This window comes from Peromyscus leucopus, chromosome 5, assembly GCF_004664715.2.
Source record: "Peromyscus leucopus breed LL Stock chromosome 5, UCI_PerLeu_2.1, whole genome shotgun sequence".
Taxonomy (NCBI): Eukaryota; Metazoa; Chordata; class Mammalia; order Rodentia; family Cricetidae; genus Peromyscus; species Peromyscus leucopus.
In genome coordinates this window covers 30,192,204-30,336,382 of record NC_051067.1, presented here as the reverse complement: position 1 = coordinate 30,336,382, position 144,179 = coordinate 30,192,204, and the positions used below count along the sequence as shown (strand labels likewise).

At 42.6% G+C, this 144,179-nt stretch overlaps 3 protein-coding genes and 2 pseudogenes across 8 annotated transcripts; 2 read left to right on the top strand and 3 right to left on the bottom strand.

The window, feature by feature from the left end:
* Nucleotides 1-11,062: 11,062 nt before the first annotated feature.
* On the bottom strand, nucleotides 11,063-27,229 carry LOC114702198 (serpin B6-like). Its single transcript, XM_037205595.1, has 7 exons — nucleotides 27,155-27,229; nucleotides 24,668-24,842; nucleotides 22,513-22,665; nucleotides 20,776-20,893; nucleotides 18,953-19,095; nucleotides 11,789-11,944; nucleotides 11,063-11,496 (listed from the first exon to the last, which is right to left on the bottom strand). The coding sequence occupies exons 1-7, from the start codon at nucleotides 27,205-27,207 to the stop codon at nucleotides 11,101-11,103; spliced, it is 1,194 nt and encodes a 397-aa protein (XP_037061490.1). The 5' UTR covers nucleotides 27,208-27,229; the 3' UTR covers nucleotides 11,063-11,100.
* A 32,119-nt stretch (nucleotides 27,230-59,348) lies between these two features.
* Nucleotides 59,349-131,673, bottom strand: LOC114701274 (serpin B6). Of its 4 annotated transcripts, none has more exons than XM_028881346.1 (7): nucleotides 131,578-131,673; nucleotides 69,807-69,981; nucleotides 68,344-68,496; nucleotides 66,013-66,130; nucleotides 62,707-62,849; nucleotides 60,172-60,327; nucleotides 59,355-59,873 (listed from the first exon to the last, which is right to left on the bottom strand). In XM_028881346.1, exons 2-7 carry the CDS (start codon nucleotides 69,969-69,971, stop codon nucleotides 59,472-59,474), a joined length of 1,137 nt encoding a protein of 378 aa, XP_028737179.1. In that variant the 5' UTR covers nucleotides 69,972-69,981; nucleotides 131,578-131,673; the 3' UTR covers nucleotides 59,355-59,471. The 4 variants fall into 4 exon arrangements, with proteins under 4 accessions (XP_037061727.1, XP_028737179.1, XP_028737171.1 ...); XM_028881338.2 differs by lacking the exon at nucleotides 131,578-131,673 and adding an exon at nucleotides 75,269-75,357; XM_028881330.2 differs by lacking the exon at nucleotides 131,578-131,673 and adding an exon at nucleotides 74,967-75,063.
* Nucleotides 102,747-123,214, top strand: Nqo2 (N-ribosyldihydronicotinamide:quinone reductase 2). Of its 3 annotated transcripts, none has more exons than XM_037205835.1 (7): nucleotides 102,747-102,770; nucleotides 108,713-108,799; nucleotides 111,633-111,797; nucleotides 113,544-113,674; nucleotides 115,120-115,233; nucleotides 116,992-117,093; nucleotides 120,163-123,214. In XM_037205835.1, exons 2-7 carry the CDS (start codon nucleotides 108,793-108,795, stop codon nucleotides 120,337-120,339), a joined length of 696 nt encoding a protein of 231 aa, XP_037061730.1. In that variant the 5' UTR covers nucleotides 102,747-102,770; nucleotides 108,713-108,792; the 3' UTR covers nucleotides 120,340-123,214. The 3 variants fall into 3 exon arrangements, with proteins under 3 accessions (XP_037061730.1, XP_037061729.1, XP_028737192.1); XM_037205834.1 differs by having other exon boundaries at nucleotides 102,747-102,776; XM_028881359.2 differs by lacking the exon at nucleotides 102,747-102,770 and adding an exon at nucleotides 104,347-104,525.
* LOC114701305 lies at nucleotides 127,722-129,377 on the bottom strand (annotated as a pseudogene).
* A 1,316-nt stretch (nucleotides 131,674-132,989) lies between the features above and the next one.
* LOC114701298 lies at nucleotides 132,990-133,357 on the top strand (annotated as a pseudogene).
* The last annotated feature ends 10,822 nt before the right edge of the window (nucleotides 133,358-144,179 follow it).

The window sequence follows — 144,179 nt, the reverse complement described above, 5'->3', positions numbered from 1 at the left end:
AAGGTCTATGTGTCTGGTTTCTATCATGACCGTAGTCAACTTGATACTTGTTATAACTATTTTTATTAATTTTTAAAATATATTTTACATACCAACTACAGTTTCCCCTCTCTCCTCACCTCCCGTTCCCTCACCTCACCTCCCATCTACCTCCTGTCAACAAAGCACAGCACATCAAGTTGAGAAAGGACCGAGCTCCTCCCCTTGCATCAAGGCGGGGTGAGGCATCCCAACTTGGGGAATAGGTTCCCAAAAGTCAGTTCAAGCCCCAGGGATAAGTCCTGATCCCACTACTAGGGGTTCCACAAACAGGCCAGGCTACATAACTGTCATCCACATTCAAAGGGCCTAGGTCGGTCACATGCAGGCTCCCTAGCTGTCAGTCAAGAGTCTGTGAGATCCCACTAGCTCAGGTCAGCTGTCTCTGTGAGTTCCTGGTCATGATCTTGACCCCACTGGCTCATACAATTCCTTTACCATTTCTTCAATAGGACTCCTGGAGCTCAACCCAGTGCTTGGCTATGGATCTCTGCATCTGCTTCTATCAGTTACTGGATGAAGGCTCTTTGATGAAAATTAGAGCAGTCACCAATCTGATTAGAGGAGAAGGCTAGTTCAGGCACCCTCTCCACTATTGCTAGACAATTCTGTATAATAAAGAAACTTCTGGGGGTATCACCATCCCTGACTTCAAGCTCTACTAAAGAGCTATAGTAATAAAAGACAATATGGTGCTGGCATAAAAACAGACAAGTGGCTCAGTGAAATCAAATCAAAGACCCTAATATAAAACTGCACACCTAGGAACACTTGACTTTTGACAAAGAAGCTCAAATTATACAATGGATAAAAGAAAGCATCTTCAACAAATGGTGCTGGCATAACTGGATGTTGGCATGTAGAAGAATGCAAATAAATCGGTATCTATCACCCTGTACAAAAGTCAAGTCCAAGCAGACCAAAGACCTTAACATAAATCCAGTTACACTGAACCTAACAGAAAACAAAGTAGGAAGTAGCCTTGAACTCATTGGCACAGGAGACAACTTCCTGAATATAACACCAGTAGCACAGACACTGAGATCGATAATTAATAAAGGGGACCTCCTGAAACTGAAAAGCTTTTGTAGAGCAAAGGACACTGTCAATAAGACAATATAGCAGTCACAGAATGGGAAAAGATCTTCACCAAACGTATATCTGACAGAGGGCTGATCTTCAAAATATATAAAGAACTCAGGAACTAGACATCAAAATACCAAATAATTAAAAAATGGGGTACAGATTTATACAGAGAATTCTCAACAGAAGAATCTCAAATGGCTGAGTTACACTTAAAGAATTGTTCAACATCCTTAGCCATCAGGGAAACAGAAATCATAATGACTCTGAGATACCATCTTACACCTGTCAGAATGGCTAAGATTGAAAAAAAATCCTAAGGACAGCCTGTGTTGGAGAGGATGTGAAGTAAGGGAAACACTCCTCCACTGCTGGTGGGAGTGCAAACTTGTTTTGTACAGCCACTCTGGAAATCAGTATGGCAGTTTCTCAGAAAATTGGGAGTCAGTCTACCTCAAGACCCAGCTATACCAATCTTGGGCATATACCTAAAGGATGCTCAATCATACCAAAAGGACATTTGTTCAGCTATGTTCATAGCAGTGTAATTCCTAATAGCCAGAACCTGGAAACAACCTAGATGCTCCTCAACCAAAGAATGGATAAAGAAAATGTGGTACATTTATATAATAGAGTGTTACTCAGAGGTTAAAAAAAAAAAAAAAAAACAAAACAAAAAAAAAACAAAAAAAAAAAAAAAAAAAAACAAGACATCATGAAATTTTTAGGTAAATGGATGGAACTAGAAAAAAAAATCATCCTGAGTGAGTTAATCCAGACCCAGAAAGATAAACACGGTATATATTCTCTCATACTTGTAAAGTAAAGGATAACCATGCTGCAAACCACAGCCCCAGAGAAGCTAGGTGACAAGGAGGACCCAAAGAGAGATGCATAGATTTCCCCAGGAAGGGCAAATAGATGAGATCTCCTGGGTAAACTGGGGGCAAGGGGGGGTGTAGGGTGAGGGATGGAATTGGGTAGGTTGGGGGTGAGGTGAAGGTGAAGAATAATAAAAGAGATATCTTGATGGGGGGCCATTTGAAGGCTAGGGAGAAACCTGGTGCCAGGGAAACTCCCAGGAATCCACAAGGATAACCGCAGTTATAACTACTCTTTTTTTTTTTTTTTTTTTTTTTTTGGTTTTTCGAGACAGGGTTTCTCTGTGTAGCTTTGCGCCTTTCCTGGAACTCACTTGGTAGCCCAGGCTGGCCTCGAACTCACAGAGATCCGCCTGGCTCTGCCTCCCGAGTGCTGGGATTAAAGGCGTGCGCCACCACCGCCCGGCTATAACTACTCTTTAATTGTGTCTTTTCCTTAACCTGAGAAGGAGGTAAGGGAATGGTCATTAAGATATGGAGCAGAGTCAAGAGGAAAAAAAAAAAAAAACTGGGCTTGGTGTTTCACACCTGGAATTCATAAGAATGAGGGCACCTTGGGGCTACATTGTAGGTCAATCTGAACTACAGATTCACCCCTGAGTCAAAAGGCTTTTTAATTCAGTTGTGTGGCTTCACTGAGAGAGGCAGAGGGGGTTGTCACCTTTCCCAGAAGAAAATGTTTGGAAAGCTGAGGTCTCAATATTTCCAATCCCACAGAAACTTCTGGAACGATAAGTAGGAACCTGTAGCTGGCTGCTCTTTGCTTCTTACCAGCCATGGATGCCTCAGCACAGAGGGAACTCCAGTAGTCTCTGCATTTCCTTTTGAATGACTTTAGGATGGAACTTAAACCCAACCCCCCCCCCCATCTGCTATATGAGGGCAGGCCATGGGTCCCTGCTGCTCCCCCTTCCTCTTTTATTGAAAAGAGCTTACCTGTTAAAGGAGGTGAGCACCTTTCTCCTCCCATGCCCTCCTTCCATATTCCTGCTTTGTCACAATTAATTCCCTTCTAATACTGAGCAAATGGCCTGCATGTTTCCTCAGCATGCTTCCTCAAATAAAGGCTTAGCCTCAGCTCTCTTCCTTGCTCTACTTTTGCAGTGTGTGATTCATTCAATTCTTCATTATGTCCTGTCATGAGACTTCCAAAATTAAGCAATATCTGGCTGGGAAATAAAAGAAATCTCATCCAAAAGAGTTTGGATAGATACTAGTAATGCAATCAGGTCCAAAGGGCTGAGAGCATAGCTCAGTGGTAAGTTCTTATAAGACTCAAGGTTCATCCATCTGCACTCCACACATAGGAAAGCAAGCTGAACTTAAGAAAAAACCCAGTATGTTTGTATAAAAAAAATTAGACACAACTGCAAGAGAAATCATAGGAGGACACCAAGTGGGATTTACAAGGAACTGTAGAGGAGATGCCACATACCCTGTGCTGTATCTGCGGTGTGGTTTGAATATGAAATGTCCCCATAGCAGCTCATGGTCTCCCTCTGGTGGATCAAATCACTAGAAGGTGAGAGTGGATTATATAGGCTTTCACCTAATCAACAGTTTCACTCTTTGATGTGCAGTCTGATGGCATTGTTAGGAGGCTGTGGAAAATACGAGTGGGACTTGATTGGAGGATACATTGCTATGGGATATTCACTAGAGAAGACAGCTCAAACACGGATTTAAACCAATAGAAAGTCTTTATTATCCGGCCTGCAACCAATACTAGGTGATCAGGATCCCAGTGTAGCTCTGAGCCTTTTTTGGGATGAGCTTTTAAACACAAAAACTATGTTCTGGGTTGACATATTTCAGTTAACAACAACATTTAGTCAGGAGCAGAACTACAGAAATTAAAAAGCATGGTATGTCAATGGCTGTGTCAGAGCAGCATCAGGTGGCAATTGAAGTCTGAGGTGTCAGCCCACCAGAAGGAAACTCTCTGATGGGTCAATCTCAGTTAGGCAAGGACCCAAGACCACAGACACCAGGATGTCCTTTGCTTGTGCTGTGCCTTTGCATGTTTGCTGCTGTTATCTTTCTCTGGTATCTGGCACGGTGTGAATGGATGTGGGGAGACCCCCCACTGCCTGTAATGTAATGTGTTTATCTCATGGAAACATCCTGTTCAATCTGGGCATTTTTATCTGTAGGTTGTCATGGGGATGATTCCTCCCTAAGCTATACTGTCAAATTGATAATAATAATAATAATAATAATAATAATAATAATGTTGGCTTATACAGAGTTTTGATGAGTGAAAATAAATACAAGGAAATGCTATACAGCCAGGCCCTATGAGTTTAACCTAAGGAGCTGCATAGGCCATAGCTCAAGTTAATGAGTAAGAAAAAGAATTGAGTCTCCAGGTGTAAGAGAAACCTATGGAGTCTGTTTAAAGGGGAAAGAATTTATTAAGGGTAAAACTCACTGTACAGAACAGAATTGACACAGATTCTCGAACACTGTTCCAGCTGCCTGGATCAGTCCCAAAACCAAGTCCCACAACCAAATCCCACAAGGAAGCAAAGAGAGCTGCCTACATGCATCTCATGTCTTAAGGGCCCACGAGGCCATGCCCAAGTGGCATGTACTTCAAGGTCATTGGCAGGTGGAGCAGTTACCTGCTGCATATCTGGGGCAGTGCTTCAAGGTCATGGACAGAACAGCTATCCATTAATCTCGCCCTTTTATCTAAATAAGAAAGTTCTAGCCTGATACCAAACTATATACAATAGGAATGATTATCAAGTATTATCCAGGAAAAGAGAAAAGTAATAACCCAAACCAAAAAAAAAAAAAAAAAATTACAACCAGCAAGAACAACGTCAAACAAGAGATATATACTAAAATCCAGAGATGTCCAGAACATAGGTAAAAGGCATGTTATAGAGATTATTCAAAAAGCTGTTCTTTCCTGAAGAATCTGAATCTAGTACTTAATATGTTCTAGCTAAGACACAAGAAGATTGTAACTGTAACTATCTAGTCTTCAATGCCATCAAAGACCTGAGGAGGTGTAGCAGGATTCTTGCTGTTGTTCCTTTTGGGGGCAGGGGCCAAGTAGGCGCAGAGTCAAACCACATAGACTGTGGGAGAATGTCGAAACAACAAGCTCAGTTTATTCAGGAAGAGGCAAGCCTTATATACCCTCCACCCCACCCTGGGAGAGGTCTGATGAATATGCATCTGCTGGTGTGACTTGGCTGCCTCTCATTGGCCCAGGTCATCTCCAGATCATGTTTCAGCTGCTACTGCTACTAAGACCCTTAGGTAGACCCAGGCTGGCTCTCAGGAAGTATCTTTTTTACTTGTTTGGGCCTTCTGGCCCTCAAGCCCATTAGGGATGAGTCATCCCACAGGAAGGAACATAATAATACCTAAGAAAACAGAAAATGCAAGCAAGCAATTTCCAAAATTCTTGTGAGAATAGACAGAGACAGCTGGCAACCTGGACAATCACCTAAAGTTTCTCAGCATAATTAGGGCATCCAGTTTGGCTATAGGCCTAGAATATCTGACAGACCATTTTCAGCAGCAGGAATTTTGAAAGACCATCTTACCCTGTCTTGGCAAGGTTTAGTAGTCACTTTTCCTTCTGTTCTGCTTGTCTGGAAAGGATAGCATTCATACTGTCAGCAATCAAGCAAGGGCAGTTCTTTGCCCAGCAGGCCATTTTGTGCCAAGAAGAAGACAAACTTCCAAACAGAAATGTCTTAGAAGCCCAACATTCTCTCAGGATCAGATCAGTGCTGCCAGGAGCAATCATGTCTCACATCAACAGAATTCTAAGTTATCAAAACATTTAAATGCCATATTCTCTATGTCTATGAAGTGTTTGAAGATTACCTATCTATCTGACATATGTTTCTGTAAATCTGGACAACCTAACTAACATAACTATAGAAATGACAAGCATGAATGACTATAGTTCTGTAAGTCTTATCTATCTAAATAATTTAAGGACTAAGGCTACACATTAACAAGATGAATAGTCTATAGGCAGGTGTACCGTATAAGAACAATGACCTCAAAATTGTGACAATCCACAAAATATCTTAAACAAAGGTAGAAATGTATAGTGCAATATGCAATATGACCACAATATCCTTAATATGTATCAATATGCAAAATATTCTTAACAGGGGCTTAATGGCCTGTGATTTGGAAGATACCAATCACATTAGAAGATTAAGGAAGCAACGGCCAAAAAGGAGAAGAATTATGCCAGCAGGCAGATCTAGATGAGGCACTAGTCAGGAGAGCCAGCCTCTGTGCCCTCCCATAGGAGCCAGCTGTTGCAGGCTGCCCCTCTTCAGTAATATTTGGCTTTTGGACTTTTAACTATGTAGTGCACTGTTTCCACTTGACTGACCCAGACAAAGCACAGCATTCCAGTGAGGCAAGTAAACCCCTGGGCTGCCATACTTGGGAGACCATAACTGCAAGACTACACCCTCAACTGGTGAGCAAGGAGACGTTAAGGAAACAAAATATATGTTTAGATTCAGTTAAGAGAGAGTCCACTCCAGGAGAGGTAGAACATACACATAGTATGATAAATATATTTTTACATTTGTATCAATATACAAAATATTTCAAACAGGAGTAAAAATATGTGCATAATGCAATAATTATAGTTTTATATTTGTACTAATATATAAGTTATCCCAAATAGGAATATAAGAATAGTTTACATTTGTATCAATATACAAGAATCCATATCATGCAAATTATTCAAGGTTGATAGTTTGTTAAATTAGTTTACTAGTAGATACAATAATCTACCTTAATATACTATACCTATTCATTCCCCTTTTTTCTTTTCCAAAAAAGAATCCTGAGTATAAGTTTTATTGTCCTCCCTAACCCCATAACCATCCATCCATAACCCTGAGAAAAATAAAACCTTTGGAAGAGGGGCATTATTTTCTTAGAATTGCTTCCTGCTGGTGGCTCTTATAAAATGGCTTATCCTGTCATCATGTGTGAGAAGCCAGCAGATGATACACATCCTGAAGAATATATAGAATATATCTGGCAACCTATTCATATGAGGGATTTAAAACACATTAAGGAGGCTGTAGTTATCTATTGCACATATTCAACATATGTAAAACAGTTGTTAAATAGTGATCTTCTACAAATAGAATAATACCAGATGACTAGAATTGGTTAATCTCAGTTGTATTAGAATACAGCCTGGTTGAGAGAGAGGCTAAAGTCTGTGAACAACAAGGCAAGATCAGTGGTTTTGAGATCTCCCAAGATCAAATTCTTGGTGAGGTCCAATTCACTGACATAAATGTACAAGTTACCTTTGATGAGCATACATTATCCCTATGCTGTACAGCAGCTTTAAATGCTTGGGGAACAGAACTAGGGAAACCAACTGAACTATATACAGAGGTCTTCCAGGGGTCAGAAGAACAGTTTACTGATTTTTCTTTCTTTTTTTTTTCTTTTTACAAAGACTGACCAAGGATATAAACAAGAATTAAGACAAATATTAACTCAATCTTTGGCTTTTGATCATGCTAATACAGAATGCAAAAGAATACTTACATCTTTAAAGGTCAAGTCAGCACCTTTGGAGGAATGGATTCAACATATAAAAGGTGTTGAATCTCTTAACTATGGTAATGAGGCTTGGATAGAAGAGTCAATTTACAAAGGTGAAAGGAAGCATCAAGATAACAAATGTTTAAACTGTGGTACACCAGGTCATATAAGAAAAATTGTACACAGGGTACTCCTAGAAGCAATGCTTCTTTTAGAAATAACCCAAACAGAAAGCCCCAACCTTCTAGATTATGCATATGATATGGCAAAGGCTGACATTGGACCAATGAATGCAGATCAATAAGAGACATATGAGGCAACCCTTTACCAGCAGAAAACACTGGGGGGGATGCTCTCACTAGCCCCCAAATCAAATGTGGTCCAAACATTTCCAATCACTGTAGAGGAAATTCCTCCCCAGGACAATTAAATAACCCAGTGTCTAATGTAAAGAACAATAGTGCACTGGATGATAGAACAACTTTGATAGATGGATTAAAATTCCAAAACATACCAAAAACAAATATTTTGGCAGACTTCCATAAATGAACAAAAATCAAAGTTTAGAGTGTGAATTAACATTATCCTGGAAGGGTTGGTAGACACAGGTGCATATGTGACTACAATTACACCAAAATCATGGCATCTGAATGGCCTCTTCAAGAGGTAGATTTCCAATTTGTAGGAATTGGAATTCTATCTCAGGTAAAACAAAGTTTGAGATGGTTTGAATGCATAGGGCCAGAAGGACAAAGAGGAAGGCTGAAGCCTTATGTGGCAAATGTAGCAGTGAATCTTTGGGGCTTAGATCTGTTACAGCAATGAACTACACAGATTAAAATTCCTCCACTCAAAAGTGAATTATAGACCAATTCAAGTTTCTGGGAATAATATTATAAGATACTATAAAAAACAGCCACTAACCATTCAAGATGTACATAAACAGAATACAACTTCCATTGAACTCTTAGAAGTACCAAGGGCCTTACCTTAAAAATGGATAACTGATAAACCTGTCTGGGTTTGGCCAGAATAGCAAGACAGAATAAAATTAGGTGGTACATTTGAAATCAAGAGGGAGAAGAAGAAAGGAAATAGAGAAAAATGCCAGCTGATGCCCAAGGAGCAACAAGATGCCAGCAGACCAGTAATGCCATGGCCATGTGGCAACATATAGATTAATAGGAATGGGTTAATTTAAGCTGTAAGTGCTAGCTAGTGAGCCTGAGGCAAATAGGCCATAGAATTGGTAATTAATATAAGCCTCTCTGTAATTATTTTATAAGTGGCTATGGAACTGGGCATAACACAGTAAAACTTCCAACTACAGATTATAAAATTATATTATCACATAAAATTATTACCAGACTAGATATAAATGCTTTTAAAGAATTATATTATAGGAGCCATAGAAACAAAAAAAGCAAATTCTCAGAAGTAACCATCCCCCTGAGATAGAAGGGTTTTATGTTTTTGTTTTTTCATATCAGTTGGGGGAAGTTACTTGGTCTTATCTTATGGGCCATTTTTGTGATGTCATATCTGGATAGACAGGAAGTGTCCATCTTATCATCCTGATAATACATCTGCAGCAGCATTTGTCTTCCTGGTCACTTGAGTGAGGCCCCATGGGTATTCAGGACTTATGTTCTTGGATAAGACCTCATACATTCCTGAGTCGATCCCCAAGCAGATAAGTTGTAATTGTTTAAGGGTGGGGATTATTGTTTTATTCTCAGCCTTTCTGTCTTTACATTTGCCCCTGGCAGAGCCACAAGAAGATGACTGACAATAGAAAGTCTTCTTCTCTAGAGTTGAGATGGGGTTTAAGACAGGGAGAGAAGTGGGACTGAGTGGCATTGTTGCTCTGTCATAGGTTTATAGGAACTTGAAGCATAAAAGATTTGAGTTGCATTTGGAAGGGGGAGGGGCATTTGTCAAAGACCACACTCTAAGACCCTAGAAGTTTTAAATGTGTCAGATAGGAACTGATGTTGATGGTAATAGTTGATATTTGTTGGGATCACATCTGGAGGTTAATGTCCTGTCATATGTGAGATACTATCATACTAGAAGGTTAAAGAAGAATTGAAAAGAATTATGTCAATAAGAATACCCAAGAGAAGTAGTAATTAGGAAATTCAACCCATGTGCCCTTGCATAGTAGGCAGACCTCAGAGAGACTGGCTTTCTGAAGTCATATTTGTTCTTTTAGTCACTTAGCTACATCTTGCACAGTCCCTGATTGACAGATGAAGCCATCCATTCCCTGGGGACAGGAAGTACACTCATACTCACCCTTGCCCTGGGCTGCTCTAAGTATGTCAAGAAGAGCACAGAAATTAGGGAGTACTACTGAGGTAAGGGAATCACACTAGTCCTGAAGGGGCTCAAGGAACATTTAGATATATGGTCTGGTCCCAAGACTAAACTCAGCCATTAAAAGACAATACACGTCCACTTAACTCCTGTATCCACTCCTGCCACACTTTTTCAGTTGTAATACTGACCATGAACTAGAAGTTCACTAGCTGTGATCAGCCATATTCCCTGGAATGGTTACACATGCCTCTGCCTGTGGTGATATATTGTGTGCCGTAATAAACTTTGCCTAAAGATCTGAGAGGCAGAGAAGCCAGCCGCTAGAGTTCATACCTCTATCTAATTCTCAGCCTAATAGGCCTCTAGCCAAATGAGCTTCCTCAGCCAAAAAGCCTTGAGTTTATGTCTCCTCACACCTTATATACCTTTCTTGCTGAGGTTAAAGGCATGTGATTCCCAAGTACTGGGATTAAAGGTGTGTGCCACCACTGCCTGGCTCTGTTTTTCTCCTAGACTGAGTTAATCTAAAGATCCACACGGATCTCTGCTTCCTGAGTGCTAGGATTAAAGGTGTATGCCACCACTGCCTATCCTCCATGTTTAATCTAGTGGCTTTTTATGTTCTCAGATATTTAGCAAATTTATTAGGGTACACAATATATCACCACATCTGCCCGCTGGAATCAAGCAGGCAGTGTACATCTGCCTGCACTGATTTGTGACATACCCCATGTGCAGAAAAACATGGAGAAAGAGGAGCTTTTTCACTGAGCTGAGTCGCAGAACACTGTGCCTATTTTCCCCAGTTTGGAACCTGAGCTGCCTACAGAGACTGTCTGAGGCTACCCTTATTGCCCCTTCCACAAAAGACCTGCCCTGCATGTATTCTTTCACTAAAGTGAGATGAGATTTCAATACAGCTGAGTAGAGAAGAAATAAAGACAACACACTCTTGAGTAAGGATATACAGCTGACTGAAGGAAGCAATTAGGCCTCCCAACAGGGATGAATTCTGAAGGCAGCTACACCACAAACCCAAGAAGTGCAAATTCAGATCCCAGAAAAAGCCCCCCAATGAGATAGGCACACAGTTCTGAAAGTGAGGTGCCATAAAGCCTTTATTTCAAAACTGTCATTGTACTTGATGACATCACTTGGGTCACAGGCAAACCATGGAGAGTGCATACAAAGCAGACACAGGAACATCCTTTCCTCAGGGAGAGGAGAACCGGCCACAGAACAGAATGCCATTGGTCTTAACATGCTGAATGAAGAAAAGGAAGGGGTGGTCGGCACAGAAGTAGGAGGACATACACTTAAAAGATACATTGGCGGCGGTGGCAGCCGCAGCCTCAGTGCCCTCCTCATTCACCTCCACAAAGGACTTATGCACAACCTTGGACAGAAACAAGCCTTCCTTAGAAGATATTCCAGAAAAGTCTGCCCTGTTCTCAAAGGCATCAGTCATGCCCAGCTTGCACAGGAATTCCTTCATGTCATAATTCTCCTCCAGTTTAAACCGTGGGAGGAAAACCTCCACCTCTTCTTTGTCCATCTTGTCCAGCCTTGTCCACTCGATGAATTTCTCATAAGTTATTTCCTTTTCCACCTAGAAGAGAGTTAAAGACTTCAGGACAGTGTTGTCACAGGGCACTTGAGATGATGGGGAGGCTCTACACTGCACGGGGAAGTGTGGCTGTAAGTTAATATAGTACCTGATAGGGGTGAGTACAGCTCAGTGGTGAGTGTTTGTCAAGCAGGCTCCAGACCCTGGGTTCCAGCCCAGTCTCACAAATGAATGGAAGACAAAAACATGATCATGGGAGCCTAGGAGAGCTGCCTTAGCAGAAACCCAAATGACACTGTCTCTCACAGCTCCATCAAGGCCCCATGCGCCTTACCGTTCTCAGTTCAACACGCTCATGTGGAAGCATGATGATCATGTTCAGCTCATTGCCAGCATAGGGAAGCAATAGAATCGTGGTGGATATCTCTTCAATATAGGTCATGTTAACGGTAGACTTTTTAAACATCATTTGCACAGGTTTCTCCTTATTCTGTGCAGGACAGATAAATATTAAGTTGAAATAAATCAAATTGGGCAAATTCAACAGAGGAAGACAGTCACTGTCCCTGGGAGCATTTCCTTGGTTAGACTTCTAGAACATTCTCTCAGCCTCTCAACTTCTGGACCAGTTTAGACTTTATATGTCCCTAAAGGCCAATTTTTCAAGACTTGGTCCTCAGAGTGGAGCTTTGGAAAGGGAAGGAATCTTTAAGAGGCGAAGCCTAGAGGAAGGTGTTCAGATCATGGAGATGTTCTCTAGAAAGGGATTATCAACTTGCTATGTTGATTATCTCCATATTAGTTGTTGTGTCAGAAAACTGACTGACCCAACCTCCAAACACCTGGGATGTCCTGGGCCAAAAATGCCTTTATCGAGGGGGAGCTCATTTAGTCTCATGACTTTGAACATAATTTCCAAATCCTGGGCTTCTCCCTGAACTCTGGAATAATACATTTTATGGTCAATTTGACTCCTTCAATTTGATACAAACAAAGCCCCAATTGCAGACATACCTCTGAATTTATATTCCTTTGCAAGTTTGCTCTACACACAATTTTGCCTGTCCTAATTGCCAGTGATACTCTCCTTCCCATTGCCAAAACCATCCCATCCCCTTTCTCTTTCTACAGTCATTGTGTGTCCTTGATTCCTGTCTGTCTCTCACATCCTCCCTTAGCTCAATAATAAATACAGGCTCCTCCTTTGAAATATAACCATAATCTGAGTTGTTTTTTAACCTCCACTGCCATCAGCATACCCCTAGAATACTGTAATGACTGCCTTGTCCCTGACCTCAGCACAGCAGCCATAAGTCCCAGTACAAGGCAAGTCAGGCCACATCACTCTAGCTGGACACCCTGGTGTAGTGTGGCTGTAGCAGGAGCGAAACTCTAACCTATCTGGAATCATATCAAGAGCCATCCTGCTTCCTCTCCTCTTCATCTCTTGTCATGCTCTCACCCTGCTCCACTTTAGTGATGGGCTTACTTCTGGATTTGTAGTTAACTACCTTAATGTATCTTCTCATCCATGAACTCTTCCTGAGAACCTGGACCATACCCCTTAAGTCCTGGTGTCTGCTTGCATACTGTCTTCCCAGTGAAGGTCTCCTCTGTAGGGCTCTTCCTCAACCACACCCCAAAAATAGCATCCTGCCACCTCCTTTGTATGTCTTTAGAGCCCTTCCACCAACTCCTGTTCTTACCTATGCTTACATCAAAGTCTCTTCTCCAGGAAAGCTTAGCCTCATGGAGACAGGCACACACAGTCAGTTAAGGCCTGGTGCACAATAGGCTGTCATGCAACATCTGCTGATTATATGAGTAGCAAACTAATGAGTAGCAACACTGGGCAAGATGAACACCTTATCAGAAAAAAAAAATTGTAGTTGTTGCCAACATAGTGTCAGCTGGGGAACACATCCTATTCAAGAATCCTTCTCAGTTTCCGATCCCTTGCTGTGGGATATCGTTCTGTATGCTGTGAATATGTGTTGCTCTAATTGGTTGATAAATAAAACACTGATTGGCCAGTAGCCTGGTAGAAAGTATAGGTGGGGTGAGCAGACGAGGAGAATTCTGGGAAGAAGAAGGTTGAATCAGGAGTCAATAGCCAGACAGAGGAAGCAAGATGTCAAGGCAGAACTGCGAAAAGGTACCAAGCCACGTAGCTAAACAAAGATAAGAAGTATTTGGTTAGTTTAAGTGTAATAGCTAGTCAGTAATAAGCCTGAGCCATGGCCATATAATTCATAACTAATATAAGTCTCTGTGTTTATTGGGATGTGAGCAGCTGTGGACCTGGTGGGACACAGGAAAACTTCCAGCTACATTTGGTGTACCAACACAGAGCTCTCGGATTTCCATAAGGCCTAAAAGAGTTTAAAAAGGGCTGCTAAACACACATTAATGGAGCCAAAAAAAAAAAATAGGTTTCTACTTCATGCCTCATGTGGGCTAAGATATAGAGATGCCAAGGTACAGAGATGCCATGGAGTGCAGACTTAAGTTACAGTATGGCGGGTTCATGGCATGTGGGCTTGAACTATAGCATGGTGGATTCCTGCCAAGTTACACAGAGGTTTCACCAAGCCATACAGTGCACTACATGGTAGATTTAGCTTTTGCTAGTACAGACAAAAAAAAGAGGAAAGAAAGAAAAGGTTTTGAGCTATACATTGCTGGAGGGAAGCATAGACCCACTGCCTCCCAGAGTCAGGAGAGAGCATGACATTCAGGGCTGGCTGTAAACATACCACCACCATATTGGGAAGCTGAGGTGAGTAAAGTCAGCAGCCAAGGCTGCGACTTTTTGTACTAGCCACACAGTTTAACAATTTAAAATCTCTCCTGGTCAGAGAAAGATTATAGACTCACAATAAGACAGATTCAGATGAAATAAAACTCTAAACCGTTTACAATGTGTGTAAAAATGTACGTAGGCTTGAAAGAGAGAGAAAAAGGAATACAGACAGTTATATTAAGAAATAAAAAGTTTTAAAAAATAAAGTCTTTAAAGAGACAGTAAAATTATAAAAATAAGCCACTTAAAGATGGATATTACACAAAGAATCTGGATTATATTGTCTTTGGGATTTTAACTACAAAAAGAAATTTGATTGTAAATGCTGCTGAGTTAAATCAATATATATATTTTAAAGTTATCTTGACTTCAAAATTTGGATCTAAGGATATGTTGCTTTGGAAAGGAGGCTCTACTTTTGTTTCCACAGGAATCAAGAGGTTATGGATTTGTTCCAGGTTATAAAGGATAAATTTGATCAAGCCAGAACCTTAACAGATGGTACCTATCAACAAAGGTTATAGCCGGCCTTCCCAGGACTTGACCATTATCTCAAATTTTCTCAGGATCCCCATAAGAATTCAGCACCCTTTATCAGCTGGAAATAGACTAGAAAACTATACCCACATTCCAAAAAAAATGGATTATGGATGTTTGTCTTTCTTTAGGTTGTTGGTTACAAATTGTTATTGGTCATAGTCAATATCTTTCTAAAAGAAGAAAGGGGGATATGATATGGAATATAGGATATAGATATGATAGGATAAAAGAATGGATTGTTGAACCTACTTTTAAATAGCAACTTGTTTAAAATGTTTTACATTGGTATAGATTTTAGTTTGATACAAATTTAAAGTTAATTTTGTTATACTATGTATATATTTCTACTATTTAAGGTGTGTTTATGTAACTCATTTAAATTGTAATGAATAATTGAGAAATATAGATTAATAATTGGTCTCCATGATAATCAAACTTACAGTCTTGTTAGTTAAGTTTTCTAGGTATACATACATATATTTCAATTAGGTAAGTAATCTTCAAACACATCAAAGACCTACAGAATATGGCATTTAAAATGTTTTAAGAACTTTGACTTTTTGGACAATGAGACACATCTGCTCCTGGGAGCACCAATTTACTTCAAAGAGAAAGATGGGCATCGAAGACACTCCATATGGAGTTTATCTTCTTCTTGGCAAAAATAGCCATTTGGGGAATGTTCTTGCCTGAACTGCTTGACAAAATGTTGTACTGATTGGACATGCAAGACCCATAAGAAGGTGACCACTGAACTTTGCAAGGGAAAATGGTCCTTCAGGTTCCTGCTTTGCAGAAGAAATTGCCAGACATTCTATAGGACACAGGGAAAAGTGACTGAGAGACTAGGCCTATGGGCTGAAGATGGATGCCCCAAAGCTGCAGAGGAACTTTGGATGACTGTTCAGGCAGGCAGCGGTCTCTGTCATTTCCAGAGTTTTGGAAGTTGCTTACAATGCTCCTCCTGTTTACTTAGGTAATATTATATCCTTCTGGGGTCTTTGATGTAGTTGAATACTAGATAGTTATAATTATGGTTTTCCTTAGTTATGATAATAGATAAGGTAGATATGAAACTTTAGACTCACAAATATAGGATAGATGATAGAATATTTTCTTTGAATTTGCCAAATACAAATAGACTAGATATTATAACTGTAATTCTTGCTTGATAACTGTTTTATTATTTGTAATTTTACTATGTTAAAGTTAAAACCTTCCTTTTTGATTAGACAGAAAAGGGGAAGCACTGTGGGATGTCGTTCTGCATGATGTGAATATGTGTTGGGCTAATTGGTTGATAAATAAAACACTGATTGGCCAGTAGCCTGGCAAGAAGAATAGGTGGGGTGAGCAGATGAGGAGAATTCTGGGAAGAAGAAAGCTGAATCAGGAGTCGACAGCCAGAGAGAGGAAGCAAGATGTCAAGGTAAAACTGCAAAAAGATACCAAGCCATGTAGCTAAACAAAGATAAGAAGTATTTGGTTAGTTTAAGTGTAAGAGTTAGTCAGTAATAAGCTTGAGTCATGGTCATATAGTTCATAATTAATATAAGCATCTGTGTGTTTACTTGGGTCTGAGCGGCTGTGGACCGGGCAGGACACAGGAAAACTTCCAACTACAGACCCTCTATAGTTTAAGTGTAAGAGCTAGTCAGTAATAAGCTTAAGTCATGCCCATATAGTTCATAATTAATATAAGCCTCTGTGTATTTATTGGCGTGTGAGTGGTTGTAGACCAGGTGGGCCAAAGGAAAACTTCCAACTACAGACCCTCTATAGTTTAAGTCTAGAAGCTACTGTAGAATCTATGGAATTTCTTGTGATAGGCACAACTGAAGACCCTTTGCAGTCCCACTTCTCTGGTATAGCACACTATTCTGAGCTTTGAAACACATTTCTATAGTCCTATTCTGTGATCAGTTTATCATGGCTCCTTGAACTAGCCATGAGCCAGGTATCTTGCTACCCTTCTCCTCATTCATGTCCTTGACCCCAAACCAACATACTTTATACATAATCAACTATGATTTATGCACTCTTGCTTGGTTCTGGGGATCACACACTTTCTGCCACAACTAGTCATTAGTAAACAAATAAGGGTAAATGTGTAATATAAAACTCTGTCTAGGAAAACTGGTCTGGGCTGGATTTGGTATACAGGGTGCTAACCTCTACTTTAGACAGTTTCTCCCCACATACCTCTGCTGTGGGATGTTCTATATATCAAATGTGTTGCTCTGATTGGCTAATAAATAAAACACTGATTGGCCAGTAGCCAGGCAGGAGGAGTATAGGCGGGATGAGACTTCTGGGAAGTGGAAGGCTGAGTCCGAGAGACACTGCCAGCCACCGCCATGACAAGGAAGATGTAAGTATCAGTGAGCCATGTGGCAAAGTATAGATTAATAGAAATGGGTTAATTTAAGATATAAGAACAGTTAATAAGAAGCCTGAGCCATTAGGCCAAACAGTTTAAATAATGTAAGTGTCTGTGTGTTTATTTTATAAGTGGGCTGTCAGACTGCTGGGGCTTGGCAGGACCCTGAGAGAAAACTCTCTAGCTACATACCTCCTGGATCCAAAGCCTCTAATCATACAATGTAAAAAGAGCCAATCTTAGCAAATTAATGATCCACTATTTGTGTCTATAAGTTGCATTCCATTCATATGGAATAAAAATGAAAGCTCAGATCACTTCAAATTCTGTGTCTTTGGAGGCACTGTAACATGTACTCCTCAGATTCCAGTAACACAGCCAGCAGGCAGAGCCCAGTCTTTCTCTACTGATGAGACAAGAAAATAAGACATATGGCTTCACAGCCCTGCACTTAGCATAAGCAATATTAAACAGTTCCATTTATACAATATCCAGGAAAGGGCTCAGAGGGAGAGGCTATTAACTCCCCACCTCTGTCTGCCCCCTGGACTGTAAAGTTAGAGTCTAAGCCATCATGTAACCATGAGGGAATAAGCCCATGTCAAGGATGGCAGAGCAGAAAAGGAAAGCCAGTTCTCAAGAGCTCCACCCCAGTGCATGGCAGGCCCAGGCTCCACCCATCTCCTGCCTCCTAGTAGGTGATGAACTTATAAGAGTTCAACTACAGATGTCTGGGGTCTCTGTTTCTCACAGTTGAAGGAAGTCTTAACATACATCTTGTCAATAAATAATATCAAAGACAAAAATAGTTTTGACAAAAAAAATGTCATTCAAGAACAAAGCTTGAAATAAAAGGCATTTCTGAAAAAACTGAAGATTCAAATCCAATTTGCATGGGAGCTCTGAGGGCTGGTTAATTGTCCAGAATATCATGCAATTAATCTGGTCTTTTGGCCTAGGAGTATGTGTGAAAGAAAAACCAAAAAAAACTAAACAATAAAACCACATATGAATGAAGTGAATTGGTGACAGAAAGATGGTAGTCCACCAATAAGTAATATCCTGCATACACATCCTTCGTGTGCTTGTCTGTGAGCAAAAATCTGTGCATATCCCATCAAGCCAAGACTGAATTTCACACACTGCTTCAGTGTTTACTGAGCACCAGCCATAATCCAGGCACTCAGTAGACAGCTGTCTGCCCTCTGCTCTTTTGCCAGCAGGGTGAGAAAGGTTCTTTTCCCACTACATTGTTTTGTGGCAACCAGCTAGAGTTGTGGTCCTCTTGAAAGAGGGAGAAGACATAAGACAGCACTTATAGAAAGACACACTGAAAAGAAAGGAATGTGCACCACTGAGGGGGATCCTGAGGAATGGGCTGCATTCAGGGCTACAAAGAACCTCAGAGACCAGAGCTGGAGTTCAGACTTCCATATCTGCAAAGGTATATGGAAGACTGTTTAAGGTACACTGCAGAGCTCTGCCATCAGGTCTGACCTCAACAGCTGCCAGTGACACCATGAGCAATGAGAGAAGCAGGGCCAGGCCTGGACCCATGTTGACTGCAGCCACCATTAGCAACATGCAAAAGGAAAGGGAAGAGAAAGAGAAAAGCTGAGAGAGCAGTCCTGGCTGCTGTGCTGCCCAGAGACATGAGAGGCATGGGCTACGTGAAGCAGTAGTAGACTTGTAGAAGCAGCCTCCTTGTATTTCAGAAGCCAATGTGAACAGGGGACCTGACCCAGGAGTCTCCTCTGCTCCTGCACTGTGTTTACCTTGGAGATTTTGAAAGGCATCTCCCAGGTGTCCTCTTTGTTAAACTGCTTCTCCCACTTTCCTTTGAAGTAGACAGCATTCACAAGGACCAGCAGAGTATCTGAATTCAGTGTACCTGGAGACAGCAACTCTCTGATTTTATCTGAAAGGAATAATTAATAAGCCAGTTAACTAAAAGAATTGGCTGAAGTAAAATACAGGAAAATATTCTGGGAAGAAAAACTTTACTCTTTGAATGAACACAGTAGATGCCAACAGGTCAACAGGTACAGCATGAAAGTAATGATTGATGATTGATGTCTACAGCTTAAATAGTTCAATAGGGTGTTCTAAGACAGAATGGTTATAAGCTCATATTTTAAAAATATTTGAAGGAGGGCCTAGAGAGATGGCTCAGCAGTAAGGAATTTGGTTGTCAGTATCTACAATGGATAGTTCACAAACACCTGTAACCCCAGCTCCAGGTAATCCAATACCCTCTTCTAGCCTCAACAGGTACCTACACACATGTGGCATACATTAACACAGACACACACTCACATAGATAAAAAAAAATACATATATATGAAACAACAAAGTATTTATCCTGATCTTAACATTACAGAGTACACGTATATTAAAAATCACGCAGAGGCACCACAAGTACACATAATCTAATGTATCCATTTAAAAATTAAATTTAAGCCGGGCGGTGGTGGCGCACGCCTTTAATCCCAGCACTTGGGAGGCAGAGGCAGGCGGATCTCTGTGAGTTCGAGGCCAGCCTGGGCTACCAAGTGAGTTCCAGGAAAGGCGCAAAGCTACACAAAGAAACCCTGTCTCAAAAAACCAAAAAAAAAAAAAAATTAAATTTAAATAAGTAGAAGAGCAATTATAAAATGTGCCTTACAAGTATAAAGCACAGGTTAAAATGGGGGTGGGCCAAGCACCTGAAATGATGCAGGAAAACTGTAGAACACCAGACAGCACCAGACAGGGAAGAGCTGCAGCACAAGCCTTCTACACTTTGCTTGTAAAAGTAACAACAACAACAATAATAATAACCTAAGAGGGGAGGGTAAGAAGGGAAGGAGGCAGAGAAGCAAGGCCAGGAGGCTGGGTGGCTCTGGAAGAGATGTATTAAAGGTACATTGCTAAGAGCCAGAAAGGGCTAGGCAAGGTGTCAGACCCTGACAATATTGAAGAAGCAGATTTGTAAAATTTGTAAATACTTGGAAGAAAGCTTCTTAAACTCTGGGTTATAAGCTTATTGATACTGAATGTGGGGTCAGCAGCAAAACTTGGACAGTTAAAGCTTTCTGAACATGTAACAGCCGAAACTTCATCCAAACTCAAATGTGTGATGGACCCAAGGTGCTTCTGGCAGTGGCTCACCTCTTGCTTCACTGTTTCCATCTGATGCCTTGGGGAAGGGACTAAGGAGACAAACTACTGAAAGCACATTAGGGCAAGAGAGGTGGCTGGGCAGGTGAAGGCGCTTGCCATCAACTCTGAAGACCTGAGCAGAATCCCCAGAAACCTACAGGGTGGGAGGAGAGAAGCACTCCTGTAGGCTGTCCTCTAACCTGCATGCGCGCGCGCGCACACACACACACACACACACACACACACACACACTCACACGCGCGCACACACGCACACATGCACACACGCACACACACTAGATGACAGATAGATGATAGACAGATAAATATAATGTTTACTGTACACTAAATTGGTCAATAAGGCTTCAGTGGCAGAGCAGGTCATGCTCAGCATGCTCAGGCCCTGGGTTCAAACGCCAGCTCTGAAAACAAACAGAACAGAACAACTCTGTGTTCACCTTCTGTCTTTTTGGCCACCCAGGTGTTGATGTGCTGTCGGGACTGCTCTGTATCTCCCTGAAAGTCCAGCTCTTCCATCTCTGCTTCGTAGAACTTGCGGCAGGAATCTTGAAAAGACTGAGACATAGCAACATAACTACACAGCCATGGAAGGGATTAGCACCAACAGCCTCCTTCCTCGATGATCAAAAGCAGAAAATCAAAATGAATGGTAATTTACAAATAAATATGAGGAAATAACTTAAAACCCAACTGTGGTAGTTAGAATGAGAATAGCCCCCATAGGCTAATATATTTGAACACTAATTCCTCAGTAGGTGAAAATCTTTGGGAAAAATGAGAAGGTGTGGCCTTGTTGGAGGAGGTGTGTCACTGGGATCAGGCTTTGAGGTTTAAAAAGACAAACTCCAGTTCCAGGACAGCCAGGGCTACACAGACAAACCCTGTCTCAAAACAAAAAGACCAGCTCCATTCCCAGAGCTCTCTCTGCTTCCTACTCTCAGCTTTGAGAGCTGCGCTCTCAGCTGCTCCAGCACCATGCCTGCCTGACTGCTGCCGTGTCCCTGCCAGGATGATGATGGACTCCAACCTCCTGAAACCATCACCCGATTTCTTTTACAAATTGCCTTGGCCATGGTGTTTTGTCACCGCAATAGAAAGTAACCAATGCACCAACTTCTCATTTCCAACTCTCTTTAATCTTAGTTTATGAACAAAATGGAGTGGTGGACTGAGTGTCAGTAAAAAAAAAAAAAAAAAAAAAAAAAAAAAAATGTCAAACAGCTGAAACCTTGAAGTAGTAGCCGAGGCTCAGGAGACAATGGGGAAGACCCCCAGATGCAGTACTACACTGCTGTCACTCTAGTAGGCCACCACATGGGCAGAGGGAGGCTTAACCCCAACAAGGGCTATGACACCTCTGCCCTGCACAGGATGGACCTTCTACCACAGTTTTCCATGCTAACAGAAATACAAATGTGCACCATTCAAAATGGTGGCACCTACAGCCCCAGAACACCAGGGAATGGCCATAGAAGCTAAGAAACTGAGTACTTCATTTTAATTTATTTTACTTCATGATGTGGAATTTGAAAAGCTATGTGTCCATGGTCACCATCTCATGCAGCTCAGTTTCGGGGAGTGAGCAGTTCACAAAAACACAGTCCATGCTGGAGTGGGGTTCGGTGGTGCGGCACAGAGGTGGAGGAGCAGCTTGGCATGCATAAGGCCTTAAAGCAACTGATCACCAGCACCACAAGACAAACCAAAGTTCCATTCATTTGCTGATATGTTCTGTAAAATGGCAATGGCATTGATGACCACCCACATTCTGCCTTATTACAACAGAAAACTCAATATGGTGTAAATGGGCTGAAACTCCCACTATACTGAGTGTATATGGGATATATATATTTATTACATAATATATAAATAATACATATATTATATGTTGTATATTTATATAATGTATGTTATATATTATATTTATATACTTAAAAAATATACATTTATATATCAATATGCTATCAAACAGCTCATGGCTGCATATTTAACTCCTTTTTGAAAGAACTATCTCTTATTTTATTTGTATGTTTATGTGTGTGTGGCAAATAAATGTACATATCATTTGGATATGTGCACATGTGTTGCAGGAGTGCATATCAGTGTGTATAAGTCTATGTGATATCTAGAAGATAACTCCAGACTACTGTCTCTGAGTACCACATGACACTTACTGCTAGGACGGCAAAAGTCTTTTCCCCGAAGAGCCTGTTGGCTGTTTTGAGCAAGTACTGTGTTCCGGTCTTGTTCACTTCGCTGAGAAGTGACTGGAAGCCCTGGTGGACATCTCCAGCTCCACTGCTGCTGCATTTACCCAAACAAAGAGCCTGAAATCAAAACAGATTCAAACACAACTTCAGCAAGCCCAACTATACGAAATGAGTCAACACTCAACTCATCCTCAAAATCTTATGGATCCTTGCTGCCACGCAAAGAGCCACCCAGTTAAAGATGAAAGTACCTTGACTGCTGCCTCTCTAGGAGCCTGCCCTGTTCCCTGTCAGCCCTGAGCAGAAATGGCCCTTCACAAGCCCAGCTCTTCACGTTCACTAATTGTGCTCTGGCCTCAAGCATGGCTGCCAAGCAGACCTGCCATGACTCCAGTGCAGCCAGTTCTGACCTCAGACCATGCTGTCTCTTCCCTGCTCTTGGGTCTGGATGGCTCCAGTGCTGTCTGCCCAACAGAATGGAGGAGAGTGACCCTGTTCCAGGCTGGGCTTTAAAAGGCCTGGCAGTTGCCACATTTGTTCCCAGACATCATGGTGGAAGGAAATCCAAGCCATCCTCCAGGAGACCACATAAAAATCCTGGAGTTAGCCGGGCGGTGGTGGCGCACGCCTTTAATCCCAGCACTCGGGAGGCAGAGGCAGGCGGATCTCTGTGAGTTCGAGGCCAGCCTGGGCTACCAAGTGAGCTCCAGGAAAGGTGCAAAGCTACACAGAGAAACCCTGTCTCGAAAAAACAAAAACAAAAACAACAACAACAAAAAATCCTGGAGTAACTGCCATCACATAAAGCTACTGGAAAGAGATGTAAGACCCCAGCCAACAGTGAACACCTAGATAGACGCCAGACCTCAGACACAATTCCATAGGCCTACCAAGCCTCTGATAAAGCTACACAAATGACTTCAGCTGCTCCCATAGGAAACAGATGAACTGCCCATCAGTAGTTGTAACAGCTTAGAACTAAAAAAGAGAGACAGAGGGAGAGAGGGGGGAGAGAGGGAGACAGACAGTTTAAACTGAAGGCAAGACTTTAGGTCCTAACTCTCTCCAATAAGGAGGCAGGCTAAGGAAGAAACAGACACATTTGTCTTGTAAAAACAGAAGGGTACTGCGAGGAACTAACCCAGAACGCAAAGTTGTGGCTCAAGGTGGTCATAGATTAGGAAAGACTCTCTTCAAACACAAGTGTGGGGGTGAATCAAGATACCCCCAACCTTGGCATTCAGGAAACTGGACATACACACTTTGCTGTGGTTCAGAATTGCTAGTTCAGAGACTGAATGTGTCCTTTCTCATGTGCTGAATGTGTACTCCAAATTGGCATATTGACATCTGGCATCCAGTTCCTCAGAATGTGACCATATTTGGAACTAAGCCTTTATAGGCACAAAGAAGTTAAAAGGAAGTCATTAGAGTGAGCTAAATCCCATCTGACCTGTGTCCCTATAAGAAGACCATGACCTAGACAGCCAGAGAGGACAAAGAGGCCATTTACAATCCACAGAAAACCAGATTTCCAACTCCTTGATTTTTAGAATTCTCTGGAACTATGAGAAAATACTGTGTTACTTAAGCCACCCCATCTGTAGTAAAAATTTGTTACACGGTCCCTAGCTAATGGTCCCTCATGGAATGTGCACTGTCCTTATCCCTCACTGTCTCTCCACCTTATTCTGGGGCAGCCTGTCTCTGTAGTTCATGTACTTCTGCAGAGAAAAAGCACTGTACCCAACAAGAACCCCAGTGGTTCTATCCCTCTCTGCCAGCCAAGGGAGACCCCATTTGGGAATGAACTTCAAGATCCTAATTGGAGACCTTATCTGTAGGAGAGTTGAGATCTGTTGGGTGCAGACAGCAGACAGTGGAGGTCATGGGAGCCTTGGTGCCATGCCTTTGGTATTTCTGTCCCAAGTGAACCCTCACATACACAGTCCCTACGAGTGGAGCAGGATGCTATAGCTAGGGTTCCAGCACAGGTAGCACATTCCCCCATCAACTCTCCAGTCACACTCCAGTCATCTGCAAGGGCAATGTGGAACGTGGAGGAGCAGCTCAACTGATAGTCCATGGTACTTATCTGCTGTGAAATGGTGCTGGTTACCTGAATCATCTGGCTTGCAGTGTCTCCCTTTGCCCCCATGCAGACCATGGCCAGGGCCGAGGAGATGCCCATGGGTGAGAAAAATACATTTTTTGAGCTGTCTTCTCCCAGTATTTTCAAAAGGTTTAAGGCAAAGGTGTCATTTGCTTCCCGCAGAGGATCCCTCCTTGCAAGCCTGGAACGAGGGATTAAATCAGTATCACATGAATACAGGCTGATGTGTAGGCCTGGTCTTCACTCTCACTCACACAGTGATGCTGCGGCTCAGTGAACAAAGGGAAAACACAGCCTGGAAAGTAAAGGTCACGTGCAGAAAGTGATACAGCCCTGCTGAGGTAACTCAGGCCAGCGCCTTGTCTTCCTCATGTGCAGTAATCAGTACACGGGGAACCAGAAGGAAATGGCTCAGAGGACAAGAGGCAGGTAAGGACCCACCAGCCAGGAAGTCCACAAATGCAGCAGTGCAGGCTGGAAACAGGCAACTGCAGAAGCAGGGCCTGTCAGCTCTGATATCATCCCATGCAGTTGTCAAATTCCTTTCCCCAGTTAGGCAGTACAACAGTTCTAAGATTTCCCATCAGCCCCCCTGAGCAGTGGCTGGGAACTAGAGCATGGGAAGGGCATGTAAGAGGCCACAGGGGGCAGGGCGGTGGTGGCGCACGCCTTTAATCCCAGCACTTGGGAGACAGAGGCAGGCGGATCTCTGTGAGTTCGAGGCCAGCCTGGACTACCAAGTGAGTTCCAGGAAAGGCGCAAAGCTACACAAGAGAAACCCTGTCTCGAAAAACAAACAAAAAAAAAAAAAAAAAAAAAAAAAAAAGAGGCCACAGGGAAGAGAAGTGTGCCCAGATGTAGTGACGGGAACAGAATACACAGCACAGCTTTCCACTACTGTCGTGGACAACTAGACTGGACTGTGAGATTCTTTGGGCCCTGGGATGGTGACACACTCCTTTAATAGTAGCATGCAGGAGGCAGCTCTCTGAGCTCCAGTCCAGGCTGGCCTCAAACTATCATCCCTCTGCCTCAGCCTCCTGAGTACTGGGATTACAAGTGTGCAGCACCACGCCTGGCTTCCCCTCCCAGTTTTTTCTATTTGCTGTTGATTTCTGTCTGTTGATTCTACACGTGCAATCCATGAAAACAGACACGCAGATAGAGGTGCCAGGTGAACTTGGTTTTTGGAGCTAAGTGTGAACCATATGCTCCCTCTGTGTGATGACACAAGTCACAGGTGCAGTTACTAAGGGTAGTCCTGAAACACAGGACACTCCCATTATGAAATGATAACATCAGCCATCCCTGTAACCTGGGCTCCCAGCACTAAAATCCCTGATCACATGACCTTAACCCAAAGATTACTCAGTACATCAAATATCACAGCATAGTCCTAAACCACACCAGAAAGGTACAAACATCCTTAGGAATAGTCCTATCACAAAGTAACTGTCCCCCTATAACCCCCCACAACACACACACACACCTCACCCAGCATTCCTTCACAGACCAGTGTTCCCGATGATAAGAAAAGGACATAGAAACTGGCTAGGCACTTGAGGGCTAGGGCCACCAAAAGAGTCACTTCCAGTAATGATCCTGGCTCACTGGCCTCAAATGCCAGAAGGGAGCTCAAGTTTCTAATCTCCCTTGCCTGGAGGCTACACGTGAGGGTGGGACCAAACTCCAGTCCAGATACAAGTCCTTCTGAACAACTGTAGAACTGGATCTCTAGATTTTCATGGTTAAAAAAAAAAAAAAAAAAAAAAAAAAAAAAAAAAGTTACATCTATTTCCAACTTTAGCCCATCTCCCAAATGATTGAATGTTACCTTTTCTCAGGGAGGAATGTTGCAGGACTGTGCTCAGGGCTCTCTGTTGAGACCCATGAAGGAAAAGCTATTTCCTTCTGACCAAGAGATTGGACTCTTCCTCTGCCTAGGTGCATCTAACATTCCAAGCTACTCTAAAACAAAAGAGTTAATCACCTGGCTAACAAAACAAGGAGAAAGGGAGGGGGGAATTAATTCACAGGACAATTTCATCCGGAATAGAAAACAGATCAAAACTTTTCATATGATCTCCTAGCCTGGCAGACATAGAATCACTTAACATTTCGCCCAACATGAGTTTAAGAAAAAATACACTAAAAGATCTGGAAAGGTCCTCACGAGTATCTATCTTCACAGATTGAGGGTCTCCAAAGAGCTATGATCTGAGCCTAACTTTCCAGACTCACACACAACTCTTAAAGACCATGACACATTCCAGAAGAGACTCCAGAAAAGAAGGTCCAACACCATTGGCATAAACTCCCAGGCCTCTCTCTGGCCCCGGCCCTCTACGATCCCAAAGCCTATCGCATGTGTTAGGAACCTGGGATCTCACCATCTGGTCAAGCAGGGCCACATATGGCTCCAGGTGCCCGGTCCCCATACATGGACCCTATTACTCACAAGGCACCTCCTTAGTAGATGCTTAGCCAGCTCACCTGGCTTCCAAGGGCCGAAGACGGGCCCCAGAACAGTATCGCGGGGAAGCCATGTTGAGTGGCCTATAGCGGTCTGAGCTGAGATCTGGAAGCACTGGTCCAACCTTGGGTCTCAAATACCGGGAGGGGTGGGGAGGTGGGTGGAGTCTGGAGTGGCCTGAGCCGGAAGATGAGGGAGTGGGAGTGGGGAGTGGGGGGGAGGGGTAGGAAAAGCAGAGAGTAGTGCCAGATGACCATAACTCAACAATCCATCCCTTCCTCTAGCTCCTGGCCTCCCCGCCTGCCAATTGTTTCCATCCTGGATTCCTTTGCTTACTGCAGGCTCTTGGGAAACAAGGACTAGAACAAACCTAGGTGGTGTCTTTGGGTTGTTTCCTACACAGGACCAGAGTGAGATTTTACCAGCCTGTTCACTGTGCCTTCTTCAAGACTGAATGACAGCCTTAACACCACCAGAGTGTGCCAGCACTTAGCGGGTATAAACGGGATAGAACAGAAGAGAAGTTTAAAGTGAGAGAGGAAAGAAGACTTTTATTACCGAGGCTGGAGAGAACACTTGTTTCTCTCTAGAGAGAGAGCCCATTTTCGGGTTCCTCGTGGCTTTACGCAGCATGTCCGCATAGAGGATGATTAGGACCACGGGCCTGAGTGCAGGTGTCTGAGATGGTCTGCACTTGGCTGTGCTGGGGGAGGAGGTCATTTGTTCCACCCCTTGGCGTCTCTATAAAAACCCTGGGGCAGAGACAGTCGGCCCGTTGGAAAAGGTTCCAGGCCCTCTCGAGGCTATCCTTTATTTTCTGTTTATCTCCACAAGATTCTCCACGATAAATCCTTCTATCTAATATTTCCTGCTGCTCACACTCAAAACACTGGGGAACTGTGGGGTTGGTGGGTAAACACCCCACAAAATGGCGCCATGAACAGGGACTAAAGAAAAAAGAAAAAAAAAAGGGGACTAAAGAAAAAAGGGGGGACAAAAAAAGGGGGGACTAAGACAAATGAACAGAGACTAAAGACAAAGTAATAGGGACTCAAGATAAAGGAAAACAATAGGTTGTTTTTACAGAGTTTTGGTGAAAGTGTGGTCAGCCCTGCCAGTGGAAAGGCATGCCAGTGTTATAGAATATATATATATAATTGAGGGGCGGGGGTTTTATCCTCAAGAGAAAAGGAAAGCAGACTGGAAGGATGTCCGATGCTGCAGCACAATTCTTTTCTGTCAAAATTTTCTATCTTCTATCACTTTCTCAATTTCTGTGAAAAATAAGTATAAGGTATAGGGTAGTAATATAGTGTAGAAAAAAGACAACTAGACAGAAAAACTCAATTTTCTAACTTTGGGGGCTTTGAATGCAAACTGGGGGAAAAATCTTTCTTTGGGCTTCATGGTTAGTAAAAAAGCTCTTCTCTGAGCTTATGGGAAAGAAAAAGTTTCCTGTGAAAGCTTTTGACCTGGGGACAGCTGAAATGCTAAGTTCAAGCAGCAGGAGAAAGTGATTTCTCCCTGAGGCAAAAATGGGGGTGTAAGAAGCCAAAGTTTAAAGTTCATAAGTTTTGGGGAAAGTTGGTCTTTCTCTCTTGGGGGGGAAAAGTCTTTCTCAAACTATAAAACTTTTCTTGGAAAAATTTGGGGGAAAATCTCTCTAAAAAGCTTTAATCTTTCTCCAAAGCTCTCTTAAACTTAAAAACTAAAGCCTTTCAGAACTCTCTCAGAAGGACAAATTAGAATCACCTGAAGATATTAGTATGGGGACCACCTGTGATTAGCTCTAAGGGAAAACAACAAACCTCTTAAGACAACAAAACCTCTCTAAGTTCTGTCTTTCAAGCTTTAAAAATCCTCCCTGCAATACAGGAGGCAGGGATGGAGTTCCTAAAAACCTCTCTTCTAAGCTCTGTCTCTTCAAGCTAATAAAAGGTAGTGGGTCAAAGTCCCCTGAGGGAAACGCTTGGGAGAGTGTGGGTGAAGAGCTACAGAGAGCCCAAAATGGTAAGAAACTTAACCTGAGAAAAGCAAAAAAGCCAAACTTTTCAGTTACAGCCAAGCTGAGGCATCAAGGGTTTTGTTTGAGTGAGCATTACAGAATGAAAAGGTGCTCCTAATCGTCCTAATGCAAAGATCCCCTGAAGCAATGCAAACTGTTAACATTGTATCCTCGCTTCTGACCAAAAACCCAGGGGTGACTGGCCAGCATCTCTGAGTTGGAGTGCATTTCAGGAATGCTAGGGTTCCTGTAGTTGTAAACTTCCTGGAGCACAGAGCTGAGGCAGGAAGGTGCAGGACCCAGGGGAAGATTGCTAATGAATAAACAAAGCTAAAGCTGGTGGGAACAGCACAGTTGTCCACTTTCCTACAAGTCCCGGGTTGATAGGTCCACAGGTGCAAAAAGAAATCTGAGAAAAAGCTTTCCTATTAGAGAAAGGACCTTTCTGGGAAAACAGTAAAGCTGAACTGTGTCTGAAGCAGCTGTGCTGCTGAGTCAGAACGCTGTCTGGGGAAAGAGCCCAGCCAGGGTAGAACAGAACTATCCAGGAATAAATCTTTCTTTTCTGTCAGAGAAAACACCTCTTTGAGAAAAGCTTTGTTTCAACTGATTCCCTGAGATGAGGGAGTGTAGCCCTGAGGGGTGATTGCCTCTGGCATAAGCTCTGTCCTTGAGCACCCAGACAAGCAAACGCAACCCACTGAGGAACTGGGTCAGGTGAAAGGCCTGAGGGAAAAACACCTGTCCTAATGTGAGCTTAGAGATGGCAAAAACCTCCCTCATTAGATTTTCAGTCTGTACGCAAACCACACAAACGGACAAAAAGCCCCTACCTTCAGTTGCAGTGAAAGCCGCCACAGTAGTGTCGGAAACTGTTTCTGGGGTAGTGGGATAAACTGAGACCAAACTGGGAACTGTCAGGGAGAAAGACTCTGAAGAAACAGAGAGGGGACGTAATCCTCCCCAGAAAATTCATGACCTGTGAAAGCTGCTAAGAGTTTGAGGCAGATTGGGGGGGCGGGGGAGCCCCTACCTTACTTCCAAAGGCAGCTAGCAGAGGAACAGAGCAGCCTGAGATATCTGAAGCTCTGCATCTGGGGGGTGGGTGGGGGAAGAAACAAGCAAAATGAGAATAAAATCAGTAGGAGAAAATCTCTGAAGGAGCTTTGGAAAAGCTCTGTTGTAAATATTTGTTTTTCACTGACTGGCTAAGGCAAACACAGCCCCCAGGAAAGTTGCTATCAGAAATGCCAGGCTCAATGCGCGCTAAAGAAGCAGGTGCAGTTCTGATTGGGGGGGGGGGTGCGTCAAACAAAGGAGAGACACCTGTTAAAGCCAGCTGAGGAGAGAATAGGAATCTCCCAATTTGCCATAGCTGAAAATGTAAAATGCTTGTTCAAATCTCCCGTTGCAAAAGCAAAAAACTTTGTTCAAACCTCCCAGGCAAGAATTTGTAAGCAAGTCTGGTTTGAACTTAAAAGTTGACTCTCAGACCCGAAAAGAACTATGGGAAATGAAGTCCAAAAGCTAGCTTGCAATAAGGGACTGATATAAGGGAAATGCATTCTGGGAAAGGTAGTTTTTCTGCTAAAGATGGCGACATTGCCCTGAAACAATTTTGTCAGCTCAAAAATACGTTCATGGTAAACTTAAAATACAGCTTTTAAAAGAATAAGGAGGAAAATCGTCTAAGAGTTTAAGTGTCAGTTCCAATGAAAAATTGAAAGGATACAGAACTATGTGCTTCGCGGTTTGGGGCTCGTTGGTAAAATGCCTTATTTACCCTAATAGCTGTGCAATGTTTTTACAGTAGTTGGATGACAAAAAGCTACCTTTAAGAGCAAACAAGCCACTTTAAAATCCTTAAAACAAGGGAAAGCAGTTTTATACACTGAACGTTGTCTTAGATATGAAAAAAACTTATGTTGAAATTAAAGTTCTTTGCCTTGAACGAACAACCTGCAAATCTAATAAGGAGACAAGGAAACAGCCATTCAAAAAAGAAATGACTGCTTTATAGACTGGAACAAACTTCAGAAAATCTAGCTGTCTTACAAAAGAGTTGCTTTACCTGAAAGTTCCTTATAAGAAATCTATGCTAAATATCACAGCTGCTAATACCATCAGGAGTTAAAGCTAATGAAATGAAAATACTAAATCCTGAAAATGCTTTTTCTCAAAGTAAGCTAATGAAGAATACATTTCATAAAAGAACATCTATGTTCTTGACTCATTTGAATAGTAACAGTTTTGGTGAAAATATTGGAACTAACAACAATCAAGTCAAAATGTTTCAACAAATTCAAGACGCTATTCCACAAAAGAAAGCTGCCATGCTCTGTGGGCCATCTTAGAGCTCACTCCAATCTTCCTGGTCCTTTAGCTGAGGATAATGCAATCACTGAGCATTATCCCAAGTGGAAATGGCTCAACAGCCACATGCTCTTCATTAAAATAGCAAAAGTTTAAGAAAGCAATTCAATCTTACCAAAGAAGCAATTCGTCAAATAGTTAAATGATGTGGGATATGTCCAAAATATTTTTCCTATCCCTCACTTAGGGGTAAACCCTCGAGGTCTTCTTCCTAATCATCTATGGCAAATGGATGTTACACATATTGCAGAATTTGGCAAATTAAGATATGTACATGTGACCATTGACACTTATTCAGGATTTTTAATGGCTAGTGCACAACCTGGGGAAGCTATAAAACATGTAATTAGGCACTGCTTGAAGTGTTTTTCGTATATGGGTATACCAAAAATTATTAAAACTGATAATGGTTCTGGATATAGTAGTAAGGCATTTCAACAATTTTGTACCCAATGGGAAATCGTACATAAAACAGGTATTCCTTATAATCCTCAGGGACAAGGTATTGTAGAAAGGGCTCATATAATCCTCAGGGACAAGGTATTGTAGAAAGGGCTCATAGCTGTCTTAAAATACAACTTCAAAAAATAAAAGGAAGAAATTTACCCTCAATCGCCACATAATGCATTACATCATGCTCTTTTTGTTCAGAACTTTTTGAATATGGATGTCTATGAACAGTCTGCCGCAGATAAATTTTGGCACAGTGGCACCCAAGTGACTTTTGCTCAAGTGAAATGGAAAGATCCCTGCTCGGGATTATGGAAGGGTCCTGATCCTGTTTTAATATGGGGTTGAGGACATGTTTGTGTTTTTTCACAAGGGGAGAATAAAGCTTGGTGGTTACTGGAGCGTCCGGTAAGGAGCATGGAACTAAGGAAGGTCAGCTCCAATGACGTTCCTATAAAGGAACGAGAATGAAAGTGGCTCAATTAGTGTTTCTGAGGTTTTGTCACTGGTTAATGCAAACAGTGAGGAAATAGAGTTCGGAGCTGTGCCGCTTTTGGCTTTACTAACTCCTTTAGAAAAATACTTTATATCACCTAATAGCTGTGCACTATTTGGTGAAGAGCTTTACAGCAGCTAAATATGGTAATTTCACGCTCAGTGTGAAGTAAAGTTTTTCGGTAAAAGGAACCAAAAGTACTGCTGTAATAGAAACGTTAGTCTGAATTGAAGCTTAGGAGAGCTATTATGAATCTGGGTGAAGGGACAGCCTCTACTTAAAAACCGTTTACCGCTGACAGTGCATCTCTGCTGGTTCATGAAAGGCTGAGAGAACTCTGCAACTTTGGGGTGTGGCTTCGTCCTGAGAATGTGTATCACAACTCTAACAACAACACTCACTAAATCCCAGTGTTGTGTAGCAAAGCTGACTATAAGCTCTAAACTTTAGAAATGATGTACGTACTTCCTGTCTAGTTAAGAGAATCTTTCTAATATAGTGATAATAATTAAGAGTAAGAAGTAGAAAAAGATGAAAATAAGATATGTGAGTTTGTAGAAATTCTGTCTTGTTAGATCTGTGTTAAGAAATCTTTAGGTGTTTGCTAAATTAGATATATGCTAATGATAGCCCTATATAAGTTTGTAAATTAGGTCTATAGAGTGATGGGAGCCATAAGCCTAAGCGACCCTTGACATACATGCTGCCATATTTGGGGTTCTCTCCTCTTTTATTAGATCTAGGCCTTGCTTAAGTCTCCATAGCACCAGAACCTCTCCCCACAGATACCAGACCCTCTTCTCAGATATCAGGTGAACAAGCTGCAGTTAAGCAATTAGGCAGTTAGACAAGGGTAGATAGATAACCCCCAGAGCAACATTTCCTGCTGGCCGAACAGCCCATAATTAAGTCCCTTTCTCCTCTCAACTCCCTTTGCCTACCTATATATGCCTTGAGAGTAAAATAAAATTTTGGAGCTTGATCAGATATCCTGTCTTGCTCTCATTCTTTGTGTCTCTTGTCCCTTTCATTCGCCAGCCCTCCCTTTAGGTCCCCGTTGAAGACCCCGCTGGCCGGAGCAATAGAGTTCCTTTAAGAATATAAGCTTTCAAGAAGTATATAAGGTAGTCTTAAGACATGTAGTAATAAGCTTGTAAGATGCTAGTTGTAAATGTAAGTTTAAATAAGAAATAAGATGGAATGAATATAAGTATATAAGAAGTAATAAGAAATATATTTGCTAAAGTAGTTCTATAGTTCCCTTAAAGAGTATAAATAAGTAGATGTTAATGTTATATGTGAGTTTGTAAAAATGTGTAAATGTTGAGTGTGAGTTTATGCTTAAGCACATGTTATATGTGAGTTTATGAAAGGGTAAATATTGAGTGTGAATCTATGCTTAATGTATATGGTGAAAGAACCTGAGACACAGAAGGTGGTGTCATAGTAGACTGCAAAGCAGGCAATCTGAATGGTTTCAAAAGCTCCAGAAGCCACTAAGAAGCTAAGAATGGCAGTCGCCAGAACCATCACAAGCTGCATCTGTAGCTGAGATCCATGGAAAATCAATGCAACACAGAAAAACCTGAGCTAACATCAAAAACGGTACGGTTTAAAATACTAATGTACCTAAAAAGGTCTCTGTCTGTAAGAACAAAAGTTAGAGACGCTTGTTTGAACTAAAATTGTTAACAGCAAAAAGTTTTGGTTGTAAAACGTCTCTTCATATTTGGAAGTGAAAGCCTGATACCAGAATTTACTTTTTTGAACTTTTTGAAATTAAAATAATGAGATAAAACTACAAAAAGATTTTGGTTATGGATTTCTTCATATTTGGAAGGCTACTACCAGAATTTTGGGACTTAAGAAATGAAATGAACAATAGAGATTTCATTGCAATGGGACAATTTTGAGTTTACTTATAGTAATGACCTAGGAACTGTTTTCTGGAATTGGGTTAAAATGGAACTGTTTAAATGAAGAAATTTATTGTTTCTATCTAGAATCAAGATGCAGTTTTGTGAGAACAAGGGAATCTGTGGCTGTTACATAGAACTAAATAGTATTGTAAAATAAAATAATAATAAAAAAGATGCAGTTTTCTGTATGCATATATACTTTATTAACTGGTGATTCATGAATTGTTTTATGGAACTGTTTATGTAAAAATGGAATTACTAGAACCGGGCGTGGTGGCGCACACCTTTAATCCCAGCACTCGGGAGGCAGAGGCAGGCGGATCTCTGTGAGTTCGAGGCCAGCCTGGGCTACCAAGTGAGCTCCAGGAAAGGCGCAAAGCTACACAGAGAAACCCTGTCTTGAAAACACCAAAAAAAAAAAAAAAAAAAGGAATTATTTATGGAACTGGTTTTGTGTTGCAAATGGAACTGTTTAAATGGAAAAGTTTGGGTTTTCTAACTAGGCTTGAGACTTTGCTCAAAAAATTATAAAGAAAAGGGAGAGTTAATATTCCTTACTCTATTTAAAAAATCGTTGTTTGAGTGGATTAATGTCATGTTTTGTTAGTAAGAAATGCAAATGGGGTATACTAAGAGACTACTTTTAAAGTGTAAAGAGTTTTATTATGAAACTGCTTTTGGATGTTTTGCTAAACATTTTCAAAGTGTTAATAGTTAGATTGAGAATACTGCATTTCAATATGGGTTTATAGGAATTGTATAAGTTTAGGTTCCTCTAACTAGGTTTGAGATTTTGTTTAAAAAATTATAAAGAAGGGGATGGAGAGATGGCTCAAAGGTTAAGAACACTGACTGCTCTTCCAGAGGTCCTGAGTTCAATTCCCAGCACCCACATGGTGGCTCACAACCATCTGTAATGAGATCTGGCTCCCTTTTCTGGCCTGCAGGGATACATGCAGACAGAACACTGTATACATAATAAATAAATAAATCTTTTTTTTTTTAAAAAAAGGCAAATGTCATTTTTAAAAATTATAAAGAAAAGGAGGAGTTATGAGGTTGAATTATGTTTGCAGAAATTATGTTTAACCTATTGATATTAATGCACCCTGGTTTTGTGGAGTTAAGGAAATATTTAAGTTTGATGTGAATACATCAAAGTTTTTCCTATGTTCTGTTAGCAAAAAAATTCAAATGATTAAGAGTTAAAGTTGTATGCCGGGCAGTGGTGGCACACGCCTTTAATCCTAGCACTCAGGAGGCAGAGCCAGGCAGATCTCTGTGAGTTCGAGGCCAGCCTTGGCTACCAAGTGAGCTCCAGGAAAGGCACAAAGCTATGCAGAGAAACCCTGTCTCAGAAAAAAAAAAAGAGTTAAAGTTGTAAGATGGAGAAAATTGTTAACTATATATAGCACCATATATGCTAATTCAAATGGTTCTGTTAAGAGTTTGCTTTGAGTTGTAAGATTGAGAGAATTGTGACTATGTATAGCAATATTTATGTTAACCTGTTAATGGTAATGATGAAGCTAAGGGATTCTTTAAGTTTGTAGTTGCCTTAAGAATTTTTGGTTTAGAAAGGGCTTGAGGCAGCTAAGACTGCTGTAGTCACCCTTGGACCTAATTCAAAAGAGAAATGCCATCTTTAACATCCTCTACTCCCATACTGAGAGGTGTAACAGCTATGGAGATTGCTGTAAGCCATTAATAGTTATTTTTTATATATTAAGAAAGGGGACCTGTGGAAGTCCATTCTCAAGTTCCTCGTGGCTTTACCCAGCATGTCCGCATAGAGGATGATTAGGACCATGAGCCTGAGTGCAGGTGTCTGAGATGGTCTGCACTTAGCTGTGCTGGGGGAGGAGGTCTTTTGCTCCACCCCTTGGCCTCTCTATAAATATCCTGGGGCAGAGACAGTCAGCCCCATTGGAAAAGGTTCCAGGCCCTCTGGAGGCTATCCTTTATTTTCTGTTTATCTCTGCAAGATTCTCCGCAATAAATACTTCTATCTAATGTTTCCTGCTGCTCACACTCAAGAAAACTCTGGGGAACTGTGGGGTTGATGGGTAAACACACACACACACACACACACACACACACACACACACACACACACATACATATATGCCAAGGGTGTTGGATCTGCTTTTCTGGAGCCTCTTCTGAAATGTGTCTGGGTCTGTGTGAGTTATGTGCAGGGTTCTGAAAAGTTAGATCAAACTGATGATCTTTGGAGACCCCCACTATGTGAATATAGAGTCTATTGTGAGGAACTTTTCAGATCTTTTTCCAGCAAGCTGACCCCTCTGCCTAGCAGATGTCAGTGGAAAACAAGGGAATCAGCCTAGTTGTGAGTTTCTACTTTTAAAGGACTGAAACATAAGGAATTCTCAAAGTATCTCACTCCCATTAGCTTCTTGGATCCTTTCCTCTCTAACAATGTTTCTGGCCTATCCTTCCAGCATATCCTTTGGGAAAACACACTCTGTATGTATATATACTAGAATTCTATATACAACTCTAATTTCCACTTTTCCTATTGAGGAATAGCATTTTGTTATCTCTCGGTGGTTTTGTAAGTTGAATTTAAAACATGTGGGCGTGCACACACACACACACACACAATTTTGGAGATCCTTCTAATATGGTATGTAAAGCCCTTCCTTATTCCCTCTCCTGGCTGCACAGTATCCCTTTGTGTGCATATGGATCAGTTCCTTTGGTTTTAGGTTTTTAAACAATGTTATCTGTACCTAGTCCAGCACCCAACAGTGTCAGCATACATAGTTATCCAGAGGGGTATATTGGTGAAATTATTATGGCCACTCCACGTAGTTAAAAGGATATTTATTTAATGGCGTAACTCACAAATTAAGGGATAGGTAGGTTGCAGGGTCTGGGGAAGGTGTATCGCAGTCCAGCGGTGTTCTCTGGAGCTCTGCTCGGTCTACCTCCACCGTTCAGCGTCCCGGCACCGAGAACCCTCACCCATCCAGCTCTCAGGTCTCCAGGCACCTCCCCTGGCCCTGCCTCATAGGCATGACAGTTGCCAGAGTCTCAATGGGGGTTGGAACTTCCAGATCCAAGCTGGAATGGCTACCCACTACATCTCCCCCTTTTTGTCTAAATAAGAAGGTTCTAAACTAATACAAGACTATATACAAAGGAATGGTTATTAAATATTGTCCAGGAATAATAAGGGATAATGACCTAGATAAGATGGAACTACAACCAATGCAAACAATATCAAGCAAGAAACACATAATAAAATCCAGAGAAGTATAGAGCATAGGTAAATGGCATGTTATAAAGATCATTCCAAAAAGTGTCCTATCCTAAAGAACCTGAATCTAATACTTAATATATTCTATCTAAGATATTATATATACTAAGTTGTAACTATAACTGCTAGTCTTCAATCCCATCAAAGACCTGAGAAGGAACATAATGGTACCTGAGAAATGGTAGATGGATGCAAGCAACTTTTGGGAATCTTGCAAGAGTAGACCAAGACAGCTGGCAGTCTGGACAGTCACCTAATGTTTCTCAACATTGTTGGTGCATTCAAATTGGCTACAGGCCTAGAGTATCTGACAGACCATCTTCAGAAGCAGGAATTCTGAAAGACCATCTTACCCTGTCTTGGCAGAGTACAGTGGTCACTTTCCTTGTGTCTCGCTTGTCCAGAAAGGACAGCATTGCATTTGTACTGTCAGCCGTCAAGGCAAGGGCAGTTCTTTGCCCAGTAGGCCATTTTGTGCCAAAAAGACAAACTTCCAAATGGGAATGTCTTAGAAGCCCAACATTCTCTCGGGATCAAATTGGTGCAGCCAGGAGCAATTGTGTCTCACGTCAACAGAATTTTAAGTTGTTTAAATGCCATATTCTCTAGGTCTGTGAAGTGTTTGAAGATTACCTGTCCATCTGACCTATGTATCTGTAAATCTGGATAACCTAACTAACGTAGCTATAGAGATGACAGGCATAGGTGACTATAAATCTATAAGTCTTATCTGCCAAAATAACCTAAGGACTGAGGCTTCACGTAAACAAGGTAAACAGTCTATAAGCAAATGTATGGTGAAGAACGATGACTTTAAAATTGTGACAATACACAAGATATTTATAACAGAGGTAGGAATATATAGTGTGATATGCAATATGACAATAATCTTAAATATATATCAATATACTGAATATCCTAAACAGAAGTAGAACATACATAAAGTATGACAGATATAAATTTACATTTGTATCAATATAAAAATATTTCAAATAAGAGTAGAAATATATGTTGCCAGAGTCTCAATGGGGGTTGGAACTTCCAGATCCAAGCTGGAATGGCTACCCACTACAGGGGTACATACTTTTCAATTCAGTAGAAACTAACAAGAGTGTCCATGCCTAATCCTGAGGGTGATAACCCACCCTATGCATAACAAGAACTTAGTATGCATATTGTGTAGTAATGGCAGAGATTCCTGGATTCCTAAAAGGAGGATTGTCATATCAAAAGATAAATATACTAATCTTTTTCTATCAACTCCCCCACTATAAAGATTGCCATTTCCTCCCTGACAAAGAGTCTCTGCTTGGTCCGACCTTACTCATTCTTAGGAATCTTTTGCAAGGTTTGTCTCTGCACTTGCTGGTAATATTCAGGTTTTTGTGATTTCATTTTGAGCCAGGGTCTTGCCATGTAACTCAAACTGGCCTCAAGCTTGTAATCCTCCTCCCTCCACTATGCCATTTCCAATAGTACGAGAACACATCATCAAGTCCAGCTATAAATCTAACTTTAACAAGAATCCTGATGCACATCAGTCAACTAGAAACCCCCGTCTTCAATATCTAGTCAGCTTTGATCTGATCAGCCTGGCATGTGTTCAAGAAGAATCTACTGGGTAGATATAGCTAGAACCTCTCACTTCTGAGGTGTCCTTTTAGCAATTTCCTATCAACCAGCACCCACCTGCTCCTTAGCTATAAGTTACCTACTATCCGTGTTTTATTGTGAACTGAGCCCTAATTTCTGTCTCCCACTACACAATCTTGGTGCAGTGGACCCTAATGCCCATGATGATGAGCCTTGGTAACACTGTCTTTACTGTATTTTCATCAAGCAGACTTTTCAGGCCAAAGCCCTGGCTTTACTCTTTCCAAAGGTCTAGACTCAGTCACTGGGCCCAATATGGTAATTAAAAGGGTAAATGATGGAGAAAAGCTGAGAAGATTCAATCAACATGTGTAGAAAAAGGAACAGGTAAAAATGGACCAGGGGCCCTATGTTCATCTTCAGAGTACTGATGTGAGCTTTATGTTTAAACAGGGTGAGATTTGGGGCAGGGAAGTGAGGCATACATAATTAAACAGTACTGGTCAAGGTGAGGTCTGGTTAACCATAGTCTAAGTTATGGTTCTTTGGTGTGATCCAAAGAGCTCTCATTATTGGAGGGGACAAGCAGGCCCATGGCAGGTGAGTATCCTCATTTGGAGGCTCTGCTGTTGCTGAAGTCCAGAGTGACTCTAGGCTGAACAATAATGGGAGACCCAACACACCTTTGTGGGTTCTGAGAAAGGATATTGTTAAAGATGCCTTTGTGCCTTTAGCCTTGAAGGGAGAAGTTGGGTACCCAGGTTTTTAGATAGACACCCCTTGAATGGTTAATGTCCCTATGTGCAGATCTAAGCAGATGATCCAAGGTAAGAAGACATGCGATGTGACAAGAGTGCCCAGCTTCCTTCTTACTCTTAGTTACTTTGTGGGCCACGTAGAAATCTAGGCTCTCTAACAAATCAGTTTCTAAGAGCCAGTTACCATTTAACAAATGTCATTGAGAAATGTGTTATTTAAGGTGTTATTGGTAACCTTGCTAACAGTTAAAGACAGAGTTTCTGTCAAACCTTGGATTTTTGCCACTCTGCTGGGTGAGAGATGCTCTCCAGGTGTTTTCTGGTTAGCACATGTTTCTGTGTTATTTTTGTGTATCTTGATCATATTTTTATTTCCTTGTATTTTTTAAGACTATATTGCTTCTGGGAATAAAGCCAGAGCCTTGCGCATGCTCTTCCCTCTGTCTGCTCTCTGTCTCCAGCCCTGACCTTTGCTTTATTGTGAGTTCAGACGCTCAAAAGCTATTTTGTCTTTCTGGTTGTCTACCTGTTCCTGACATCTGTTCAATTTTTAAAAATTGTTTATTTTTCTTCTTGGGAATTTATGTTGTTAGTTTGTTTGAGACAGGGACTCACACAGCCCAGGCTGGCCTTGAACTCATTATGTGGCCAAAGCTAGCTTCAAACTGATCACTTTGCCTCCCAAGTAGTGGGATTACAGACTGCGCACACTTGTGTATACATTGCGTACACACACCACACTCACACAAATAAAGAGGAGAGAGACCGGAAGACAGAGAGATTTACCAGGAATGTTGCTCATGAGTGGCAAATGCAGCCCACTTTACTCACGTATTTTGGATTTTTGCTTTCAGCTAAGTGTGTTTTCCTGTGTTATGTTTTCAGTGTGGTGTCTTCCTAGGAATCCAATTCAAGGCCTTGCACATGCTAAGCATGCACTCTGTCACTTAGCGTAGCCCCAGCATGTGCTGTGGCCGACTCATGGAGACCAATTGAAGTGTTGGATGCCACAGACTGACACAAACCCATGCAAAGTGAGTACTGCCACCCATGTGCGGTTCCCTGAGCGCAACCAGGAAATCCTTCTCCGTGCATGTGCTCCCTCCTGCTGCCTCAGAAAAGAAGGAAAGCACCCTCCCAGCAGCTGTGCAGGCTTCGCCCTGCACATTTTGTAGCTTTAGGTAACACTCCTGTTTTCTGTGTGAACTGTTTGGCATCCCAGGGATCGGCTGACTGATGGAATGTGAACAGCACTTATAGCTGGAGGTCAGTGGTGAGGTGGATTTGTACTAATTTAGCAATACTTCCTGGAAATCAGAACTCAGTGCGTGGAACCAAGGAAGGCTTAGTGTCTGGTCAACTGGAACCTTAGCGGAGTAGAAAGCTACCAATGGACTAAGTCCCCATGATTTTCAACTGCTTGGTTAACCCAATGTGATTAAATGTGTAATTGCCACGTAACTAGAGTACAAAAGCAAAGACTGTTCTAGAGGTAGACTCCCTGCATGTACGTTTCCAGTTTTAAAAAAAAAATGCCTTTGTAGTTTTTTATATGCACTATGGTGCTTTCCAAAAATACCAGACAAGTTATTCGAATGGCATATAGCAAAACATCATCACCATGTCACGTTATTTCATGTCAAGTGACCCAACAGTTTTCACCAAGGAGCAACCGATAATGGTCACTTATAGTGACTCATCTGTGAAGCATGTTGGGTTACACATCACTTCTAAAAGATATAGATCAGGCACGCAGCAGAGAATATTGCAAGGCCATGAACATGAACAAGGTGTTTTGCCTTACTCTAGTGAAAGCCAATCAGGAAGCCAGTTTTAAAAAGTTCTTCTTCATAGCAGACATGGAGTATAATCACAAAAGAGTTGATTCTACTAAGGTTTATAGAGTAAAACAGTCCAGAGATAGAGAGACCAGAGAATGAAAGGTTTTTGTTGTTGTTGTTGTTGTTTTTATCACCAAGCCAATGTGTTGGAAGGTGAATGGCTATCTAGAAACCATTTATATATCTCTTGTAGGAATGTTGCCTCGGGCTCAGGCTGGTGGTCCAGGATAGTTCATTAGTGTTGCGAAATGAAGAGTTCTACAATGTGTTTCCAAGTGTCTAATCGCAGGCCTTAGGGCACTGGGTCATGAGAGGCCTGTGATTTTAAAGTGTGACTACTTACAGATTTGTCTGAAAGTCTGTATGTTTAACTGCTGTCTCTATTTTAAACAACTATCTTTAAATCGATACTTTTCCCTAACCTAAAGGAGTGTATGTAAAGAAAGATTCAGTCATAAAGACTTGGAGAGTACAGACATTTAAAAAAGCAACTGTGATGTGACTTTAATTATATTTTTTACACATAAGGATAAACATTTTATTATACATTTAAATGTTATATGAAACCCTTTACCTTAGTCATTTGTGGTTGTTTCAATTAAATTTGAAGTACATAACAAAAAAAAAAAAAAAAAAAAAAAAAGCATGTTCCTAAATTGTAAAGAAGGGAGAAAACCTAAAATGGTGACCCATGCTATAATCTCAGAATGCATGAGCATGAAGCAGGAGAGTTTCCATTAGTTTGAAGTCAGTCTTGTCTACGTAATGAGTTGTAGACCACTTCAGGTCAGCCTGAGCTGGAATGTAAAACCTTCACACACACACACACACACACACACACACACACACACACACACACACATTTTAAATTCAGAGTTTGGTTTCAAACCAAATGTGAGAGGATTGAAAGGGTTACATGAGTCACTGCGGGTCACCCTCTGAGACTCTCCACTGGTTGTTACCAGGACGCCTAAAACAGGTTGCAGCCAGAACTTGAGTTACTCTTTCTTGTCCTGTCCAGAGGCACCAGTGATCTTGCTCTGAGCCAAACCTGCTTTGAGGTAAAAGTGACCTTGTTCTGAGACTTGAACAGTTCTGTGCGTACATCCACCCTAGAACAACATCTGCAATGTGATATGCAGGTCATGGCTGTAGAAGGATAACAGTTGTCTAAGTTACTCTCAAGAAATTGAAGGCCACTTTTGTTTCTCTCTTTTTTTTTTCCATCCATCTACTCTGTACTCGCATTGAACCTGAAGCCTTATGCATGCCAGGCAAAGTGCTGTACTACTGAGCTGTACCCTCGATTCTTCTTACTTTCTTTTTTTAGTTTGAGATTGGGTCTCCCTAAGATACATTGGGCAGACCTTCAGATCTGTCTGCTGCTATGGGATATCTTTCTGTATATTGTAAATATGTGTTGCTCTGATTGGTTGATAAATAAAGCTGCACTGGCCTATGGCAAGGCAGCTTAGAGGCAGGCAGGAAATCCAAGCAGATATAGGGGGAGAAGAAAGGAGAGAGTGGAGAGACAGCAGCCACCTCGGAAGGAGAGGCAAAGTCAGCAGACCCAGAATGGCACTGCCATGTGGCATCATATAGATCAATATGGGTTAAGTTATAAGAGCTAGCAAGCAAGAAGCCTGCCATAGGCCATACTATTAGTAATTAATATAAGCCTCTAAATTATTGTTTTACAAGCAGCTGAGGGACTGCAGGGCCAGGCTGGACTGGAGAACCCTTCCAGCTACAGTCTGTATTCCAGGCAGGCCTCAACTTCGGATATTCTTGCCTCCTGAGTCTCTGGGAGTATGGGCCTGAATCACCAACCCTTATTGCTGAAAACACTGACACTAACCTTGAGACTATTCAGGTGTTGGATGAGTGACCATCGGCCTCAGAGAGCTGGAAACTCTGCCCTGAATGAACCATGCTAACATCACTATTTTCTGGACATCATTCCATGAAGAGCCATGAAGACTGAGTGACAGAGGCAGATATTGTCACTTCCTCTACTGTTACTTTTCCTTTGACTTAAGCCAGTCTACCTCTCTATCCCCAACTATCCCAAACCACGATCCTTGGAGAGACATAGTTCAAACTTGGGGCCACCTGTCCACAATCAGCACTTTGGGAATCGACTTGAACTGTAAACTTCTTCTCAATGATCAGCCTCCTGGATGTCCTGGTTCCCCGACATGCTTCTGTGTCTCTTTTTCCACAGCAAAAGAAGCTCATCTTCTTATCCACCTCAGCATCAATGGGTGATCAGTTTCAAAATGCAAATGAGGAGGCTGCTGAGCAGGTACAACCATGCCAAGACAGAGTGCAGCTAACCAGTAGCCTGACCCCGAGATCTCAGATCATTGCTGAAAAGAGCTATTCAGTCTACGTGAGGAGCCCCAGGCCAGTGCTCCCAGGAGACACCTAGAGAGGTTGTCTACAAGGTTGTCAAGTTCTTAGAATTAAAAATACAAAATATGTAAAAATAAAGCAAAAAAGAAGGCAGTAAACCTGTCATGGGTGAAGTTTGAGAGCTAGGAGGCTAATTTCAGGCAGTCTCTTATGGTACCCAGGCACACCAGGCTCCACCAGACTCTACCACTTGCTCTGGTGGCTATTCTGGGAGACAGGGCTGATAACTAGAGCTTGTACTGCAGCCAGGTGGTCTTGGAGACCTAAAATGTACCTCCATGGTCCGATTTCATGGTCATCTTGAAAGAATCCTCTCGAAGACCCACTGGATTCCATACAAAGGAGTTTAATTCTAAAATGCCATCCTGGTATTCTAGAAGGAAAGTAGGGGGTGGTGTGAGGTGTATATATCACTGTTCACCTTGGTGAGGGTGTCAGAGAGCTTAAATGAAGGCACAAAACTTCTCTCCTCAGTGCCTGACTTAGCCTGTTTTCTTTGGCTTTTACCAAATACTTCAGACCACATATTTTATAAAGAGGTTTATTTAACTTGTAATTCTAGAGGCTGAGAAGCCCAAGATTGAGAGACTGCATCTTAATGAGAATCTCTTCTTTAGTAGAGATTGTCTGGAGAGTCCTGTTGAGGTGCAAGTCTTGACACTATGAGGGGAATACATACAAGTGACAAGGACAAATGGGCTTCCTAATAGACCCATTCAAGATAGCCCATCGGCAATAACTCTATTAGTCCGTAAATGGATTATCCCACTTATAGCGAAGCTCTCATGACCTAATCATTCCATAAAGACCCCCACCTCCTATTTTACCTCACATAAAGAATTGGCTTCAGCATGAGTTTCACTGGGAACATTCAAAGGACTGCACCACCCCATCCTGAACCAGAGAACTCCAGCCTCTTGTGAGGAAGGCATCTGTTTGCTGAGCTCAAGGAGAAAGCAATTGGGTAGAACAGGACTCTATCATCTAGTTATCACTGCAGTATTCCCCGGACTTTCTCTCCAAAAAGACACACTGACCCTTCTGTTTTCCAGGGCCATTAGTGTGTCTAAATAAAGTATTAGAGCTTCACAAGGACAGGGGTATTTCCTTGCCTGCGAGATAACTATGTAATGTCATAGTCAAAGTCCTTTAGAACATTTACAATCCTGTTCTTTGCATAGTTTGATGTTTGATCATTGGCTTTGATGGTCTTATTATATGAACTACCTACAATTGGGAAAATAGTGCCAGTGAATTGCCACACATGGTGTAATTGTTTCATTTGTTCCACAGACTTATTCTACTTACTGAATGGGCCGGGAGCCACTTGGAGACAGGGAGAGAGAAGACACAGTCTCGGCCTCAGTACAGATGTGCACATAGATGGAATATGGTGTTATATGTGCAGTACCAGTGCTGAATGTAAGGGGCAAGAACAAGTAGAAGCAGGAACAGTAAGTTTGCCTTTGGGAATATGGACCAAAAAGGGTGTCAGAGTCCTTAACACAGAACTGGGAACTAAAGAATGAGGATAAGCTGAGGAGATGACACACAGGAGGGAATATTCCAACCCCGCAGACTAGGAAATGTGGAAGTGTGTGCACACCTCTGGAAACCTATAACTTACTAGTGTATCATTAAATATGAAGCATTTCAGCCTATTCTGAGGGTTTTATATTCATGACATCATGCCGGTGGGTTTCCAGACTTCTGAGCATGTGGCTACGGCCTCAGAGTTAAGATAGGAAAACTTCCTTCAGAGCAGAGAGGCAGAGGTGAAAACCAGGCAGGGGAAGAAATGCTGCCAGTTTTTCAGATAAAAAGCACTAACATGGAACCAGAGGAAAGAGCTGTTTTCTCAAGAGGGTAGGCCAAGCACTCCTTTAATCCTAACACTAGGAAGGCAGAGATAGGAGGATTTCTACAAGTTCAAGGACAGCCTGATCTAAATAGAGAGTTCCAGGCTAGCCAAAGCTATATAGTAAGACCTTGTATCAAAACAAATAAAATGAGTACAACACAAAAGAGACATATAGCCTTAATGCTTGTGGAGTAGGTGGGTAGGGAAGGAGGAACTTAACATGGCCCAGATGGTTGATTTGGCCCAACAGGTGAGTCAGTGATAACAGCAAAATGGGAAAACAGAAGTTAGATGAAGTTCAAAGAAACATGGTTTGTTTATTTACTTTATTGCTACCAGTGTGTGTCTGTGTGTGTGTGTCTGTGTCTGTGAGTCTGTGTGACTCTGTGTGAGTCTGTGTGAGGGTGTGTGGCAGTCCACACATGAAGGTTGGAAGTTGATTTTGTGGAAACTAATTTAGTTCTGCCTTTATGTGGGTTTTAAGGAATAAACTCAGGTCAGTAGGCTTGACTGACAAGCACTTTATCTACTTAGTCATATCACCGGCCCTTTACTTTTCCCCCGGGGGTGCTGGGGACTAAACACAGGCTCTCCTAAGTGCCACCAAGGCACTCTACCACTGAGCTATATCCACAGCCCTCTTTTTACTTTTTATTTTGAAACAAGGTCTCACTAAGTTACCCAGGCTGGCCTTCAAATTGGTCTGTAGCCCAGATTGGATTCAAACTTGAATTTCTCCTGCCTCAGCCTCCCAAATAACTGGGATAACAAGCCTGTGCCACCAGATCCAGAATCCATTTCAGTTTTGACATGGAAAGACTGAGGTGCCACGGGATTTCAGGAGAGGTCTAAGTACCAAGTGTCAACGTGACTGTCAAATACATATAGCTTGAGATCACAGGCCTTGGTGAGGTTTTCCCAGGGAGGGAAAGGATTCCTATGAATGCCAATACACAAGGTGAATAGACAGAAAAGAGCTAGAAGCTGACTATTAGAGGGCAGAGAAATAAGTTATTAAGGACAAAAAGAGGGTCTAGTTCTAAATAAGGAGCTGAGTGGTTTGGGGCCCTGAGGAATCCCTGTTGGACAGAAGTGGGTGTCCAGAGCTGACACAGTGGCCCTCAAATAGAGAGGAACGGGGGAGCAGTTTGTTCTTCTTGGAGGACAGTGAGGAGGCAGAGGTGTGAGTGGATTTTACAGGGTGACAAATGGGAGGGAAGTAGAGTCAGATGCTCAGATTCTCTGTGAACAGGCCTGAAGCACCAGGGTTGGGGAACAGGGTGAGGCCGCTGTGGCCAGGTCTACAGGCCCATGAGCTGGAGAATCTAGGCTGGGCTTCCCCAGAAGGTGCTGGAGGGGTAGGCAGGGCATTTGAGAATTTTCAGCAGAGGTGGAGTCAGAAATGACAGAGCCTCTCCCTGAGACTCCTGGAGGATGAGACTGGTAAGGACCAAGGGAACCGAATCACCAAGATGACCTCAGGAGCAGGCAGGGAAGGGCTGAGCCAGATGGAGAGAGAATGGTCAGACCCTGGAGGTAAAGTGCACACCCCAGTGACCTGTCCCAATGGAGCCCTGGGCTTCCTAGGGCTCATTGGTATCTGCCCGGAGGTGCAGCAATTAGAGAAGATTTCAGGCCCTCAGCTGCCGCCCACTCCCAGAGTGTCCATTCCTTCAAGGAACGGGCACAGAGCCTAGCATGGCAGGAGCCACCTTTCCATGGCCACCTGCCTCAGCCAGAAGGGAATTCATGACCCAGGAGTCCCTATCTCCAGGTCTCATAGATGAGCCCTGGGCAGCTCTCACATTCCAGTCAGCCAAGACCTGGGACACAGGACTCCTGGTCACGAGCATCCTTCAGTGTGAGGGAATGGGGCTATGACTACAGCAGCCTGGACTCGAGCCTGAGGGACCACAGGACTGGGGACAGGGGGTAAAGCTGGGGATTAGAAGCTCAAGAGAGGTGAGACCAGACAGGACAAGGCTGTAAGGACGGGACAGAGACTGGGAGGCTAGCTAAGGGCTGAGACTGCATTGGTGAGAGAAGAGGATCCTTAGTTAAACCACTGGCCCTGGTGCATTATGAGGCCGGTGAGGAGAAGGCTGGGTTTAGAAAAAACGTCATGAGATTCCTGTCATACCCTGAGGCAACCAGTCTGCTAGTTCTGAGCCCAACTGCTTCTTTCTTTCTTCCCCAGCTCTAGCGGGATGTAGCATTAGCCATTCATTCTGTTTCCACAAGAAAGTGCCCAACCGCACAGAGAGCCAAGGCTCCTGGCATCAGTCCCCCAACACTGGAGCAGCACCCCATCTGGGGCAGGTGGGAGGAAGATCAGGCCCAAGGGGCTTGGAACCCCAGGAGGAGCCATGGCTGTGCTCAGGGAGACGGGGCTTGCTGTCCAACCACCCCAGGCCAGGCTACATAGGTGCTTTCATTGACTGGGTCTGTAGCCCAGCAGGCAGAGAACCTAACCACATCCCATCCTATCTGCTAGTGCTCCTGATGACACTCAGACTGTTTCCAGGAGCCCCTGGGCTCTGCCAAGGTAGCACTTGGCAGGCACAAGGGACGGTAACTGGTTTTGGTCTAGTTTGTCCTGGCTGAGCCCCGCACATTCCCTTTCTGTTGTCATTGTGTTGTATTTGAGCCCTTCACTGGACCTTGGGGCATTTTTATAGTCATTTCCAAGTAAGGTATGAACTGATCTGGGAATGAATCTCAGTGAGCAGTGTTTGTTTCCATACAGTAAGCCCCAAGTCTGATCCCCAGCACTGCATAAAACCTGATATTTCACTTCCAACTTGACACAACCCGTGAAAAGAGTCTCAATGAGAGATTGTCTACATTGGGTTGGCCTATGGGGATATCTGTTGAGGGATAATTAAGCTAACTAATGTGGGCAGACCCAGCCCACTGTGGGCACCACCATTCTCTATGCATAGGTTTCTGAGCTATGAGAGCAGGCAAGGTAGTAGCACGGGTATAAAATTACTTGCCAGATTAGAAGTGATATGAGCTTTGGTAAAGAATGTATTACAGGAGAAACAAAAACACAGAAAGAAAATTCTCAGAGAGAATCTCCCTGCTGAGATGGAAGAAGGTCCCTTTATAACAGGGGAGGAAGTTATCTGGTCTTAGTTCATGGGCCATTCGTGTGATGTCATATCTGGACAGACAGGAAGTCTCCATATCACTATCCTGATAAGGAATACATTTGCAGCAGCATTAGTCCTTCCTGAGCCTGGCCACTTGGGTGAGGCTCCCTGGATCATTAGGAGGATCCCATGATGCACAAGGCATCACAAGTTACTAGGTCAGGCTTGAAGCAATCAGGTTCTGACTGTTGAAGGGTGGGCTGTGCTTTTATTTTTGGCCTTTGTGTCTCCACAGTTTTCCCTGACAGATCAGCAAAGTCAAGTCACTGACACTAGATCATGGTCTCCTCTCTTTGGGGCCTGCTTCAGAACTGAGAAGGGATGTTGGGGGCCCGACTGACATTGTTGGTCTGTCATAGGGGTGTAGGACTTTGAGGCATAAAAGGCTTGAGTTGCATTTTTGAGAGAGGAAGGAGTGGTCATCACATACAGCACTGTGCCATGGTTTCAGGGGTGTGAGGCAGGCACTGAAGCTGATGGTCATGGGTGATATTCTAAAACCATCTGGAGCTTAATGGCCTGTGATTTGGAAGATACCAATCACATTAGAAGATTAAGGAAGCAATTAAGACCTATGACAGCAAGTAGATCCAGGCTGGGCAGTGGCCAGGGGAGCCAGCCCCTTGTGTCCTCTCATAGAAATAGTTTTCCTGAGAAATGGTGTTTGAAGAATGCCTTTCAAACTTTCACCCAACCTGTAACCAAGTGTCTAATGGGCTCTGCAATCATTTATAACTATATATTTATTCTGTTTACACACGGTATGTTCAACCTGTTCAGAATTAACTGACCTCTACAATAAACATTATAATCGTTGTTACTGGACTTTGGACTTCCAAAGTAATTAACTAACTCCTACAAGCTCAGATGAATGCACAGCCTCAATTCTACCATGCTCCCTATTTTTCCTTTATGACTCATTCATACCCAACTCAAAATGAGGTATGTATATACAATGTGGCCACCATATCTAAGTCATTTACTGGAAGCATTGAGGTATTGAAAACAACACCCTCTCCTAAAAATAAAAATAAAATAAAATGTTGGAAACAACCCATAGTTGGAGATGGACTGATAAGATCCAAATGTGGCTTTGTGTGCTGTTCTGAGTCACAACACCAAATCAAATCCCTTTGTGAGGCTCCTGTAAAAGTTCAATGAAGACAAAAGTTTCTCAGTACTTTTCATTACCTTCTTTGCTATGTTGTTCAATAAATAAGGAGGGCAGCCTTTGTTCAGAACTATTAGATCAGAACAGGAGAGGCCAGAACTCTTCTGCATGAGTCAGGCCTGTTTCTTGTATGAGGTATTATTACCACACCCTCTTAAAGCATGTTAGGTTTTTACCTGTATTTTGTTGATTGACATTAACAAAGAATGCTGCTCCAAGTGCAGGGGCTGCTGTAAGTACCTCAAAGGCATCATGGTTAAGGGGTTCCATGAGGCAAAGGAATCGATTTGGTCCTGAAACACCTCAAGAAACATTTCAATGTGGTCTATGAAGGAGCCTCCAGAAGAGAGGACTTGGCCCACATGCCGGAGTCACGGTCTCTCTCTTTTTTTAAATTTAATTTTATGTGCACGTGTATGGGTGTTTCACCTGTATGTGTGTCTTTGCACCACATGCTGCCTGGTGCCTTCGGAGGTTAAAGGAGGCACTGGATCCCCTGAGTCCTCCAAAAGAGCTGCCAGTGCTCTTAACTACTGAGGCTGTCAGCAGACCCAGGGTCTCACTCATACAGCTCTCTGAGGGAGTCAGTTTCAGAGCAGGAGCCTGTTGCCAGACTCTCTGATTCCTCAGGAGGAGACGGGAAAGGTGGTAGGGAGCAGGATTTGTGGCCATCAGTACCCCTTCTGTTATAATCTCACTGTTTCAGTGAGATATCATAGCACCTGGAAGTTTGTTAGCTAGAGATATTCACAGGCATTGTATTGTGGTCAGAGCAGCAGTCTGGTCTGGTGTCTAATGCTACATTTCTAGAAAATTTTTTTATGTCAAAAAGGAATAGAAGAATATATTTACAGGAAAGGAAGGTAGAGGAGACCCAAGGGATAATGGGTGTCAACTGGAGTCTAGCTTCTTCTAAGCTGAAATTGGACGGTCACAAATTAGGGTGGGGCTTCATGATCTACAGTGAGTATTGCTGGTCTCTGGGGCAGAAGCTGGTGTTTACACTAGTGCATCAAGAGGCTGTTGCCCACACAAGTCCAAACAGTGTAGCTGGACAGTACTCTGGGTGAACTGGATCAGCATGCAGACTGAAGAGGTTCCTACCTATGGATATAAGAGTCAAGGTAGTTATTTTAAAGAAACACCTATAAGTATATACTAGGAAGTCCATGAAGAGTTTTAAAATAATTTTAGATGGAAATGATTAAGGGATGGAGATAGAGGGTAAATAGAAGAGTTGATGATGAAATAAGTATCAATAAAGGGAATGCCAATATGATTTGAAGTTTTGATTTTAGAGGACATTGTGGGGGGGAGAATCAAAGATGGATTTTTATAGGGTTGCTACTGATCTCATTGAAGTTAATCTTACTAAATAGTTTCATTTTAGATCACAAGAATGTTATATACAGAAAAAGGTAATAGATAAGCTGTTAAAAAAGACCAAACAGACAAACATAATTTTGACTTTCAACTCATAGCATTTTGACTCTCCACATTTAGGGAACATCGCTGAAGTTCTAACCACACTTGTACAGCTCATTGAGTCCCAGTTAGAGGTCGAATGACCCTTTCACAGGAATCTCCTAATACCATTGGAAAACATAGATATTTATAATTCATAATAGTAGCAAAATTACAATTATGAAGTAGCAATGAAAATAACTTTATAGTTGGGGGCCACCACAACATGAGGAATAATATTAAAGGGTCACAGCATTAGGAAAGTTGAAAACCACTGTTTAGGCATTTATCCTAAAATTTGATGCAGCTAAGATATGAGAAAGGCAGACATTAATTAGGGAGAAATGGTTACCAAAACCTGGCAAGGAAGAAATTTTTGGATCACATTATCTAGTAGCCATTATTATCTATTGCCAAAAGCACCTCAGCTAGGAGTAAAACTTTTGAGTATTAGCTATTTCTCCCTACACACCCCCCTCTATCCTGCCCTCCCATTACCCACACCACCCAATCCTTTTTGCACCATTATTTCCCGTTTCCTCTTCACACCATCTCCCCCACCTTAAATGGCACCCCCATGGTTTATTACCACTTTCCTGACATACATGAGTACTTCAATTGAAATGCACATATCCAAAGATTCAAATTTAGCATCCACATATAAGAGAGAACATACAAAGTTTGTTTTTTCTGTATTAGGTTATCTCCCTCCAAATGATTATTTCCTTCTTCATCTATTTGTCTACAAATTTCTTAATTTCATTATTATGAACATCTGAATAATATTCCATTGTGTAAGTGCACCACATTTTTTATTATGCATTCATCAGTTGGTGGGCATCTAGGCTATTTCCATTTCCTGGCTATTGTGAACAGAGTAGCAGTGAGCATAGATGAGATAGTATCTATCTAGTAAGATACAGGGTTTTTTTTTTGGGGGGGGTCTATGCTCAAGAGCAGTATAGTTAGATCATTTGGTAGATTTATTTCTAGATTTCTAAGGAAACTTCACACTGATTTTCACACTGCCTGTACCAGTTTGCACTCCCATCAACAGTGAATAGTGTTCCCCTGTCCCACATCTACAGCAGCATTTGTTTTTTGGTGTTTTGTCTTGTTTTGGTTTTTGGTCTTAGCCATTCTGACTGGGATAAGATGACATCTCAAAGCAGTTTTAATTTGCACTTTCCTGATAGCAAAGAATGTTGAACATTTAACAAAAAAATTCTCAATTGCTGGGGGATGTCTTTCTGCATGCTGTGAATATGTGTGGCTCCCACTGGATAATAAATAAAGCTGCACTGGCCTATGGCAGGGCAGGATAAGGTTAGGCAGTACATTCCAACTGAAGATGAGACAAAGAAGGATGGAGTTGGAGGACACCAGCCCACTGCCCAAGGAGCAACAAGATGCCAAGCAGACCAGTAATACAATGGCCACATGGCAATATACAGATTAATAGAAATGAATTAAGTTATAAGAGCTAGCTTACAAGAAGCCTAACCCATAGACCATACAGTTGTAAGTAATATAAGCCTCTGTGTGTTTACTTGGGACCAAGTGACTGCGGGGACATGAATGGAAGAGATTTGTCTCAACTGCAGGGCCGGGCAGAACCAAGGAAACTTCTGGCTACATATGGCATCCAACATGGTAGCAAGAATTTCCACCCAAAACCTGAGAAAGCTTTTAAAAAGGGTTCTAAAATGGAGCCAAGACCAGCTTCCTAACTGTATCTCTTAGACAAGCCATGATACAGAGACACTGCAGCATATAGGCTTGAGCTATAGCATGGCAGATTCCTGCTGTGGTAGATAGAGGTGTCTCCAAACTGTAGAGTGCACTACATGTGGATTTAGCTTTTGCTAGTACAGACCAAAAAAAAAGTTTCTGGGTTACACACTGCTTGATGGAGGTATAGATCCACTGCTTCCTAGACTTGGTGGTGAACATGGATCCCAGAGCTGTTAGTAAACATACCTCCACCATGTGGAGAAGGTGAGGGGGGACGGAGTCAACAGTCAAAGTCATCAAGCAGCTTAACAGTTTAAAATCAGAGGATTATAGATTCACAATAAGACAGATTCAGATGAAATAAAACTAAATGGTTTACAATATATGTAGAAATTTATGTAGGCTTGGAAGAGAGAGGAAAAGGAGTATATACAGTTATATAAAGAAATAGATAGCTTTAAAAATAGTCTGCAAAGAGACTATAAAAGTACTATAAAAGTTAAGCCAGGTAAAGATGAAGATAGGAGTCTGGATTGGGTTGTCTTTGGGATTTTTAACTGGAGAGAGACATTTGATTATAAAGGCTGCTGAGTTTTTCAAACAAACATATATACTTTAAAGGTATCTTGACTTCAAAATTTGAGTCTAAGGATATGTTGCTTTGGAAAGTAGGCTCTGCTTCTGTTTCCACAGGAAGCAAGAGGCTGTGGATTTGTTCCAGGATGGATCAGATTTGATCAAGTGAGAGTGTCTGAACCTTGACAGATGGTATCTATCAACAAAGGTTATAGATGGTCTTGGCAGGACTTGACCATTATCTCAAATTTTCTCAGGATCCCCATAAGATTGCCAGTGTCACTAATCAGCAAGAAGTAGCCTAGAAAACTACACTCACACTGCCAAAAAGGATTATGGATGTTTGACATTGTTTAGGGTTTGGCTACAAATTGTTATTGGTCATATAAATCTCTTTCTAAAAGAAGAAAGAGGGATATGATATAGAAATGATAGGATAAAGGGGTAGATTATTGAATCTACTTTAATCCAAAAACTGAAAGTTAATCTAAAAATATTTTACATTGGTATGGATTTCAGTTTATTGATACAAGTTTAAAGTTAATTTTGTTTTACTGTATGTATATTTCTATCATGTTTTAAGGTATTGTTTATGCAACTCATTTAAACTTGTAATGCATAATTAAGAAATACAGATTAAGTATCCTAGATATACATAGATATATTTCAATCAGGTAGGTAATCTTCAAACACTTCAAAGACGTACAGATTATGGCATTTAAAATGTTTGAAAAATTTAGAATTTTCTGGATAGTGAGACATGTCTGCTTCTGGCAGCACAAATTTACTTCAAAGAGGAAGATGGGCATTGAAGACACTCCATATGGAGTTTATCTACTTCTTGGAAAAACTGGCCATTTGGGCAAGAAACTGCTCTTGCCTGGACTGCTTGACAATGTTGTATAACCTGGACATGCAGGGCCCATGGGAAAATGACCACTGAACTTTGCCAAAACAGGGTGAGATGGTCCTTAACATTCCTGCTTCACAGAAGAAACTGGCAGACATTCTACAGGACATGGGTAGACGCAATTGACAAACTTTGCCAGAATGGGCAGAAAAGTCCTTAAAATGTCCTGTTTCACTGAAAGCTATGCCAGAGACTCTATGCCTATACAGTGAAGATAGATGCCTCAACAATACAGAGGAACTTTGGGTGACTGTCCAGGCAGCCAGAGGTCTCTGTCATTTCTAGTATTATGGAAGTTACTTTCAATGCACTTCCTTTTTACTCAGGTAATATTATATCCTTCTTGGGCTTTTGATGAAGTTGAAGACTAGATAGTTATAATAGTTTTTCTTAGTTATGATAAAAGGTAAATTAGATGTAAAACTTTAGACTCACAAATATAGGATAAATGATAGGATATTTTCTTTAATTTTACCAAATACAAATAGAATAGATATTGTAACTGTAATTCTTGCTTGATAACTGTTTTATTATATATAATTTTACTATGTTAAAATTAAAACCTTCCTTTTTCATTAGACAGAAAAGGGGAAATGATGGGGGGTGTTTTTCTGTACACTGTGAATATGTGTGGCTCCCACTGGATAATAAATAAAGGTGCATTGGCCTATGGCAGAGGAGGATAAGGTTAGGCAGTACATTCAAACTGAAGAGGAGATGAAGAAGGGTGGAGTTGGAGAGATGCCAGCCTGCCACCCAAGGAGCAACAAGATGCCAACAGACCAGTAATACCATGTCCATGTGGCAATATATAGATTAATAGAAATGAGTGGAGTTGTTATAAGAGCTAGTTTACAAGAAGCCTGACACATAGGCCATACAGTTTGTAAGTAATATAAGCCTCTGTGTGTTTACTTGGGAATGAGTGGCTGCAGGATGCAAATGAGAGAAATTCATCCAACTGCAGGGCCGGGCAGGACTGAAGAAACTTGTGGCTACACTCAGTCTTTTACATTTATTCTTTTGAGAAATCTGTTCAGCTCCATGTCCCTATTTTAAATTGGGTTATTTGTTTTCTTGATATTTAAGGCTTTTCCTTTTTCTTCATATATTCCAGATACTAATGCTGTCAGATATACAACTGGTAAAGTGTTTTTTCTATTCTGCTGGCTGCCTCTTCACTTGAATTATTGTATCCTTTGCTGAAGAAGCATTTTTTTTGGGGGGAGAGGGTAGAGAAATTGTGAATAGTATTTTTTTAAGGCAATTGTGCATGCTATTGTTTCACTGTTTTCATTTTTGGCATGTTTGCAGATAGAAGGCAACTTTTATGCATTAATTTTGCATCCTGCTACTTTGATGAAAGTGTTTGTCATCTGTAGTTTCCTTGTGGAGTCTTTAAGATCTTTTATACATAGAATCATATCATTTTCAAATAAGGATACTTAAGCTTCTTCCTTTCCTATTTGTATCCTCTTTATCTCATCCACTTGTCTTATCCTCTAGCCAAGACTTAAAGCACAATATTGAACAGGAATGGAGAGAAAGAATGGGCATTATTGTCGTATTCCTTATGCTAGTAGAAATACTTTGTTTTTCTCCATTTAGAATAATGTTGCATTTGGTCTTACTGTATGTTGCCTTTATTATATTGAGGTATGTCCCTCATATCCCTAGATTACTCATAACTTTTATCATGATGGAATGTTGAATACTGTTGAAGGCCTTTGCTGCATCTAATGAGATAATTATGTGGTTTCTGTCCTTTATTTATGTGGTAGATTATGTTTATTGCTTTATGTATGTTGAACCATCCTCTGGGATCAATTCAACTGACCATGATGGATAATCTTTGTGATGTGCTGTTGAATTTGCTTAACAAGGTTTTTTGCCTGTTTGTTTGTTTTTGGTTTTTCGAGACATGGTTTCTCTGTGTAGTTTTGGTGCCTGTCCTGGATCTCACTCTGTAGACCAGGCTGGCCTCGAACTCATAGAGATCCTCCTGGCTCTGCCTCCCAAGTTCTGGGATTAAAGGCATGTGCCACCACCGCCCAGCGCTTAGCAAGGTTTTTATTAGAAATTTTTATGTCTATGCTCATAAGGAAGGTTGGCCTACAATTTTTCTTACCCTTTTTTTTCTTCTTTTATTAGTTTTTTTTTTTTTTAATCTGGTTTTGGTATCAGGGTAATACTGGCTTTGTAAAGAGAATTTAGAAATGTTCCTTTCTTTTCTATTTGGGGGAATAGCTTGAGGCACATTTGTGACAAAATTCTACACAGAATCCACCTGGGCTCTCTTTAGTTGAGAGATTTTTAATTACTATTACCATCTCATTGTTTGTTAAAAGTTTTTTTACATTATTTACTTCATTTTGAATTAACTTTGGTAGGTAATATAAATCTAGAAATTCATCTATGTCTTTTGGATTTTCATTTGGTAGGATAAAAAAATTTTAAGTATGTCCTCATGATTTTCTGAGTTGCTGCACTGTCTATAGTGATGTCTACTTTTTATCCCTAATTGTACTAATTTAGATCTTTTCTGATTTTTGGATAATTTGGGTAAAAGGTTATCAATCCTGTTAATTTTTTTTTTTGAAGAACCTACTGTTTCTTTGATTCTTTGTATTTTTTGTTTTTGTTTGTTTCTATTTCATTAATTTTAGCCCCACATTTGATTATCTCTTCCCATGCTATTTTGGGATGCTGTTTGTTCCTGTTTTTTTCCAAGGATATCAGGCGAATCATTAAGTTACTAATTTGATATCTCAGATTTTTGATGTAGGTACTTAATGTTATAGTTAACTTTTTCCTCTTAAGACTGTCTTATGTCCCATAGATTTGGGTAGGTTGTGTTTTCATTTTAATTCAATTCTAGGAATTATTAATTTCCTTATAGATTTCTTCCTTGACCCAACTGCCATTCAGTAATGTGCTGTTTAGTCTCCATGAACTTATGTACTTCCTGTATTTTCTATTGGCAGCCAGCTTTATTCCACTGTGGTCAGGTAGACTGGAAGATGTTATTTCAAGTTTTCTAAGTTTGTTGAGACTTGCTTTGTGTCCTAACATGTGATAGATTGTAGAGAATGATCCGTGGGCTGCTGAGAAGTTTGTACTCTTTAGTTATTGGATGGAAAGCTCTGTAGATGTCCACTATGTTCATTTAATTTGTTTCACTAAACTCCAGTTAACTCCAGATGGCTTTGATTCCTGATTCTTCCACCTCTACCTACCAAGTGCTGGAATCACATGTCTATACCATCATGCTCAGCTTTTCCAGTCTCAGGTATTTTTGCTATAGCAACGGGACAGTGACAAAGGGTGGACATCAAAGGCAGCAAACTTTAATCTCCCTTTCTTCACATCAACTCCTAAATTCCATGTCTCTTAATGTCACCCACTTTGTCACCTCAGCTTAGCAGTGTGTGAGCAGCATCGGTGCCCTTCACAGAAGAACATCTCTTTTACAGAGCAGCATCTCTTTCACAGAAGAGACCCTGGCTTCTGTAAAACTGCACACAGGTCATGGAAGATCCTTCCTGCCACCCCTTAGAGTCCCAACATGACTCTTTCACATAGACCATGCCCCCCCCCCCAGTTTCTTCACTTCCATTTAAATGCTTCTATTGTATTTCCAGCAAGTGGCAAACACAGCTTCAGAAACTTGTCATCTTTTTATCTGTAATCTGTCACTAGTTAGAAAGTCACCTGATGTTTATTCATGCAGCTATGCTCAACCATATTCCCGTGAATGACGGAATATTTCCAATCCGTGGGAGAAAGTGGACAGTATGTATCTAAAGAGGTATGTGTGTCACACTATATGAGAGAAAACAGATATAAGGGGAAATAAATGAGCTGTTCTCACTGGGCTGGGTCCCTGATCACCCCGCCTATCTAGCTTACATAAATTTAGGCACACAGTTCTACACAGACTGTCAGAGGCATGTCTCTGCTGCCCACTCCTCAGAGCTTCAACTCACTGGCTTTTTTTAACTTAAAGTGGAGTAAGATCCTGATGCTACCAAGAGAAGAGACAGAAGCACTGCTTCTCTGCTCCTGTCACAGGGGGACACATGGCTGCCTGTGTTGGCAGCCATAGGGTCCTTCAGCAGGGATGAACTCTGTAGTCAGCAACACCACAAACCCCCAGAAATGCAATTTCAGGTCACAGAAAAAGCCTTCCCAGGAGACAGACAAACAGTTATGAAGGTGGGATGCTAGAAAGCCCTTTATTTCAAAATTATCATTGCACTTATGGATAAGGTCACTTGGGTTACAGGCAAACCATGGAGAGTGGATAAAAGGCAGACACAGGAACACCTTTTCCTCAGGGAGAGGAGAACCGGCCACAGAACAGAATGCCATTGGTCTTAACATGCTGAATGAAGAAAAGGAAGGGGTGGTCGGCACAGAAGCGGGGGGTGAACCTCATACACCTCAGCATCATGATGGCAGCGGTGGCAGCCGCAGCCTCGGTGCCCTCCTCATTGACCTCCACAAAGGACTTATGCACAACCTTGGAGAGGAACAAGTTTTCCTTAGAAGATATTCCAGAAAAGTCTGCCCTGTTGTCAAAGGCATCAGTCATGCCCAGCTTGCACAGGAATTCCTTCATGTCATAATTCTCCTCCAGTTTAAACCTTGGGAGGAAAACCTCCACCTCTTCTTTATCCATCTTGTCCAGCCTTGTCCACTCTATGAATTTCTCATAAGTTATTTCCTTTTCCACCTAGAAGAGAGTTGAAGACTTCAGGACAGTGTTGTCACAGGACACTTGAGATGATGGGGAGGCTCTACACTGCACGGGGAAGTGTGGCTGTAAGTCAATACAGTAGCTGGGAGGGGTGAGTACAGCTCAGTGGTGAGTGTTTGTCAGGCAGGCTCCAGACCCTGGGTTCCAGCCCAGCCTCACAAATGAATGGAAGACAAAAACATGATCATGGGAGCCTAGGAGAGCTGTCCAAGCAGAAACCCAAGTGCCACTCAATTTTTCTCTCACAGCCCCATCAAGGCCCCACGCTCCTTACCGTTCTCAGTTCAACGTGCTCATCTGGAAGCATGATGATCATGTTCAGCTCATTGCCAGCATAGGGAAGCAACAGAATCTTGGTGAATATCTCTCCAATATAGGTCATGTTAACAGTAAACTTCTTAAACATCATTTGCACAGGTTTCTCCTCATTCTGTGGATAGACAAATATTATACTGAAAGGAGACACAAGTGAAACATTGGGCAGATTCAATCAAGGAAGCCAGTCACTGCAACTAGGAATACTTGGCTTTTTTTTTATTATTATTATGTTGTATATGTGTGAGTATTTGGCCTGAATGTATGTGTGTGTGTACTATATGACTATGTGCATTTATTACCTAGACATTTCAAAAAAGAGTGTCAAATCCCTCTGTAACAAGAGTTATGGATGGTTATGATCATGTTTTTGTCTTCCATTCATTTGTGCTGGATTCAAACTCTGCTCTTCTTCAAGAACATTTTTTTCTAATTATTGAGCCATCTCTTCAGTCTAAGGAGCATTTTCTTAAGTTGACTTCTAGAACACTTCATCAGCCTCCCAAATACTTGTCTAGACCTTACATGCCCCAAAGGCCCCCTTCTCAAGGTTGGTCCTCAGGAGTGCTAGATTGGGAGGAGGTGGAATCTTGCCTGTTTGACACAGAGTCTCACTATGCAGCTCTAGTTGGCCTCAAACTTGCTATACAGACAAGGCTGGCCTTGAATGCACAGAGAGCTACCTACCTGTTTCTGTTTCCCAAGTGTTGTGAGTAAATATGTGTGCCACCATATTTACTCACATATCATCTCCCAGAGAAGGTTTCCTCCGCAGCTCTCCTCTGCAACCACACTCAAGTACAGCATCCTGCCACCTCCTTTGTATGTCTCAGATGCCCTCCCAGCAACCTCTGTGGTCTTACCTAGGCTTATCTCCAATTTCTCTCCTCCAGGAAAACAAACCTTCACAAAGGCAGACACACTCAACCAGTTAATGTCTGGTGCACAGTGGGCTCTTATGTAACATTTGAAGACCATATTAATGGCAAATTAGTGAGCAGGAATACTGCTCGTAATATAAATACAAATCCATATCAACGGAAAATCTTGTGCCTTTGGAGGCATGACAATATATAAGGATTACAGTCAACATCTGATGAAGCCACAGACCAGTCTGTGTTGACGGCAGAGCCAAGGAAGCAAGACAATGCTTCCTGACCCTGTACTTAGCAGGGGCCACAGTAAGTAGTTCCTTTTATATAATAAATGGGGAAGGTCTCAGAAGGAGGCTCTTGTGCTCAGTCCTATGCCCCTCCCCATGGACTGCTGAGTCAGGGTCAAAGCCCTGGTGTGAGCATGAGGAAAAGACCTCATGCTAAGGATGGTAGAGCAGGAAAGGAGAGTCAGTTCCCAAGAGCATCACCCCATTCAGGAAACTCCAGGTTTCACCCATTTCCCACCCTCCTGGTGGCTGATGAACTTGTATGAGTTCAACTATAGTCATCTAGGGTTTCTGTTGCTTGCAGTTGAAGGGAGTCCTTATGTACATTTTGTCAACAACTGATTTCAAAGACAGAAATATTTTAATCAGGAAAAAATGAACAGTTTATTTAAGAATAAATCTTGAAATAAATTGCATTTCCTAAGAAAGTAGAGGTTCAAAATCAAGTTTGTCTGGGAGATCTGAGGTCTGATTAAAATCCAGAATTTGATGGAATTAATTTGTTTTATTTTCAGCCTAGGAGTATGAGAGAGAGAGAGAGAGAGAGAGAGAGAGAGAGAGAGAGAGAGAGAGAGAGAGAGAACACGATATGGTTACAAACAAACACTGGGCCACCAGCAAATAACATGCTCCAACCTCAAAGAGGTTGAATTTTTGTGTGCGTGTCTATAAGCAAAAATCTGTGCTTATCCCATCAAACCAAGACTGAATTTCACACACTGCTTCAGTGTTTACTGAGCACTGGCCATAAGCCAGGCACTCAGTAGACAGCTGTCTGCCCTCTGCTCTTTTGCCAGCAGGGTGAGAAAGGTTCTTTTCCCACTACATTGTTTTGTGGCAACCAGCTAGAGTTGTGGTCCTCTTGAAAGAGGGAGAAGACATAAGACAGCACTTATAGAAAGACACACTGAAAAGAAAGGAATGTGCACCACTGAGGGGGATCCTGAGGAATGGGCTGCATTCAGGGCCACAAAGAGCCTCAGAGACCACAGCTGGAGTTCAGACTTCCATATCTGCAAAGGTATATGGCAGACTGTTTAAGGTACACTGCAGAGCTCTGCCATCAGGTCTGACCTCAACAGCTGCCAGTGACACCATGACCAATGAGAGAAGCAGGGCCAGGCCTGGACCCATGTTGACTGCAGCCACCATTAGCAATATGCAAAAGGAAAGGGAAGAGAAAGAGAAAAGCTGAGAGAGCAGTCCTGGCTGCTGTGCTGCCCAGAGACATGAGAGGCATGGGCTACGTGAAGCAGCCTCCTTGTGTTTCAGAAGCCAATGTGAACAGGGGACCTTACCCAGGAGTCTACTCTGCTCCTGCACTGTGTTTACCTTGGAGATTTTGAAAGGCATCTCCCTGGTGTCCTCTTTGTCAAACTGCTTCTCCCAGTTTCCTTTGAAGTAGATGGCATTCACAAGGACCAGCCGAGTGTCTGAATTCAGTGTACCTGGAGACAGCAACTCTCTGATTTTGTCTGAAAGAATGAATTTAAAAAAGAAAAAAAAAATTAAAAGGCATGAGAATGGCTTCCCTAGACTCATGTATTTGAATGCTTGGTTCCCAGTTAATGGAACTGTTTGGAAAGGATTAGTAAGTATGGCCTTGTTGAAGGAGGTGTGTCATTGGGGGTGGTCTTTGAGACTTCAAAAGCCTGCTGCCTCTGGATCAGCTACTGCTGCAGCACCATGCCTGTCTGTTTCCTGCCATGATGATCATGAACTAACCTTTCTAAAACCATAAGCAAGCTAATTTGATGCTTTCTCTTATAAGTGTTGCCTTGGTCATGGTGTCCCTTCACAGCAATAGAACAGTAACAAAGACAAGACCCAGTTGGCTAACAGAGTTGGCTGATACATGCAAAGGACTGACAGGCAAAGAGCACCACCTCCTGTTCTGGTCAGGAGCATGGATAAGGGATTTTACTTTCTCTCAAAATAAAAGGACATTTGTCCTTAAAGCAACAACCCTGAACACACCTCTTTTGGTTTTTTAAGATTTATTTTGAATTAATGTTTTGTGTGTGTGTGTGTGTGTGTGTCCACATGTGTGCTGATGTCCACAGAGGCCCCAAGTGTTAGATTCCCTGGAATTGAAATGATAGAAAGCTCATGTGGGTGCTGGGCACCAATTCAGATCCTCTGCAAAAGCAGTTTGTGCTCTTAACTGCTGAGCCAGCTCTCCAGCACTAAATCCAAACAAGTTTTAGTGAGAAAAAAATAAACCCAAAAGGCTCTAGTACAAAAAACTTCATTGTTCAAAAAAAAACACATAAAATATATGAGTTGATGCTAAACCCACAGTTGGAATTTAAAAGCATTGCTTGAGCCGGAAAGACACAACTTTAAGAAAGGAACTTTAGACTGTTTTAAAATAGACTGATTACAAATTCAAATTTAAAAGTATTTGAAGTGATAGATATATTTATCTTAATCTGAACATTAGAGAATGCACACTGAAAATTAATGGAACCTTGTCAATATGTATATTTATGCATCAGCTTAAAAATAAATTGAAAGTAGAATAGCAGTAATAGAATGGATCTTATAAGTATAAAGCAATCCACAATCACAGGTTAATGGGGGTTGGGCCCAACACCTACAGCCAGCCTAGCTAAGTAGAGAATGGCAGCAAAACCCTCAGAGAGAAAAGAGCTATAGACCTAGAAGGAAAGCATTCTGGACTCTTTGGGCACCAAGGATGGGGGAGACAGCAGCAGGTTGGTTCATTATTGAATAGGTGTATCAAATACTGGGAGACACTACATACAGCTGTTAAAAGCTGGGAAAAGCCAGATGTAGTGACACATTTAATCCCACCACTGGGAGCCAACACAATCTATGTAACAGGATATAAGTCAGCCAGGGTTACATAGCCACAGTCTTTAAAGAAGAAAAGGGAACAGGAAAAAACTCTGCAAAGTGTCAGAAACTGACAATATTTTAGAGACAGTTTTGTAAAGTTTTCATTTATTTAGAGCAAAGTCTCTTAAGCTGCAGATAGTGATCTTACTGCCTGACTGTGGGGCTTGTGGGAAAAACTGCAGCTTTCTGAACAGGCAATAGCTGAAACTTCATTCAAACTCCAATGCACGATGAACCCGAAGAGTGTACTACAGCAGCTCCCATCTAGCTTCACACCACTTCACTGTGACCTTGATCCTGAACATGCATGAGCACTTCGAACTGTGCATGCTATGGTGTTATCCTATAAAATGCAATGCCAACCAACACTGCAGCGTCTGTGATCTACATACAAAGTTTTCTGCCCTTAGAGAGACAGAATGGCTTTATTGTGAAAACTAGACTTTCACTTATTTTCATGTTCTCATTCTCAGTGTGTAAACATGGAATTATTACATCTTTGGGGAAAGGAAGAGATGACTAAATGGATACAATTTCATACAGTATCCTCATCAGGTGGTTCACAACTGCCTGGAACTGCAGTTCCAGAGGATCTGGCACTCTCTGGCCTCTGCAAGCCCCTGCAGGCACAGGCTGCACATAAATGTATGCAGACATATACACATGAATATAAAGATTTCTTTATAAGTTTCAACTTATTCTACCTTCTAATTGTATTGTATTACATAAACTCTTTACATCATTAGTATGCAAATTTGACTCCATCTTTAATTATGACAAAATTATAATTTTACCAACAGTTTTAAAACATATTTCTGTAGATATATAAATATGTAACTGTTTTATACACTGTAGAAGGTAATATAAAAATTCCTTAGGCAAAAAGGAGTTGGGATGGGCAGTTTAAGAGTTCTGATTTAGGGGCTGGGCAGATTGGTGCACACCTTTAATCCCAGCACTCAGGAGGCAGAGACAGATTCCTGAGTTCCAGGCCAACTTGGTTTATAGAGTAAGTTTCAGGAAGCCAGGGCTACATACAGACACCTTATCTTGAAAGGAAAAAAAAACAAAAACAAAACAAACAAACAAACAAACAAAAAAAGAGTTCTGATTTCTGATTTAGGGCTAAAGATCCAGATCAACATTAGAGAACTTTACAAGTCCTTGGTTTCGATCCCCAGGCATGTCAAAAAGAAGTCCTGATTTAAAGAACAAAGGTCATTATTGTTGACACTTGAAGCGCCTGTGAATGCATTAATGATATGATTATTAACAATAGACTACGAAGCCAGGCATGGTGGTGCATGCCTTTATTCCTAGCACTTGAGTGGCAGAGGCAGGTGGATCTCTGAGTTTGAGGCCGGCTTCATCTACATGGGGAGCTTCAAGAAAGCCAAGGCTACACAGAGAGACCGTGTCTCAAAACAAAACAAAACAAAGAACCAAAAACCAAAATAAAAATTAAAAAAACTATACACAGATAGATGTCCTGGCAAGTAAAGATTCTTGCTAACACACCTGAAGAAGTGAGTAGAATCCCTAGGACCCAGTGGTAGAGAGAAAACCAACTCCTGTGAGTTATTCTGAGTGCAGGTTGCACAGATAGACACAAGCACACAATAAACAAACTAACAAATGTACCATTTTTTAAAATAGGCTAACTGCCTAACAGGGACTGGAATTTAGCTCAGTAGCAAGGTCCTGCTCAGCATGCTCAGGCCCTGGATTCAAACCCCAGCTCTGAAAACAAACAGAACAGATCAACTCTGTGTTCACCTTCTGTCTTTTTGGCCACCCAGGTGTTGATGTGCTGTCGGGACTGCTCTGTATCTCCCTGAAAGTCCAGCTCTTCCATCTCTGCTTCGTAGAACTTGCGGCAGGAATCTTTAAAAGACTGAGACAGAGCAACATAACTACACAGCCATGAGAGAGATTAGCACCAACAGCCTCCTTCCTCGATGATCAAAAGCAATAAATCAAAATTTAATGGTGTACAGATGGGATTTGCAAACAAATATACAGAAAGAGTGTAAAATCCAGCCTTCCTGTCTCCAGATCTCTTTAATCTTAGTTTATTAACGAGGTAAGATGGTGGTTGATCTGAATACTACTAAAAATCGCAATGAGCAGCTGGATCCTAGAGGTAGCAGCTGAGGCTCAGGAGACAATGGGGAAGACCCCCAGATGCAGTACTACACTGCTGTCACTCTAGTAGCCACCACATGGGCAGAGGGAGGCTTAACCCCACAAGGGCTATGGCACCTCTGCACTGCACAGGATGGACCTTCTTCTACCACAGTTTTCCATGCTAACAGAAATACAAATGTGCACCATTCAAAATGGTGGCACCTACAGCCCAGAACACCAGGGAATGGCCATAGAAGCTAAGAAACTGAGTGTTTCATTTTAATTTATTTTACTTCATGATGTGGAATTTGAAAAGCTATGTGTCCATGGTCACCATCTCATGCAGCTCAGTTTCGGGGAGTGAGCAGTTCACAAAAAGGCAGTCCATGTTGGGGTGGGGTTAGGTGGTGCAGCCCAGAGGTGGAGGCCTTAAAGCAACTGATCACCAGCACCACAAGACAAACCAAAGTTCAAGCCATTTGCTGATATATTCTGTAAAATGACAATGACTTTAATGACCACCCACATCTGCCTTGTTACAACAGAAAATTCAATACAACATAAATGAGATGAAACTCCCATTATGTTGACAGTGTATATGGAATGGTTTCTCAATATTTCTATGAAATAGCTCATTTCATGGCTATATATTTAATTCCTCTTTGAGAGAATTGTTTTTATTTTTCATTTGCATATTTATGTGTGTGTGGCAAATATATGTATACATATGTGTGCATAGATATGTACACATGTATGTGCATGTATATGTAAAATCTATGTTAATGCTAGGAAGTTACTTGAAGTATCTTTCTCAAGAGTTAGTTCTGCACCTTATTTTTTGAGACAGCCTCTCACTGAACCTGGAGCTCATCAATGAAGCTGGGCAGGCTGCCCAGTGCACTCCAGAAATCCACTCCTCTCTTTATCCCCCAGTACTAAGCTTACAGACATGAAACTTCATGTTGGGTTTCTATGTGGGTGCTTGGGTCTACATGCTTTTGTACCAGGCATTTTATTTAAAAAATGAGCATCTCTCCATTCCCTGAGGGAAACAGAATTATGATACAGGATTACAACACCACAGTCTGAATATCAGCTGAGTGGTCTTAGAAGAGCCAATCTCTCTACACCTCCTTAACCACTGTAAATCAGGAGAGAGATGGCTATACCTCACAGGGTCACTATAAGATTTTTTTTTTCCCCTGATTTACTGAGTCTCAACTTGAGCATTCTCAAAAACAAAACAAAACAAAACAAAAAAAAACTTTGCAATCTCAAGGTCAAAACTGAAAAGATTAAGATCGTGCAAGCCCCTGACAGGGAAGGAAATGAACACTCTGCTGATATCTCTGGCCATCTGGGAGAGCAATGGAGCAACACATATTACAGTCTTAAGGCTTCATCTTCTTTTCACAAATGTATCTGCCAGCAATGCACGCACATGGTCATAAATCGACATTCAGTAACTTACTGTTGGTAATGGCCCACACTGTCTCCCACACACAAGCGGTTCACTATGTCACTGTACATCTATACTCAGGATTATCAGATGATGGCTAATAATGAACAGTGCTTGGGCTGTGGGTCAGTAGTAGAGTTGGGGCTTATATGTGTGAGATCCTGGGTTCCATCTCTCACACCAAAAATGGGAATAATAATAATGAGACAGAGTCATGTGATTCTGAGATTCAAAGAATGAAAGACACGCACAAAAAAAATACAGTTAATGGTATTACACAGGGAAAACTATCACCTACTATATTTCTGTATGTGCAGGACATACACATCACCCTATATAAAAAGAACCTATTTCTGGAAAGGTTCAGAGGTAGAGAATGGCTCTTGCTTAAATATTCTGTACAATAAGAATATGCTCACATGTCATTCCAAAGCATGTAACCAAATACAAAATCACATTAGTGGGCAAGGGAGTAGGGTGAATCCTTAGCCTACTGTTTCTGAGTACCACATGATACTTACTTCTAAAAGATCACAAGTCTTTTCTCCAAAGAGTTTATTAGCTGTTTTCAACAAGTACTGTGTTCCGGTCTTGTTCACTTCACTGAGAAGTGACTGGAAGCCCTGGTGGACATCTCCACCTCCACTGCTGCTGCATTTATCCAAAGAAAGCGCCTGAAACCAAAACAGATTCAAACACAACTTCAGCAAGCCCAGTTATACGAAATGAGTCAACACTCAGCTCATCCTCAAAATCTTATAGATCCTTGCTGCCACTCAAAGAGCCACCCAGTTAAAGATGAAAGTACCTTGACTGCTGCCTCTCTAGGAGCCTGCCCTGTTCCCTGTCAGCCCTGAGCAGAAATGGCCCTTCACAAGCCCAGTCTTCACGTTCACTAACTGTGCTCTGGCCTCAAGCATGGCTGCCAAGCAGACCCGCCATGACTCCAGTGTAGCCAGTTCTGACCTCAGACCATGCTGTCTCTTCCCTGCTCTTGGATATGGATGGCTCCAGTGTTGTCTGCCCAACAGAATGGAGGAGAGTGACCCTGTTCCAGGCTGGGCTTTAAAAGGCCTGGCAGCTGCCACATTTGTTCCCAGACATCATGGTGGAAGGAAATCCAAGCCATCCTCCAGGAGACCACATAAAAATCCTGGAGTAACTGCCATCACATAAAGCTGCTGGAAAGAGATGCAAGACCCCAGCCAACAGTGAACACCTAGATAGACGCCAGACTTCATATACAATTCTGTAGATCTTCTAAACCTCTGAAAAAGCTACACAAATGACTTCAGCTACTCCCATAGGAAACAGATGAACTGCCCATCAGTAGCTGTAATAGCTTAGAACAAAAAAACAAAGAGAGTCAGTTTAAATTGAAGGCAAGCCTCTACGCCCTAACTCTCTTCAAACAGGAGGCAGGCTGAAACAGCAACAAACACCGTATGTCTTGTAAAATGGAAAGAAGCTGCCAAGACTTAACCCAGAATGCAAAGTCACTGCCCAAGACAGTCTCCCCTCTTATGCCGGGACAGCCTGTCTCTGCAGTTCATACACCTCTGTAGCTAAAGCTCTATGTCCAAGAAGAGCCCTAATGGATATGTCCCTGATCTTCCAGCCAAGGCTGAAACTGTTCCAGTGTCCCTTACCTGTGAAAAAGCTGAGATTCATTAGGGGCAGAGAGGAGACAGTGGGCATCACAGGGGACCCTGGTGTCACCGCGTTGGTGTTTTTACTCAAGCCAACACACACACACACACACACACACACACACACACACACACACACTGCGATCACCAATGAGTCAGTGATAGGGTCCTAACAGATAGAGTGCATCCTTCCTCTCAACGCTCCAACCATACTCCTCTGTCATTTCATCCCCATTTGTACCTCCAGATGGATTAGTTTTTGAGACTGAGAACGTGGAGGACCAGCTCAACTGATAGTCCATGGCATTTATCTGCTGTGAAATGGTGCTGGTTACCTGAATCATCTGGCTTGCAGTGTCTCCCTTTGCCCCCATGAAGACCATGGCCAGGGCCGAGGAGATGCTCATGGGTGAGAAAAATACATTTTTTGAGCTGTCTTCTCCCAGTATTTTCAAAAGGTTTAAGGCAAAGGTGCCATTTGCTTCCCGCAGAGAATCCATGATAGCGAGTCTGGAACGAGGGATTAAATCAGTATCACATGAATACAGGCTGATGTGTAGGCCTGGTCTTCACTCTCACTCACACAGTGACTCTGCGGCTCAGTGAACAAAGGGAAAACACAGCCTGGAAAGTAAAGGTCACGTGCAGAAAGTGATACAGCCCTGCTGAGGGAACTCAGGCCAGCGCCTTGTCTTCCTCATGTGCAGTAATCAGTACACGGGGAACCAGAAGGAAATGGCTCAGAGGACAAGAAGCAGGTAAGGACCCACCAGCCAGGAAGTCTACAAATGCAGCAGTGCAGGCTGGAAACAGGCAACTGTAGAAGCAGGGCCTGTCAGCTCTGATATCATCCCATGCAGTTGTCAAATTCCTTTCCCCAGTTAGACAGTACAACAGTTCTAAGATTTCCCATCAGCCCCCCCATAGCAGTGGCTGAGAACTCAGAGCATGGGGAGGGGAAGTAACAGGCCACAGAGAAGGGAAAGGTGTCCAGCTGTAGTGATGGGAACAGAATACATGGCACAGCTTTACAGCTATAGCTGTGGTCAACTGGACAAAGAACCCAAAGACCCCCAATTCCCAAACTGTGGAACCAGGGAAAGTTTCTTCATGCCGGAAAACACTTTGTGGTAAGGATTAGGATCTTGAGATGAAATGTCTTGCATAATTCAAATGGTCACTAAATGTAATCACATACAGTCTTATAGAAGAGGCGTGTTAACTGGAAGACAGGCAAGAAGAAATTAATTCAGCAAAGTGAGTTCTCTAGATCAAAAGACTGTGGTCAGCCATGATACCTGTAATCACAGCCCTGGGGAAGCTGTGGAAGAAAGCTCTCTATTTCAAGACTAGCTGAGATGCAAACAGATAGGAAGAGGGGGTGAGGGAGGAATCAGAACCCTGAGATTTGAACTGAGAATAACAAAGGAATGCAAACTGGTTGTGACAGTGTAACAATTCAGGGCACAGCAGAGGAACCACACAGAACCCCCAGAGACCAAGAAGTGTGCAGACACATCTGACCTTCTACCAGGCTGACTTTAGTGATTTCCCAGGATTGAATTATCTCTGGGGAGCGTCCTCTCCCTGCAGAAACAGGACTAGGGCTGCCTTGTTCAAGGTCTCCCTGCTATCCCACTGTGGTTTAGTACCAGGCACTCACTCCTGTTGTGGCCAAGCACGTGTCTAGCTAAAATAACTTTGGATTTCAATCCCACCTTCTTGGGGATTTGCAAGACCCCATCCAAATACCAGGTTTCTTCCTTCCTTCCCTGGTATCTCTCTGCAGTATTATCACTTGAGTTTTCCTCTACATGAGCTGCAAATTGTAGCAAGTATTTTGTTACTAATCCAATATTCTTCAGGCCTTTTGGACTACTGTACTTGACCTGGGAACTTTAATATTTAACATTTCTTGAGTCTGGCACCTTAGGCCACTCGGCCATCCTGACACCTCAATATTTAACATTCCTAGAAGGAGTGTAAATAGTGCTGAATTCTTTTGTGCCTTTTAAATCATCTTATTTGCCTCATTAAAATTTATTTATGGACTCAAGCCTTTGTATTGAAAAAAATCCAATTAATGGAATTTTTTTCTTGTTGGTGCACAAAACTGTCCTTATGTGGCTAGTGAGAATCTCTTTATATTGGTTACTTGACCCTGAGCTGTTAGTCTCAAACATCCTGGCTCCACAGCAACAAGAGAATACTATCCTGAATTCACTCTTCCAGACCAAAGGCACAGTTGTTTCTTTCAGGAGAGAATTTGTGAAGCACTAATTCTGAGTGCTTGAAGAAGAGACCGAGTTTTGGTGCCAATTTAAAATGCAGCGGTTGGGCTGGAGAAATGGTTCAGTGGATAGGGGCCTGCCATGCAAGTGTGAGGACTTGAGTTTGAAGCCTCAGCACCCATGTACGACCAGACAAGGTGGCACATACCTACAGTCCCAATCCTGTGAGATGGGAGGTGGAGACAGGAGAATGTCTGGAAGCTCATAGGCTAGAAGCCTAGCAAATGCAGAGGCAAACTATGAGACCCTATCTCAATAAGGTGAAAGGCATGGACCCAGAGCTGAGGTTAGTCTCTGATCTCCACAGGAAACCAAGATACAAGTGTCTACATCTACACAACGTAAGTGTGCATGCATGTGTGCATGTACTCACACGTACACACACAATAAAAAGAAAATCCAACTGCTATGGTTGGGTACATCAGATGAAAAGATAGGATAGATGATGCCTTTAAGTTCCCCATGGGCCATACTTTAAATTAGATCACCATTACAAGTTCTCCTACATTCTACTCTTCTGAGACCCACTGGCACTTGGAGGCATTCATAGCCACACTCACTACTCTTCTCTTTCATTACATAGGTGCTTCATACCAACTAGAGTTTATTGAGCACATCAGTCAGAAGACCTCTAGACCCTTGCTCTATGAATACTATACAGTTCATACCTCTTCATATATGTCATCTGTTCTGGGCCCAACATATTGTTTTGTTATTTATTCCCTTATTTTGATGCAGCACACTGTCAAACTTACTTTCTAAGAAAGATTATAGTTATTCTGGTTTCTTAAACATCTAAAAATTGATTATCCTTCCATGTTACTGAGTCTGGCAGGGTCTAAAAAAGGTTACATGTGACTTTACATCCATAACTTTCAGTTATGGTACTGCTTCCCAGCTACCAGTTTTGCTGTTTGAAGGCATGATGATAAGCTGATCCCAGATCCATCTACTACTGCCCCTTTCCAACCCCAGCTCTGAAAGCTTATAAACTTATTCTTATTTCTGATATTCAGAAACGCCCAATTTTGTGTCCCTCTCTGAGCTCCACTCATGTGTTTTGCTGGACTCTTGGAGGATTCTTTCAAACTAGCAATTCAAGAAAATTTCCTCTTCACTCTGGAAACAGTTTTGAAGGTACTGCTCCTTTCTCATAGACTGACTCTGCGCTTCCTTTCCGCATCACCTATTGGTCAGATGCTAAAACTCTTGAACTGACCTCATCCAGGACTTCGCCAACATGTGCTGCTGTGATAAAATACCCTGACAAAAGCAACTTCAGTGAGCATTTACTTTGGCTCATAGCTCCTCATACCTCCAGAGTTCAGGGGGAGATGAATGCTTGTGCATTCAACTAGCTTTCTACTTTTTATGCAGCCCAGAGAATGGTGCTGCCCACTTTTCTGGTAGGGTTTTAAACCTCAGTTAATCTAATCAGGATAGTCCCTCAAAGGCCTGGCCAAGACACTGACCTAATCAAGATAGTACCTCACAGTACTAAGTGATTCCAGAACCTGTCAACTAGAAAGTCATCACCAACTTCTCCAAGTCCAGACACACACAAAACCCAGCATTTGTATGGCGCTTTGAGGCCAGTGGCTACAGAGATGGCTGATGAGAACGGCAGCTAAGTGATGGAGTCAGATACGTGTACCTTTCACCAGCACAATGGCCCAGCACACAGCTGAAATATCTGAAAACAGAAACTGGGAAACAGAGGGTTGGTGTTGCAGGCTCTTCCTGACAGAAACTGGGGTGGTGGGGGACACAATTGTTGATTATTCTAATTCAATCTACTGCTATTGGCCTGAGTTAACTGGAACTCATTAAACTAATTTAAAGGCGCTTTTGGCAGGAAATGGTCTAATAGAATTTTAAGTACAGTATTTCTGGATATCTAAAAGATATCAGTTGGTATCTGAAGATGCCAAAATCCTCAAGTGCTCAATTTACATATGTAAAATAACTTAATATTTGACCTAACCAATGTACAGTACATGCTCCTGTGTACTTTAAATGGTCTGGAGATGAGTAAATACCCAACACAATGTAAGTGCTAGATAAATGGTCCCTGTTACCATACACGGTTACAATGTTTAGAAAACAAGAACAGAAAAAGGTCTATATATGTCTATATAGCCTCAGGCTGGCTTCAAACTCTTATCCCCCTGCCTCAGCATCCTATGTGCTGGCAGTACAGGTGTGCGGCAACACATTTCAGTTCTCCTACCATGTTTGCTGTCAGATTTTGATTTCTGTTTGCTATTTCATGCTGACTTCGTATGAAATTCATGTGTGGGGAGACCTGCAGGTATAGGGAGCCAAATGAAGATGGTGTATTGAGCCAAGAGCAACCCAAATGCACCCTCTCTGTGTCACGACACAAGTCGTAGTGGATACAATCACTCAGGGCAGCCATGAAACACTGGGACACTCCCATGTATACAGATAAGAGTGGGGTCATTCCATGTGCGCCAGGACTATAAAGTTAGTCTCTGATCACACACAGTTACCCAAGGTTCCCTGATACATCAGCTCCCACACCCAAGTCGGAGAAAGGAAATAGCAGCCCCGGAAAAATCCTAGCACAAGCAATTGCCTCCCAAGTGGGCCAAGAAATACTAAGTGCCAAACCCCACCCAGCTTTCCCTCACACCCAGCTTCCTGACACCACATGACTGTTAGATTCCCATACTTCTGATTCTCACAACTAACGTAAGCAGTAAAGGAGGAAGAGCAGGCCTGTGGCTCATGGCAGAGCCCTTGTTCAGCAGAGCAAGGCTCTGGGTCCATCAACAAAACAAGGAAGCAGGAAAAACTAACTCATATGCCAATTTCATCTGGCACAGAAACCCTGTCAAAACTTTGCTCATGTCCTTCCTCCTAGCCCGACAGACATCAAATCTCACAACAATTCTTCTGGCGTGAGTTTAATGGGAAAAAAGTTCAAAGATCTGGAATGGTTTCTCTTAAGTATCTGTTTGAAGGCCTCCCTGTATTTGCTGGAACTTCCCAGCACAAGGGCCGCGCCCCTGGTAGAGCCAAGCACACTGGACAGGAAAGAGGGACCAGAGCACCCAGCCACTGGCTTCTCTCCGAACCCCCATCCCCCACCCTAGATCCCAACGCCTGTCGCAGGGCGTCACCAGCCCGCGTCTCCGGGGTCTCCAGGATCACTCGTAACCGAGAGACATGCGTGGTCACCTGTAGCCCGGGACCCCAGTGCAGCAGCCGGGTCGGCTCTGCGTCGCTCCCATCCCTCGCCAGCCGCCTCCTCTAAGGAAGCTGGCGTATCTGGGAAGGCCGCGATGTCACCAGCCAGCCAGGACCACAAGGCTACTAACCCAGCTGCGTCATGGGTCGCTGAGGCCGCTATGCAGCACAAGAAACCCGAGCTGGGACCACGGGACTCTTCGCCGCACGCTACCCCCCCCCCCCCGCCCGCGTCCACAGCGCCCCTTGTCCCCAAAGCCCTGCATCCCCAGCTAGCCCGCCGCAGAACATACCCCGGACTCTCGGTTTCCCGGCCGATAGAGAGCAGAGCTGAGAGGACAAGGAATCCACCACGCCTGGGGCCTCAAATACCTGAGGGGCGGGGGAAGCGGGCGGAGTCTACAGCCTGGCCACACCCTTAGGCAGGGGCAGAGGACAAGGCCAGGTGAGCACCTAAGAACCTCCATCCTAGCCCCTCCTCTGGCTCCTGGCCAACCCGCTGGATTGTGCAGCTGATCTTTCTGGCACTTTCTTAATGCTATGGCTAACTCCAGGCTATAGGAATGCATGAGGTTACTACTCAGGCTGGAGTCTCTGGGTGGTTTCCTACAGCCTGTTTACTGTAGTAGACTGAATGACAGTGTCACCAGAAGTATACCAGTGTTTGGTGGATGGACATTAATGTGGCAGAGCAGAACAGAAGTTTAAAGTGAGGGAGAAAAAAAAGATTAAACTACTGGGGACGGAGCTGGAGCACCTGTTCATCAGGCACAGAAAAATAGAGATGCTCAGGGCCTGTGTCCGAAGACTCCACTACTCTGTACTGGAAAAGTCAGACTTGGAAGTGCTGATACTTCATATAAATGAGACTGAAGACCCTGTCTGCCATCTTGCATTCCTTCTGGGAAGCCAGTCGCCTGGTGGGGAGTGCTGGTCCGGTTTAAACCTCTAAGGACAGGTCAACTCTAAAATCATCAGACCCTGACCCCAAACCTAGGGTTCCCAACGATGACCATGGTGACACTTACATTGGATGTTTCCTGTGGAGGCTGCCCTGATTTACAGAATGTTAACCAGCACCCTTGGCCCCTCTACCTAGTGTATGTCGGTAAAAAAGCAGGAGACCACCCTAGCTGTAAATTTTCATGTGTGAAGTTCTGAAACAAGGGAATTCAGAGTATCTTACTATTCCTCCTCCTCATTCTTCATTAACTCCACTCTGGGTTTAGTTGTTGTTTTGCTTGTTTGTTTTCTGGTTTTTAGGTGTGTGTGTGTGTGTGTGTGTGTGTGTGCGCGCTGTGTCCGAGTACGGGTTTGTATACATGAACTCAGAGCCTTCAGATGGAAGAAGACAGTGCGGTGTCCCCTGGAATTGGAGTTGTGAGCTGAGAACTGGACTCTGATCCTCTAGAAGACCAGTATCTGCCCTTACCCTCCAAGACATCTCTTCAGCCCCTGAGTCCAGTTTTTTATTCCAGTTCATCCTTCCAGCATGTCCTTTGCAAAATATACTGTGTGTATTTGGGAGGAATGTGGATATAATAAATTCTATATATAACTGCAATTTCTCCTTTCTTAAATAGACTAACATTCTGTGATGAATAATTGTGTAAGTTGCTGTGTGTGTGTGTGTGTGTGTGTGTGTGTGTGTGTGTGTGTGTTGGGGTGTTTTAGCGCTATCTCCAATATGAAACAGAGATCTTCCTTATTCTTTTCCCCAGCAGTACAGTATTCCTTTGTGTGCAGTGGATTGAGTCCTAGACTTTAGGTTTTCAAATCCACTACATGTGGTGGGGGCAGCATATGTGCATCTGAAGACAGCAGAAGTCTCAGGTGACCCTCTTCGCCTCGGTACCATTACCATAGCTCTAACTATCTGTCTATTTCATTGACAAGTCTGTGGGCAGTGGCGTTCTGTAGGTCACCCAGCAACTCTGCTTCATGATGCGCAGTGGTCATGTCACAGCAGAGGAAATGCCTCCACTACAGCTGGAGGAGTGGTTCTGATTCAGTAAGTTACCTTAAGGAAATGTTTCCAGATTGCGTGGGTTAAAAATGCAGGGGCTCAGCATCTTCCCAGAAAGACTCCTCAACATGAGGCTGCTTAATGCACGCCTGTCACATTTTTGGTGTGTATTCTGCTGGGCTTGTCATGAGAGACAGGTGACAGTCAAAAGGAGCCAGGTTTTATAGGATGTGATAGAAGCACACAGTTGGTGAACTACTCCAATTCGTAAGTAATGCTGGTGTTAATGTGACCAAGGCCTGGGATTCAGTTGTCTACTGTGCCCGCAATGAGCACCACTAGAAATGCTTCTAGGACCTTTCTCCGGTCTCTTTAGGTAATTGCTGAGGGACAGGAGTGGGCAGCTGCTGGGAATCTTCCCCACTCCTACCTCCCACCAGTAACTGTACTCAGAGCCTCTGTAGGCTAAGCCCACACTCTGTCACTGATCTCCCTCTCCCACCCAGCTCCCTGGGCTAGCAATTTTTTATAAATCTGGCAAGTCAGTCTCTATGACTGATGGGGAATATAAAGGTCACTGTTCATCATCACTCACAAGTCTTCTGTATTTTCTCCTCTTTCCTATCTTCTCTTCCTCATTTAATGAAGAACTAACTGTGCTTATCTCTGGTAGACAGCCTCAGCCCTGTGAACCCTGGATGGAAAAAGGACAAAAAATGAGCAGGAGGTATCAGTGACTCATTGGTCTCCTGGGTTTCTCACTTTTCCAAGGGGGGTTTCAGAGCCTGAGTCTCCACCCACAGCAAATGCCCAGGCCTTTGTACTGGAAGCTTCTACATATCAGTGTAGGTGACATATGGATGGATGAATGAGGGCAAGGTCACTGTGTGAGGATGGGGAAGTACAGAAGGCAAGGAAGGGGGATGCAGTAAGATCCAAGTTTCAATCATTTGCAACACACACACACACACACACACACACACACACACACATATACACATACAGACACACAAAGAAAGAGAAAGACAGAGACAAAAAGACAGAGATGGACAGAGACCAATGGAGAGAGAGAGAGAGAGAGAGAGAGAGAGAGAGAGAGAGAGAGAGAGAGAGAGAGGAGGCACCACAATGAACTTAGCAAAACAAAACATTATTTTAAAAATCCAGGTACAGCCCTAAAGGAGAGTATGGAGAAGACCACGAGGGATCTCTCCTGGCATCCTACCTAGAACCTTCTGGTACTATGAAAGCTACCCAACATGGAGGAGGCTTCCAGATCAGTACCAGCGTGATTTCTTCAAGCTGTGTGACTAAACTGTGTGGTGACTTCAGCAATACAATTTTTCCATTGAGTTCTGGCGAGCAACCAGGGGCAATGGCAACAGCATGTACTGTTTTAGGGTCTCTAGGACCCCCCTACCTAGCAACTCCAAGGAAAGTATCCCATACCTAGCAAGAGCTTTCTGTTTGATAACCTGTAGCCTCTGGGAGGAGCATTAATCCACCCCCTGGAGACAGAAAGAATGTAAGAGCCAGAGGTTCAGAGGAATGCTGTAACCCAGTGTCTTCTGGACCCAACAGAGCCATTGCACCTATGAACTCAGCTCATCTACCTGTACAAGATAGAGCCAGTCAACATTTCAGTGTAGATGAGAAAAGAGCTTAGGAAGAACCACTGCTAGGGGAGGTAGAGTCAGGGGTGTTGCACCTGGAAGACTGCCTGTGCGCTAAAGACCAACCCTATACCCAGGTGCATATGGATAGCACTAGCTGCAGCCAGTGGGTCATCATTAAAAGAAAGAAAGGAAGGAAGGAAAGGAGGAGGAAATGAAGTTGGGGGGAAATGGGGAGAAGGATCCAGCAGGGCTTGGAGGGAATATGATTATATATATATATATATGAAATTTTCAAAGAATAAATTTTAAAATATTATACTAAAAGCAAAAACAAACAAAAAGAAGAGTTAAAAGGTGTGGCCGCGCATACAGCTGAGTGGTAGAGAGGGTGCAATGCATGCTGGGTTCCATCCCCAGCACCTTTAAAAGGCAGACAGCAAACTGGGCGGAGTCAGGCCTGGGCAGCGATGAAGAGGAAGCATATAGCACTCAAGGAGCAGCTTGAAGAACTGGAAGGAGACAGCCAACCAGAGCCCAAAGGGGCTAGAAGGACTGTGATGAAGGTCACATCGCGGGGGTTTAGGGTATCATTTGCCTTTTGACTTGTGACAACCAGAAACAGCTAGCAAAATACTAGGAAATAGAGAAACTGTTTGATAAATCAGAAAACCCAAACTGGAAAACGGTTTTCTCAAGGGCACAACAGTGGTGCTGCTGTTCTTTCTCTTTAAGTTTTCTTTTTAATCAGCCTCGTATTCCGGGGCTCAGGTGACCTTTGCCCTCCCCAGCTCAACACAGTAGCAGAGCACCTGGAAGACAGGTGCCCAGAAGAGGCGGGGCCATGAGGTTTGCAGCTTCCACCATGCCAGACACCTGGAAGACGGCTTTCATGACCTGAGTTTCCATTGTCTCTTCACTATTGAAAGTATTCCCTTGTATTTAAAACTTAAATTTTAGCCGGGCGGTGGTGGCGCACACCTTTAATCCCAGCACTCGGGAGGCAGAGGCAGGCGGATCTCTGTGAGTTCGAGGCCAGCCTGGTCTACCAAGTGAGTTCCAGGAGAGGCGCAAAGCTACACAGAGAAACCCTGCCTTGAAAAACCAAAACCAAAAAAAAAAACAAACTTAAATTTTGAGAATCTTGTTACCTGGAGATATTTTTTAAAGAACACCTGGTCATAAGAGTTCAAGAACTCTAAACGAAACCTATGTGAGTCCTGCTGCTTCTCCAGCTTTTTCTTACTCACATTCATTTGGAGGTCATACATCTACATGTAATTTTTACTAGTCTCCAACTAGCTTTGCATGTTTTTTGTTTGTTTGGGGATTTGGTTACAGTTTTAAACAGTCTTCCACTCACTCTGTCTGGAAGTCACTATGTAGTTCAAGCTGACCTTAGTCTCCTAACAATATTCCTGTCAGCCTTCCAAATGCTGGGCTTACAGGCATGAACTACCATCCCCAGTGGGGAGGGCACAGCCTGTGGGCTGTAAGGCACTCACCAGTCAGGATGTCCACACAAGATTCGCCTCTCAAATATCCTTGGCTTACTCACACAGCATTCCTAATAATACTACGCTAATGTAAGTGTGAAGCAGACATCTCACCGGGAAGTCAACAGCTGGTTAGGCAGAAAATGCGGCTGCAGGGTTCCGCTGGGGAATCTCCTCCAGTGCGGACGCTTCAGATGCTTGCAGGCTTGACGCACATGCACAGTGAAGTCCTTCAGTTGTGACAGGCTGGCAGGATGTGGAGACTGGAAGAGGTCCACGAGAGTGTAGGCCAGTGGCTAGACTGACAAGTGGTCTGTGTGAGTCCAGCAACAGTGCTGGGAGTTCAGGTCACTGAAGCAACAGCCACGCCCACTCTCAAGCCCTCTTGCTGCTTAATATCAGCACAGATGCTGGGGACGCCTAGAGACCATTCCCGAAGTTGCGTTTTTATATCATTTCAGTGGGTGGTAGTTTCGTGCTGTCAGGGCTCACATGGGCTGGCTCATTAGCTGGTTCTTGGCTAGGCTGGTATCCGAGCTGCAGGGTGGCTAGCTAGCCTAGGCCTTACTTCTGACGCCTAGCTTTCAATAGAGATGCATGGTTGCAAGCTTAAGCATATTATTCCAAGTCACATAAGATGGTTTTAACTATGTTCCTAACACCAAGCCAGTTGTCTTTTCTGGGACAGGGTCTTGCTGTCTCAGACTGGCCTTGAAATAGCAACCCTTCTGTCTTAGCCACCCAAGGACTATAATTGCAGTCCTGTATCAGGTATGCCCATCTAACACTGCTGAAGAGGAAACTGCTGCAGGCCGCAGGAATATATCATAAGAACTCAGCTGGTTATGGCAAAGTCACTACCTGGAGGGATCAGGGAATTCCTCCAGAGGAAGCCAAATCCCAAGGAGTTTTTGGTGTTACTTGGCTTGTTATATATCAGCTGTATTCTGTTATGAAAATCGTGTGTGCCTTCATAGTTTTTCCAATTGACTTTCCCCTAAGAAGGACTAACAGTGTAGACTGATCACTCTCTGGACATACACATTCCAGGTATTTGGAGAACAGCCTCAGGAAAGGCTTTCTCTGGAATCAGATTATCTCCCTTAGCCACTTTCAAGGACTACAGGAAACACCACCCAGGTAGGCGCCCAACTTCTGAGGACTAACAATGATAACAGCCCACCTGCAAGTCTCCTGACTTAAATTCCACAAGGAGACACCGGGCGGGGGGGGGGGGGTGCCCAACTTCCGAGGACTAACAATTATAACAGCCCACATGCAAGTCTCTTGACTTACAGTAAATTCCACAAGGAGACACCGCCTAGGAGAGGTGGACATTAAGTAATAGCTTTACACTATTTAGCTTGGACCCTCCCTTTATATACCAGGACTTCCAGGACACGGGGGAGAAGAGAAAAGAGAATGGAAGAACTAGATGGGTAAGAACTTGAGAGGAATGAACTGAGATGGGGAAGAACTAGATTGAAGGGCTAAAAGAGAGGACTAGAGGAACGAGATGGAAGATGAGGAAGAGCCAGATGGGGAAGAACAAGATGAGGAAGAGCCAGATGAGAGAGAAGGAGACGGGAGAGGAGCTGATAGGGGAAAGAACTAGATAGATGAGAACCTAGAAGGGACAGAACTAGATGAAGGAATTAAGATAGAACCTAGAGGGGACAGTAGATAAATATAGAGAAATCAGGCAAGAAAGGAGCTAGACATGAGAACAGAACTGAAGCTGTGTATAAAGGATGTTATGCCAGAGGAATTAAAGCAAGTGAACTATAGAGCTCGGTGTGCTGAGATTCTATTTCCTGAAAATAGTCCTCGCTGTTAGTAGTTCTCTCTCCTGAGCCCCTGGGATGTATAATATTGAGGCTGGTTACTCTAATATTATACAAGAGAAAACCACTGTGCCAAGCCAGGAACAAGCATGAGATACATTAACAAGCAAGAGATCCATGGGGTATGAATGAATTCACCAAACACAGAAGGCAGAATTAGAGTTTACTAGATATGTTGAAGTACAGCTACAGTGAGCAAGGCATAACAGGATTGTTTTATTGGTGGGTTGGTGTCAGGGAACTGTTTCTATGACAGCAGTCTGGCAGTGTTCAATGTAACAGTGCCCTGATTCTTTAGTCTTACCAGCTGGGACACTAACGAGGAGCTCAGATCTCACTGGTTAGGCAGACATCTATTATTTTGCTGAGGAATACATTTTACAGAGTTGGTTGTCTCTTTGGGGGACTGGCTATCTAGGCAAGGCAGGCATGGGCTACTAGGGAGCCTAACTTCTAAGGGTGTCGGCCCACTCTTTCAAGAGTGGAATTCTCTACAGTGGTGTCAGGCTGCCCTAGGACAAATTGCAGGCAGAGTTTGTTCAGGTGAATTCCTTCTCGTCTGTTCATGGCAGCAGTGGCCTTGCTCTGAGGCAAAAGTAGTCCTGTGTTAAAGCTAGAATAACTCATCACACACATCTTCCCCAGAACAACACTGGCAATGGTCTGATGACTCAGGCTAACAAGATAACAGCTGCCCTGGTTCCTTTCAGGAACTTGAAGGCAATTTTTGTTTCCTTCCTTCCTTCCTTCCTTCCTTCCTCCCCTCCCATCCCTCCCTCCCTCCCTCCCTCCTTCTTTCCTTCCTTTCTTCCTTCCTTCCTTCTTTTATTCTTTTCTCAACTCTCCTTCTCTCTATCTCTACCCCTCTCTCACCCATCCCATTTTCTTTCTGCCACACTTAGTATTGAACCTAAAGCTTTGCAGGTGCCAGGCAAGTTGCTGTGCCATTGAGCTACATCCCTACCCTTTTTTCTTTTTAGAATAGGACTTACTGAGCTGCCCAGGGTGGCCTTGAACCTACTTTCTGTTCCAGGTAAGTCTTAAACTTGCGATCTTCCTGATTCAACCCCCTGAGTACCTGGATTTACAAGCTTAAATCACAGTGTCATATTTATTTTATTTCTAAATGTTTATGTGTAATGTGTGTTATTGTGTGAGTTTGTGTCATGTGTGTGCAAGTGCCTGTGAAGGCAGAAGAGGGTGTCAGATGCCCTAAAGGCAGAGTTACAGACAGTAGTGAGCCACCTGCAGTGGACACTGGGAACAGAACTCAGGCCCTCTGCAAGAGCAGTAAGTACTCCTAAGTGCTGAGCCATCTCTCCAGGCCCAACCTTCCCATTTTTACTGTAAATACTGACACTTCACTTCAGACTTCTGACAGGAGACTTTTGGCTCCAGGGGTCTGGAAACTCTGTCCTAACCCAGGCTAACACACCCTTTTCTGAATGCGGTCCTGTGAAGAATCCTGAAGACAGAGTACCAGGGTAAAACACAGTCACTGCTCTATAGTCACTGTTCCCTTAGACCTGGGCAATCCTACCTCCCTTTCCTCAAAATCCCCAATCACCTCAGCAGGGTGACTTCAGACTGAAGACTCTGTCTGTGCTCAGCAACTTTGAAAACAAACTCCCCCATTACTAAATTCTTCTTGACAATAGCTTTCTGAATGGCCTGCTTCTCTGACTTTCTTCTCTGCTTTTCTTTTTCCTAAGTCATCTCATCTACACCAGCATCACTGGGTAATCTGCTTCAAATGCAAATGAAGAGGGGATTGCCCTGTGCTAGACAGAGTGCAGGTGTCCAGCCAACTGCCATGAGGTCTTGGGTCATTGCTGAAGGGAGGTTCATGAGGATGCCAGGAAAACTGCTCACTCAAGTACCAAGTCAGAGAAACCTAGTGTATTTGACCACATGAGTCTTCAGTATTCAGAGAGAGAGAGAGAGAGAGAGAGAGAGAGAGAGAGAGAGAGAGAGAGAGAGAGAGAGACAGCGCAGCAGCTTTTCTTGGACTGCCAGCCACCAAATCTTAACAGGGAGACTTATTATTAGTTATGAATGCTTGACCTTAGTTTAGGCTTGTCCCACTAGACTTTATAACTTTTTTTTAACCTGTTTCTCTTCATCTATGTTTTGCCTCAGGGCTTCTTACTTTTCTTTCATTCTGTATGTCCTACTCTCCTGCTTTCTCATGTCTGGATGACCAATGCCTGCCTGGCTGACATGTGGCATTTCCCTCTCTTTCTCCCTCGATCTCTCTTGATCCCAGATTCCTCCTCCTACTTATTCTCTCTGCCTGCCAGCCCTGCCTATCCATCTACTGCCTAATTACTGGTGTTCAGCTTTTTATTAGACCAGACAGATGCCTTGGGCAGGCAAGGTAAAACAAGTGCAACACATCTTTACATAGTTAAACAAATATTTGTAACACACACACACACACACACAATCAGTAAGATAATAAAATAACAAAAATTAATAGCAGTGAACCTGTGGTGGGCAGGGCTTGAATATTATGAGGCTAACTTCAGGCAGCCTGTGAGTGTCCTAGGAACACTAGCCTCTCCAGCCCCTGCCACCCTAGCACTGGGGAAGCTCTGGGAGACAGAGACTAAATTTTTGGCTTTCATTATAGCCAGATGGTCTTGGAGACCTAGACGATAATTTCCCTGATCAGATGTAATGGTCTCCTTGAACATTATTCTAATTTCATTTCTGTGATAAAATACCATGACATAAAACAAGTTATGGAGAAAGGGGGTTTATTTCAGCTCACAATTCCAGGGTACAGTCCTTCTTGACAGGAAAATCAAGGCAGGAACTTCAAACAGCTAGTCATATCACATCCACAGGAGAACAGAGAGAAACGAATGCTTGAAAGCTCACTTGCTTGATGGTGTTCCACACAACTTCTCTACTCTTAACAGTTCAGGAACTCTTGCCTAGGAAACTGGGCCACCCAAAGTGGGCAGGGTCTTCTCACATCAACTGACTTAACTATATCTCACAGACACACCCACAGGCCAACCCAATGTAGACAATACATCATGGAGACTCTCTTCCCAGGTTATTCTAGGCTGTGCCAAGTTGACAATTAAAACTAACCGTCACAAAATCTCATTTGGATGTCACACAATAGGTTAAATTACAAAATGCTAGCTTGGGTATTCTAGAATGAAAGTGAAAGTGGTATGAGACATATGTATCATTTATTATTCCTCCTTGGTGAAGTGGCTAAAATGTTCCCATTCTTTTCACATGAAGACAGAAAGCTCTGGTTCCCAGTGTCTAATTGTCTTAGTCACTGTTGTTGTTAACATGACTGAGTACTACAGACAATATAGTTTCATAAAGAACAGAGACTTAATTAGCTTGTGATTCTAGAAGACAGGGGTCCAAGAATGAGGGACTATATGTTAGTGAGGGTCTTCTTGTTGGTGTGGACTCTGCAGAGTCCTGACGAGGTATAGAGCTTGACACTGTGGATGTGATGCAGAGAAAAGGCAAGGATGAACAGGCTTTAGAACAGACCCGTTCAAGGTAGCCCATTGCCAACTGGGGGGGGGGGTGGCACACACCTTGAATCCCAGCCCTCAGGAGGCAGAGGCAAGTGGATTTCTATGAGTTTAAGGCCAACCTGGTCTACAGAGTTACAGGACAGCCAGGGTTACACAGAAAACCTGTTTTGAAAAGCAAGGTGGGAGGGAAGACAGTTCACTGCCCAATTAATCCTTTAGTACATGAATGAATTAGATCACTTACAGCAAAGCTCTCATGACCTAATCATTCCATAAAGACCCCCATCTCCTATAATACCTAACTTAAGGAATTGGCTTCAGCATGAGTTTTGTTGGGGACATTCAAATCACTGCACCACCCTACCCAGAACCAAAGAACTCCAGCATCTTGTGAGGAAGGCATTTGTTTGCTGAGATCAAGGAGAAAGTGATTGGGTAGAACAGACTCTATTGTCTAGTTATCATTGCAGTATTCCCTGGACTTTCTCTCCAAAAAGACACACTGACCCTTCTGTTTTCCAGGACCATTAGCGTGTCTAAAATATTACACCTTCACAAGGACAGGGGTATTTCCTAGCCTGTGAGATAACTATATAATGTCATAGTCCAATCCTTTAGAACATTTATAATCCTGTTCTTTGCATAGTTTGGTATTTAATCATTGGCTTTGATGGCTTTATTATATGAACTGCCTACAATTGGGAAAATGGTGCCAGTGAATTGCCACACATAGTGTAATTGTTTCATTTGTTCCACAGACTTATTCTACTTACTGAATGGGCCGGGAGCCAGAGAGAGAGAAGACACAGTCTTGGCCTCAGTACATGTGCACATAGATGGAATATGGTGTTATATGTGCAGAACCAGTGCTGAATGTAAGGGGCAAGAACAAGTAGAAGCAGGAACGATAAGTTTTCCTTTGGGAATATGGACCAAAAAGGGTGTCAAGAGTCCTTAACACAGAACTGGGAACTGAAGATGAGGACAAGCTGAGGAGATGACAGGATAAACAGGAGGGAATATTCCAGCTGCTTTTCATCCTGAAGTTTATCACATCAACAAAAAACAAGCTAGAGAGTTAGACATAGTTGTAAATGCCTTTAATCCCAGCATTTCAGAGGCAGAGGCAGAGGCAGAGGCAGGTAGATCTCTATGAGTTCAAGGCCAGCATGGTCTACAGAGTGAGTTCCAGGAGAGCCAAGACTATGTTTCAATAAAAAAAGAAAGGAAGGAAGGAAGGAGGGAGGGAGGGAGGGAGGGAGGGAGGGAGGGAGGGAGAGAAGGAAAGAAAAAGCAAACTAGAGCACTCAACAGCAGAATCCAGCTAGGAAGCTTGCTTCCCAGCAGTGCAGAAGCCTGGCTGGAGTGGGAAGGAGGCAGAGGGCAATGCTGCCATTCTTAGGATAAAGGGAGCTAAGAGGGCTCCACAGTAACGAGCTATTTACATAAGAGGACAGACAGCCTTGGGGCGTGTGGACTAGGTGAATAAGAAAGAAGGACTCTCGCATGACTCTCAGATGTCTGACTTGGTCCAGCTGTGAATGGGTATGATAAGCGAGGTGGGAAAACAGAAAAGTGAACACATCTCTAAAGATCACATTTATTAAGGGGGATGGGCTCATACACCATGCACGTGTAGAGTTGAGAAGACAAACCTGTGAAGCTGGTTCTCCTTTTCTCACCTTTAGGTAGGTTTGGGGTTGTCAGGATTCCTGAGCAAATACTTTAGCCAGCTAAGCCAGCTCAGCAGTGTTTGTTTGTTTGTTTGCATGTTTGTTTGTTTGAGTGCTGGGGACTGAACCAGGGTCTCCTGAAAGCTAGGTAAGCACTCTACCACTGTGCTACATGCCCAGTTCTCTTTTTGCTTTTTACTTTGAGACAGTGTCTTACTGAGTCACCCAGGCTGGTCTTAAATAATCCCAGGATAGACTCAAACTCCTTTTACCTCCCACATAACTGGGATAACAAGCCTGTGCCACCAGATCCAGAATCCATTTCAGTTTTGACATGGAAAGACTGAGGTGCCAGGGGATTTCAGGAGAGGTCTAAGTACCAAGTGTCAACGTGACTGCCAAATACATATAGCTTGAGATCACAGGCCTCGGTGAGGTTTTCCCAGGGAGGGAAAGGATTCCCATGAATGCCAATACACAGGACGAATGGAGAGAAAAGAGCCAGACGCTGACTATTAGAGGGCAGAGAAATAAGTTATTAAGGACAAAAAGAGGGGCTAGTTCTAAAGAAGGAGCTGAGTGGTTTGGGGCCCTGAGGAATCCCTGTTGGACGGAAGTGGGTGTCCAGAGCTGAGTACAGTGGCCCTCAAATAGAAGGGGAGGGGGGGAGCAGTTTGTTCTTTTTGGAGGGCAGTGAGGAGGCAGAGGTGTGAGTGGATTTTACAGGGTGACAAATGGGAGGGAAGTAGAGTCATATGCTCAGATTCTCTGTGAACAGGCCTGAAGCACCAGGGTTGGGGAACAGAGCAGAAAGCAGGGTGAGGCTGGTTAGTCTGGCCTAGAGCAGGAGTGCACTGGCTGGGCCTTCTGAGCAAGTGGTTGGATCTGTTGGCACAGGAGGAAACCTGTGACCTCTGTGGAGAGCAGGGCAGGGAGGTGAGGTCAGGGTGGCAGTGTCGTGTCCCTGGACACCCAGAGGAAATGACAGGTGAGTCAGAGACAAATCGTGATGAATCAACAAGGGGAATCTGCCTGCTCTGAAAAGAGCCAGGGCAAGGACAGTCATGATTCCAGGTCACTGAAGGAATATGTCACATGGGTCATAGGGAGAGTGGCCTTTCCTCTTCTGGACCTAAGGCCACCCAAGCCTAGTCCTGTATTGCCCAAGAGTGCCAGCAACTTAGGAAAACTTCAGGTCCCTTGGCTCCACCCACTCCTGGAGTGTCCCTTCCTCCCAATTATCTCTGAGCCCAGCCAGGCAGGAGTACCCATTTGCTGCAGCCAGAGTGTGAAACCCACAGCCATGATCCACTCACTGCATCCTAGGCAGAAGCTCTCACACACCAGCACAGCCATGCACTCAAGGGCCGGCATGCCTGGGAATGGGACCTGTGCTAGAGGCTGGCTGAGGTCCTGAGAATAGGATGAAGTCACATACTCTGGAGAGTTGAGACCTCAGAGGTCAGAACTCTGAGGAGAGGGTAGGGGTAGTGGTGGAGGCTGGACAAGGGAGAAGGGACAGGACAGGGGCTGAGGTAGGCCTGGGACTCAGTGGGCTGTGGCTCAGGGGTAATTCACTCGGGGCCTGGTTGAGGGTTTGCGGCCAGGACTGCCGAGGGAAGAATCCCTGATTGAACTATGTGGGGCCCAGGCTGGGCAGGAGTGGGTGGGGTTGGGGCAAAGTGGTAGATAAAGGTCAAGTGACAAGTTAACCTAAGATGACCAGTCTGTCAGGCCGCAGGGTGTGGCTCACATTGTGTTCCTGGCTCAGCAAGTAAGGAACCTAACCAAATCACATACAATCTGCTGGTGCAGCCATATGCACACGCAGTCACTCTCACTGGGCAGTTTACCTAGTCTGCACTGGTAGAGTCCTGAAGCCTTGTTTTCTTGTTATCATTCCCATGTTTCATATGTGAGACCTTCACACAAACTTAGGATATTTTTATAGTTTTTTTCATAACACAAACTGAGCTGGGGATGTATGTGAGTTGGAAGAGTGCTTACTTTCCTTGCACTGAACCCCGATTTTGATCACATAAAACTTGGGGAAGTGTGCAAGCCTGCATTCCCAGCATTCAGGTAGAGGGAGTAGAATCTAAAATTCAAGGTCATCCTCCATTACATTCGGAGTTCCAGGCCAACCAGGGCTACATGAGACACTGTCTCTCTCAAAAGTAAATACATAAGATAACAAAACTACAAATAATCTAACATTAAGTGTCAATCCTTAAAAGCCCTCTGCATTCTGGACGGTCTTACTATTTAGGTACTTTCTGTCCTCAAAGTGAGCCAAATAGGTTTTACTGTTCAACTGGTAAAACAGAAGGCAAGTCTAGAGGTCTTCCTTCCTCTACCTGCTGGATAACAAGCTGACAGTGTAGGGGGAACTGTTTACCAAATCGGAACTGATATGAGGCTTAATAAAGAATGTGTAGCACATGAGAAACAGAAACACAGAAAGAAAGAAAGAAAGAAAGAAAGAAAGAAAGAAAGAAAGAAAGAAAGAAAGAAAGAAAGAAAGAGGAAGGAAGGAAGGAAGGAAGGAAGGAAGGAAGGAAGGAAGGAAGGAAGGAAGAAAAAAAGGAAGTAAATTCTCAGAGAATCTCCCTGCTGAGATGGAAGGGGGCCCCTTTATAACAGGAGAGGAAGTTATCTGGTCTTAGTTCATGGGCCATTCGTGTGATGTCATATCTGGACAGACAGGAAGTCTCCATATCACTATCCTGATAAGGAATACATTTGCAGCAGCATTAGTCCTTCCTGAGCCTGGCCACTTGGGTGAGGCTCCCTGGATCATTAGGAGGATCCCATGATACACAAGGCATCACAAGTTACTGGGTCAGGCTTGAAGCAATCAGGTTCTGACTGCTGAAGGGTGGGCTGTGCTTTTATTTTTGGCCTTTGTGTCTCCAGTTTTCCCTGACAGATCAGCAAGGTCAAATCACTGACACTAGATCATGGTCTCCTCTCTTCGGGGCCTGCTTCAGAGCTGAGAAGGGATGTTGGGGGCCTGACTGACATTGTTGGTCTGTCATAGGGATGCAGGACCTTGGGGCATGAAAGGCTTGAGTTGCATTTTGAAGAGGGGAAGGGGTGGTCATCGCGGACAGCAGTGTGTCATGTTTTCAGGAGTGTGAGGCAGGCACTGAAGCTGATGGTCATGGGTGATATTCTGAAACCATCTGGAGCTTAATGGCCTGTGATTTGGAACATACCAATCACATTAGAAGATTAAGGAAGCAATGGCCAAAAAGGAGAAGAACTATGCCAGCAGGCAGATCTAGATGAGGCACTAGTCAGGAGAGCCAGCCTCTGTGCCCTCCCATAGGAGCCAGCTGTTGCAGGCTGCCCCTCTTCAGTAATATTTGGCTTTTGGACTTTTAACTATGTAGTGCACTTGACTGACCCAGACAAAGCACAGCGTTCCAGTGAGGCAAGTAAGCCCCTGGGCTGCCACACTTGGGAGACCATAACTGCAAGACTACACCCTCAACTGGTGAGCAAGGAGACGTAAGGAAACAAAACATATGTTTAGATTCAGTTAAGAGAGAGTCCACTCCAGGAGAGTCCACTGGAAATGTACATGGAGAGATACAGCTTAGTGGGTTCATTTGAATGAAGAAGCTGAATAACTGCTAGAGTCCATCAGGAGTTAAAGGTAGTCAACGCCAGCAAGGGAAAGTGTTGCTTCGGCAGATCGTAGATGTATTTGAGAAGGTGGCAACGGGAGGCAGCAGTGAGCAGGACTTGAGGGTAAGAGTCCTAACAGCCAAACCGACACTGACACCGTGTGGTGAGTCCAGGAAGGCAGGGTAAGAGGTATGTAACAGCAGTGATAACAGCTATTGCAAAGGTGAGGAGAAACCCTAAGCAGAGTAGGAGTAGGGTGGGGAAGGGTGACAGGACTCAGTTGCGTCAAGATTAACATCAAAGAATCCAGTTGGCAGAGAAAGAGGAAGGGCTGCTTCTCCTGGACTTCATACTCAAGAAAAGCACAACACACAAACATGAGACAGGTGGGGGCTATGTAAATGACCTAGAAAGGGCCATGGGGCTCGTGGCTCAGTGCTTTGCGGGGCTTGGCTCACTAGCACACTCACATTCTCTGGAGTGTTTTCTTTTTCTTCAATTGTCTCGACTTCTGTTTCTAGCCATCTCTGGTCTAATTCTTTACTGTAGTACACAAGGATCTGAGTACTTCAGCATGTGGTCTGAGACTCAGATCCATGCCTATAACACCTGGTGAAACAACCAGAAGAGAAAGGTAAACCCGGATGATTCTCAATTTTCCTATCTCTCTTAACAAGGGCCCCATATGCTGTGATTCCTTCTTCCCTTGAGCAACTGGAAATGATGGTCAGACTTCAATGGGAGATTGAGCATGGCCTTGAGAAATCCTATTCAGGGTCTCCTTTTCCTTTCCCCAGTTGAAGGTGCCCCATGACTCCAGGAGTGTGCCTCATCTTCTGTCTCTCCCTACTGGGATATAAGACAAAGAAGTATACATTGGCCAAAGACAGCTGCCAAGACCACCCTTAAAATTCAGAAGCAGGGCTGAGAGGTGATGATTCAGCACCTAAGAACACTTGTTCTTGCTGTTCTTCCTGGGTTTGATTACAAGCACCCACATGGCAGTTCACAGTTGTCTGTAGCTCCAGTTCCAGGGACTCTGTCACACTCTTTTGGCTACCTTGGGCACCAAGCATGTACATGGTGCACATACATGTAGGCAAAACACTCATACACATATGATAAAATAAATCTGAAATATTGGCTTACAGGCTTAGCGTCTGTAGTAGATTCAACTATTCATTTAGATGAGTTAAACATGCACCTTCAAGGTGACAATCAATTTATCAATACTTATGTTTCAAATCATAACATCGCTCCAAATAAAACTAAGATCATGGCAAGCTCAAATTCAGGCCAACAATTGTATGCATTTCAACACGTTGGTTAAACACAGCCCTGTAAACAGTGAAAATATGTAGCCCTGTTTTTAAAGATGTAACCAGAATTTGAAAACAAATTTCAAGATTTCTAGGAAAATCAACATTTTAATATACTTTCAACTCCATTTTCAGTCCATATAAATATGTTACATACCAATTTTCAAGAAGAATGCACAAAGATGCAATCTGACATTTAACCCAAGGAAAAACTTGGTTAAATCTCTTTACTCAGCTTTTCTAGATCCTGTCTCTCTAGACACAATTATCCCTCCATTCCCAATCATGATCAATTCATGTCATTGCTTGTTGAGCAATTTTTTTTTTTTTGGTTTTTGTCTTTTATTTTATTTTATTTTATTTTATTTTAAGATAGAGTTTCTCTGTGTACCCCTGGCTGTCCTGGAACTAGCTCTGTAGGCTGGACTTGGACTCACAGATCCATCAGTCTGTCTCCGTGGTGCTGGGATTAAAGGCATGTGCAACCACATGCAGGTTGAGAATGAAGTATATCCAGTAAAATAAGAACCAAAATACCTCGTAAGCACCTGTGAACTCACACAGACTCACAACTATTAACTTCCATCAAAGGAGCTGTTGAGGCACTAGATCCCCAAGTGCAACGTCAAACAGCACACTAGGCTGTTACCCCCCTTGTCTCCTTGTTTTATGTACATTAAAAATAGTCTTGAAAGCCGGGCGGTGGTGGCGCATGCCTTTAATCCCAGCACTCGGGAGGCAGAGGCAGGTGGATCTCTGTGAGTTCGAGGCCAGTCTGGGCTACCAAGTGAGTTCCAGGAAAGGCACAAAGCTATACAAGAGAAACCCTGTCTCGAAAAACCAAAAAAAAAAAAAAACAAAAAAAGTCTTGAAAAATAAACTTTTATTTTTTACATATGTTCACTATGGGGGGAGGGTTGAAAACCTTAGACCTGCTTAGTTATTTTATTTTTGAGACAGGGTTTCTTTGTGTACCCCTGGCTGTCCTAGAACACACTTTGTAGACTAGGCTAGCCTCGAACTCAGTCAGCCTGCTTTTGCCTCCCAAGTTCCGGGATTTAAGGCGCTCTCTACCACGCATGACTCTGCTTGGTGATTTTGAGACGGTTATGAACAGATACGACATAATTAAGATTGTTATGTGAGGATTTTTTCCTTCTCTGCAGTGGTGGAAATGTTAGGAAAAATAATACACAGGCCCTCTTTTTCTCATCAGCTTTTGTATTTGTGTATTTAATGTGTGACCCAAAGACAATTCTTCCTCCAGTGTGGGACAGAGAAGCCAAAAGATTGGACAGACCAGCTGTAGCACGAATTACCACCAGATAGAGCTCTAGGGTTTCCTGAGGTCGAAAGGGATGGAGCAGCTTCCCACATGAACTGGGTTTCTTTTATCTCTGTCCTCTCCCAGTTTGTAGCTCCTGAGGTCACCTCCTGGTCACCGAAGACTTTGATGTACACATCTATTAAAGCAGTCAAAGGATTCTAGGGTTCCTTGATCTAGTTTTTGAGGCTTTTGCCTGTCTCTGGAGGGGCTTGGCTTATAAAACCTCCAGTCAGGAATGGGTTGGCACCCTCAGACTCTCAGGATCCAGATATGTGTATCTGGTTTCAGCTAACCTAGACTGAAAGAGAGCAGGGTTTTCAGTGACTTAACTTACCAAAGGAAGGAGTTCTATAATGGCTTTTTTTCATTCCATCCAGTAGACAGACAATTATATAGTTCTGGTTGGACCTTCCCTGATCATTTCTTTATGTAAATGGCCTCATAAGACCATCAGGGTTCCATGTCAGGCTAGACAATGGAGCTGGCCAGGTGTAGCATGAACCTTAAAAGTTCTTATTAATAAAATTAAATCCAAGGCCAGTTATTGGGGTAAATGCTGGAAGATCAGAGAGACAGAACAGGCCACAGCTAACCTCACCTGGCCAATTCCTCAACTGATCTTGTTTCCTCAGACTGGAAGCTTCTGAGTCCTCATCCAAATGGATCTCAGCTGAACTGCTTCTCGAAAGCCTGAAAGCTTAATCATCTCTAGTCCTGGTTTTTATGCCTTATATACCTTTCTGCTTTCTGCCATCACTTCCTGGGATTAAAGGCATGAGTCACCATGCCTGGCTGTTTCCACTGTGGCTTTGAACTCACAAAGATCCATGCCTCCAGATGGCTAGGATTAAAGGTGTGAGTGCCACCATTTTCTAGCCCCTGTATCTAGTGGCTGTTCTGTTCTCTGACCCCAGCTAAGTTTATTAGGGTGCACAGTATTTTGGGGAACACAATACCACCCCAGCCAGGCTGTAACTGAGAAGTTCAGCCTCATCAACCCAGGCTTACACTGAAGATCAGATATGCATGTAGCAAGCAGTTAGGGGATATAAATATTCTGCAGGTCAAATCAAAAGTGAGCCCTTGGAATTACTTACTGAAGGTCAAGGAATCATAGCTAACTCACCCTAATTTGGGTTGCTTGGGACAGTTCAGACACAGGCAAGAGGACATGTAACAAATGGTGCCACCTAGTGAAGGAAAGGGTATCTTCTTCAGAAGAGGGGCATAGTTTTTAATTCTTCCCTGAGTTCCCTTGCTATGAAATTCCAAGGACAGTGTAAGGGACAGAGTGTACCTGGGCAAGGGGGAGGGGCTCATTGGTTGCAAGGGGTAAGTCTTGGTTTTACCACACTGACTCCTGAGGCAGGCCTTAATCTGACTTTAAAGGAAAACTTTACAAAAAGAGAGAGAGAGAGAGAGAGAGAGAGAGAGAGAGAGAGAGAGAGAGAGAGAGAGAGAGACTGACTGACTGACCCTCTCGGAAAAAAGCAAAATGATAGCTACCTGCAGGTCTCTTGGATCAGGAAGTCTGGCTCAGTGTGAGTGTAGGGTGGAGTGGGAGGTAGGGTGGGAGGACACGGATAACAGACACAACCTTTGTCAGTCAGTCACATGCTCAGTTTGTTACTGGAGTTCTTAGGGTCAAAGTCTAAGCCTAGCTTCCCTAACAAGCTAGGCTCAACCATCCATCCTCAACAGACCAATGAAAGAGATAAGCAATAGTGCAAAGCAGAGAAAGGAGTATTCGATGTGGCTACTAGAAAAAGGAACAAAGAGGTCTAGTTAATTAGGCAGGGTTTTCCAAAGGAACAGAACCTATAGTTATAACGGGGTTTATTTAATTAGTTTACACAATAGAGCCGAAGTAATCCAAGGATTATTGTCTACACAGTGAAAACACTGAAAACCTAGTCGCTGCTCAGTCCTCAAGGCTAGTTCCCTCAACAGACCCAATCTGATACCGAAAACCTCCAAAATCCCTGGAGAATCTCTGGACGTCAGGGAAGGTGCTGGCAGCAGCAACAGAAAAGGGATGAGCACACTCAAGCAAGCACCGCTGTCTTTTCCTTGGACCTCTTTACTTCTGGGCTGCTGTGGGAAGTGCTGGGTGGAAAGTGCCACCTGGTCTGGAGAAGAGTCTTCTCCCCTCAGTTAATTCTTCCTGGACAATGTTCTCACAGATCTGTTCAGCGGTGTCTTTCAGTTGATTTCAGATCCAAGCAAACTGACAATCAAGATTAACCATCCTGGACTAGAGACATGGCTCAGCAGGTAAGAGCACTGGCAGCCTTTCCAGAGGACCCAGGTTCAATTTGCGACAACCACATGATGATTTACAACCATCTGCAGCTCTAGTTCAGGGGATCTTCTGGCCTCTGCATGTACCAAGCACACATGTGGTGTACCTACACACATGCAGGATAAACACGCATACATATAAAATAAAAATAAAATAATAATATAATAATAATAATATAAAATAAAATATTTATTTAAATACTAATCATATTATCCACTGACCCCTTAAATACATCTTAGGTACTGACGTAAGGTCAGAGTTTGGGGGTGTAATTTAATTGCTACTTAGGTATTTTAGAGACAGTCTTACTATGTAGACCTGGCTGGGTTACTGTGTAGCATGAGGACCTAAGAGTGATGCTGGCATCGTGGTGGCACTCACTTGTAATCCCAGGACTGGAGAGGGGTGGGAGAGAATAGCCCCAGCCTACTGAGGTCAATGCATTCCAAGTTCATTGTTCATTGAGAAATCTGTCTCAAAATATAAGGTGGGGCATATTGAAGAAGACACTTAATGTTGACCTCTGGCTGTACATGAACATGCATCTGCACTTACATACAAAAGAATAAAAAATACTCCTAAAAAACCCAAACAACAACAAAATCCCAGTTAACTGTTAATTGTTAACAGTTCTTGAAGGGATCCTAGCCCCACTCTGAGCACATGGTTCTGGCAGCCCTTGCCCTTCTCCCCAATTCCCTCAGCCTTGCTAAAAGCTGTTGGATTACTTTTCTGTACTTGCCCCCAAGATCTGTTCCCTTATTTGGCCACTTCCTCCTCTTGAGGCTGACTACCAAGGTCCAGCTATTAAAGTACTGAAGTCCAGCAATCAATAGGCTCCTTTGGCTCACCTAAGTAACATGCTCAGTTAAAATTAAATACCCATCCTAACACAGGGTTTCCCCTTGTACCTTTATAAACTGTCATTTTCCGATGTGCCACATCTGTCTCCTCTCTACCCAGAGGCAGTCTTTTGTCCTCAGGGACAAATACCACTGCCCCCTTTCCCTTGTTCCCTTTTCCTTCTCTCTAGTCCTCTGTCTTTGTCCCTTATCCCTGCCCTCTGTCCCTCTGGGGCAAATAAATCTCCTTGTTCTGGGAACTTGGTCTTGGAGGTCCTGAGCCAATACTTCTCCTTTCAGAATGCAGGAAATTGACAGTTAATCATTGAATTTGGATCCAAAGAAAAACTGGTTATTTGAGGATTTCACTTTAACCAGAACTAACTAACATGTTAACTAATTGAAATGTTAATTATCAGCTTCCTTCCTGATGATTTGTGTCTGGTGCTGCTAAATATTAATGTGGAAAGTGGCAAATGTCTGCCACATTAAAATGTTAATCCTGGAAACTAAGACTAAAAATTCCTATTAGATTATTGCTATGCTTTTTTATGGTTATAAAATTATAATAGGTATGTCCTCAACATCTTTGTTTCTCTATGTTTTCTGTGTTTGGATTCAATAAAACTCAAATGGCTCAGAAGAGCCCCAGAAGACTACAACTCACTTAAGCCTTTCTTGTCATATGGCAAAAGCCCAAATAACAGAACTCCAACACCATAAAAGTCCTGTTGAGGTTTGAATGTGAAATTTTTCCCATGGGCTCAAATGTTTATCACTTGGTGTTGGAGGACTGTGAAAACTTTAGGAAGGGAAACCTTGCTGAAGGAAGTGAGTCAGTAGGGATTGGACTTGAGTGTATAGCCTAGTCCATTTCCCTGTCATCTATCTGCCTCCTAACTGTGGATACAATGTGACTAGTTACTTCATATCCCTTCTTAAACTGTGAGCCCCAATCCATTTGTATTTGATTGTAACAGCTAGAAAAGTGACAAATACCATCCCACATGGTTCAACAGAACCTAAATAGCTCAAAAGAGCCTCCAAACCCAGAGGAATACAAACTGGAGGTCCACTAACTGGGGAGAGATTAACAAAGGTCAGACATCATCAAGCGTCCAAAACAGGAGCTAAAGAGACAGCTCAGGGGTTAAAGCACTTGCTCTTGTAGAGGACCTGTGGAGCATGAATCTCCTTAGCAAGCCTCCTAGGCCGGCCTCAAACTCAGGATCCTCCTGCCTCTGCCTCCTTCAGCAAATCCTACCATCATGCATCACCACAGCTGGCAATGTGTAGCTCGGGTCTGAGCTGGGGCCGCAAGGCCATAGGCAAGTAACTTTTTCGAAAATTCATACCATGAACTTTGGGCGCCAGATGTAGCATGAATTGTTAGGAGGTCTTATTAATAAAAACAAACCTGAGCCAGGTATTGGGGTGAATGCTGAATGATCAGAGAAGCAGAACAAGCTACAGCCACCTCACCTTGCCAATTCCTCAGCTGATTCTATTTCCTCAGACTGAAAACTTCTGAGTCTTCATCCAAATGGATCTCAGCTAAACTGCTGCTAAAAGCCTAAAAGCTTAACCAGGCTCTAATTCCTGGTTTTCACCCCTTATATACCTTTCTGCTTCTGCCATCACTTCCTGGGATTAAAGGCTCACTTCCTGGGATTAAGGGTGTGAGTCACCATGCCTGGCTGTTTTCAGTGTGGCTTTGAACTCACAGAGATCCAGATGGATCTCTGCCTCGGGAATGCTAGGATTAAAGGGGTGTGTGCCACCATTTTCTGGCCTCTATATCTAGTGGCTGTTCTGTTCTCTGACCCCAGATAAATTAGGGTGCACAATATTTTGAGGAACACAATATCACCACAGACCTGGGGATGGTTCCCAGCACTCACTTTAGATGGCTCACAATTGGCTGTAACTCCAGTACCCACAGATCCAACTCCCTTTTTTGGCCACTGCAGGTACCTGAACATACATGGTGCACATAAACTCATATAGAACATACATACACATAAAAAAAAACCCTTTAAGAGTATAAATCCTGCTTAACTAAATAAGGGCAGAAATGTAAAATGTTGTTACCAGTAGCTATTCCTTAAAAGGATAAATAGACTTGTCATGTGACCCAACAATTCCATTCCTAGGTATATACACAGAAGGACTAAATACAGGAATCAGGCAGGTAAACATATATCAATAATAAACACAGAATTATTCAAAATAATCAAGCATCTTGTCTATCAACATATAAATGAGTAAACATAGTATATACATATACATATATTCACATTATTCATCTATAGAAAAAAAATGAAGTTCTGGTATTCACTATATGGCAGATGAATTTTGGTGACCAGATTATAAGTCAGTAAATAAGTCAAGTGAAAATACCACACTTATATGAAAAAGAATATACAAATTATTGAAAACAGAAAATAGAAGTCACCAGGGGTGGTGCTTAGTTTTAATACCAACTTGATACAATCAGTTGGATAGACAGTTTCAATAAGGGATTGTCCAGATCAGATTGGCCTATGGGTATGTCTGTGGGAGACTGTCTTGATTACCTTAATTAATGTGAATAAACCCAGCTTGAACATGGGCAACACTGTTCTCTGGCTTTGGGCCCTGTACTTTAGAAAGGTAGAGAAAACTAGCTGTGTTCTTGACTGTGATATAATGTGACTAGCTGTTCTAATTTTCTGTTGCCTTGACTTCCCTGCTATGACATACTGCAACCCAGATTGTTAGCTAAAACAAACTCTTTTTCCCTTGCTTTTCTGTCTGGGTATATATCACAGAAAAGAAACTAGAGCACCAAGAGGATTAGAGGAAGGAAGAATGTGAAGTTATTATTAATGGTATATGACCAAACATCTGAGATAACTTAAAGGTAGAAAGAAGTCCATTTGGCTGATGGCTGTAGAGGCTTGAGCTCAAGATTAGCTGTCTCTGTTGCCTCTGGCCTGTGGAAAGGCTAATTATCTTGGCAGAGGAAACTTCCAGCACCTTCCAAAAGTGTCATGTCCTGAAGAATAAGTCCTTAGCACATGGACCTCTAGGGACATTTGAGGTCCAAACTATGAAATGGAAAAGGACTTTTTGTTTGGAGTTCTGCAAAGGTTTTGGAAATTGGTAATAATAGTAACTAAAGATTGTGAATGTAACTATAGCCACTTAATTTGACATATAAAACACACACACACATGATTGTTATTAGGAAGTGTCCGTTTTTCACAGGAAAAAAAACTACTTTTCACAGAAGGGAAAAAAATATTAAATAAACCCAAACAACAACTCTGTCAGAGGCAGCCTGACTAGTGTGGTCATCTTTAAAGTAGCTATACAGTGTACAGTTATTCTGAAATGAAATATGCGGAGCGGTGTTGAGGAAGGTTCTGAAGGCTTTCCTGCCTCCTTGCCTGCTATACCTAATTGTTCGTATACATTTCTTCAACATAAAAGTGACACAAGTGATAAACTGGAAGACCCTTGAAGCAATGCTTGTTACCAAACATTGACCTCATTTTGAGAGCATGGCCTGCACCTGGAGCTCAGCAAGCAATGTCAATCTTATTTGCTGAAACTGACCCAATAGCAGATCGGTAGAAAGCTGTTATTCCATTTAAGATGCTCCTGGTGAACTGTCCTATTGCTCAACTCAGCTCACACAATTATAAACACCAGAGAATTGTTTATTTTATAAGTGGGCTGTTGGACTGTAGGGGTTTGGTGGGATCTGGAGAGAAACTCTCCAGCTATAAATGGCACCCAACGGGTTGGCAAGAGTTTCCACCTAAAACCTGAGAAAAAAGATTCTAAAATGGAGCTAAAAACAGTTCCTAGTTGTCTCTCTCAAGTTAGTGGCAGCCTGCATGTTTGAGCTACTATGGCGGGTTCCAGGCATGCGCGCTGGACCTGCAGTATGGCGGGAATGAGGCATCTACAAGCAACACATTATGCTGCATGGTTGATTTAGTCTTTTCTAGTAAAAAAAAAAAAAAAAAAAAAAAAAAAAAAAAAAAAAAAGAGGTTTCTGGGATACATGCTGCTTTGATAGAAGCACAGACCCACTATTTCTGAGAGTTGATGGCTCCCAGAGCTGGCGGAAAACGTACCACAGCCATGTTGGGAAGCTGAAGTGGGCAGAGCCAGCAGCCACAGCGCCGTTTCAGTCTTAGAATGCTGCAGTTTAAAGCAATAGGTTCACAATAAGACTGATTCAGATGTATGTACAATGTATGTAAAAATGTACGTAGTTTACAATGTATGTAAAAATGTACGTAGGCTTGAAAGAGAGAGAAAAAGGAATATATGCAGGAACATAAACAAATAGATAGTTTTTAAAAATAAAGTCTTTAAAGAGACAGTAAAGGTAATATAAAAAATAAGCCATGTAAAGATGGCTATCACACAGAGAATCTGGATTATGTTCTCTTTGATATTCGTAACTGAAGAAAAACATTTGATTGTAAAAGCTGCTGAGTTATGCCAAAATATATATTTTAAGGGTATCTTAACTTCAAAATTTGGATATAAGGATATGTTGCTTTGGAAAAGAGGCTCTGTTTTTGTTTCCACAGGAAGCCAGAGGCTATGTATTTGTTCCAGATTAAGATACACCAGGTTTAACCAGCCAAGACCCCCTGAAAGGTCTCGGATGACACCAAGGCCCAGATGATCCAACATCCAGAACCATTTCAAGACAACTGGCTCAGACGATACACCCTCACAGACTACTCCATAATCCTAAAATTTTCTTTGTGTCTCCATAAGATACAGTGCCCCCCTCCAGCAGGAAGTAGTAAGAGAAGCTACGCCCAAATTCCCAAATATACCAAGCTGGCTTTGGAGATGAAATTGGCTCACTCCTTCTCTAAACCCAGACATATTGCTTAAAAAAAAAAAAAAGGTTAAGAGATTCTTGTGTCCCAAATCAGAAGAGCCCTCTGGTATGGGACAGACAAAAACCAATATTTTTATTTAAAACAGGTTGATTATAAATACAATGTCTTTCTAAAGAAGAAAAGGAAATATGATATAGATATGATAGGATAAAAGGGTAAATTGCTAAACCCATTTTAAAGAGCAACAATTTGTTTGAAATGTTTTACATTGGTATAGATTTTAGTTTATTGATACAAACTTAAAGTTAATTTTGTTATATTGTGTGTATATTTCTACTCTTGTTTAAGGTGTTATGTTTGTATAGCTCATTTAAAATTGTAATGAATAATTAAAAATAGATTAATAATTAGTCATCTATGATAATCATACTCGTAGCCATGTTAGTTAAGTCTTCTAGGTATACATAGATATATTTCAGATAGATAGGTAATCTTCAAATACTTCAAAGACCTACAGAATATGGCATTTAAAATGTTTTAAAAACTTAGACTTTCTGGACAGTGAGATATGTCTGCTCCTGGCAGCACCGATTTACTTCAGAGAGGAGGATGGGCATCAAAGACACTCCATATGGAGTTTATCTTCACCTTGACAAAAATAGCCATTTGGGCAAGAAACTGTTCTTGCCTGGGCTGCTTGATCGACTGGACATGCAGGACCCATAAGAAGATGACCACTAAACTTTGCTTGACAAAATGGTCCTTCAGGTTCCTGCTTCGCAGAGGAAACTGCCAGACATTCTACAGGATACTGAGAAAAGTAACTGAGACACTCTAGCCCTGTGGGCTGAAGACAGATGCCCCAACTTTAAAAGGAACATTAGGTGACTGTCCAGGCTGCCAGCTGTCTCTGTCTACCCTGCAAGACTCCCGAAAGTTGCTTGTATCCTTCTCCCATTTCTCAGGCAATAATACTATGTCCTTCTGAGGTCTTTGATGTAGTTGAAGCTAGATACAATTTTCCTTAGTTATGATAAAAGATAAATTAGATATGAAACCTTAGACTCACAAATATAAAATAGATAGGATATCTTCTTTAATTTTGCCAAATAGACTAGTTATTATAAATAGACTAGATATTATAACTGTAATTCTTGCTTGATAATTGTTTTGTTATCTGTAATTTTACTATGTAAAAGTTAAAACCTTCCTTTTTAAAAAAAAGGGGGGGGAGTGCTGTGGGATGTTCTGTATGGCAAATGTGTTGCTCTGATTGGTTAATAAATAAAACACTGATTGGCCAGTAGCCAGGCAGGAAGTATAGACGGGACAAAGAGAAGAGAATTGGGGGAAGTGAAAGGCTGAGGAGAGAGACCTGCTGGCCGCCGCCATGACAAGCGAGATGTAAGGTACCGGTAAGCCACGAGCCACATGGCTACTTATAGATTAATAGAAATGGGTTAATTTAAGATATAAGAACAGTTAACAAGAACCCTGAGCCTTTAGGCCAAACAGTTTAAATAATATAAGTGTCTGTGTGTTTATTTTGTAAGTGGGCTGTTGGACTGCGGGGGCTTGGCGGGACCTAGAGAGAAGCTCTCCAGCTACAGAGAATACCATTCAGCTTCTAGTCCCCAGTGGAGAGCAGCTTGCCCAGCCCGTTCTTGTTACTGATGCTGCTGTACTCTGGTCATGCATGAGCCCACAGGTTCTGAGGCACCGGATACCTGCAGCTCTGTTACAAATGAAGACTATCTCCAGGTCAGGGTTCACAGGCAGCCCTGACTGTGCTGGGGAGTAAAGTAAAAGTGCCATATCCCACCTCTGGATACAAGGAAAATGTAGCAGAAAGATCACACCACCACTCCTTGAATTGGAAAAGATGTCACTGAGTAGGAAGCCAGAAAGCCAACACACACACACACACACACACACACACACACACACACACACACACACACACCAAACAAACAAACAAACCCCAAAACAGGTGGAAACTTTTTTCTGTGTTGTTATTTTGTTGTTGTTTATTTGCTTGTTTTGTTTTTGTTTTTGGAGACAAGGTCTCCTTAGTACAGGCTGGTCTTGAACTTGTAACCCTCCTGTTTCAGCTTCCTAGTATATATAACCTGGGATATCAGGCTAGCACCATCATATGCAGTTTCTGATCTATTTGAAAAGGGCCATTGCAGGACACTAGGAATGAAAGCAAAGGGCTTGGGAAGGGGCCTTGGGGAGGTCAAAATCACAGATGGGCTGGCAGCAGCACAAACCACAGCAGCCTGGAAACAGACCATTCACCTACAATGCTCAACAGCTCCCTTCTCCAGCTTCGCCAGCTACAGCTCTGGTTCCAAGACTTTCCGCCTTCTAAGGGAGGTCCTTGGCCTTGTAGCATTTAGTTTTAATTAACTATTGTGGACCTATAGATCCTTTTCACAGTTTCCCCCAGTGATGACATCTGGCAAGGGTCTTACCATGGAGTGTCATGGAGAGGACAGCAAAGAATGCGTCCCTCAACACAAAGATTGTTTTTATAGTCGCAGCCATTTCCCCCTCCTAAATCCTGGCAACCACTATTCTGATTCCCCGTTCCTGTAATCTGCTCTTTCAGGAATCATGAAGTAAATAACTTTTGGAGACTGGCCGCTCTTTGGGAAATTCCCTGCGGACTGGAGCTGGGTGTATTCAAGGCCCATTCCTTTTTTGATTGCCTAGTACTATGCTGTTGGCGTTTAGTTCTGTTTTACCCGGATATATGCAGAGGCTGTATGTGATAAAGTACAAAGCAGAAGGGAGCCTCTACCCTTCTCCCAGTACAGGCTTCCTGCCAGTCTCCCTCAGCAAGGAGCCAAACCTGTCCTGCCCACAACCACTGGAGCCCAGCCAGCGCGAGCGCGGGGGGGCGGGCATAACAGGACAGGGAGACTTGGGGAGGGAAGCTGAAGTCCCGCGATCTCGCACTGACAGGCCCGAGTTGTGGGTGGGCTATTGCTCACAGGCCGCCAGAGGACAGTGTGAGGGCGGGGCGAGGGGCGGAGCCCAAGGGGGAAGCAGCCCTGGGTCCCAGTACGCAGCCGTGGTGCCTGCAGGCAAGCTTTAGGCGTTCAAGCCCAGGAATCTGGTGGTGTCACGGTGCACAGTGCTCCCTGCTGAAGGCCAAGGTGAGAGTCAGTTCACTGCTTCCCCAGGGAGGGGGGAAGGCCTTCCTGCAAGCGACCTTGGGGATTGGGGGAATGCAGAACGGAAGGGGCCCCTTCTGGGTTTTAGCTTGCGAATTAGACCATGGACCCGTGTCCCGTGTCCCGGAGGTTCCTCGCACCTTGAGCCTTTCTTAAAATATCAGCCCACGTTACCACATTAGGCCCAGGTCCTGCTTAATACAAACGGTTGCATTTTGTCAGCCCACTTGTTAGAGAGCAGCTGCGGGTCTCTGCATATTTATTACCAAAGGGTAAAAGTCAAAGAGGAGCCCAGAGCCGAGTTTCTACACCGGTGCCTTCCCTTACCCTGGTGCCTTCAAGCAACTGCGGAAGACTCTGCCTTCAAGGACTGGCTTCTGTAACTATTAATGTGAAATTATAGGTTTCAGTAACCTCTAATCTCTGGAAATCTCAATCAGAGAGATATAGAAAACTGAACTTGTGTGAATCATAGAAACCTCTAGTAGAGTGAAATACAGATGGGGGCGGGTAACCTAAGTGATCACAGAAAGCAGGCAGGCAATGATGTCGCTACAGGATGACATGTTAGCTGTTAGAATGACCAACATAGAGCCTGCCTGTGTAGAAGAAAGAGGCACAGTAAATGATACCATGAAAAATCAAAATAGCTGCTGGGTGTTAAGAAAATTATTTTTACCTCTAAATATCAGAGCTCATTTCACATGACTTGTTGGTTAACAACCACAGCCTCCCACCAAAAACAAAACAGCAGCAGAAACAAAACACCTGGGTAACTTGCAGTGTCCACCTAAGGAGAGCTATTAACTCGTCTCTATGCCTGAGGGTAAAGAGCCTGTGACAGGAGACTTTGTTTCTTCCCATTTCTTACTCTAAGAGAGTAGGGGAGCTGAGTAAGAGGAAATTCAACTCTGATGCCCACACCCGCCCTCCATTTACTGTAAATGTGGAAACTGGGCTGACGGTACGCTAGGTGTGTAAACTGGGCTGACCATACACTAGGTGTGTAAACTGGGCTGACGGTACGCTAGGGGTGGAAACTGGGCTGACGGTACACTAGGTGTGTAAACTGGGCTGACCGTACACTAGGGGTGGAAACTGGGCTGATGGTACACTAGGTGTGTAAACTGGGCTGACCGTACACTAGGTGTGTAAACTGGGCTGATGGTACGCTAGGTGTGTAAACTGGGCTGACCGTACACTAGGGGTGGAAACTGGGCTGATGGTACGCTAGGTGTGGAAACTGGGCTGACCGTACACTAGGTGTGTAAACTGGGCTGATGGTACGCTAGGTGTGTAAACTGGGCTGACCGTACACTAGGGGTGGAAACTGGGCTGACGGTACACTAGGTGTGTAAACTGGGCTGACCGTACACTAGGGGTGGAAACTGGGCTGACGGTACGCTAGGTGTGTAAACTGGGCTGACCGTACACTAGGGGTGGAAACTGGGCTGACGGTACACTAGGTGTGTTAACTGGGCTGACGGTACACTAGGGGTGTAAACTGGGCTGACCGTACACTAGGTGTGTAAACTGGGCTGACGGTACACTAGGTGTGGAAACTGAGCTGACGGTACACTAGGTGTGTAAACTGGGCTGACGGTACACTAGGTGTGTAAACTGGGCTGACCGTACACTAGGTGTGTAAACTGGGCTGACCGTACACTAGGTGTGTAAACTGGGCTGACCGTACACTAGGTGTGTAAACTGGGCTGACCGTACACTAGGTGTGTAAACTGGGCTGACCGTACACTAGGTGTGTAAACTGGGCTGACCGTACACTAGGGGTGGTGAGGCAAGGGGAGCTGCAGAGAGAGAACAGTGTGTCTGGGGCGCTGCAAAGTCTCAACTAAGGCGGCTCTGGTCCCTCACTTGGGGAATCTCAGGATGTATTTTGCTCATCTGCAGTGGCCTTGGGAACCTCTGAAAATGTGGATCAGGCCATGGGGCTCTCTGCCTAAGGTCTTCGTTAATCTTAGGATAAAATCTTCACCCTGCCCTGTTCACTTGGTTATTCCCCATCCAGCTCCCTGGCTGCATCCCTGACCACTCACTTCAAACCACAGCCCAACTAAATAACCTTTCTTGCTGTTTCTGGAACTCTCCAGGTCAGTTCTTACTGGGTCCTTACTTGATCCAGCCCGCCTGCCTGGACTTCTCTCTCGCTCCAGGTTTTTGCATGGCTGGCTCCATACCACCATTTGTTCTGCCTCTGTTCTGACACCCCTTCTTGTAATGGAGCAGACAGAGGAAATGTGGACTTGTGGTGTCCATGTCATGTTTAGTGACTCTGAGATATGAGAAAGTCATCTGATTAGTGCTCTGCCAGAGATGAAGCTTTTGATCTGCTCTGTAAACATGCAGTGTGAACCCTGGGAGGAACTTTGACCTCCTGTCTTAAGGACCATCCTTTCCACAAGGCATTATAAGGAGGGGGACCCTTAGCACTCTCAGCTCACAAGAATTTAACTTGCAAATAGTACTCATCAGAAAAGAAAATACTTGGCACTGACTTCCCAGGACATCAAGGTCAATTCTGACTTTGAAAAGGTCAGACTGTACCCTGGGGAAGATGTCACCCAGCATGGAACTTTCCACCCACTGACCCAGCATAACCCTTGGTACCTACCAAAAGCCCTCAGCACCTAGCATGCGACCACTATCACCAAACGAGGGTTTAAGACAGAGAAATCACCTCCATTTTCCTCAAGGCGGTCCTTGAATAAATAAATCCATCCTCCCACCAGTCCTGTAGCATGTAATATGAACATGGTAACACGGATTGGTTTTCTATTGAATGCGGCAAACATCTTTCATCCCAGTAAAGTATTTCTTCAGGGTATCACTGCTGCCATCATCACCAGCAATTTCCACTGGTTGAGGCTGATCTTGAACTCCTGATCCAGGATTACTAGCATATTCTACCATACCCCAAGCCCTGCTCAGATCCTACTTTTGATTCTTTTGAGCGGATAATCAGAAGTGAAACTAGAGGAGAACATAGTGATTTCCTGTTTAATTTTTAAGGAGCCTCTCAGTTGCCTTCCATAGAAGCTGCACCATTTTACACCTTACCAACACTGAAACAGTCTCTTTACCTGCCACCAAGTCTTGCTATTCGATTTTAGCCATAATATTTCCCCAATGACTACTATGCCTTTCCACATCCTTAAAGCTTGTTTATATAACTTTGGGGTAAAGTCTGGTCATGTCTTTACCCATTTCTGAGTTGGACTGTTTGGTTTTTCCCTTTTAACTGAGTGTTTTGTTTTTTTCCTGTCAATATCAGGAAATATTATACATTAGTTACTTTTCTGTCACTGTGACAAAACACCACAATCAAGGTGACTCAAAGAACAGAGTCTATTGTGGCCCATGGCTTCAGGGGATTAAGAGTCTAGGATGACAAGGGAACATAGCAGCAAGCAGCAGGCATGATGACATCAGCAGGGACCTGACAGTTCACATCTTCAATCACAAGCAGGATGCAAAGTGCATGAACCTAAGTGGGGCAAGGCGATCTAATCCCAAAGCCTGCCCCAGTGTTTACTCCTCCAGCAGGGCTGCACCCCCCTCCCCCAACCTCTCCAAACAGCATCACCAAATGCAAACCATTCAAACCAATGCATCCTCCCTCCAGAAAGCTGTTTTGGAGAGGGCCAGCCAAGAGTGATGACACAAGCCTCCTTGTCTCTACAGCCCATTAGGGAGAACATTTTATCCAAAATCTTTTGCTGAAGAGGAGGGTGCTGAAGATTAAACTCCAGGCCTTGCACATGCTAAGCACATGTCCTACCACTGATCTTCTCCCAAGGTCCCCTAGAATCCTATTACATTATAGCCACCATCTTTATGTGCCCTCTTTCTTACTTCTCTGGGCCACCCTGTAACTCTAGATGGAAGACTGAAGCACCCAACTGGCCTTATTTATAGTTGAGAAAAAGGCCCAGTAATGCACAGTGACACCACCCCCTTGACTTGCCCAGTACCCTTCATCTTATCAGCCTCACTAGCTAAAAGGGAAGTCTTGGGATGCAGGAAGGCTGCCTCACCCTCTGAGAAGCCTGTGTTCAGATGTGTTTGTGAAGCAGCCACTGCGAGGCCTACACTTGGTATCCTGACCTCAGCCCTATCTTCCATTCCTCCTCTGAGTTTATTTTCTCTTCCAGAGTGTTGCAGTCACCAAGAAGAGAGACAGTTCTGAAACTTTGGACTACTCTTCCAAATCAGAGAATCCATCCCCTCCAGCATGGCAGGTAATGACCTGTTATGGAGATGTAAGACATTTAGCCAGAAATTCTATCATTTGTTATTAAAAATCCTAAGCAACCTAGATGCATATATGAACCTTCTTGGTTTATGACATGGATCACTGCATGTAATTATTTTCTTTCATATTTTTACTTTTTCCATTTCAACCTCCTCCAGAAAAAGTGGGATGCACGGCTATCCTGTCATTGTCCAGAAACCATCCTTGGGACAAAAAGTTCCCTAAAAAGGGGAGCTGAGGAAATGGGCTTCTATTTTAGACCAAGGTTTGATTCCATCTTTACCTTTCCCCTCCTTCTGCAGTACTGGGGACCAAACTCAGCATCACATGCACCAGAAACACGTGTTCTATCACTGCACCAACCTCCAGTGCCTCTGTGTGTGTTTATTATATACATGAACACATCAGAGACACATATGTAATTTTACAACTCATTATTTTTTTTTTTTTTTTTTTTTTTTTTTTTGGTTTTTTGAGACAGGGTTTCTCTGTGTAGCTTTGCGCCTTTCCTGGAACTCACTTGGTAGCCCAGGCTGGCCTCGAACTCACAGAGATCCGCCTGGCTCTGCCTCCCGAGTGCTGGGATTAAAGGCGTGCGCCACCACCGCCCGGCAAACTCATTATTTTTTACTCAGTAATATATAACATTGTAATTCTTTCACTTCAAACATGTAGATTTACCTTATTGTACATGTTATGGTATAGATTTGGGTTTTTCCTTTGCTTTTACAATATTTGTTTGTACATGCCAAAAAAGCACTCTACTGAGCTATATTCTGTCCCTTTCCCTGGCTTTGGATTTTTCACCCTTGGTACTACTGATTTGAGATAGGATCAGTCTTACAGGTGCCATCTTATAGTGTATTTAGCACTATCTCTGAGCTGTGCCCATTAGATGCCAGAAGCACCCCTTCCACTACTAGTTATGGCAGTTAGAAACATCCACACCTTTGACAGCGGTGCCCGTGACTGGTAATGCTGCCCCAATTGAGAAACAGTGATGTAGGTATTTCATTTATATCCATTCTCTTGGCAAGCCTTCAAAGTACAGTTCCTTTATAGCACTGTAGCATTAGAAAGTGAAGTAAAACCTAATAAGTAACCCAACACGTGGAATTCAACCTTTACACTCAGATGAATGCCCTGAAACTGTTTGCTTCAAACTAACATGTGTTTTCTATTCAGGGTCCTAGACTAGAAAGTTCAAACCAAGAGTTTAACATCTTAGTGCCAGAGAGATTGCCAGTAAAGTGCTTGCCAAACACACATGAGACCTGAGTTCAGATTCCTAATACCCACACAAAAGCCGGGCACAGGAGCACTCATCTGTAACCCAGCATGCAGACAGAGGCATTCCTGGAGCTCTCTGTCCAGCCACTCTAGCCAAATCAGTTCAATGAGAGACTATCTCAAAAAGTAAGGTAGAAAGCCACTGAAGAAGACACCTGACACAGACCTCTGGCCTCTATAATGTAGGTGTACTTACATTGACATGCACCCGTACACACACAAGAGTTTTACTATGCGTGCTCATGTGTGTGTGTGTGTGTGTGTGTGTGTATGTGTGTGTGTGTGTGTGTACACAAGCACACTTGCATATGCAGGTGCACTTCCATGTGTGTGCACATGAGAAGGCCGAAGGTTGACACTGGATATCTTCCTCACTCATTCTCCACCTGATTTTTAAAATTCTCTTATTATATATATGAGTGTTTGCATGTATGTCTGTGTACCACATGCATGTCTTGCATCCAGAGGTCAGAAGAGGGCATTGGATCTTCTGCAACTACAGTTACAGATGATTGTGAACTGCCAGTGTAGGTGTTGAGAATTGAACCCAGGTCCTCTGGAAGAGCTCCTCTGAACCATCTCTTCAGTCCCCTCAACCTTATTTTTTAAATACAGGGTCTGTAATGGAATCTGCAGCACCGTGATTGACCTAGTCTGGCTAGCCTCTGAGCTCCCAGTATTCTCTTATCTCTACCCACCCCCTACTAAGTACTAGTATTACAGACATGTGCTGACACCCTTGGGTGAGTGCTAGGAACCAAATTCAGGTCCTTATGCTTATTTATGACAGAAACAGTGCCTTCATGGCCTGCTCTTAGAATCTTCTTATATCAATGTCACCACCAAAAGAGGTTCCACATGGCTCTGTCTCCCTCAAGACACCAGGGTCTGCTTCATCCTACTTTATTTAAATGTCAGGTGTCCATGGACCTGGGGGAGGTGGAAGCAGAATACACCAGTCACAGGAGGTTAATTCCTTTTATTTTTTGTTTTGTTTTGTTTTCTGTTACAGAGAAAGGCTAAAAACTTGTCATAAAGGCTATCCAAACTGAGCAGGCTTTTAAAAGATTTTAGTTGTATGTTTTCTAAGGAGACATGGTTTAGTTCATTGTATTTGTGAGTAAAGGTTGACTATCTCAATCCAAAGATACAATTTTGAGCACATGATTACCAGATCTCCAGAGTCAAAAAGATTGGGTTCATGAGCATTTACAATTTTGAATTTTAAAGTTTGAGGTGTTTGACTTATAAAGTCTATACAAATTTTGCAAAGTCTGAAAAAGCCAAATTCCAAGTCATTTCTGGTCCCAAGCATTTAAAAAATAGTAGCTACTCAATTTGTATTAGTAAGCCCAAGTTACAGCACACTATAATAGTACTAAAATATTATTTTATCACCCATTTAAACGGTTGCTGGTTCCTTTGTTCCAATGCAGTGATATACCTATCCATCACTTTCACCCTAGTCTGCACTGAGTTTTGACAAAAAGATGTGCTCTTCAAAGGAAACATCTCTTCCCCTGGTACAGGTAAGAAAGTGCTCATCATCTATGCACACCAAGAACCCAAGTCCTTAAATGGGTCCCTGAAGAAAGTGGCTGTTGAAGAACTGAGCAAGCAGGGATGTACAGTCACTGTGTCTGACTTGTATGCCATGAACTTTGAGCCAAGGGCCACAAGAAATGATATCACTGGTGAGTCTAGGCTTAAATCATATGTCTTAAAATTTTCTGTGTTTTATAATTTTTTTTTATTTTATATGCATTGGTATTTTGCATGCATGTATGTCTGTGTGAATGTGTCAGATATTGGAGTTACAGACAGTTGTGAGCTGCCATGTGAATGCTGGGAATTGAACTTAGGACTTCTGGAAGAGCAGTCAGTGCTCTTAACCACTGAGCCATCTCTCCAGCCCCCATATTTTATAATTTTTTAAAATGTCAACAATATCTAACTGTTGTTCCGTGACCTCAAGTCTCAAGTCAAGAGTCCATGGTGCCAGTCTCTGTCATTCCTGTCCCCCAGCAACCCAATTCCTCTGCTCCCAACATAGCGAGGTTTCTTTTAAAAGAAAGATTATTCTATTTAATTATGTGTATGTCTATGTGAGGGTAGGTGCAGATGCATGTGGTTGTCTGTAGAGGCCAGAAGTGAGCATTGGATACCCTGGAGCTAGAGTTACAGGCAGTTGTGAGCCTCTGGACATTGGTGCTAAGATTTGAATCTGGGTCCTCTATAGAGCAGTATGTGCTACCTCTCCAGCCCCATTTTCTGTATTTTCAGAGATATCTGCGCTATGCAAGCAAGTATGAGGGTTGCATTAGTCAGCTTCTTCACCTCTCATAGAATACTTAACCAACTTGAGGAGAGATTTATCTGGGCTTGCAGTTCTAGGACAGTGGCTGGATCCACTTGGATCATTGCTGCAATGGCTTCTAAGTACCTGGGAACCTGAGCACAATGAAACTAATTCTGGGGAAATAGCTTCCTAGGATTTGAACATTTTCAGTAAGATCAGGCAGTAGGCGAGCCTGCAGGGCATTGTCTTAATTAGTGATTGAGGGGGAGGGCCCAGCCTGTGTGGGTTGGGCCACTCCTGTGCTGGTGATCCTGGGTTCTATAAGAAAGCAAGCTGAGCAAGCCATAAGGAGGAAGCCATTGATCAGCACCCCTCCATGGCCTCTGCATCAGCTCCTGGCTCCAGGTTCCTGCCCTGTTTGAGTTCCTGTCCTGATTTCCTCCAATGCTGAAGAGTGATGTGGAAGTATAAGCCAAATAAACCCTTTCCTCCCCAAGTTGCTTTGGTCATGGTGTTTCATCATAGCAGTAGTTATCCTAACTAAGGCAGAGTTTAGTACCAGGAGTGGGGTACTGCTGTGACAGACCTAACCATGTTGTTTGGGGGAAGATTGTGAAAGGGCTTTGGAACTTTGGGTGAGCAAAGCCATCGAGTAGTTGAAGCTTGGTGAGATGTTCTGTAGGAGCTTGGAAAAAAAGAATGTTAAGAGAAATGCAGACAATGGAGACCTGGGTTGTGAAGTTCCACAGGGAAGTTTGAGAGTTGCTAAAAGACTATTGGGGCCATTGCATATTTACTATTTTGAATTAAGATTCTGTAGTTTTGGTCAGCTGGGGCTGAAGACTCAGCCATGATTAACAAGAGACCAGTACCATTAAAGTGAAGCCTTTACTTCACTGGGTGTCTTAGTCACTGCTCTATTGCTGTGAAGAGACACCAAAGCAACTCTTATGAAAGAAAGCATTTAATTGAGGCCTTGCTTACAGTTTCAGAGGGTTAGTCTGCCATCATCATGGCAGGGAACATGGTGGCATGCATGGGGGCAGTACCATGCCTGACCAAAACTACAGAAGGAACTGTAACAAGGGAACTGGGAACTGGGACAAGCTGGGGACTGAGAAATTGAATTCTTCCTTCCTAGGTGCCCTCTCTAATCCTGAAGTCTTCAGATATGGGATAGAGACCTATGAGGCCTACAAGAAGACAGCTTTGACCAGTGACATACTTGAGGAGCAGAGAAAGGTGCAAGAAGCTGATCTAGTGATATTTCAGGTTTGTTGTTTCCTCAGATTACTGAGTAAGTTCATCCTATGAACAAACACTTGAACATTACATTTGGAACTAGTGATTTTTTTTTAACACATGTACATGGCTACTTGAAATACCTTTCCTAGTTACAACCCTAGTTAGAATACTTTCCTACTTTGATAAAGAGATCCTTATAGTCTGTGTTAATCAAACCTCTGACTCCCTAAGTCAGTATGAATCAAGAATGTACGCATTGGCCCAGTAGTCCCAAAAGCATCTGAATCATGCCAGTCTTTCTGCTTTTATCCTCCCAAAGCCCCTGCCCCAGACATGCCAGCTAGCTGGGAACCAGCTTTCTCTGCACAGTTGTTTATCAAGGCAGTTTAGCCAACTCCTGCATTAAATGCCCTGACCACTGACAGGACAACCTCTCACTAGTTACTACCTACACACACACACACACACACACACACACATACACACACACACACACACACACACACACACACACACACCACAGACTGGTGTATATATCCCAAGAAGGAGAAGCCACTACAGAAGGAACTAGCCCCACAGACTGACTTCCAGAAGTACTAACTCCATCTGACCACTCCTGCCAGCATTGGACAGGGTGCAGTTAACCTGGGCCTGTAATATGCACAGTCAGATAAGTGTGTGATTCTGAAGAGTTGCTGCACTGATGAAAATCCAAGTCAAACTCAACAGGAACTGCGGCTGAGTATATAAAGGCTCTGCTCACCTGAGTCCTCTGAGCAAGAACAGTCATGGCAGCACTTCTGGGGTGCTCTGCTCTCCCCAGATTTCCATCATTTGAGGACTTCACTGACTGAAAGTCTCTGTTTTAATTTGGGTTACTATTGCTGTGATAAAACACCATGACCAAAAGCCAAGTTGGGAAGGAAAGGGTTTATTTGACTTACACTTCCACATTCATAGGCCACCATGGAAGGAAGCCAGGACAGAAACTCAAATAGGGTGAGAATCTGGAGGCAGGACATGATGCACAGGCCACAGAGCATTGCTTCCTGGCTTGCTCAGCCTGCTTCCTTACAGAACCCAGGACCACCAGCCCAGGGGTGGCACCACCCACAATGGCTGAACCCTCCCACATCAATCACTAGTTAAGAAAATGCTCTATAGGCTTGCCTGCAGCATGATCTTATGGAGGCATTTTCTTAATTGGGCTCCCTCCTCTCGGATGACTTTAGTTTGTATCAGGCTGACATAAAACTATCCAGCACACATCCTCACTGTCTACTTTGTGGCTAGCATAAGGAACTGTCATCGGGAGACCATCACTGGAACAGCAACTGGACCATGTTGTGCCCACTGAGCAGATCCTATAGGCTACCTTTGCCTGCTGGGTGCCCTGAAAGGAGAGGTCAGTGGGACCTGTATGAATCCTGAGACAGAGCATAGTTTAGTTTCTTCTTCTTGTCTATCCCCAGTTCCCACTATACTGGTTCAGCGTTCCAGCAATCCTAAAAGGCTGGATGGATAGGGTGCTGTGCCAAGGGTTTGCCTTCGACATCCCAGGCTTTTATGACTCTGGTTTTCTCAAGGTATGTTCTCTGGGGATAAGAATTGCTACAGATCCTTCCAGTGGGAGGAAGGAGAGGAAGGGGAGGGGGGAGAGGTGGGGAGGGAATCTATCAACTTACATTTCTAGTTTGCATCTTTGTATTAGGTAAGTAAATATTCATTAAGCACTTAATGTATGCATAGCACACTTCATGGATGATAAGTGCATCCTTTAAATTCACAGAGCTTTTTGATTATGGGGGATATGCATCTACACTAATTGTGGTGGTATTGTGTTCCCTGAAATATTATGCGCCCTAATAAACTTATCTGGGGTCAGAGACAAAACAGCCACAATGTTAAACTTAGAGGTTAGGCAATGGTAGCATATGCCTTCAATCTTAGCATTCCAGAGGCAGAAATCCATCTGTTCAAGGATACAGCGAAGCATGGTGACTCATGCCTTTAATCCCAGGGAATGATAGTAGAAAGTAGAAAGTTATATAAGGCATGAGGACCAGAAACTAGAAGCTTTTAGCTGGTTACAGTTTCAGGCTTTGGAGCAGCAGTTCAGCTGAAATTCATTCTGGATGAGGACTCAGAGGCTTCCAGTCTGAGGAAACAGGGTCAGCTGAGGAAATGACGAGGTGAGGTAGCTGTGGCTTGTTCTGCTTCTCTGACCTTCCAGCATTCACCCCAATAACTGGCCACAGGTTTGATTTTATTAATAAGACCCTCTAAGATTCCTTCTATAACTAATCTACACACAAGGAAAAGGAACTATGGGGCTAAGTACTGGGCAAGAGTGAAATGGGTAATGACATGGACAGTACCATTTTCAGCCCCAACCTCAGGGTACTGTCTCTGTGACAGTGCTGTGAGATGTTCTGTATGGCAGATGTGTTAATAAATAAAACACTGATTGGCCAATAGCCAGATAGGAAGTATAGGTAGGACTAACAGAGAGAAATAAGGGAACAGAAGGGAAGGGAGAGACTGCCTGCAGCTGCTGCCAGGACAAGGAAGATGTAAGGTACCAGTAAGCCATGAGCCATGTGGCAAAGTATAGATTAATAGAAATGAGCTAAATATAAGAGTAAGAGCTAGACAATGATAGGCCTGAGCAGTTTAAATAATATAAGCTTCTGAATGTTTATTTTTATAAGTGGGCTCAGGGACCCCTGGGGCTTGGCGGGACCCGGAGGGAAAACTCTCCAGCTACAGTGACACTCTGGCTGATTTTACACTTTTGGACTCCATATGCCCACCCTGGGTGGGGGGATAATCATACACCTCCTATATTTTAGGAGAGGGTGTGGAAAACCTGATAGGTACCATGCATTGTATCTGTAAATGTCTTACTGAGAGGACTTTCTACTAAGCAAATGGCTTTACATTCTAAAAGCTTCAAGAATGAAATGTTAAATGTATATGAGGAAAATGAGTCAAGTAACCAAGATACTGACCTTCACTGCATGGTCATCCTGTGTGGGCTTCACTTACCTCCCATCAGCCCTGTGGTCAGCAGTTCAGTTCTCACCGGGGTCTCTGAAACCTAGTTCCCTCCAGAAGTTTGATATTCACCTGTCCCTTTGCTGCCTGCTCTGTCCCCATCCCTGTTAGGCGATTAGCTGTCACCTTTAGATGGGACTGTGGGACATGGGGAGATTACATTTGTCTACCCTGGAAGGAACCTGACTTCAGACTCCCTTCCGACCTTCTAATCTGTAGACGTCCCGGGAGCACCGTTTCCTCTTCTGGCAGCCCCATGATGCATTTACTTTCTCCCTTGCCTGCAGGGTAAATTAGCCCTCCTTTCCTTAACCACGGGAGGTACCGCTGAGATGTACACAAAAGCTGGAGTCAGTGGAGATTTCCGGTACTTCCTATGGCCACTCCAGGTAAACGGGCCTTGTGAGCCTTCTCTGCTTTGCTGGTGCACTGGACACTCCCCCTCCCTACTGCACCTTATATACACATATGCCTTGTAAGCTTGACACTCCATTTGACTCGCAACTAGATAGAGGAAATATTTTATCCTTATTTTTTTAATTGGTAGCAGTTTAAAGCCTGGCTAAAAGGAAAGACATACAACTTTTAATAATGCTTGACCCAAAGTTAAGCCAAACCTGGTTAGCCTACTGTATGCTTTCTGGGGATTGTGATAGCCTTGAGGTGGCACCAGGTGTGTGGGTACCAGTGATGAGCAACACCAAGGCCTGGAGAGCCCTCCCCAGACTTACAATGCTCTATGAAGCTAGCACCATCTTAGCCTTGGTGAGAGGTACTACAGACCCTGTGATCTGGATGGCTTCACTTGGGCCTCTGAACACCCTGGAAGATGAATGGCTAAAGAATAACCATCTATTGAGGAGAAAGGCGATGTCAGAGGGAGTTCCAGCAGGCTAGGATGCCCATGAGTATGGAACTCCCCAGTGAGGGAAAGAGAACATGAGGCAGACTTCAGAGCAAAGACTCTTAGGAGACCTGGGAAGCAAAATGGATGTGCTCTTTCATATGGTGAGGAGGGATACCTGTCTAGATGAAAGGAAGGCTTGTACTTAATAACTGGAGTGATTGCTTTTGTGAATGTAGACATTATGAACAGAAGATGCAGGTATGAGTCTGTGGTATAGCAAATGTGTACACAAAGCCTTGAGTTTGAGCTCCAGCTCCTTATAAGCTAGTTGTGAGAGTACATACCCATAATCACCACTTGGGAGGTGGAGGCAGGAGGATCAGAAATTCAAAGTCATCCTTAGCTATACAAGTTTGAGGTCCATCTGAAATATAGGAGTCCTTGTCTCAAAATAATAAATAAAAATTAGGAATTGTCCCTTTTCTTCCTAGGTTCTCATTTCTTACACCCCATTTCTATTGAGATGTTGGCATTTTTATTTCATTATTTATTTATTTTGGTTTTTTCAAGATAGGGTTTCTCTGTGTAGCTTTGGAGCCTATCCTGGAACTCACTCTGTAACCCGGAGGGGGGGCGGGTATCAAACTCACAGAGATCTGCCTGCCTCTGTCTCCCGAGTGCGACCACTGCCCAGCAAGATGTTGGCATTTTTTAACTCATTTGTTAGCTCTCTCTCCTTTCTCTCTCCCCCCTCTTTCTCTCTCTCTGTTAGTGAAATTATTCTATTATATCTTTTCAAAAACAGTAAGAGTTTCCTTTATATAGATAGTATATAATTAAGTTCACTCTTTGCCTTGTTGTTTGCTCTCCTGTGTGTTGTGTGTCTGTGTGTGTGTGTGTGTGTGTGTGTGTGTGTGTGTGTGTGTGTGTGCACTTGCCCATGCATGCATGTGTGAATGCTACAGGCCAATGTCAGGTTTCTTCCTTGATCACTTTCCACCTTATTTTTTGAGATCACATCTCCCACTGATCCTGGTACTTGCTGATTTGACTGGACTGGATGGCCAGGGAGCCCTGGGATCTGCCTATCTTTGCCCCCCCCCCCACATATACTGGGGTTACAGACCCAGCTTTTTATGATTAGAGTTCAGAACTCAGGGCCTTATCCTTGCACAGCAAACATCTGACCATCTGAGCTGTCTCCCTAGCCCACTGTTACCATTTTAAATTTAATAATCTAAAAGTTCCTTTTGTATTTATGAAGGCTGTTGGTTGCCCCTCTCTCTTTTTCACTCAGTCCATTTGCTGAATTCTCCTACTGATGATAATTAATGTTTTAAATTTTTATTTAATTTTTAAAAATTACATTATTTATTGTGGCAGAGGAGAGCAGGGGCTCCATGCCACAGCATCCACATGGAGATTAGAGAATGACTTTCAGGAGTTGGTTCTCTCCATGGGGGTCCTGAGGATCAAACTTAGGTCATCAGGCTTGGCAGCCTATGCCCTTAGCCACTGAGACATCTTACCAGCCCCAAAAATTATTTTTTGAAAAAGATTTGTTTTTATGTGTTTGAGTGTTCTGCTTGCATACATGTTATATATCACATGTGTGCAGTGCCCACAGAGGGCAGAAGAGAGTATTTGAGTCTCTGGGACTGGAGTTACAGACAGCTGTGAATTGCCATGTAGGTGCTGGTAACCAAACTCTGACTACCAGCAAGAGCATCAAGTGCTCTTAACTGCTGAACTATTTCTCCAGCCCCCAACAGTGGATTTTTAAGAGCTGATTTCCAATAAATAAAATCATGTCGTCTAGCAGAAAGTAATATAACAACATGTATGTAGGCTTTTTGTCCTCTAACTCCACCTGACAGGGAATGCTTGGATGAGGGTGTAAGTTTTGAAGAGCTTAGTGCAGAAGACCAAGTGTGCTGTTTCTAGGGAGAAACTAGGCTCTTTTTGAAAGATGACTACAATTAGTGGGTTAGTGCTGCTCCATGAAGGGCAATTACCCTGTGAGCTTCCTTCTCTGAAGGCTACCCATTCTCATACATGTCACTGACTAAGCTTAAATCTTGTTTTAGAAACATGTACTTTACCTAGTTTATAACAACATATAGTAGAAGAAAGGTAAACAATATAAAAAATTTAAAATCCACTTAATCTACACCACCAGAAAGAATTATTTGTAATTTATTTCCTAATGGCCTAGATAGATCCTTACATAAAAAATGTTTACTAGTTTATTATTGTTGTACATAAATGGTATACAAGAAATACTTTTTAAAATTTGTTTTGATTAATAATAATGGTCAACAACTTTCTATAGCAGTACATCATAGCTAAAATAACTTCTCTGTACATAGCATTCAATGTAGCAGAATTTGCCAAATCCATCAAAACTGTAATGTTTAGTGATGGACTCATTAGCCAAGTTCTTCTGCTTATGAAGTACTCTATCCTGCAGCTATCCAGAAATGGGTTGTAAATTTGTAGCATTTGTTTCATAATTTTTTGAAGGATTCCTCATGTCATTTCCCCTTCTTACTAATTTAACTGTGTGTACATAGCGTGTGGTTATGACCAGTTCTTTCCTTTCTGACTTCAGCATGGCGTATTACACTTCTGTGGATTTAAGGTCCTTGCCCCACAGATCAGTTTTGGTATTGACGTTTCATCAGAAGAAGAAAGAAAAGTGATGGTGGCATCATGGGCCCAGCGGCTGAAGAGCATCTGGAAGGAAGAGCCTATCCACTGCACACCCCCTTGGTACTTCCAAGAGTAACATTTTGTGCTCTGAGCACATCTAACAAGCAGCACACTGAGAGACCTAAAGTATGTGCAAAGAGAAGGTGGTACTGTACCCAGAGATGTGGTTAACAGTGCCCACCAATGAGTGTCTTCAGTTTCATGCACCTAGATCAGATATTTCAATAATCAGCTTGGTGCGCTGTATTAGTTCTGCCTGGTTGTTATTTACTCATTTTTCATTTCTTTAATGTCTCTCTAAAATCTTTCTTGCTACTCTCAACCTTCATAGTATAGTTTTCTGAACATGGAGGTGGATTTGTTTGTTGTTTCATTTTATTTAACCCATTGTAACTAATGTTTTAGTACTGAATTTGAATTTACTTCTGACTTTCTTTTTCTTTTGATTTGGGGGTTATTATGATGTTTTAGTTGAATAGCAGTCTAAGATTTTTTTATTATTAAGTAAGTACACTGAGGATTTTTTTTAATCATTTGATAGTATTCTACCACTGTTCACAGTGTTACATGAATAACACTGAATAATGACTCTGAAAAAATAGGCACAGATATATGGAGATATCTCTACTGAAGACAAGGCTGTTGCTAGCACCCAGGGCCTTTGTGAATTGCTGGACCCCAGAGTATTAGGAAGTAGGAATTCTTCTGCCCTGGTCCCACAGCTCCCCATTTCCACTATTGGATGAGAGGACAAGAATTCTGAATAGAGGGAACCTTGCTGTCATCCCAGGTTTCAGAAATCACTACACCTTGGGAGTTGATAACCTCAGCTTGGCCTCACATATCTAAGGACATTATTAATTCTGCCTCCCAAGCAGAAACACTAGCAGTTCCAGAGCTGAGACCTTACTCACATCTAATCAGCCATGTCACCTTGCTTAAATCCTTCATCACCAGGGCAGTGGGAATTACTGCTCTACAAACAAAAGGAAATGGCCACACCATTCCTTTAGGAGCACAGGGCCTTTGTGGGTTTGCAAAATCCTTGTCTGGTGGTAGCCATTGGCTGTGTCAGAGCAACAGCAGTTGGCAATTGAAGTTAAGGTGTCAGCTCACAAGAAGAAAAACTCTCTGATGGGTATATCTCATTCAAGCAAGGCTTACAAGAATACAGACTTCAGAATGTCTTTTGTTTATGCTGTGCTTTCACACTGTTGCTGCTACATACTTTTCTCTGGTATCTGATATAATGTATATGTATGTGGGGGGTCCCCCCACTACCTGCATTGTAGTGTGTTTATCTCATTAATACATCCTGATTTTCTGGGCATTTTTATCTGTGGGTTATTTAGAAGGTGATGCCTCCTTAAGCTGTATTGTGCATTTGATATCAATAATGTTAGCTTATACAGAGTTTTAATTAATACAAAGAAATGCTACACAAGTAAAGGACTATAAATTTTCCCTAAGAGCTATTTTAGATCACAGCTCAAGTTGACAAAGAAAAGTAGCTGAATTTCCTCAGCTGCCAAGATAGCTGTACACTATTAGCTGATATAAAGCTTTAAAGTAGCTTTGGATTAGAACAGGTGCCTTGCTAATGGTTTTTAAGATAAACTATTCCCAGGAAAAGCAGTCCAGTTTACAAGGACATAAGAGCTAGCTGTCTGATTTGCTGAACCAAGGTTAAAGGTGCAGAGCAATGTAATTGCTGTGCCAGTCTCTCTTGCTAGGTCTGGCTGATAACCTAGGACAGTGATTAACTCTGTTCTATTAACTGAGTTCCTAACCTCAGTTTTATAATATGGGTATGTAACCTGAAGACTCAAAGTTCAGCCAACTAACTGTTTTTATGTTGGGTCCTGAAATTGCACAGGTGACAAGGAGCAATTAACTGAGGTCTAGAAATAAAAACAGCTTTTGTTCAGATATACTGCAGGAGAAGATTTTCCAACTGGCCAGGGCTACAGACAATAATCTGACCTCATAGCCCCAAGGAAGAGTTGAAAGTTTCCTTTTTATGGGTCTAAAGTTTGACACAGGACAGAAAAATATATTTTAAGATTTAAAACGCTTTTTGTGTCACTATGCCTTGGAGAGTGTGGAATAAGTTTATATTAAAAGATTTAAGGTAATCCTAAATCAGAACCAGAGCATTTATGACATATTTCTCTCAATGTAAACACTCAGAATTTGAGAAAGCCCTGCATTTTACAACTGTTAGTCATAAAATATTAGTTTAAAATGTTTATTACACTCAGAAGTATAGAATGTAGTATTTCCTTATTTTTCTTAGACTCCTCAGTAGTTTAGTTTTATAACTCCTTTAAAATCCTTTATAAGACTACACCTCTCTATAACAAGAAATCCACGGAGTGTGTTTAAAGGGCAAAGGAATTTATTAAGGGGAAAAACTCACTGTACAGAACAGAATAGTCTCGAATTCTGGAATGCTGTTCCAGTCATCTGAGTCAGTCCCATATCCAAAACCACGAGGTAGAGAAGAGAGAACATATGTGCATCTCAGGTCTTAAGGGTCCCCAAAAGGCCACGCCCCAGGGTCATGGACTTCAAGGTCATAGGCAGGTAGAGCAGTTACCTGCTGCATCTCTAGGAGCAGTGCTTCAAGGTCATAGACAAAACATTTATGCACTACACCTCTCTAGATAGGTAACAATGGTTCTTTCTTTGCAGCTGCGTGTTACAGCTCACCAATCAGGGAGTTGACTGAAAAATAATGTTACTTCCTTGCTCTTTGACAAGTTATTTAGATTTATTGCTTGTGAGTTGTCAGGATGACTGTTTTTTTTAAATCATTTATTTAAGAAATGGAATGTGACCTTCAAATGTAACTCCTATATTGCCTGAAAGATTCTGTTGGGTATGTATAACTGTGAAGATCAAAGGGATTCAGATTCAACACGAGAGAATAAAGAGAAAAACAACCAGAATAGGTGTGAGTGTGTTGTTTTTCCTAACCCCCTGAGAAAAAGTCTTAGCTTTGCTGTGCTGTGGACTTCCCCTTTGAGTCCTGTCTGTAGCCTGGAAGCTGGTTCTTTGTGGGCTGTAGTACTTGGCTCTGTGGAGTTCTGTTCTCTGAGCAATTCTGAATAGAGTTGGGTAACAAGGAAGCATTGCTCAATGTAAGAAGTAGGAGGGGTTCTGGTGAAAATCCTAACAGCTCCAAGGGACAGAGATGCTGGCACAAGTCTCAAGGTGGAGAAAACAAGCCCCCCACCCCCTCAAAAAATGTCAAACTGCAGGGATCAGGAATAAGGTTGTTTGTGAGCAATTCAGTGATGGAGGTGAAATGGGATCCTTAGAGAAACCCATCTTGTACCACGAGGCCTTCCCAATGATGAGTCTACCAGGCCAACAGCTTTGCCCTTTAAAGTGTTATTCCACCTGGATTATACTAGTACTGAGCCCCCTTGCTGGGACAATAGTAATTGGCCCAGCACCACTAAGAGCTATCTAGAAAAAAAAAAAAAATCAAGGGCTTTTCTATGGCTGGTTCTCTGACCAGGCATTCCAATCACAGAGATCCTAAGGAAATACAGAGAAAGTGAAATTATTTAGGAAACTAACTGCTGTTTGGGTTTTGTTGTTGTTGTTATTTTGTTAGCAATACTAGTTATAATGGTGAGGGAAAGTATCTAAAATACATATGTATATATAATGGATGTTTAACATGCCAGGAACTGCTAACCTTTTCAGTAGTGTGGTAGCTCATTGAATCTTTGTAGTAGCTTTATGAGCAAGTACAGTTAGTTGTCTCACTTTATAGGCACAGAAGATGAATCAGAGTTAGATTAAGACTCTTGCTCCAGGGTCACAGCTATAGAGGTGCATGTAGGATTTGAACCTAGACATGGCCCTCTACTGAGTTGGTATGTGGTACTGTGGATACTCAGCTCATCTCACATATCTCCCTGGTCATTCGGGTGGCAACACTGATTTCCCTTTGGGTATTTTGTCCTTATGCTGAGCTATGTTATTTTCACAGTGGTGGCCTTGTACCCATTTGTGGCATCAGACAGACCTGGCCAATATGTGTTCTGTGGCCCAGAAATAACCCAAGCCAGCAAGAAATTAAATTCAGGGACTGAACAGACATACTGAGAAATAAAGCCTTTTCTTGATGTAGGACCTGGAGTTGTGGCACTGTAAGTCAGAAACCATACATAGAGAGAGTCAGCCTACAACCAAAGCCATGCTGAAGGAAAGATTGCCCAAGCTATAGAGAGATAACTTCTAGTGGCATCTGTTGAAACATGGACCTATGCATGTCTGCAAGAATTAGTTGTCAGCCTTCCAGTTATGTGAGACAATAGACTGCCTTTGGGGCTTGAATGGTCTGGGTTAGATTTATATCAATTACAATGGAAGCAAATCTGAGTAATTCAACAAATATGATTATATTAAAAACCAGTAAAATTTAAAGCCATGCAATTTATCAAAACCTTTTTCTCTCCAGAGGGGTTCAGTATATAGCAGCATCTAATAAGCAAAAGGAGAAAGGGATTAAATATCTGTCACTGGGCAAACTGGTGGGGGTAGGAGACACTTAATACATCATTCAGTCCCAACATGACTAAGTGGCCTTAAGCACAGCAGCCAGTCCTTGGTGGTATCAGTTTTCCCATCTGTGGTGTAAAGGGGTCTAGCTTTCCATTATTACACCACCTAACAAGCAAGAAGCCAGTGTGTCCCCAGTCCTGGCATCAGTAACTGTGATAGTTAGCTGGATTGGATTAAAAATGTTTATGAGATTAGTGGAATAGCTCTCTGAGAGCATTTCCAATGACAGTTGGATCAGAAGGCTTTCACTAACCAAGAGACTAATCCCTTGATAGATTTATAAGACTTCTTTATTGGGAGATATTGAAAGATGGGAGGTAGGGCATAGCCGGAAGAAGCAGAACACAAGCATGTCCATGGGGGGTATGCCCTGGCCCCTTCATGAATTCCCTTTTCTTCCTGTCTGAGGTGATATGACTTGCTCTCAATGGGCTGAAACTGTAAGCTAAAGTAAACTTTCTACCTCTAATTTTCTTTCTTAGGTATTTTGGTCACAGCAGTGAAAAGCCAATAGAGTAATTTCTTTCTTTCTTTCTTTCTTTTTTTTTTTTTTTTTTTTTTTTTTTTGTTTTTCGAGACAGGGTTTCTCTGTGTAGCTTTGCGCCTTTCCTGGAGCTCACTTGGTAGCCCAGGCTGGCCTCGAACTCACAGAGATCCGCCTGGCTCTGCCTCCCGAGTGCTGGGATTACAGGCGTGTGCCACCACCGCCCGGCGTAATTTCTTTCTTGAGCCTCAAAAACAACTTGAAATCCTTGCCTGGGATCCCAAAGTCCTGGGGTGCTGACCTGGGAGGGTGTGTCCACTGCTACATCTAATTTTTATTAGTCCTAGCCATTTCTTTTTCTTTAAAGTGGAACTGACATGCTAAAATGCAATGCATCTGGCCATTTGGTTGATTAAAAACCTACTGGGTTAAACCCTAATAAGCTTCAGATTGTATGTTACAAATCAGATCAAAAACCACCACACTGGGTGTCTGGCTGAGGTTAAACCTTGCTAAGACTAATTTCCCACTCTTTAGTAGACAAGTTATTCCAAAATGCTCTCCTACAGTAGCAAAACTTCTATCAGATAAACCATTATGAACAAACATCTAAACACATTACTAAAATGAGAAAGTGAAGAAGTAACCAAGTATATCCCCAAGTTTACACCCCAACAGTAAAACTAGTCACTTTCAGCCAAATGATAGGTAGGCATGTGCAGCACCTTGGGCTGCTGTGGTCTCATGCTTACACCAACAAAAGTGGACAAATGGTACCAAACTATACCACAGGTATATGTGATGTGAGCAGCTAATCATCCTTATATAAGGGGTTGGTGACACCTTTATAATCCCAGGACTTCGGTGTAGAGATAGGAGAACCACTGTTCATTCCAAGCCTTACTTAGTAGGTTCGAACCAGCCTGGTTTTATTAGGGAGATCTTATCTCAAAAAAAGGAAAACATATGCACACACAAACACATATACACAAACAAAAACCAAGAGAGACCATTTATAAAGGACCTATCCTTGTGAAAAGGTAGAAAACTCTGCTTTTAAAAGCAGACAGGCTATCTCTGCCTTAGTTCTGGATGAGAAAAAACCAAAAATCTGTCCTATACCATAGAATCTTGGATTGAACCTATGACACCCATATCTACAAAGTCAGAAGAAATCTAAAGGAAGTGGCCTCAAATGAAGCAATGAGACCAACCTTTGATATAGGAAATAGGAAACAAAGAGTATAAATTGTTCCTGAAGGAAAACGTCATTCCCTAACTATGGGCATTTTCCAGAGCTAAGATGAGCTTCATACAAACGTTCCAAAATCAAACACACAAGGAAGTAAAACATATCTTTTACTAAACACAAAACATCAAACAATCTTTAATCATCCAAGAGTTTCATATAGTAACATTATAAAACATTACACAAAATAACCATGTGTAAAGTGTCTACAGACATTCAAAAGTCTGTAATTTGAGTAAATTTCAGAATAATACAACTTTTACAGTTGAAATATGTAAAAGTTGAAATTCAACACTGTGGCTAGGTTAGCTAGTAGGCACACAGATAAGAGAATTAATGAGCTAAAAGATCTGCACAGTGGCTAGAAAGAGGACTTAGCCATAAAGGGTTTACTGTGAAAGCATGGGAACCTGAGTATGATCCCCAGTAACCACCCAAAAGAGCTAGGTATGTGCTTGTAACCCCAGTGCTAGAGGGTGAAGACAACAGATCCCAGGCTTGACTAGCCAGCCAGTCTAACCCAAGTGTTATGCTCCATCCAAGTTCAGTGACAGAACTTATCTCAATAAATAAATGACTGAGGAAGACATCTCAACATCAACCTTTGGATTCCACCGAAGCAAGTGTAATCCCCACCCCACTCCTGCCCAGAGATCTGGCCAAGTAAGGAAATGAATGAAAACAATGGATTCAGAAGCATGGTGAATTGAGCAAAAAAGACCTGATATATTTCCTAATTAAATGGAGTTCTAGAATGAGAAAGAGGCAGGAGGTGAGAATTCTTGGGTTTTACATAAAGACATTAATTTTATTGACGATATTACCTGGTTGTCAGATTTAATAAGTGCCATATGTCTCAAGAAACACAAATTCAAAACTACTATTAGACAGTTTCACTGTCCAACACAAAGGAAAAATTAAAAGGGCTGCAAAAGTAGGTAACCTGATCTAGATATTAAGAGAAAAATTAACACATTTCACAAATTAAAAAATATATAATTTCAATGAATAAACATTAAAAAAGAAATTTCTTGAAATTATGTGTCTTTTTAGAAGGACAATAATACAAGAAAAGAAAAAAGGCTGGAATGTAGTGGACATGGGGAGCGAGGACAGTGGGGAAGGTGTTGACTCTAAGCCAGTGATGACTATGAAATAATAACATGGTCCAATTTACAGTGTGGCAGCTGGAGAGGAGAAAGAGCTTGTTTCAGCTTATGGTTCCAGAGAGAGGAAACAATCTATAAGGCGGGAAAGCATGGCATGCCTGGAGGAGATGGCTAACTGCACACACATGCAGGAAGCGGAGAAAGCAAGCAGAAAGTGGGGTAAGACTGCAGACCCGCATAGCCCTCCCCAGAGATGTACTTCCTGCAGCAAGTCTGCACCTACTAAAGATTCCATAACGGCCCTAACAGAACCACCAACTAGGGAACAAGTTTTCAAATACATGAGCCCATGGGGACATTGCACATCCAAACCACACACCCATCAAAATCCAGTAAGTGACTATCATAAAGACAATGGAATGTGACTTTTTTCTTCTTTTTAGTTTATTCAACACAAAACACTCTCCAGCTTCACTGAGGTGGCAGACCATGACCAAATCTGCCTCGAAACTGGAATTCATCTGCTGAACCAGCCCCAGCCTCAGCTTTCTTGTCAGCCCCAGAAGGTACAGCACTCCTTCTGTAGGTGTCTCTCTCTGCCTCCTCTCCTGTGAATCTTGCAGGTTGCTCACCCTCTAGAGTCTAGAGAACCCAGCAGTTCTCAACCTGTGGGTCGTGGTTCCTTTAGCAAACCTCTATCTACAAAAATGTAGATATCTACATTACAATTCATAACAGTAACAAAATTACACTTATAAAGTAGCAATGAATATAATTTTACGGTTAGGGGTCACTACAACATGAAGAACTGTATTAAAGGGTCCCAGCATTAGGAAGGTTATGAACCACGGCTCTAGACCTTTGGGCCAAGACCTGCCAATCTAGGGCTGCTGCAGCACACAGGGTGGCAGGCACCATCTCCTGAGGTAGATTGAGGTAATCTCAGAGATACTGGATACCCTTGTTTGTAAGGTGCCAAGAGAAATGTCTCTAGGCAAACTGCTCCTTCACGTAGCTTCAAGACTTGAAAGACTACATGGCCTTTATTACATGAAGGTTGGTACATTGACTGCCAGTACAGTAGGTGTTTGGTCATATGGACATCTTGGCAACCATCACTCCTTACTTAAAAAGGAGTTCATAGATGGCAATCTGGTTCTTAGGTATCAACATCACAGTAGCTTCAGGGTCTGAGATAGAGGCTGGAAAGGTGAAGTATGACTCTTATGAGAAGCCCATACCACTGGAAGCAAGAACAACCACACAGAAATATGTGATAGAGAGGTGGGAAAAATAGAAAAACACAATGACCCATGCATATGGAGAGAGGCGGAACTGGACACATAATGGTGGTGACAGGTGTGAGAGAGGGCTGAGATCTTCTTGCTGTCATTGCTCAGAAGGGTCGGCTGGATGGTGTACAACAGTCTGGAGCTTAAGCAGATGCATACTCAGCCCCGAACCTGCTGCCTGGCCATGGGATCTCCCTGGCCCTGGGTAACAACAGAGGTCCGAGATGAGGAAAGGTTCACTTTCTAGATTGGACCTCCTTGAAGGGCCACCGTGGCCCACCATGCCATGGAAGGCAATGTTAGTGTCAGTGGTCCATGCTGCTGACCCAGGTCATGATGAAACCTGAGACCTATGTGGACACATGCAGTCTGTGCCACTGCCTGATGCCTTAGTGTCCTCAGGCTTTGCTAACTCAGGGCACTAGGCTGATTTGAGTGACATGTGTTACTATCTGAGGCCATGTCAAGGCTCGTAGCCCATGCAGCCACTGAGGGCTATGAATAAGTCAGTGGTCCTAACAAAGCCAAGGGCCATGTTGATGTCTATGGCCCATGTTACCAACAAAGCTCATGTGGATGCCCATGGTCTAAATTGCTGCCTGAAGCCATGGTAATGTACCTGTGTAAAGAAGACCTGGCCCCACCTCTCAGTAGCACACCAGCACTCACACATGTATATGTACATATATATATACATACATGCCAAATAAATAAATAAAATAAACCCTAGCTCTGCTTCATACTGGCTAGTCCTGAAATTATATTTTTGTGTCAAAGCCACAAATCCTAGTTTGGCCTGAGCTGAGATCCCTTAAAAGATTAGGGAAACTCCTTGGACAGTAGATTAATGCAATAGAACAGAGCATTCAGAAATAAGCCCAAGCAACTACAGCCACCTGATCCTGGACAAAGAAAAAAAGGAAAATTCAGCCTCTAATATCCACATGTAAAAGAATGAAACTAGATCCTTGTCTCTCATCATGAAGCTTAAATTGTATTCAAGACCTTAAGGTAAGACCTGAAACTTTGAAACTACTAAAAGAAAATACTTCAAGATATAGGCATAGGTGCTGGAGAGATGGCTCAGCAGTTAGGAGCTAGTGCTGCTCTTGAGGAGGACCAAGTTCACTTCCTAGCACCCATATAGGGCAGGTCACAGCCACCTCGTAAATCACCTGTAACTTCTGCTCCAGAAAATCTAACATCTCTGGCTTCCATAGATACCTCCGTACGTGCGCGCGCGCGCGCACACACACACACACACACACACACACACACACACACACTTTTTTTTTTTAATTTTAACACTTAAAGAATCTAGACATAATGACTTTCTAAATAAGACTGAAATAGCTTCAGAAATAACAAAATATGGATTCCAAATACCTGACTTGTCCCATTTATCTGATAAGGCCACTTTGGTCCATGATGTGCCTGGGCTACACAAGAGCTTCCCAGAGCAAAGCAAATAGGTGTGACTGACATGTTCCTAAATACTTGTGATGTGCATCTGCTGCCCTCTGGTGGCAGTCTGAAGGGAGCCGTGGGTCCATCTACCATGGGCTAGAGGAGGCACAACAGAGCTACAAAACCCAGCTCCCTGTAGGGTAACTCGTACTTCCTGGGGCTTCTGCACACATTTAAATCATGGGTTTCCTTTTTGCAACTATATGTCTTGGCACTCAACCCTTCCTCTACCTCTGAGAAAGCAACCACAACTGGGCTTTTGGTGATCAATGGAACTTATTAAGAGCTAGTTCTAATCAGAGAAACCAAAGCTGGAAATAAGATATGTTGCCCTAAAAGTAATCAAAATCTACACCCCACCTCAGAAAAAAATTAATAGATATCTAATGGTGCCTTCTAAGGAGTTGCTCCAAGAGTTGACCAACTGAATCCTTTCAGATAGAGCCAAAGGCAAACCTTGTACAGTTTCCTATGGTATGACAAACGACTACCTAAGCCAGTGGTTCTCAACCCTCTGTGGGGGCTGAACGACTCTTTCACTGGGGACACCTAAGATAATTGGAAAACACAGATATTTACGTTATGATTCATAACAGTAGCAAAAATTATAGTTATGAAGTAGCAATGAAAATAGTTTTATGGTTGGGGGGTCACCATAACATGAGGAACTGTATTAAAGGGTCGCAGCATTAGGAAGGTTGAGAACCAGTGCCCTAAGCAATGGTGAGAAATACTGAGTCCAGTATCTCAGAGTCTAAACAAAGTACAGCTAAAGGGTGGGGAACACAAGGGGGAAAAGGCATTAATCCAGGAAGAACATGGATTCTTGTTCTACTTGGAGGATGAAATTGGTGAGTAGGTCTAAGAACTGATACTCTGGAGAAATGAGGAGCATCAGGCTTCCACCACAAGAAACACCCCCCTCTAATTTTCTAACACAATTTGAACCTACCACAATAAGAAATCCCAAACTCTGTAAGTATCAAATTATAGGAAAAATATATATTCCATATATTTTGTCCTCACACTGAGAAGGGGTTCCTTTTTAGTAAGCTGGTATTTAATTTTCTCTCAAGAACATTTAGAGTGTTATTTACTCATAGGTGATAATTTCTAAACAATTCTTTCCTACCTTTGTTACTTCCAGAGGGAGCTGCAGGTTCAGCATGGGACTCAGGCCTGTCCAAAAATGCCGTACTTCTGTGGTGTTCAAGAAATGACTCTGAGGCTGCATCATAACAAAGGAAAAAGCAATAGTGACATGGTGAGACCAGAAGCCACAGACTTCTGAAAAGAAAAACCCATTCACAACATGCCCCTTGGTATTTTGAGCAGTAATATCCAACATACTGAATTAGCTACTAAAACATACAGAGTTGTTTAGAAATAGTCAATTATAAGTACCCATCTACATTAATATGTACTCTAAAAGCAAGTAGAAATTTAGCATCCTTCATTTTGGAAGGATTCTGGAGGGGCAGGAAGAAGAGACCCTCAGTGGGTTCCAGCACATGGGATTTGTTTGCTATGTGGAATAAGGATCTCCAGGGAGCCTGCCCAGATACCATCCTGGGCCTAAACAAACCTAACTTTGGCCACTCTCTCTGTAGAGAAGCCTTAATACCATCTTTGTTCTACCTGGCCAGAGGGGTTAGAAGACATACCACACCCATACACCCCCTGGTCCCTGAGCCTTTTCTGAATGCTGCTGGCCTGCCAACACTTCCCATGGTGGCCTATTGCTTTCCCTACCACTCTAGACCAGTGCTGGTCTTAGCAAACCTACTGTTAGCTGAGCAACACATTCATCAACAGATCTAAGTCTTCCCTGGATGCTCTCCTCTTTGTTTAGACTTCTTTATGTCTATGGTCACTCTTCTACCACAGTTAATTCTTACATTAAACATCTTCAGCTTAGCTGGGTGTACTGCATGCCTTTAATTCCAGTCCTCATGGAGACAGCGGCAGGTGGATCTCTGTGAGTCTGAGGTCAGACTGGTCTACATATGGAGTTTCGGGGCAGCTAGAGTTACATAATAGAGAGACATTCCCCCATCCCAAACCAACCAACCAGAAACATATCTTTAGCTTGGTTTCTAGCTCCTGATTGGTCAGACTTCTCTGTTTAAGGAGGTACTTAAAGGCTCCATGAGAAACAATCAGAATGCAATGATGAATGGCTTTTGTGAACTATGATTTACTATTTTATAAAAAATGAAATCTAAGATTTCAAGGGATGAACTGAAGATACCTGGACTCATATCCCTATGATACAATTTGTGTTTTCATGAAGCATATTCTTCACTAACAATTATTTTCAATCATTGGAATGACAGTGGAGCTAGATTTTCTTTTGTCATTACTACTTTTCTTCCAGGAATTCCTGAGACAGTTTGTGAAGAAAACATTCATTACATACATTTTTTACTTTATCCTCTTCCCTGAGAATTTATCTTAAGGGCATTATTAAAAAGTGACAAATGAGATAAACTTCCATTGCTGGCCCTACCCCTTTCTTTCTCTGTCTGTATAGTTCCAGCAAACATGAAAAACATTCCTAAGACCCATCAGACTTTCTGCAAGAAATGTGGCAAGCACCAACCCCACAAAGTGATACAGCACAAGAAGAGCAAGGATTCTTTATATGCCCAGGTAAAGTGGTGTTAGGACAGGAAATGGACTTGCTATGATGGGCAGACTAAGCCTATTTTGCACAAAAGGCTAAAATGATAAAGAATAATGCTGAGACTTGAGTATGTTGAGCCTAACTGCAGACCTAAGAGAATACTTTCTAGTAAGAGATGCAAGCATTTTCAACTGGGAGGCGTTAAGAAGAGAAAGGGCCAAGTGATTCAGTTCTAAGCTGATTTTGTTATGAGGACAATAAAATCATGGACTTTTACTCACTTGGAAAAAAGTGACAAATGTATTAAGTGGAAAAAAAAAGAACAAATATGGGCTTAATTGAAGGTCTACCACTTTTTTTTTTTTTTTTTTTTTTTGAGACAGGCTGTGATGATTTGAAAGAAAACGGCCCCCAAAGGGAATGGCACTATTGGGTGTGGCCTTGTTGGAGTAGGAGTAGCCTTGTTAGAGGAAGTGTGTCACTGTCGGGGTAAGCTTTAAGGTCTCCTATGCTCAAGCTATGTCCAGTGTCACAGTTCACTTCCTGTTGCCTGTGGAACAAGATGTAGAACTCTCAGCTCCTTCTCCAGCATCATTTCTGCCTACATACACACTGCCATCTTACACCATGATGGTAATGGACTAACCCTCTGAACTGTAACCTGCCCCAATTAAATGCTTTCCTTTATAAGAGTTGCCATGGTCATGGTGTCTCTTCACAGCAACAGAAACCCTAACTAAGACATAGAGTCTCTCTATGTAGTCCTGGCTGTCCTGGAACTCACCACATAGACCAGGCTGGCCTTGAACTCACAGAGATCCTCTTGCCTCTGCCTCTCAAGCTACAGTATTTAAGGCATGCCTCACCACACCCAGCAAAGCCTACCACTTTTGTATAATGGTATAAACTTACTAGGAAAAAGTAAGATGATATTATGTATATAACATATAACATGATGTCATTAAAAGTATTTAACATAAGAAATGTACCAAGGAGAGTTACACTATCAAGAATTACATTTTTAGATTCAAGATGGCGGAGACAAGCAGACGCAGGTAGGCCTGTGGTGGCGGCCCTCGGAGGTAGACGGGTCCGGTGGCAGTGGCTGACAGGGACATTTAGGCCCAGCGGCAGCTGGCGGAGACATTCAGGCCCAGCGGTGGCCCATAGAGGTGGACAGGCCCTGCGGCGGAGATAAGCAGACGGAGGTGGACAGGACCAGCGGCGGCGGCCGACAGAGACATTCAGGCCTGGCAGCGCAGCGGCCCACAGAAGTAGACAGGCCACGCAGCAGAAACAGCCAGACGCAGGTCGGCAACTCGCGGAGGTGGAAGAGCCCGGTGGCAGCGGCCGACAGGGACATACAGGCCCGGTGGCAGTTCGCAGAGGTGGATGGGCCCGGCAGCAGTGACGGGCAGGGGTAGGTAGGCCCGTGGTGGCAGCCGGCGGAGACATACAGGCCCGTTGGCCGCCCTCGGAGGCGGACAGACCCGGCGGCGGTTGACAGGGACATACAGGCCCAGCGGCGGCGGAGACAAGTGGACACAGGTGGGCCTGTGGTGGCGGGCCACAGGGGTGGACAGGCCCGGGGACGGAGAGGGGCGGACGCAGCTTGGAAAGGGGACGCCCCTAGCCCCAACACCTGGGGAAGAGGCTATCTCCGTGGGTCGGAACCAGGGCGAGTCTGGGCACTCCGTCTGGGAACAACCCAGGGCCCAACTGCTGATCCTGTGAAACCCAACAACTTGGAGGTGTTGGCGAGACTACCCTGCTCAGCTGAAACCCATCTGGGAGAGGATTCAGATGCCTACAGTTTGAAGTCTGAAGAAACAAGATCAGCTGAGGAGTTGACAAATGAACAAAACGTGACCTGGGAACACAGAAGAAGGTGCTACCCAGTCACCAAACCAGATTACCAGAATCATAAGTATATAATTCACCGACTGAAATCAGCTGTCCCTGAAGAAACAGCCCAATAGCACCAATTTAACCAAGAACCCCTACTAAACCAAGACTAAAAATTAGAACAAGAGAGGCACTCTCAGACACAGACACCACCTGCACCGCACAGAGGAAAAGATGAGTAGACGCCAGTGCAAAAATACAGGCAACAACATAAAGACCTATATGGCAACATCAGAACCTAGTGATTCTACACCTGCAAGGCCTAAACATACCATGACAGAAGAAACAGAAGAGATCAACCCTAAAAATGACTTTAAGAAGATGATAGAGGCCCTTAAAGAAGAAATAAAGGCCGGGCGGTGGTGGCGCACGCCTTTAATCCCAGCACTCGGGAGGCAGAGCCAGGCGGATCTCTGTGAGTTCGAGGCCAGCCTGGGCTACCAAGTGAGTTCCAGGAAAGGCGCAAAGCTACACAGAGAAACCCTGTCTCGAAAAACCAAAAAAAAAAAAAAAAAAAAAAAAAAGAAATAAAACATTCCCTCAATGAGGAAATAAAAACTTTCCTTAAAGAGGAAATGAAAAACTACCTTAAAGAGGAAATAAAAACTTTCCTTAAAGAGGAAATGAAAAACTCTCTTAAAGAGGAAATAAAAACTTCCCTTAAAGAGGAAATGAAAAACTCCATTAAAGAGGAAATAAAAAACTCCCTTAAAGAAATGGAAGAAAAAATGAACAAAAAATGGGAAGAAATCAAATCAAGCCAAGAAAAAGCAATTAAACAGATGAAAGAAACATTCCAAGATCTGAAAAATGAATTTGAGACAATAAAGAAAACACATGCTGAGGGAATGCTGGAAATAGAAATCCTGACAAAACGAACAGGAACTACAGAAACAAGCATAACCAACCGATTGCAAGAGATGGAACAGAGAATCTCTGACACTGAAGACACAATAGAGAAAATAGATTCGTCAGTCAAAGAAAACACTAAAGACAAAAAAGTCGTAACACAAAATGTCCAGGAAATTTGGGACACCATGAAAAGACCAAACCTAAGAATAATAGGGATAGAAGAAGGAGAAGAATACCAACTCAAAGGCACAGAAAATATATTCAACAAAATCATAGAAGAAAACTTTCCTAACCTAAAGAAAGAAATACATATGAAGATACAAGAAGCTTACAGAACACCGAATAGGCTGGATCCAAAAAAAAAAAGTCCCCTCGCCACATAATAATCAAAACACTAAACACACAGGACAAAGAAAAAATATTAAGAGCCGCAAAGGAAAAAGACCAAGTAACATATAAAGGTAAACCCATCAGACTACTCCATAGAGACTATGAAAGCTAGAAGATCATGGACAAATCTCATGCAGACACTAAGAGACCACCGATGCCAACCCAGACTATTATACCCAGCAAAACTCTTAATCACCATAGGCGGAGTAAACAAAATATTCCAGGATAAAACCAGATTTAATCAATACCTGTCTACAAACCCAGCCCTACAGAAAGCACTAGAAGGGAAAATTCAACCCAAAGAAGCTAAACACACCCATGAAAAAATCAAGCAATAGATAATCCCACACCAACATACACCACAGAAGAAACAAGCTGGTGTAGCTATCCTAATATCTAGAGAAAAAGGATGTTTCAAAAGAGAAGAAGTCTTGTGGCAATGCCTCAGTGGTCCAGGTAACTACCAGAACTCGGAAAAGTTGGTTGAACTTGGGATTGACTGGGAGGCCAAAGATTTAAAAAGCAGAAGATTCTCTCAAGACACAAGTTGTGTGATAATAGTGTGTTTTGTGTGTGTGAATGAGAATTTGTAAATGTTGAATTCTAGGCTTCAACAATCATTGTCAGTGCAGATTAAGCTGCAAGTATTTATGCTTTAAAACTTAAATTATAAAGCTAGTTACGTCTTTCTAACAACTAGTTTTAATGTTTATGAGCATATTTTACCTACATTACCTTTTCAGGATGTTGAGAAAGATGCATCACAAGCACAGGCTGAAGGCTGGGGGCTAGATGGTTTTGAGGAAGAGGTCTTGTGGACTCTTTCATAGAGCAAAGGGAAGCAATGCCTTCTGGGAAATGAGCTAAGTTTTAATCTAGTCTTTAAGATTAGAAGTCAAAAACAAAAATATTAAGGAAAGGAAAACCTAATTGATCTTTGAAGTATTGTTATGTGGAATCGAGTGGGACTTTTGAGGCCTTTCTTCCAGAAAACAAGGACTTGGTTGTCAGGCCTATATTAGGCCTAAACCTTGGTGCCATGTAGTTGTACTTAAATCATTTCAATGGAAAGTGTCTTAGTGATTGGAACTTCTAGTGCAGTTTGGAGTTCTTCCATTTGAAAAATGTGATATTTGCATGGGATTGTTTGAATCTTGTTTTCTAGTCCCTCCCCATCACCACCCTCATAGTCTGAAGGTAGATTTTTCTCTTGATAAAGGAACAAAAAAGGTGAACATCTTGTTTGTAAATAGGTATCTAGTAACTAGTGGTAAACTTGAAATGGTAGAATTCTTTAAAGCCTAATTCTAGATAGCCTTAAGAAAATGTATCTTAATTACTTTTGAACCTGTATTCACCTTGTTTTTTTCAAATATCTTAAGTTATATTTTCTTTTTCAGAGCTGCTTCTTATTTGGGGCTACTTTTCTTTTTTTAATTGAGGCGTAATTCATAAAAGGGTATATTGTTTTGATGAGACTTTTTACAACTGTGGCTGGATGTCTTTCTTTAGTCTTCCAAGAAGGGCCATTTTACTTTTTTAAAGTTACTTTTAAAAGTCATGAGGTCAACAACTTGGACTACTATGCATGTAAGTGCTAATGCAAATTAAAGCCCAAGTCGACCTCCAGCAGCAGTTCATTCTATGTTGACAGTGAGAGAACACTTTGCCTGTTAGGATATTGTTACTCATGGACTGAAATGCTGAAGAAACCCCTCCCCCTATTTTGTTTTTTTGCAAAAATCAAGGTATATTCTAGGGTTTCCTGGTTGACCTCAACAGATAAACTGAGATGATAGTCTTAGTTCAGAAATGATCTGAATGTAGATTTACAATCTACGTGTACAGCTGGCTAAGTGAGATCGCTTTCACAGTTCTGCATGTATCCCATCGGCTCCCCATTAGTCACTGAACTCTTAAAACTGGTATTGTAACATTATCACAATGTTTTGCGCCAATTTTATAAACTTTACAGTGCAATATGCGTTCCTTTTCTGAGGCAAACCAAAGGTATATTTCTCAAGGTTCTGCTGCTATCAGCAGTGTTGATGGAGGATTTTTTATACATTTGTAATAGATAGAAATAAACCAGAAAAAAAGAAGAAAAAAAGTGGTGGAGGAAAAGGTGAACACTGCAAGAATACTCAAAAGGGCTGAGAGTTGCAAACGCCAAGCATGGCTTTGCATAGTAAATGGAATAGAACAGCTCTGAACTATAGCTTACTTTTCCTGGTTTGGTCTGACAGAATGATTGAATGCTTTTGTACAAAAATCAGAGCCTTAAAAACAAGGATTTGGTGAGATTGTAAAATGGTGTGCCACTTTGGCAAAACAGTTTGGTGGTTGGTCAAAATGCAAAACATTGTTACTCTGTTACTCAACAATTCTACCCTTAGGAATATATCCTCAAACTACTGAAAATGTGCACCTATGAAACATGTACATGAAGGTTTACAGCAGTGTGTTGCTAATAGTAAAAAAGTTAAAACAACTCAAATAGCTATCAAATACTGGAGAGAAATAAAATGTGGCTTATTCATACAATAGAATATTATTAAGACATAAAAATGAATGAGAAACTGACAGATTAAATGACTTTGGTGAACCTTCATAATTTCATTTGTAGATCTTTCCATTTCTAATTTATAAATACATTTGGGGTTATAAATTATAAATGTACTGCCTCCTGTCAACATTGTATACTTTTATTTGATGATTTCTGTGTCGAACATTATATGGAAATGTTTCCAAGTATTTTCTGTATTAACTGTGAATGAATAGAACAAAATAAATTGCTTGTGATGGAAAAAAATTACATTTTTAATTAAAACTATATTATTATTGTTATTATTATTGTAAACTCTATCAATTATTTGGCAGGGTAGCCCTGGCTGGCCTTGAACTCACTATGTTGAGCAGGCTCCTCTCAAACTCATGGAGATCTGCCTGTCTCTGCCTCCCAAGTGCTAGAATTAAAGGCATTTATCACAACAGACTTGGTTCTGGGAATTCTTTGTTTCAAGCTTGCCAGCTACATTTCGTTCCAAAGACAATGAAGAAGACACACGTTTTGGAGGGCAGAGACAAAAAGACTCCCAGCAAAGCAGTAGTTAATGCTTATCATATCCTCTTTGTGTTGGTTCCCTAGACCACCCAAACCCCTGGAAAGGCAAGAAAAAGCTTCCTCATAGGATTTGCACAAGGGGATGCGTCTATTACATTACAGGAAGGAACACTGAACTTGAAGGTTCTCTGCTCTTAAAAAAAAAAAAAAAAAAAAAAAAAAAAAGGAGCAAGCTGTTTTTTGTAGGAGTGAGATGAGATGTTGACTATTTCTTGAGGTTGCTCCTTGCAAATACATCCTAAGAAACTGTCTAGGTAAAGCAGTCAAGTATTTCTGACATTCTCAGTGTTAATATTTATTATCAACTTAACTGGATTTGGAATTACCTAAGAGACACATTCCTGGGCCTGACTATGAATACCTTTCTAGAAGTTGGAGAAAACCCACCCTAAATGTGAGCAACACCATGACATGGACTGGAGTCTCAGACTGAATAAGGGAGAAGAAACCCTCAAGAGCTTCAGGTATCAGTCATGGAGGTAAAGGAAATGGTGTTTGTCCTGTTGGGTTTAGGTATGGCCTTGGCATGATTTTCCTTACTAACTTCCTATTCTTTTGGAATGGTAATGTTTATTCTGTGCCAATGTGCACGAGAGTATATAACTTAAATTTTTATTTTATTTTATAGGTGTTCAGAGTTAAGAGAGTGCCTTAAGATTCATATGAAACAATTGACAGCAGGAAGTCAGAGACTTTCTTAGGGGCCCTAATGATAAGACAAAGAGAACTTTAATTCTGTGTCCTTGTCTAGGATCAGAATTGGAAAGGCTCGTTTGACATTATAGCCAGTGCTGAGGAGTCAAAGCTGCAGGTTCTGGGCACCCAACTCTTCCTCTTGGGATGTAGTTATCAGTCCTAAGGCAGTTGTGTCTGAGGTATTCTGTGTTCTCTTTGCCAACTCTCTGTTGACCTTGGCCAAAAGTCTGACTACAATTTTCCTTCCTGAAAATAGTACATAAGATGCTGTACTTCTAAATAAGCTTGCTTGGGTATAAGAACAGCTCTAAGACTGGATGAGATATAAATCTTGTTGGCTACAGAGTCTTTGAGACTTACTACAAGCCATTCTTTCATATGACATGGATAGAGATTTCTACTAATTTGGTTATGCAGTCAAAATGAATTTATAAGGTTGACATATTTCTTTTACTTGCTCAAACATAGAACAGAGAATCATCCTTAGTTGACTTGTGCACATCACACATTTCATACCTGTGTTAATGCAGATATGTATGTTACCTTTAAAAGTTTGTGTGTTTTCAGAAAATTGAAAAAGGGGGGGGGACATCAAGGAGGACAAGTAGCCCAGGTGATCCAGTCTCTCAGGATGCCTCTGTTGCTGTTTCCTCAAAAGTCTGCATTCAGAACAACATCAAAGCTGCTAGCTAAGATGGTCCAGCCTCATAGACTACTCCAGGACTTCAGATAAGCCCTGCACTTTCCCATCACACAGAGACTGGACAACAGCTAGCTCTCCTAAGATTTGACCATTATCTCAATTTTCCCAGGGCCACCTAAAGATGCCATCACCCCGAGACAGTAGGAAGTAATTTTAAGAGCACAATGCCCACATGCCCAAGAGGTGTGGTGGGTGGGTTTTTTGGTCATTCAATGGATTATGGATGTTTATCATTATTTAGGGGGGTTGTTTGCAAGTTGTTATTGGTCATGTTCAGGGAGGAAACTAAGCAAAAAAGTTAGATCCAGGGATCTTAAGATAAAAAAGAGGGAATATAGGAATAACAGAGGAAAGGGGGGTAGATTATTGAATCTATTTTTAAACTAAAAAGCAACTATTCATCTCAAATATTTTACACTGGTATGGGTTTTTGTATACTGATACAAATTTAAGATTATTTTTCTTCCAACATACTGTATATATGTTTCTACTCTTAAGGTATTGTATCTATGTAGCTCATTTAAAAATGTAATGTAAAGGTCTAGTCCTTGAAAGCTATTATTACAAACTATTTAGGATAATTAAGAAATACAAGTTAGCAGTCAGTCATCTATAATAATCAAGCTTATAGTCATGTTAGGTATGTTTATTTTAAGGTTAAACAGATATATTTTAGGTAAGATAGCTGGTCTTCAAACACTTCAGAGATCTACAGAATATGGCATTTAAGATGTTTTAATAACATAAGGCTTTTCATGACAATGAGACATGTCTGTTCCTGGCAGCACCAATCTACCTCAGAGAAGATGATGGGCATTGAAGAATCTCCATATGGAGTTTGCTTTCATTGTGGAAAAGTTAAGGACAAAAAAAATGCCCTTGCCTCAACTGCTGACAGTATGCTGTCCAAATTGGACAAGCAGGATACAAAAGAAAGTGACTATCAAACTTTACCAAGACAAGGTAGGACAGTACTTCAAAATTCCTACTTCACAAAAAGCCTATCAGATATTCTGGGCCTGTAGGCTGAACATGGATGCCCTATTGCAGTATATTTGATCACACTGTGTGAAAATGTGTCGCTGTTTTATTCTGATTGGTTTAATAAAGAGCTGAACAACCAATAGCTAGGCAGGACAATGCAGGCAGGATTTCTGGGAGAGGAACTCAGGAGATGAATCTAGGCACGTGAGAGGTACCAATGAGACACAGAAGGAGTCGGATGTACAGAAAGGAGGAGAGGTAAAGAGCATGCAGCAGAACGTAGATGATAGAAATAGGTTAATTTAAATTATAAGAACTAGTCGGAGACAAGCCTAAGCCAAAGGCCAAGCTTCCATAATTAATAATAAGTATCTGTGTCATTATTTAGGGGTTAGCAGTCCAAAGAAAGTCCAATAAGAAAGCCCAATGAATTCTTCCTCCCTCTCCCTCTCCCTCTCCCTTTCCTCCCCTCCCCTCCCCTCCCTTCCCTTCCCTTCCCTTTGTCGGATATTCTGTCACAGCAATGAAAAGAATGAAGCACTAAAACCTAGCAGGAACTCATACAGATGCCCAGGTGACATGTTAGACTATCTTTTCCAGCAATGTAAAAACTAGACACAGAGCATAAAAACTGAAGAGAAAGAATGGAACAAATATAGAAATAAGTTTGCTGTTGTGGCAAAACTTTCTGTAGTCTCTGTCTTAGTCTCCTTTTTATTATTATGACAAAATATATGCAGCTGAATACTTTATAAAGAAAGTTATTTTTTAAGCTCATAGTTTGGGAGGCTGAAAGTCCAATACTAGGTGGCCCCATAGCTTTAACTTCCAGTGAATGCTTCAAAGTAGATGGTGTTACTTATTATGGTAAGAACATGTGAGGAAGAGATCATATGGCAAGGCAAAAACTCAGAGAAGCTTGGGGGTCAGGTTCACTTGTTAATTTGACAAGCAAGTGTTTTTATTGCTATAAAATAGGGATAGGAGTTGGAGTGAGAATTTAACTCATTCGTAGGTATATGAAGCACTAAATGTAGTGCTCATTTTGTGGCATCAGCTTTTGTTATAGTTATTGAAACATGTTGTTTTCTAAGACTAAAGTACTTTTTCCCAGTCTACTGCTTTTCCTAGAAAATGCCAGTTGAATAGTTCCTCAAGTAAACCTTCTCTGAAGATGACTACATCCATCTCTCTCTCTGTGTATATGTGTGTGTGTGTGTGTGTGTGTGTGTGTGTGTGTGATTGGCCAGTAACCAGGCAGGAAGTATAGGTGGGACAAGCAGAGAAGAGAATTCTGGGAACAGGAAGGTTGAGTCAGGAGTCGCCAGCCAGACACAGAGGAAGCAAGATGTAAAAGTACTGGTAAGCCACAAGCCACGTGGCAATTTATAGATTAATAGATATGGGTTAATTTAAGATAGAAGAACAGATATCAAGAAGCCTGCCACGGCCATACAGTTTATAAATAATATAAGTCTCTGTGTGTTTATTTGGGTCCAAGCAGCTGGCTGTAGGAGCTGAACAGAACCAGGAAAACTTTAGCTACAAAACTGGACATGAACACTTGACCCTGTTCTCTTTCTACAGTAGATCTTGGCTTTTTCAATTGTTCTCTTCAAACCTGATCATGTGAGATTCAGTGTATGGGGGTGGGGTGGGCATGGGTCTTGGAAGTTCCCTGGTGCTGTTCATTCTCCAAAAGGAAAATATGATGCTGAAGGCAACTTGCTGCCTCCTAACCATGGCTGGATTAGAATTAAAGGTTTCTTCAGCCAAGCTGAATGCTTCACCATTGACTCCATGGAATGATGCCATTTTTCCAAACTTTTCTGACTTTGATGCCAGTGCTGCTGATAACTGCTTAGAAGAGGATGTAGAGGAGCTTAGAGATGGGAAGGGTAATCAAAAGAATACTTACTGAAGCTGATGGAGCAATGCCACAGCCCCTGTCTTCATTGTGTCCTCTGCTTGGCATATCAAATGATGTGCTAGTATGAGGACCCAAACCATTCTAACTTGTGTTCAGTTTTCCAAAAGGAGGATCTTGGTCTATGTAGTCAAAGCTGTCTTGCAAGTTATTTGTACTTCTACAGAAGTTACCTAAGATGATAGAGGTACAGTCTCTAGGTCCTGCACTAGTGATAGAAGAGGGAAAAGTGCATGCCTATGCCCCAGGCTGCCAAATAATGCTTGCTGCCTGGCTGCCTCACTGCCCTACCCAGGTTCCCACTCAATCTCTCCTTCTCCCTTTCCATCTCTCTGCCCCCACCCCACCCAAAAAATAAACTGTTCTTGAGGGAGCTGAGTTCTCCTGATAATTCTGATCACTTTTCTATTAGGCCCACCTCTTAAAGGTTCTACCACTTCAACACAGCCACATTGAGGACCAAGAACCCAGCACAAGAACTTCTGGGGGACACACTCAATATCTGAAGCACTGTCTTATCTTGTCAC

What these genes read in the sequence shown, in the direction of transcription:
- Nqo2 (XM_037205835.1), top strand. An exon ending in CACAAGAAATGATATCACTG is followed by an intron (nt 111,798 to 113,543) that starts GTGAGTCTAGGC and finishes CTTCCTTCCTAG; the next exon opens with GTGCCCTCTCTAATCCTGAA. An exon ending in ACTTCCTATGGCCACTCCAG is followed by an intron (nt 117,094 to 120,162) that starts GTAAACGGGCCT and finishes TTCTGACTTCAG; the next exon opens with CATGGCGTATTACACTTCTG.
- LOC114701274 (XM_028881330.2), bottom strand. Translation starts at nt 75,019, where the DNA reads ATGGGAGCGACGCAGAGCCGACCCGGCTGCTGCACTGGGGTCCCGGGC. An exon ending in CTGCAAGCCAGATGATTCAG is followed by an intron (nt 68,497 to 69,806) that starts GTAACCAGCACC and finishes TTTTGGTTTCAG; the next exon opens with GCGCTTTCTTTGGATAAATG. An exon ending in AGACTTGTGATCTTTTAGAA is followed by an intron (nt 66,131 to 68,343) that starts GTAAGTATCATG and finishes GCTCTGTCTCAG; the next exon opens with TCTTTTAAAGATTCCTGCCG.
- LOC114702198 (XM_037205595.1), bottom strand. Translation starts at nt 27,207, where the DNA reads ATGGCTTCCCCGCGATACTGTTCTGGGGCCCGTCTTCGGCCCTTGGAA. An exon ending in GGTGGCCAAAAAGACAGAAG is followed by an intron (nt 19,096 to 20,775) that starts GTGAACACAGAG and finishes TATTCCTTTCAG; the next exon opens with ATAAAATCAGAGAGTTGCTG. An exon ending in AGCGTGTTGAACTGAGAACG is followed by an intron (nt 11,497 to 11,788) that starts GTAAGGCGCATG and finishes ACTCTCTTCTAG; the next exon opens with GTGGAAAAGGAAATAACTTA.